The following is a 144,179-nucleotide window of genomic DNA, read 5'->3' on the forward strand; positions in this document are numbered from 1 at the left end:
CAAGTATATGCAAGAGAAAGGATAATAAAGCATCAAATAGCTTGCATATTTCATCAAATGAATGCACTTTGTGAATAACAAAAGGAAAACCTCATTTAACAACTAAGTGCACAAATAGACCAAAACCATATGCTCAACTCTTGTGATCATCTCCACAAACCAAGTTTTGCTCATTTTAAGAATCATTAGGATCATTAGATAAGGGTGAATGTTTAGGCTTAGCTAAAGGCATGGAATATCAAGGAATCACAAAGGTAATCCTACAGACTTAGCAGAATAATCACCATCCTTATAACACCACACACCATCAAGGGCCAAATATAACAAGTTGTGCCCAATCATCATTTCTACCACAAAGTGAACATGGACAAAGGTCAAATACACATTTTTAGACATTCAATTACAACTCAACTCCAAATCACAAATGGAAGACAACATCTTTTCTTTCCTTTTTCTTGTATTGCCGAATTTATCTTTTTTCTTTCTTTTTTTTCATCTTTTTTTTTTCGGCATGCTTAAAAGATGTTCATATTTTTTCTCATGTCTTCCACCTCACACTTATTTCATACATCATCTCAACAAAAGTTCTGCCAAGTCTATAGGACAAGGTAGAGGTAACTATACTAAGCATGGAGATAACATAGGTAATGACGAAAGGCTCAATGTAGGCTCAAGTGGGGTTCAACTAAGGGGTTCCAAACAGGACACATATAGGGATACATGGATGTTTGGCTAAAGTGATGGTAATCCTAGAAATGATCCATAAATCCCTTTCAAAATCAGAGCATTTTATGACTTAAAAGTTTCAACAATCACAAAAGATGAGTTCTAGTAAATTCTAAAGTCCAGTAAAAGCTATGGCACATAGTCATTGAATATGCAAAGAATGATGAGATTCACAAAACAACTACGAAATTTCATATTATCACTCAAGAAAGCATATATAGGCTCAAAAACTCACAGGTTGTTATGGACTTAAACTAACCAAACATGTATGTCAAATTACATTCATTCAAAATCTCACATGTTCATACCAAATCCACATTATCAATGAAACTTACAATTCCATTCTTATGAAATGCAAAACCATCATCTATGCATTTAGAGACATAATCATCCTAGACTTTAGGGGCATCCTAAGACTCAAAACAACACATTTTTTTCGATTTTTTAAACATTTTTTCGAATTTTTTCTTTCTTTTTCGTTTTTATCATGTAGTCAAAGCAAAAATCAGCAAACAATGATCATGCAACCCTACCCCACACTTAGAAAATTATATTGTCCTCAATGTAAGCTCAATAATCAGAATGTAATTCATAAGTATAGAATAAGATCACACATCAACACATATACAATTCAACCATAAGAGTGAAGGGATAAGAAAATACAAACTCCCGTAGACGACTCCTCCACAGGTACGGTTGAAATGAGTTGCCTCCCATGCATCGCTTAACTTGTATAGTCCTTTAGCCTAGACTCTTCACTTCTTTTCAAGTTACAGGCGACGCCACTTGGAGTTGTACACCTCCAAATTTGTGCCTCTTTGACTATCAAAACTCAATGCATGTTCATCCACTCTTAAACTACATCGCATCAAGAGAAAGATAATTAGACAAGTGAAGATGAGATCTCAAAGAATAAGTTAGTAAAGTGTTAATGATTAAGCTAAAGTTAGTATGAGTTAAATTAATTGCAAACATGAATCAAAAGTTAAGAGTGTGGTAGAACTCCGCTTCTTGTAACACTTGTCGTCCTTCCCAAGTCATTGAGAGCTTCAATCAACTGTTAACAATAGAATTCTTCAACTCTTTATTAAAATCCCTAATTGGCAACTAAGCTATACAAAGACACACACAAACTGTTAGTGATTAAGTATAAAATGAAATAAAAGAAATGTTAGCAATTGAATAGAAATATAGTTAAACTTAAAGACAATTTTTTTTCTTTTTGTTCGAAATCTACAAGTGTAAGAGTATCACTAAGTCTAATTGATTTTATTCACACACAATCCTAAAATTTAAGGTACGTGGAGCAGAGGAGCTAACTGTGCAATGGACTGAAACAGCCCCCGGTAAGGGTCTTGCTTTATCCGATATACCTTAAAAATTAGAATATCATTTTCTTTTGCTATATACATCTATTTATACAAAGTTATTTTCTAAGTTATAAAATGAGGTGGACGTGCGGCATACGTACGTCGTCTAGACACAAACTCATTCCTTTGTTTCAGAAGGCTGGATAGCTAGAATCAGAGATAGTCACAAGGCAAGACTCATTTGTTGGACACCACGGGGGCCACAACCTCGAAAGGATACTTTCCCAATCGACTCCATCACCGAGATGTATGTCAGTCTATGGGCCTCTGAGATCCAATTTTGTAAACCTTGAACCAGGGTAATGAAAATAGCAAGCCCCTTACTCAGCTTGGAATAACTTTGTGTGTTAGACTGCTCGCAAAGTGTTAATAAAAGCCGCCCTCAATCCCAAGTGACATTTGCAAGGTACAAATGGAGGGTTAAAGCTAATATTAACAAAATGGACTTTACCTATTCCGTTCACCTTATAACTTACAATAAACTAAGCATAAATAAACATTTAGCTTCCTTAAAAATAAAAATAAAAAAATAAAAAAATTTAACTATGTGTAACAAGTTTCCTATAGACATACTACTACAACAATATAACAAATAACAACTTAATATACACAATAAAAATTTTCGTTCTATCTAAGTTTTTTTTTTCTTTCGGAGTTACTGTTCACAAAAGCACTATTTACGATTACTATTCACAGAAATAAAATACAATTATACAATTCACAATATAACACAATAGTAACACTTCAAAGCATTGAGAATTAATCAATTCCCCGACAACGGTGCCAAAATGATAGATCATTGGTTAAAACGTCTATAAAATACCCTGAAAAACATCATCATTAGTATAGAATAAGCAGGGATCGTTCAGTCCGGGGAATCAAAATGGCCTCAACACTTATCATGTTATTGGGCGATTTGATTTGGATTCTAAAACTACAACTTAAAATAAATCCTAAATTACTTATATACAATTGATCAACCACTCATCACATAACCAAAACACGAATTCTACTCAAGAAACATGTATGACACGCATAGAACAACATATAGGCAGCGAATTATTTCGATTCTTTCTAAGTCCATTTCAATTCCAATTCTAATTAGAGTCCGAAGCGGTTCATCTAATCGTTAAGACTTCTTAGTTATTTAGAATCAACGAAGCGTTCAATCCTAAATATCTATGCTAACAAAAGTTCAACATAACGAAGCGTTCTAGTTAAACAACAAAGTAGCACATAAGCACAATAAGTCGAATTGGAAACATGTAAGCAAGCATGGCGTCACTCATCTTGATTAAACATGCAAATTCCTAGAACTATCAAAACCCTAAACAAATATCAATAATTGAAACACGAAGCGCATATTCAATCAATGAATACTTTGGTGAATGAAATCGCAACCTTAGGAGAACCATGGCCTTGGCTTTCTCAAGCATTGATTTAGATGCACAAATTAAAGTAATAAATTGAAATAAAACCTAAATTATTTCGAAAATCCTACTGCCCTAAGCTATTACACACGGATTCATACATCTTTCATGAGTTTATACAATCAAAACATAAAACCAAATAAGTCTAAAATTATGCTCTTCATATATAAAACCGAAAATAACATCCAATGATTCATACAATAAATTCGAAATTTGCAGAAAACCAAAAGAAAATTTACAAGCCATGGATGAATCACACATTAGAAACCTTGAAGGATGGAGGAAGATGAATTCGGTGGTGGAAGAGGCAAGAGGATGGCACGGCAAAGTGGAGAATGGATGAAGTTTTTGGCTCGAATTTTCTGGGTATTTTTGGGCAGCAATTCGGCTGTGTTTATGAGAGAATGGTGATGGTATTTGTGACAGGAGGCCGTGCCTTTTATAGAGGAAGGAGAATAGGAGGGGCTGCTAGGGTTTTGATGGGTTGATTCTCTATTTCTTTTTTTTTCTTTTTTTTCCTTCTTTTCTTCTTCTTTCCTTTTAATTGCTGGATGAACCTTCCCTCCTTTGAGGCTGCATACTTCTTCCTTTTCATCCCATTCAGAAACTAAATTACTTATTTCCTTTTTCTCCTTTTGTTTCCTTTTTCTCCTCTTTTTTTCCATAATTTCCAAGTCATTATCTCACATTTAATTCTGAAAATAAGGAAAGGAAATAATAAATATAAATCACATATGTTACAGAAATATCGAATAATAAAAAATCCTAACCAAACTAAGTTTCCTAGTTCGACAAGGAATACTACTCTATAGTACTCTCGACAATTTCTGCATTTTACACCCGTTTTAGCACCAAAAGGGAACGAACGTCACTAAAGACTCCTAACTCGACTCAATGACTCTATACTACAATAATAAGGGCTAAGTAAAGTACGAATGGAGGTAAAAACATGTTAAGAACGTCGCACAAAGTGCTCAGATCAACTAATCAGGAGACTTCCAATTAAGTTTGGGTGTTGTTTGTATACTACAACTTGTAATAAGTTATTAGTGCTCTAGATCCTTCATAGTACTGCAAAGGGTTTTATATAAAAGCCATGTTTGTACTTTCAGCTGTTACATGGAGTTCTGCATAATATAACAAGATTGCTCCAGTTTACTGTTTCAGTATCTTCTTGTGTGTGACGGTGTGTGAGAGATTGATTCTATAGTGTAGATGTTGTTGTGATTGTTGTTTGATGATTCCATTGCAGGTTTTCAGATTCTACATCTGGTATCAGAGCTGGTGCAGCAAAGCCAGACTCAAGGTGCATGAGGTTATCGATGGTGAATCGCGGGAATAATTTCCCTCAATGTCCAATCGGAAAATTTGATGGGAAAGACAATTTTCAGCATTGAAGATCACAAATGTAGCTCTTCTTCAAAGTCATTGAGTACACTGAGGTGGTGATCAATGGATTTATAGATCCAGGAGACCAAGCAACTCTCGCACATGATCAGAGAGAAGAATTGATCTGAAACAGGAAGAAAGATTGTAGAGCCTAGATGTATATCTTTGGAGCAATTGAATCAGAGGTCTGTGAGAAGATTGCTTGTGCTACCACATCAAAGGAGGCATGGGATTGTCTGATTAAAACTTATGTTAGGCGAGATAAAGTGAAGAAGGTGAGATTGCAGACTCCACGGCGGCAGTTTGAGCTTCTTCAGATGGAGAAGAAATAAAGCATCTCTGAGTACTTTGTGATATTGGCTATTTTCAATCAAATGAAAGCCAATGGGGATGACATCAAAGAGTTTCAGATTGTGGAGAAGATTCTTCGAACCTTGACAAATCGGTTTGAGGGAAATGTCACAACCATTGAGGAGTCACAAGACCTCAATACTATGACGGTGGATGATTTGATGAGTTCCTTGAAAGCCTATGAACAGAGGCTAAACATTAGAAGTTGGAGATGGTGGTTGAAAAGCATTACAGACTCAATTAAGCTCTAAAAAGGAGAAGAATTGGTCGCCCCAAGGTGAGTCAAGCTCAACTCAGAGAAATCAGAATTTTAATTAAAGGAGAAGTTCACAGGGCAAATTTGGAGCAAGAAGAGAAAGAGGAAGAGGCTTTCATTGGAGTCAAGGACAAGATAAATTGAATGTCCAGTGCTACAATAGTAAGGATGAATGCAACCTGGGAAGGTCGGAGAACAAGCGATTTCATGCCAAACTTGTAGAGGACAACAATTACGGTGAGGAGACTATATTGATGGCTTTCAGTGCTTTCAGTAATGGTGAGGAAATTACATGGTATTTGGATATAGGTTGCAGTAATCATATGTGACACGACCTCGAAATTTCGAGTATGAAACTCGAATTCGAAGCGATGAAAAACTCTAAAACAATCTCAATAAATCGAAATCATTTTAACATCACAGTGGATCATTACTGAGTTCATGGTACAACTCAGTTAAATTGATTATTACAAACCAAATTATAATTCAAGCATTATATCAAATGAAAATGTAAAGATCCTCTCAATCCTCACCACAAGATAAAATAAAACAACTTCAAAGTCTTCAGAGTTGTCCGTCGATTCCGCTAATCCACACATGCGGAACTATCCCCTACACCATCGAATAGGTGCACCGGGATTGTAAACACAAACCCGGTAAGCTTTGCAGCTCATATGAGTTAAACAACAATATAACTCGTATATAAATACATAAGAAAATACATAAAGCATTAATCATACATGCACTCATGAGTCATTAGACGGCCCATCTGGTTGTCCAATAATATCTGAAAATATATGTGCTCATGAGAGATCGGGCAACCCCTCTGTTTACCAAAATACAATTATAATACGGGTACTCATGAGCGCTGGTACACCTCTGTTACCCCTCATGTTAGTACACCGCCCGACATTGGGCAACCACTTGCTACCCAATATCCAAACGATGGGTACTCATAAGTCGGTAACTCATATGTTATCTCTCATGCCAATACACCGGCAGACAGACTAGAGCTCTAAGTGTATCTTAACTGTCGCCCGGCCAAGGCTTGGTTCCGACATGCCAACACGTCCGAAGACAACAAAACGTTTTAACATAACTCAAGTTAAAACCACGTACAAAACAATCATCACATGATATTGTACAAATCAAAGTGACATGCTCAAATAAATAAATATCAACACTATAATGAACTTATTCGCAAATGGAAATTATGATAGTATATAATATAGCAAACCATATATATGTACCTATTTTACCAATTATACACATACACAATCCACTATATCATATACATATCATAGTTCATTCTTGTTAATTAAATGTAATTATGAATCTCCGCCAGGGTAGATTCGTCGCTGTGAGATTTTACTCACCTTATAATCCTAAGCTTAATTTCCACAATTCTGCAAGTAAATCCTTTATTTGTTGTGTCGATCACCTAAAATAGATAAGAAGTGAATTTAGAAGCGTTACGTAAAACCTTAAATGCCGAAACAGTAATAATGTTTTATTGTTAAGCAATTTCAGGTTTTTACGAAATTACTGTTCACGTAATTAATATTCACGTGTTACTGTACAAATACATATTAATTAAGTATTTCTGTACGAGTACATACTATTTACGTAATTATGTATGAGTACATACTATTTACGTATTCATGTACAGCTATGTACTATTTCATCATAAATACTGTTTAAGTAAATATTAATTACTGATTTACCCTTCAGAAAATGTTTTTACAATTACTGTACGTAAAATAATTTTACATTCACCGTACGTAAAATAATTTTACATTTACTGTACGTAAATTACTTTTTACATTCACCGTACAGAAAATCATTTTTTTATACAAAATTACTGTTTAAAATCATTTGCTCATATTCCGGAATAGATAAGGAAGAAGCTTGATGGTAAAGCTGAAAAGTGCATCTTTATCAGCTATAGCATGGTGACAAAGGGGTACAAGTTTTACAATCCAGTGACAAAAAAGGTGATTATTAGCTGAGACGTCACTTTTGTTGAGCAAAATGCGTGGAGTTGGAGTTTTAAGGATGGATCAGCCACATCTACTCATTGGAGGGCAAACTAGCCGCATCAGTTCTCTTGGAGGATGAGTTAGTTGAAGATGATGAGTTAGTTGATGATTCGGAAGCTCAGTTGGAAGATTAGTCTCCAGCACAAGAAGGTCTGAAAGCTGATCCTCCAGTTGAAGATGCACTAGCAAGGCCTTAATGTGATCGTCGTTTGCCACCATACTTGAAGGATTATGAGTTGAACACTAGAAGGAGACACATATCAGATGGAGATACCACATCAGATGAAGATATTGTCAACTTTGCATTGTATGTTGATTGTGACCCTCTTAATTATGATGAAGCTTGTCGACAATAACATTGGCTCAAGGCAATAGATGAGGAAATTCAAGCAATTGAAAAGAATGATACATGAAAGCTCACTTCACTTCCGGAAGGAAAAATAGCAATTGGAGTCAAATGGGTGTACAAGACCAAGTACAAGCCAAATGGAGATGTGGATTGCTTCAAGGCGAGATTTGTAGCCAAAGGCTACAAGCAAAAACCAAGTTTTGATTATTTTGAAGTTTTTACTCCTGTTGCTAGGCTTGATACTGTTAGAATTATTATTTCTCTTGCGGCTCATTATTATTGGAAAATATATCAAATGGATGTTAAGTCGGCTTTCTTAAATGGAACTCTTGAGGAGGAGGTCTATATTGAGCAGTTTCTTGGTAATGTGAAAGAAGGCCATACGGAGAAGGTTTATAAGCTGAAAAAGACTTTATATGGCCTTAAACGCTTTCCTAGAGCTTGGTACACCCGAATTGATTCTTATTTTGTGGTAATGAGTTTCAAAGGTGTCCATATAAGCATACTTATATGTTAAATCTGATATGCAGGGAGATGTTGGTATTGTGTGTTTGTATGTGGACGATCTTATTATTACAAGTAGCAATCCAAAGCTAGTTGCATAAATCAGGGAGGCTTTGACATCTCACTTTGAAATGACTGATATAGGGTTGATGTCTTATTTTCTTGGTATTGAACCAGCAAACTTAGAAGATAAATTTTATTTCACAAAGGAAGTATGATAGAGACATTCTTAATAAGTTTAAGATGGAGTCTTGCAATCCAATCTTGACTTCGCTGGAACAAGGATTGAAGAAGAAAGAGGTGGCCAAGGGCGGATCCTCTATGTAAGGAGGGGATGCTTGAGCATCCCCAACCCAATCAGAAAACAAAAAAAAAGCTAGTATTAATTTTAGTATTTTTTAATTGGAGCATCCCTTATTCTTTCCCTGCTCTCTCCCACACTCAATCCTATCACTCACACCTACACCTACACCCACCCACACCCAATTCTCTCTCACACCAACATCTCAAATTTCACACACAGACCGACCTTTTTTCTTCTTTTCTCCGTGTTCTTCCTCTTCTCTCTGTCTTCTTTCCCTTCTTTGTTTCTCATAATCTTAAAAAACTCATAATTTCTAAATTAAAGTGATTGATCACACTTAAGAGTTGGGACCTTGGGATTGAATTCACTCCACCAACCACTTATGCACAGCATCCACCCCTCTATGATTAAATTGGGGATTTTGTGATTTGAGGTTTCTGCATTTGGAGGTAATCATTCCTGAATTCATTATGTTTTCTTCATCTAATGAACTTGATATATGAATTGCTTATTGTTGAATAAAATTTTAGATTTTTGAATTGTTACGTGACTTGTGTTGAACCGTATTGTTTGGTTATGTATGTCAGTATGTTGGTTGTTGTTTAATTTAGGTTTGTTGTTCACTGATTATAGGTTATTAGATTAAGTGAAGATAATGTCAGAAAGCTCAGAACCAAAACGGAAGCGTCAAAATAAGGCAAATGATGAGGCTAGAAAAATTACTTCATTGTTTTCAGGAACTGAGTCTGGAGGTTCGAATCTGAATTCTAATCCATCCATAACTTTTCTAATTTCTGATGATGAACCAGAACCTCTAAGAGAACCTTCATTGCCCAACTCTCAATCTTTAGAGCCACTAAATAGGACCAATGTTCTTCAACGTGATCCGGAATTACATTGTCCAATATGGGAATGACCAGTAGATGAGCATGATAGAGTTCGAAAAGCCTATATTGCGTTGGGGCCTTTTCAACCTAATGTAGCATTTCTAATGACTAAATTTGGGAGTCAACAATGTAGGTTTCAGTATTCTTGGTTCAAGACCTACACATGGCTTGAGTACTCGGTTGTTGTTGATAGAGCATACTGCTTTCTTTGCTTTCTTTTTGACACTAAAGATTCTGGCAATCATGCATTTACTGTTGAAGGAGCTCAAAGTTGGAACAAGGTTTATGCTGGTAATAATATGTTGTTGAAGCATGTCGGAAGCATTACATCTTCACATATGGTTGCAATGCAAAAATGAGATATGTTGAGGAACTCGGATGGTCATATTGAAAGAGTTCTTGAGACAATGACAATGAAGAATGTTGAAGACAATCGGTTGAGGCTTACGGCTTCCATAGAGAGTGTTAGATTGCTTGATAATCAAGGAACTCTTTTTAGAGGTCATGATGAATCTAAAAACTCTTTGAATCATGGATAGTTTCAAGAAGTAATAAAATCATTTTCAAGGATGAGTGTAGATGTTAAAAGAGTTGTCTTAGAAAATGCCCCTGCAACTGCCAAGTACACTAGTCACTCAATTCAAAAGCAAATCCTCAATATTCTTGGTGATAAAGTAAGGGGCAAGATCCGTGATAAAGTTCGGAGTTCCAAGTATTGTATTCTTGTTGATGAAGCTATAGACACATCCCATAAAGAACAAATGGCAATCATTTTGAGATTTGTTCATTCTCAAGGCTTGATTCGAGAACGATTTTTTAAGATTGTGAGTGTTCCGAGTACTACCTTACAAACCCTTAAAAATGAGATCTCGAAAGTACTTACTATGTACAATCTTCAAGTGAGAGACATGAGAGGCCAAGGATATGATGGTGTTAGTAATATGAGAAGGATTTATAATGGGTTGCAAGCATTATTTCTTGAAAAGTGTCCTTATGCATATTTTGTGCATTGTTTTGCTCACCGTTTGCAGTTGGTTTTGAATGCTACAACTCAATGTGTTAAAGAAATTTGGCAATTCTTTCAAACTTTAAGCTTAATTGTGAATTTTGTTTATTCTTCTGCTAAGAGGCATTCATCATTAAAAGAGGTGAGAATAGAGGAAATTGCTAATTTGGTAGCTTGTGGGGAACTTCAAACAAGCAGTGGTGGTAACCAACTTTGCACTTTGCAACGAGCATGTCCTACTCGATGGAGCTCACATTTTCGTTCTATTATGAGTTTAATTGAACTATTTAGTTCAACAGTAAAAACTCTTAACGATATGATTGATCAAGGAAATAGAGGACAAGCTAAAGCTATTCTTGGAGCTTTGAGGTCTTTTGAGTTTGTGTTATGATTGATTCTAATGAACAAAGTAATGAATGTCACTGATTTTCTTTGTCAGACATTGCAGCAGAAATCTCTAGACTTTGTGCAGGCTATGAACTTTGTTGGACTTACCAAGTCACTTCTTCAAGAAATGAGAGAAGATGGTTGGGAGGGGTTGGTAAGAGAAGTGGAATCTTTCTGTGAAAAACATGATCTTGAAATGCCTGATTTGAGTGCTCGTTACAAATCTGGCACAGGTCGTGATTGTCAACAACAGAATTTCATTTCAATTGAACAACATTACCATATAGATGTGTTCAATATTTGGATTGACTTTTCAGTTGAGTGAGTTGAATAGAAGATTCTCAGAGCAAGCATCAGAACTCCTTACTCTTGGTTCAACCTTGGATCCTCGTGATAGCTTCAAGAGTTTTAAAACTGAAGATGTTTGAAAACTTGCCAAGAAGTTCTATCCTGAAGATTTTAATGATGGTGAAATGTGTACTCTTCAATTATAATGCGCATATTATGAGAAGGATATGCCACATGATCCAAAATTTTAGAAATTGGAATCCATTGCTGATTTGTGCCACACTTTGATTCAAACAAGGAAGAGTGATTTGTATCCTATTCTTCATAGATTGATTTATTTAGTTTTGGTTATTCTTGTTTCTACATCAACAACTGAAAGAGCATTTTCAGTTATGAACATCATCAAAACTAAACTTAGAAATAAGATAGGAGATAAGTTTCTTGGCGATTGTATGGTTCTTCATATTGAGAAAGAGTATGCTGAATCTATAGGGAATGAAGAGGTTATAAAAGAGTTTGAAGAGCTATCCACTCGTAGAGTTAAATTTAGTTAGTTTAAGCTTTTCTATTGTATGCATTTGAGGGATTAGACTCATTACGCTCTCTCTAAAAAGCTGTATCCATTTTGACTTCGATTAATAAAAAAATTCGCACTGTTGAGATTATCAATATTTTCTTCTTTTTTGGTTTAAAACTCCAAGCATCCCCTAAACAAGCATCCAGGATCCGCCACTGGAGATGGCCATTCACTATTGTCCAACTGGAGAACAAGCAGCTAATATTTTCACAAAACATGTCAAAACAGATGATTTCTTAAAGTTGAAAGAGTGATGAAGTTTGAAGACATTTGCTGGTTTAAGGGAGGTTGTTGGAAGGTAATCGAAGCCTTCAATAAATTAATCTTCTCTGAATTTTAGTTTATCTAGTGTGTTTGAGACTAATCAGGAGACTTCTAGTTAATTTTGGGTGTTGTTTGTATATTACAACTTGTAATAAGTTATTAGTGCTCTAGATCCTTCATAGTACTGTAGAGGCGCTTTTATATAAACACTATGTTTGTACTTTCAACTGTTACAGAGAGTTCTGCATAATATAACAAAATTGCTCCAGTTTACTGTTTCAGTATCTTCTTGTGTGTGAGGGTGTGTGAGAGCTTGATTCTAGAGTGTAGATTTTTGCTGTGATTGTTGTTGGGTAATTCCATTGCAGGTTTTCAGATTCTACATCCATGCCTCAGTTTTCTCTGATTATGCCAATCACTACAAGGGCAACTAACTCTTCTGTTCTGTAGGGATTCCTTAGAATCACCTAAATGTTTGTTTTTGAGGAAATTCATTTCCGGAACTAGAATGTTAAAGTCAAACATTCGGATTTTTGTTGCCCTTCACTAGAGTTCCAACTAAGTAAACCATGCAAATTTCTATCTATAGACCTATGGCATAAAAAGGACTTCAGTCATAATGCCGAATATGTCCTCATGATTTGAACAATACTAGAATTTCAAGTAACCAAATCTTAGGAGCACATTGGTTCGGGCATGTAGAGTAGACAGCATACGGGTTACCTATTACTAGTTTTCTGCCGACAGCATATAAGAAAAAGTTTTCCTTTTATCAAACTGAAGAACCCTTCAATATCATCCAATGTTTTCAAAGGCAAAAACGAAGGCGAAGGTGATCAGGTCGAGTCTCGCGAGGCGAGAGCATCGGCACGCTAAGGCGACCGCGTTTCAAACAATAATTATTTTAATTATATATATAAATTATTCTAAAACTAAATTAGATGTGTATAAATCTAATATTTCTTTAGTTGCAAATTTATGGGTTCACATAAAAATGAAGTAAGGACCAGCCCAACCAAAAGCCAACAAGAAATGCTCACAAATTCAAGCCCAATTGTAGAAAGTAACAGAGTACATGATTGAATATAAAGGCTCCCGTAGAATTAAACCAAACGGCGTGGTTTGGATGAAAGCTTTTTGACATTGTCTTCGTCTATGATCTATTACTTGATCGATCCCTCAATTTCTCAACTTTGAATGGTTCTTAGTTTTTCTTTGCTCGTGGATCTTATTAAGGTTCTCTTAATTTTCTTCCTCACATTATAACGTACATCTTCATCCTTTTAGACCTACGTATGACAAATCTTATTCTTTCACACTCATCAATAATATAATTACCAACAAATCACACACAAACAACAAAAACCTAGCAATGAGCAAATTAACATAACCATTTACACAAAAATAAGAGAAACTAAAAGAGAGTAGCAGTCTAGCAGACATAACTAACCTCATAGAGTCCAGATTGGGTAGATAGCTTGTCCTCATATAGGGATTATTGAACCAGGGAGGTGTACTAGTTGCAAGGGTTTCTGGACTACACGACGCAGAGAGGAAACAAGGGAGGCTCGCACCAAAACGACACCGCTTTGTTCCACGATCAGATCAAGTCGAAGCTCCAGCTGGAATTCAACAAGAACCAGCTCGTGGAGAAGCTACGGTGCCTGAATAAGAAGTACCAGAATGTCCTCAACAAAATCGCCGCCGGAAAAGATGTCAGCTTCAAGAGCCCCCATGATCAGGCCATGTTTGAGATCTCGAGGAAGATATGGCGCAACAACGGCTGTATCGCCGCCAACGACAACCCGCTGGACGACGAAGACCCCAACCCTGATCAAGACCGAAGACGCTGGATTCCAGAAATCCATGTCGAGATCACGCCGGATCCCTCAAGGACGTCAACAAAACAAAAAGTCTTCGCCTTCTTTCTCGCATCAAGCCCCGCTTTCATTTTTCCATTGCCTCACACTCCCGGAGCGTCGCCTTTCCAGCGGCTCGTCTAAGTTTGAGCACGCAAGGCGTTTACCCTTCGCCCTGCACCAAGGCGTGCCTCCACACATTATTTGTAATGCAAGAACACTGAGTTGCACGTCCACACATTATTTGTAATGCAAATGCACATGCACATGCAATCATAAAACCTAACAAAAGCATTAAAGGCATACGACGCTGATTCTAAATTACTCTACGAAATATTCACCAATTTCAGGAGTAAATAATCAGATTAGACAGTTTATTGAAAAGCTGGAATTCAGTAATCATATTCAGTTCTTACTACTCCAATTTATATACCACATAGAGGAATATAGTAACAGTTGCATTCTGTTTCCAGGAAGTTACACCAATATAGCTATTTTGTGTAAAATACACTAAACAAAACCATAGGCACTATTCTGAAAACAAGAGGTTTGTATGATTAAATCAGCTAAGTACCAGAAATATTCTAGTGGAAGAGTAAGAGCATACCAACTATGACTAAGTCCCAGAACAAGTGACCGTACCATTGATCTTGATCAGACAATTGATCCACTTCTACAGTAAGAGTTCAAGTAGGCGCGCAGTGGTCCATGAAAAGTTCTTCCAGATCCAGAGCTGAACATAAACAAAACAGCTATTGCAAGGATCCATAGCAAAAGGCACACAACCCGAATTTTGGCTTTCATTGATATAAGTTCAGCTATCCGGTCCCTCTCTTCAGGCACAGTGTGTAAATCCTCTATAACAATCTCAACCAGTGCGTCCAGAAGCTTCTTGGATTTAGCATCCACACCAGCAGAGTTCAAGACCTCAGTCCGACCTTGCTTCAGAAAGCTTGCTACTACCTCAGCCCCCATAGAACCAAACTTAGAGGCATCATTTCCACATGTAGCAACAATCCAAGAGGAATGGCTTGACATTGTGGACTCTGAAGATGGAGAGAGATCAGAGGTAAACAAGCTCTCTGTTGAAGGTGAGAGTGCTGGATCTGGCAGGGTCATCAGAGTCTGAAAGCCAAAAACACACAATTAAACTCCCCAACGATTCAGCCAGAAAAATCAAAGTCTCATAAACAAAACAGCAGTATCAGAGATAATTACATCTTTCTTCCAAAAATTTCTCAGTGACAAAAGTGCAGACATTACAAATGCGTAAAATGCTTTACATAAGCAAGATTTGCAACCTCAAGTATCCACAAACTCTTGCAATCATACTGAATCAAAGTCTATTTATACCAAAAAAGCACATTCAGATATCTTTTGCAATTTTTTCATGCATTTTTTCAGTAACAAGAAAGTGTACACTACGTATGAATCAAAATCTTCACAACAGCAAAACTAAAGCAAATACATGTAACCGAAAATGATCTGAAATCTCCGCAGACTTGCATTTGCATGACTCATAAGTATGTTTACGCCAAAGAACAGTACTAAATATCTTATATCCTTCTCTTTGAGGCATTTTCTGAGTAACTAAATGTGCCTCAAAGAACTGTCATGAATGCCTCAAAATTTTTACAACAGCAACACTTATTGAAATGTGATCGAAGCAAAAAATCATACATAGATGTAGTTTTAACCAATCGTAATATGAAATCCAAACACACCGAGGATCAATATCCAAAATCGGATTGAAGTTGAAGCTAACCTGAGTGATGTCAGCATCGCGATTGGCGTCATCGATCTGAGAAATCACAGAGACCGGAGAGGACTCCACCGTTCGAGTGCTTGACTTGCAGATCTTCGGAGATTGAAGAATTCAAGCTCTTCTTCAGAACCTGTAAGAGTAAGAAAACGAGTGATGAAATTAGGGAGTTGAGATTGAAAAAGTGAAGCTAGTGATTGGAAGGCTTACGGTCTTCTTGGAGGAGAAGACGCGATTGGGGAGCTTAGGAGGAAGACGAGTAAGGTCCTTGAGAGGGGTTTGGTAATCCTTCATCATTTCTGTCTGCGTCTTCCTTGTCTTCTTTTTTTTGGCAAGGTCTTCCTTATCTTTTTGGCGGGAGATGATGATGAAGACGAATGCTTTTGATTTTTTTGTTACTGTGAAAAGTTAGAAATTGACCAGACTGAAAATGGGATATCAATAGCCGTACTAGGTTTTCCACTTCCCTTTTTCATTCGGGCCACACCAAAAAATATATATAATTCTCTAAATTTTGATTTTTGATGCATGATGAAATAACGGTATCTTTATTGAATGATATAAGAGCCTATATATAAGTATTACAAAACCACAATCTCGTAGTATTCGGAGTCCTAATTTATTACAGAGACGTTAATCTATCTCTAACATAAAACCTATTAAGGTTAAGACACACACAATGGTAGAATAGTAATTCTCCCGGAACACTCCCCTTGTGTCGCATGCCTAGGTTGTATGACGCACAATGTTGCCTCGGTAAAAACCTTGTTAAGCAAAATAAAAACCTCTTGGGTAAAACAAAAGCTTGATCGAAGGGAAAAAGAGCACAACGCACCAACTACTTAAAGATATTAACATGTGATGTAGACTCCCTCTGAAGTATATCAAACTCTAAAGTTCCGATAAACGACGCATGTCAATGCTCTTCACATGTTTCACAAAAGTAGATTTAGGCAAAGACTTAGTGAACAAATCCGCAACATTGGATTATGAACTCACTTGATTGATCTGAACATTCAAGAACTTCTGTTGTTCAATATTGTAGAAGAACTTGGGCGAAATATGATTGGTGTTGTCTCCCTTGATGAAACCTAACTTAGTCTGCTCTATGCAAGCAGCATTATCTTCATAAATGCACGTAGGTTGATCAGTTGTAGAGACTAATCAACAACAATCACGAATATGACGAACGAGTGACCGTAGCCAAATACATTCTTTAACTGCTTCATGCAGAGCAATGGTCTCTGCGTGATTCGAAGAAGTAGTAACAAGAGATTGCTTCGTGGATCTCCAAGATATCGCCGTATTCCCAATGGTAAACACATAACCGGTTTGAGAACGAGCCTTGTGAGGGTCAGAGAGGTACCATGCGTCGGCATAACCAACTAACAAGTTGTTTGGAGTCTTTACATCGGGGGGAAGGAGCAAGTCAAGACCGAACCCTGCTCTCGGTACCATGGTTTGCTGCCACGCCGTGGCTGCCTGCGGCGGCTCTGTCGCATATGGTGGTGCTGCCAGAGCTGCCTGCGGCACCAGTGTGAGGTGGCACGGCCATAGTGTTTTTTCTGTTGTAAGGATAAAACAATCTCATGTCAAGGGAACCTTTCAAGTACCGAAACAAATGCTTGATACCATTTCAATGACGTAGCGTAGGCGCGGAGCTAAATCTAGGTAATAAGTTTATTGCGAAAGATATGTCCGGTCTAGTGCATTGAGCAAGATACAATAGTGCCCCAATTGCACTACGGTATGGAACTTCAGGACCAAGAACTTCTTCATCATCCTCTTTAGGACGGAATGGATCCTTCTTAATATCTAGACTTCGAACGACCATGAGAGTAGACAATAGACTGCATAGATCCATATTGAAACGTCGAAGCATCTTATACGTGTAGTTCAACTGGTGTAGTAAGATACCGTCGACCCTATGCACAAGCTCAAGGCCGAGACAAAATTTCGTCCTCCCTAGGTCCTTCATCTCAAATTCCGACTTTAAATAAGACACGGTCTCTTCAATCTCATTAAGGGTACCAATTATGTTCATGTCATCAACGTAAACCGCAACGATGACGAATCTGGTATTTGTCTTTCGTATGAACACGCATGGGCATAGTTCATCATTCTTATAACCTCTCTCTTTCAAGTACTTGTGCAACTGATTGTACCACATTCTTCCGGATTACTTCAACCCGTACAACGAATGACGTAATCTGACTGCATGAGCACTCCATGGTCTGGAGCCACTTGATGGAGGTAAAGGTAGTCCCTCAGGAGCTTTCTTGTATATCTCTGCGTCAAGATCCCCATAGAGATAAGTTGTGACCACATCCATAAGCTGCATCTTTAGTCTTTTGGACACTACCAGACTAATGAGGTAGCGGAAGGTAATGATGTTCATAACAGGAGAATAAGTCTCTTCATAGTCAATGCCAAGTCATTGTGAGAATCCGTGCGCCACGAATCTTGCCTTATAATGCACGATCTCATTCATCTCATTACGCTTACGAACGAAGACTCATTTATGTCCAACTAGTTTGACAACTCTTAGAGTCAATTTAACCTTTCCGAAGACTTCTCTCTTCACTAATGAGTCAAGTTCTGCCTGGATTGCTTCCTTCCACTTCGGCCAATCTGCTATGTGTTCGCATTTAGCTATAGAGCGAGGTTCAATGTCGTCTTCAGATATGATCTCATGTGCGACAGAATAAGCAAAAACATCATCAATGCATGTAGTGGCTCGGTTTCGGATCGATTTCTCACTTGTGTAGTTCACTGAGATTTCGTTGTTCTCTGGCATCAAACAAGGTTCCATAGTGTCCCAAAGTAACACTTGAGTTGATTCATGGACATAGTTGTAATCAAAGACAACTTCATGCGATAGATATTCATCGTTGATGACGTGTTGTACCTTGTTCATTCGCTTCTTTCTAGGCTTTGAATCCTTAGTGTTTATCGGTCTTCCCCTTTTCCTTTGAGGAGCCGAGGCCGAAGCTGCTCTATGCCGGTCCATCTCGGCATTGTCGCCACAAGGGGCGTCGGCAGCGCCGCCGCATACGGCTGCACTGCCGCCGGCTGCTGTCCCACTGTCAAGGACGGTGTCAACGTTACTAGGTCCAGGAGCTTATCTTCCATGCCCGTATTTCGAGACATCCAACTGTGCCGATACATTTGCAGCGGGTATGTTTGATCTCATTACTTTAGCAATATCTACAAAGCCATCGGGCATTGAATCCGCAACTTTATGGAGGTCGATATGCGTTGCACTTCTAACTCACTTTGAGCAGTGCGGGGATCATAATGAGACATAGTGAGGACACACCACGTCAATTCCTGACGTTCATTTGGAATGATAACATTCATATCTCCCCCTAACGATGGGAAGCATGTCTCATCAAAGTAATAATCTGCAAATTTTACAGTAAAGAGATCTCTAGTGGTTGGTTTTAAGTAGCGGACAATCGTTGGGGAATTATAGCCAACATAGATACCTAATCATCTCTAAGCACCTATTTTAGTACGCAGTGGATGCATAATAGGCACATAGACAACGCAACCAAAGATGCGTAAGTGTGAAATATTAGGTTCGTAACCAGTTACCATCTGGTACAACTAAATGCTTCGTTAGCCGCGGGTCTGAAACGAATAAGTGCTGCTGCATGCAACACTGCATATCCCCACGCAGAGACCAGAAGGTTAGTACCCATAACCATTTCCTGAGCAACAAGCTAAATACACTTGATGGCAGTCTCTGCCAAACCGTTTTGTGAATCAACATGAGGAACGAGATGTTCAACTTCGATCCCAATAGACATGCAGTATTCATCAAAAGTTTTGGAGGTGAATTCTTCAGCATTATCCAAACGAATGGATTTGATAGGATAGTCATGGTGGTGAGTCCTAAGTTTGATGATCTCGGCTAATAACTTAGCAAATGCAGCATTCCTTGTGGATAGCAAAGTGACGTGTGACCAACGCGTCAATGCATCAACTAATACCATAAAATATTGAAAAAGTCTGCATTATGGTTGAATAGGTCCACAAATATCACCTTGTAGGGTCTGCAGGGGTCGGTAGGGGCGGCGGGCAGGTACTGCGAGGAGTGGCAGAGGCTGTCACCGACGAGGAGTGCCGACAGGAAAGGTGCCGGAGGCCAGAGACAAGGGCGGCCAGCGGGGGGAAAAAAAAGGATTTCTAGGACTCCAAAAGTTCAGAATTTTAGGAAAAGTGCGTGATAACGTGATGCATAATGAAATAACTGTATCTTTATTGAATGATATATGCATATATATAGGCATTACAAAACCACAATCCCGTAGAATTCGAAGTCCTAATCTATTACAAATATACTAATCTATCTCTAACAGAAAACCTAGTAAGACTAAGACACATACAAGGGTACAATAGTAATTCTTCCGGAATAATTTTTGAAACTTTTTTATTGTTATGTAGCAGAGACTACCTCCATATATATAGAACAAGTGATGGGGTGGGAGATTTACTTGTTGCTCTCAAAATGGTTACTGATGTTACTAATGGAGTTTAATTAGAGGAGTGCGATTCGGAAGTCTATTTGTTGCAAGTTTAACTAATAGATTTGCAGATTTGAGTTCGGACTCTGATATGATGCTCGATCTCTATCGAAATATTGTTGCGAGTCTAGACTTGAGATCATGGAGCAGCAACCCCCTCTGCAAGTTACCTCATATTTGTTCGATTACTTGTGTGACCTTCCGTCAATGTGTGGAAGTTGTGGGAGGTGAATCAACCCTTTGACATCTGCATTAAACCTCCGAGGGTCTGATTGAAGAGAAGATGCACAAAGATCGTAATAACTTGGTGTCTCCTTACATGTTACGTACCTCAATGAGATTGGAATGCATTGGCAAAAACACCATGCATGCAATGGCTTGTAGAAAGAAAAACAACTAGAATGACAACTAGAAAGAGAAAGACAACTTGAAAGAGAAAGAGTACGACTAGAAATCATGAGTTCTTCATCTTTGTATAGAAAGGGTACGACGTTTGAGAACTTCGTTAATGATATTGCTTCTGTTAGAGATCATGATATAGAGAAACTGAACACTCCATTCTGCTAATTAGTTGTGAAGCCAAGCGTTTGTATGTGCCATATGTTTTATGAGTTAACTGACACAAAGGAGAAAAATAACGAAACAAAGGTACTCAACCGGCGACCCTAATTATACAGTAATTAAACCACTCTTAAAGCAACGTAAGTTAATTACCCTAGCCTAGCTAATTAGTCCGTATTAACTATTAGAAGAGTCAAACCACAGAAACTGGAAAGAAATTAAAATCGTAATTTTAAGTTTCAACCCCATTAAATATGGTAACCCAGAATGCAAAAGTTTATCTATAGTTATGGAAATGACCGTGGTTAATAGTGGTAACCTATTGACCAAGATCTAAATAGGACAAAAGAATAACCAATTAATTACCCAATTTAGTTTTGCACACTAGTCAATCGTATCCCTATATAAAGTATCAGCTTAGGGAGACATACATATCCCCATCCCACAACTTCATAACATCAATTAAACGATGAAGAAATCAACATCTCTGGTAGCGGTACTCATATTTTTGATACAAAATACCTTCGTTCAAACTAGTCATTGCGATCTTGTAAGTGACACATGCAAAAAGACACCACACCCTGTCCTATGCGTCTCCATTCTCAGAGCAGACTCCCGGACTGAAGGGTCCGATGTGGATGGCTTTGCCTTCATCATGGTCGGTGAAGTTGAGGTCAAGGCATCTGACGTCTTGCAAAAAATCGGTCACCTACGCAAGAACAAACCTTTAAGCGATTGTCAAGGATATTATGTTGCAGTTGTCCAAAATAATGTACCGCAAGCCGAGAATGCGATTGACGGAGGTGATGGTGGCAAGGGGGAGCAACTTATGAACGACGTTATTGGAAAAGCCGATTCATGCGAGCGTGGTTTTCAGGGTAGCTCTCCTCTGACTAGCTTGAACATTGCCGTGAAAGATGTCTCGTCTGTGGCTGCAGCATTAGCGAGATTAATGTAATCCGCTGCTAACGTACTATTTTACTAGCTCATTGTCGGTGAGCCGTAGTTCGATTAACTAGATTCATTGATGTTATTGAGATCACGAGAATAAATAAAATAAATACATATCATATTTTCTTTAAAAAACATATTTTACTAGACCACACGTGCGTCAAATAATATTTTGTCTGTTTTAATTTTCTTTTTCAATTTTTCATCAAGATTGTTCTAGTTTTTCTTCTTATATAAAAAAAATTATGATTGACTGAGAATCTAAGATCAATTATACACTATAAAAAAGTTTTTTCACATTGCATTTATGACCTTTAGTGGTGTGGCCATTGTAAAAGAATTCACATATTTGTTGAGCCGTTGAGGTTATGTGAATTCTTTTGCAATTGGCTCACCAATAAAGGCCACAAATATGCAATGTGTGATAGTGAAAATCAAATGATTGTTCCGGAAGAATTATTATTTTACCATTGTGTGTGTCTCAGTCTATTTAGGTTTCCTTATTTGAGTAAATTATGTTTTATGTAATAGATATGAATCTCTGATTCTTCGAGATACTCTGTATGTAATGTTTATATATAGGTCTCATTATCAATCAATAAAGATCAACTTATGTTATGTTCTATTACGTTGTTATTATTCTCGTATTCATCATACTCGATCACGTTATCATGCACTTTGTTCTAAAATGTTTAAGCGACGAGATCACCACCAGAACAATTAACCCTAGCCCTGAAATCCTTTTTCTGGCAACCTCCTATTCTTGGCATCGTCGGAATAATAGATTAGAAATCCAACAAATTATTGTCAGCAAAGAAAAAAACAGACAATGGATCTGCCATGGGCACCCCTCCTCTTCTCCGATCGCAGAGGTCGACCCCCTGCGTTGCCCCACCGTCGTCTAAAAGACCCCCGGTCAAGATCGACCAGCGCCATTGCTCCGCATGCCTCAGCATTCCGACGTTGTTCTAACCTCGGTCTTCTTCTCCAACGTGCGTCTTGCGAGCTCCGCCATAGATGTGACCCAGTGCCCATGACAGATCCGCTTCCCAGATCGACGCTCACACGCTCATCGACCTCCTCCGGCGCCCTTGAATTCAACGCACCGCCTCAAAGTCCTCGACCCTCGTCGAATCTCCCCGACGCCTTGCACTTTCGACGTCAAACACGCGCATCCTGACGATGTCCAGGCGTGCCCCGGTTTTGCAAATCCAGACCCTAACCCAGTTCTCTCGAGCCCGACTCGGCCTACATATAGCAGCCCGACCACAGATTTGTTTTTTGGCCTACAATCCTCTGAACCCAATGGCCCTAAACTTTATTTCTTTTTCCTTTTCTTTTCATATTCCTTTATTTAATCGTTTATTTACACTTTTTAGTTTCCCTAACTATGTTTTACGTGCTTGCATGAGAAAAGTGATTACTCGTCGTACTATGGTGATGACATTCTTGCCGAGATGTATGATACTTTTGTCATCTACATTCGATTTCGATCATATCCTCAACAGATTTTTATGTCATCGGACGAAGATCGAAAATGAATTCATCAAGCAGTTTTTCTACATGAAGATATTTGAAGATTATCTCATTTTAATGCGGTCTATTTGGCAGACCAACCAGTATGTTTTTCTTAAAGTTGCTGCTTTTGAACATATATATATATATATATATAAATTATCAGGCGCTATTAGCATTTTTCATGTCTCTCTTTTCCGGCCTTTCTTATAACGCCGTTGAGACCAAAGAGGGATATGATACTCCTCGTGGTCGGTTTTTCGTGTGACAATCATGATGGAGTCATGTTATTATTTAAAGGGAATAAAACGATTTCGTGTGGTCACTTGAGTGCACCACTGATTTGGGTGCGATCATGAAAATCATCGTTATGCATCGATTATTTTGTGACCATATACATCATAACTCTTCTAATTCTGGTTACATACTTGACTAGTTTCGATCATTCGAAACCTATACATCCCTCGTTTCTTATGGGTGCTTCGTCATCGCGACTGTTACTTGAATTTTTTGAGTTTCTCAAACTCATGTCTATAGATGATAATCTCAATGTCTTTTTACATACTCATTTATTTCATTTGAAATTCATACTACTCTGAAGCAACAATATTTACTGATAAAAGATCCTAAAATTCTATGGGACACACTTAACAATGATTTAATAAACGTCTTTGACGTTGTTTTACCACAGTCGACCTTGATGCATGCTTTACATCCAAGAAACACATGTCATTTTTGGCACCTCTATCTATATCTATTGAGGGAACATTTGATGGAAACGTAACATTCTTCAATTCTCAAGTTCACAGATTTTGAACCTCAGGCTAAGGCTCCGCCCCATTTCATATGCAAGTTTTGTTTGCTATGAATATTTGATTAGTCAATCTGTTTTGACTATGTTTTCTGATTAATATTTTTCAAGTATGACGTTGGTATTGTCATGTTTCTTACTCGATTTTAACTTAAGTCGTCTATTGGAATTAGAAGTTTATTTGTGTTGTAATAAAAATTGGTATATTCAATAAAATTTATCGTATTCATTAATACAAGATGGTCTCGTGAGAATTTTATTTGCCTTAAACCTAGCATGAATGGTCAACGTTCGCAACTCACATGGTTTTTAAATTGGCTGCTTTTGGGTTCTATGGGACCTCAATAGCATTACATTGTGAATTTGGCACTTAATATTTCGAAAACGAACCTCAGAACGTTAAAATTGACGTCATTTTGCTCTCTTTGACCGTTTCCGGCCACTACCGGCGTTTTCAGAACGTTTTTTAGATGTTTTTAGCCGTTTTGGCCGTCTTCCGGTCCATTTCTTACGTTTCCGGCACCATTACCCAGTTCTTGCCGACGCTCCCTGTCGGATATGAAGTCCGGCATCCTAACCGACCAAATTCCAGCCACTGGCGGCCGATTTTTCGGTCACCGGCGCCACCAGTTTTCCATCGAGTTTTCCAGCAATTCTTTGCCATTTTCTCGTTGTTTTCCAGTACATTTCCAACATTATTTGTTGAAGCGTTTTCCCGCCAAAGTTTCATTCGGTTTTAAGCATATTTTGACATTGTTTTCCGATTATCTTTCTAGTTTTCTCAAAGTCGTTTTCATAGCTCAACCAGTTTTACTATTGGCGACCACCCGCACCATTTGGATGGTTTCTTCTAACATTCGTTTCCAACATGTACGTTGAAGAATGTAGTACTATTGTCATGTGATACACTCGATGAGATTGCATTTTGTTTTAATCCCCCCTCTTACAATATTCTATGGTGTATTGTCTAGAGAAGTTCATCGTGTTGTTGACTCTCTTAATTTATTTGATAATGTTCTGCTGCGAAATCAAGTGTCTTGCTGATTGCACAACCACCCACACTGTTCTACAGTGCATATAGTTGTTTTACGAATCTCGTGCGGAGATTGTATTTTATATCTTCGTGCCTTGCTAAGTTTTAAAGGTCATACATGCCAATAATTTTTATCTGAATACTTATGTTGAGAATCAAGAGGAATATATTTATCAGAAATTCAAAAATTGGTTGTACGCAACCCTGCTACATGCCCCGCAGCTGCCCCGCAGCTGCCTTGCTCGGCTCTGCAGCCCTGCAGCCCCGCATCATACTCGATCAATGGCTAAGTTTTTAAAGTCATTTTCGGTGCCGCGCTAAATCAAGACAAACGCTCACTAGACACCACACTACTCATCACAATTCTTTTCATAATATGATTGCTGATTTATTTCTGTCACATATCAAACAAGCTAGCCAGCTAGCTAGGTTACATATCATAGCAATAGTCTCACAATTGCCGCAGCCACAGCTGCAAATTTCTGAGAAGCGTTGTTTAAATCTGTCATAGGAGAACGCCCTTTAAAGCCATCCTCACATGACTTGGCCTCAATGGCGGTGTCGTCCATGCTTTGTTCTGCAAACTTAGGGTCACCTTTGGTTAAAGCTTCAACTGCAACTGGGACATCAGCAATTAAAACTGCATTGTAGTCGCTCTTGCAAGAACTCAAGGCTTGATCTCCAGGCTTCTGCTTGAGCAAGTCATTGATTCTGTTCGCACATAGGGTTGCTTTGTTCTTGACAACATCTACCATTATGAGAGCCAAGCCTGTGACATCTGCGGTGGCGCTGCGAGGGTCGGCTTTCAGGGAAGAGACACAGAGATTCCTATCTGGTGTTTGTCTGCATGTTTGTTCAATGAGATTGGCATCACCATGGCCTATTGGAAGAAACACAGATTGGATGAGAAAGAAGAGAGCGGCTACGTATATTGATTTGTTCTTCATCTTTGCAGGATCAAAGGGTTTCAGATATGTGAAACTGAAGGCGTCAGTCATCCCTATATACAGGATTAGCTTAGGATGTTGTTATAAGTGCCTTGATACGTTTTGATTTTTTTCCTTTTCTTCTGACCATATCAGATATCATTGAACATGGTCAAAGAGCTGAGATTTGACCATACGTTTAACCAAAAGGGAAATATGTTTGATTACCTAATACAATCACATCTGAACGGATTTTCTTACAATTAAGATACGTCATCTGAACGGATTTACTTTAGAGAATGTTCATATATCATTAGACCCTCCACCATTACCAAATTGATAATTAAGCACGAACCAATAGGGAGTCTAATTTATAAATTCAACTAAAACTGATCAGAACTTCAATTAACACAACCAACTTGAAAAACTATTACTTCATCATAGGTAATTGTAATGAATTAGCAGAACAAGTCTAGATGGCAAATTAATTGTAATCTATGAAAAGCTTCAAATTTGAAAGCTGCCAAAGTGATGGCCGGAAAATGTTGAATTTCATCTCTCCAAATTACAAAGTCCATGCAGTAAGTAAGATCATGTCCACAATTAACTCAACTCATAATCATATGCCTATTTCTCTCTGTTACCTAATTTCACCAACGCCAAAAACCAAAATTATATATACAAAGACATGTACAATCTATGTCTATGCATCTTAGAAGTTAGAACCTGAGACAAAAACAAAAACGGATCAAAGAATCAGAGAGTACAACCACAGAAGAGAAAGAAGAAGCAGAGCATGGCAGCCAAAGCCAAGGACTCCACCACAGTCACCAAGGTCCACAGCACATCATCAACTATCGAAAAATCGAACCAAAACCTGAAGCTCGACAAGTTCAAGTTCCAGCCCGAAGTAAAGTAGGAGAAATCAAACACTCCCCGCCACCTGAAACTTCCAGCTGACGGCAACGAGAAATCCAACTCCTCCAGCCACCGGAAAGAATACCACGCCGCCATGATCGACGATCTTCACCTTCAATTTCCTAAGCAACGCTGCTTAATATCTCCCCTAGCTTCCAACAAAGGTGGATATGTGGAATCAAAGACAGTGGGATATGCCTTCTGGTGAGGTTTTGTAGTTAGAATTTAGAAATGTGCTGAGATATAGATTTAGGGCATATATATATCTCTGCAAGGACACGTGTTCCGGCTAAGTATGATTGACCGAGTTGCCGATCGGGTGCTAAAATAATCTACCTTCATACAGTGACACAGATTCTACACCATGATATATAGAGTCGTAAGCACATTTTTGGGGATAGGGTAAGCATCTAGTTCTTTCTCTCTTATCTTTTTTTTTCCATTTTATATCCGACCAAAATGACTAAACTCCAATGCTGGAAGTTGGTCAGAGCTGGCCAGCTGGAAGAAAGTGATGGTAAACATTTGGAGGTATATATGTAGCTAGCTAAAACAATCGAACTTGTTAGAGATTACTTGGATTGTGGTAGAAGTAAAATTTGTTGGAAAAATGGTTAAATAAACCATTTAAAATTAAATTTTAATTAATTAATTAAATTAAGTTAAACTTATAATTAATTAAAACTGAACATAGATTTGAGTTCTTCATAATGAGGGCTACAAGATCATATGTTTATTTGTGTAATTTGGTTAGTTGGTGAATAATAAATTGTCACTCAAAGATGACACTTAAAATGAGGGAAAATGTTTGTCTCACATTAGAAAAGAGAAGTGTCGGAAAAACTTTATATGAAATCCATTGTTTATGGACTGTAAACTGTGTAAGCCCCTTTATACTCTCTCGCGCACGTGCAGGGGGGTGCAAATTGTAGGTCACAAGGAAAACCCGACCTGCAGACACGAATGCAACACTGAATTAAGGGTCGGAACGTAGATTCTTTTTGAATTTTGTTTTTCCGAAAATACTTTTTAGACGTTTCAAATTTTATTGACTGTTCAAATTCTTCTTTTTGTAACAACTATAACTGAAAACGTTATTGTGTGTTATGGAGAAGTTTGTAACATATTGAAATCATTGTTTGTAACATATGTAACTCATGTATGTTATGATCTTTTGATTTCCTATAACAACCATTTTATTCATTGCAGATTGCAAATTCTCACTGTATAAATAGCCACAATCCTTTCATTCTAAAATCATTCCAAACACAATCAGCTTTTCCCTCTCTCAAAGTGTTCTTAGTTTTTCAATGGTGATAGAAAGAAGTACTTTTCGAGTTCGTTGAGAGTTCTAGTTAGTAGTGCAACTTCCTATAATTGTTTAGTTGTTTTATCCTGGGAGACAAGCGCCAAACATCCTTGCACTGGTAGATGAGGCGTAAACGTCTTAAGGATAGTGTGGTATCACACACGTTCCGACTAGTTCTTCAATCATCAATCGTTCGGTATTTTGGTTGAATTCATATTGAATTTCTTTCGTGTTATTCGTCATTAGATTTTAATGTTGTGTTATAATTATTTATAATTCAATTTATTAAATTATATATGCAATATATCATTATTTTTCTAACAAAATTAACTACATAGGTTAAGAAAGGATGCGGTGGAACAGTTGAATGAGTTGATGATCATTGTTTGAACTTTGAAGGGAAGGTCGATTTTGATGGCCATCATATATGGTAGCTGAGCTGACTTTTAGGTCAGCAATTTGATAATTGATCTCCATTTTTATTTGATTATAGTTGTATGTATACTTTTCTTGCATATATAGAACATAAAATATGGTATTTGTAATGAGTTTTTACCGTGTTGGGATCTCTATTGGTTTATCTTAGGCTGGTTAGTGTCCTTTGATGATGTAGTTTGACAATGAAGTTTCACAATAATTCTTTTGAATGGACATTTGCATCTTTCTTCACCTCAAAGGAATCAGATATTTCTATATTTAGAAGTTTTTGTTTGAATTGACAACAAATCTTACATGCTTGACATGCCTAAATAAGATGAAAGCTTAATTTACATTCATGCATGTATAATGAGGGATGCATTTTCATTATTCAAATTGATCAAATAAAAGACATTGAGAAATGAATGCCACAGTCTTTATAAATGCCAAATTTTGGTCAGCTAATACAGCATATAATATGTGTACGTAGATGTCAATTATGATTATTTATTTTGTGAGTTAGCTATACCTAATTAGACATATATATGCCTCACAGGGACTCAAACTCACAAAGTATGTCGATGATATATTACAGAACCCACAACTTTGCTAAAATGAAATAAATTACTGTATTCTCAACAAGTGAATAAATTTTCGATCGTAGTAGCTATTCAGATATTGACTCAACGAGTGAATGATCATTTAATAATATTCCGGGTCAACTTTCGGGTCTCAACTCGGAGCTATCAGACCCGACCCAGCCCAAACTAAAACGTAGACCCGCCACCGAGATAAAAGAAAACCCTAGGGTTAGGAACGAGAATCTCGCACGCGTCTCCCGCACGTGAGAAGCTCAAACGAATATCAAGCGCCGCAGGAGTCCTATAAGCACAAAGATACAAACAGGAAAACAAAGACCGTCCGATCTCTCGCCACGTCACTGATCCGCGTGAACCCAGGTTTGAGCGGCTGAGATCACTAGCTTGCAGAGCTCTACTGGTAGAGCGAAACCAAGAAGCTCTCCTCTCTCTCTATCTCACTCTCTCTATAATCCAACTCCCCAATTCAGTTGGTTTTTTTCCAGAAAACAAACACCAAAATTCTCTGCAAAATTTGCGTTGAATTTGTGAGCGATGAAGGTCATGGAGGAAGTTGTGGAGGAAAACGAAGTGAAGCCTTTGACTGCCGAGGAATTGCTGCAGTACGAGTTCGTCTCCGAGTCCTCCGACTCTGACTCCGACGCCGGCCTCGAAGACGAGGAAGAGGGCGGCGACGAAGATGAGGACGACGGCGACGACGACGATGATGACGCTGAAGACGACGACGACGAGGATGAGGATGAGGATGAAGAGGACGACGACGACGTTCAGGAAGTCGTTCAGTCCTCCGGTGGCCCTCCAGTTCAGTTAATTGACGACGACGAGGATGAGGAGGACGAAGAAGACGAGGAAGACGCTGAAGGAGGCGACGACGACGACGACGACGATGGCGAGGGAGATGATGATGACGACGGCGAAGGCGAGGATGAGGTAATTAGCCGTATCTTTATCTTATTGGTTAAAGTAGCTTTCAGTACTTTTCTTGTTCAAAACTTTCAGATCTGGTACTATTTTTTTGTTCTATGGAACGTTTGATCTTATGTCACTGCTACTTGATCTGAAAATTCAATAGAGAAAAAAATTAACTGTTTCTGCATAAAGGTGAATTTGTTTCTGCTTCTGTAATCATGGATTGCAGCTTGTCAAAATTTTCCAGATCTGTTTTGTAGGGATTGGCTATTAGTTTTACAAAGATCTTCATATAGTTGTTATGAATAATCTATGATTGAGATACTGTTTATAGCTAGGATTATTTGTAGAGGTGGTTGTACTGAGCAGATCTGAATATAATTGGAGCTTTAGGGTACTTATATTACTGTTTTTTTACTGTGGCTTCAGATCTAATATATGACAAATAGTTTTTGCTTTTCAATTTCCACTTCTGGATTTTTCTCATGTCTCTGGCTCAACTTCAAAACCCAACTCTGTTGAGATTGTTCTTGTTATATTTCCTGCTTTATTTTAAAGTGACTAAAGCTGGTTACTACTTTTCTGTAAAATTTTGTCAGTTAGTTCACTGGTGCTTCTTTTGGTTCATTTGAAAAATTGGGGAAGATGTTCAAATTTCTTCAATTTGCAGCTTTTTAAATTTCTTCAATATTCTTTTCGAAAAACAAACAATTGCCCCTTTATGTCTTGGTGTTTTTATTTGAATTGATTGAATGGTAGTTTCTCCTCATACCGCATTTGAAGGCCCTTGTTCGATTGTTGTTTTGTTATGTATGATTATATGTTATTGAATCGGTGACTGACATCCTGAAATCTACAGGATGACGTTGGGACTGAATACCTTGTTAGGCCAGTAGCCCGCGCCGAGGAGGAGGAAGATGCAAGTGATTTTGAGCCTGAGGAGAATGGAGAAGATGAAGATGTGGAGGAAGAAGAGGATGACGACGAAGATGATACTGGTGGGAAGGTTGAGGCTCCGCCAAAGAGAAAGAGATCAGACAAGGACGATTCAGATGACGACGACGATGATGATGATGGTGGAGAGGATGATGTGAGACCCTCCAAGCGATAGGGCTGGGTCCCTATATCTTGTTCTTTGGTTTGAGAACTGACTGACCATTAACAACTAGGTCAATCTCTCTCTCTCTCTCTCTCTCTCTCTCTCTCTCTCTCTTTCTCTATCTATCATCTCTACTCTCTTGAAAAAAAACTCATGATCTGATCGTCTTGTTTGTAGAAAGAAGGATTAGGATGTGTTTCCTATATTCTGTGCTGGTTCTTTTTTGCTGTATCATCCAAGTCATGGCGCAGTGTAGTTTTAGGTTTATAAGAAGTTTCCGCATCTGTTAATGCTTTAGTGTTATGTTAATGTGGAGGATTCGAAAGAGTCTGGTGACATAGGATTTATGTAAGGGTTTAAAGAACTTGGACGAACTTCTTAGCTTTTAATACTCTGCTCATCATCTATTAGGTTGATTACAGCTTTCTGTGGTATGTCCTTTTTTGCTCCCTTCATCTTTGGTTGGCAGTTCAATGAATCCTTCAATGGAGGGGGATCATCAATACCCTGCTGCCCATCAACTCATTTTTTTTCCTTTTCCATTAAATTTTTTGTGTTGGATGCATTGATGCATTATGGATTTATGGGTGTTTAAAACTCGAATACAAAAGTTAATTTGCCAGGTTTATTTTTACCTGTTTGGTAATATACCACTTGGGATCTATTTGGTATTTTACCACTAATGAAAATGTTGTGTGGAATGCAAGCTCCCATCACTGTGGTCCATCAAGGGGCCAGCATATATGACTAGAATAAAATAGAAAACAAAATGAAAATAAACAAATGACTGGCCCTAAATGGTGAGGCAAGACTAGCGAGGTGAATAAACAATTGTGTAGATAAAAGATGGTGGATCGGTTCGATTACGACTTATTTGTTCTCCATTTTTCAGTGTCGGTCGCTTTATTTTGTTAAAGACGGCTAATTTTGATTTTTAAGAAATAACTCATGGTTTACGCAAATATGATGTATCAGATGACGATCTAGCGGGAAAGGGTCGCTTGGTGACGGCGTCGTTTCCTTCTCCCGCCCCCAGGTGAGTGATAAAATTGAATTTACTGTTACTTGTTACTTTTTACTTTACTGATCTTTACTGTGGTTGCTCTGAGCAGATAGATGCGTGAGCAGTCTGAGCACCGACTGGGAGTTCTAGATTACCATTATACCCTTTCGTCCAAGTGCAAGCGATTTGGGTCATTTGGCGGAAGCTATGAGAATAGTGCATCTGCCGGCGTTGCTCATTCGAAACCAAAATAATAAGATAGTTTCTGTGCGCCAGTATGCACGTGGCTTCTCCACACAAGCACTATGAATTTCGATACCATTCTTCCTTAGAAAACAAGGAAAACTAATTAAGGAAGAAAGTTGTGCAACAATACATCCTTGGTAATTGACTTTAGGTCAAGGGATGAAAGAGTGGTTTAAAATGGTTAAACTTGTGACTGTATTGTTTTGGTTTAAAACCATTTTAGCTGCAATGTTAGTTTTGGACTTTTCATTGAGCTTACCTTCAATTGTTTTTGGCAAAAAGTGGAAAAATGAAAACTTAAACTATGACAACAACGTATGTATAAGGAATAACTAAGATCTATCTAATTAAATCCATAAAACATTTTGTCGTTTCACACATATAAGATGGTTATAAAAAAGTAGAAAAAACTAACGAAGGTTAGTGATATAATTTTATAAATTACTTGCCGGTGGGTGATTTAATCTAGCAAATTACACGTACTTAAGGAAAGAGAAGTTACACATTTACAATTATTTGCATATTTTCATGATCATATAGTTGTCACTCATTAACTCACCGTCTCCCTCTCTCTCTCTCTCTCTCTCAATCCCTCACTCTGCAAAACGCGCTCACATCTTCTTCACCAATCAAAATCCCCTACGCTCTACTTTCCCACACATTCCCTAATAATCTCGATTTAGATTCTCAGCCGAATCCGAGATCTGTGAAATGCTCGCCCTTTGATCTCCGCCACTGATATTCTCTACTTCGCCAACAAAAATGGTGATCTTCAGCCCCGTAACCGTCGGCCAGGTACTCTTCCACTTCTTCGCTTCCGGATCCTTCTTCTGTTTTCCAATCGATGCAAACCTGCCGCTGATTTTGCTCACGAATTGTAACAATTCAGTTCTGTGTGATTACAGGTCTCGTTTTTACTTGGAATCTTACCTATTCTTGGAGCTTGGATTTACTCCGAGTTCTTGGAGTACAAGAAGAATTCACTCTCCACCAAATTGTGAGCTCCAAATCTTGTTTTTTTTTTTTTAAATATTTTTTGCTGTTTAGTATATATATATATATGTGTGTGCTTGTGCTTAGTTTAAGAAATTGATTAGTTGAAGTTAGTGTTTGTGACTGAATGAGAATCTGTTTTCGATACTAGTAGGTATTCTGAAGTGAATTTGGTTGAAGTTGAGAAAGATGCGGTTAAAGAGGATGACAGAGCTGTGCTTTTGGAGGGAGGAGGTCTCCAATCCGCGTCTCCTAAAGCTCGAACTGCATCTACCACCTCGCCTATTTTCAGGTTGATGCACTGTCGATGATGTTCGAATTGTTTAAGTTTTTGTAGATTTGTTGTATTGTGAGCTTACTGTTGTTTTGTGTGCGGTTAGGTTCATGTTGATGGATGCGGCGTTCTTGATGGAAAATCGGCTGACGCTGAGAGCAATGTAAGTGGAGCGTGGTGCGATTGATGAGGTAGAGATTTTGTACATTGGCTGATTGTTAGAATGTCGTTTGACCTATGCGTTTTGTTTTTTTTTGATGCAGATCTGAATTTAGTGTTATCTTAGCGTACTTCTACTTGTGTGATCGTACGGATTTCTTTAACTCATCAACAAAGGTGGCATTGATAACTTATTTCTGTTATGTTAGGTGTTTCATTCTTTGTCGTTGATTGAATGGCATTCAACTAAGCAATCTCTAATCAGTTATGAAGGCTAAATTATGTTGTAAATGAAGTAACAAACAATATCAAAACCAATGAAATATTGATATGAATTATTATTATTGTTATTAATTTTAATAGTCAGTCTTTATGTGCAGAGTTACAATCGGGATCTTTTTATATTTCTGTACTTCCTTCTCATCATAGTTTCAGCCATTACTTCTTTCACGATACATAATGAGAAGTCTCCTCTCACTGGGAAGTCCATACTATATCTGAATAGGCATCAAACCGAGGAGTGGAAGGGATGGATGCAGGTAATTTACGTGTACTCAATTATAATATATCTTTTGTTTATTAGGAATCAGATCATATGGTTGCAGCTTCCTCCGTTTGTATTATTATATGATGTTGAGCTTTTTTATGATGAACAGGATCTTTAGTTTTTAAATATGTTTGTAAGTTTTACTTGTAAATATGAAAAATCTCTGTCAGCAATAAGAACCTCCAGTGAAGGCGTATTTTGTCATTTACAAAGCATTTTTTCAATTTGTAGTCCTGTTATTTTCAGCATAAAAACTATGGGACTGTCAAAGTGCGTGTACGTACTATAAACAGATGCCCTGTAGGCCTCCTATAATTATCTTCTTTTCATCAGTATGGTCTTACTCTGTTCTTCTATGTCACAGGTATTATTTTTGCTGTACCACTATTTTGCTGCAGCAGAATTTTATAATGCAATCCGTGTATTCATTGCTGGATATGTCTGGATGACTGGATTTGGAAACTTTTCTTATTACTATGTTCGCAAGGATTTCAGCTTAGCAAGGTTTGCACAGGTATGCAATCCCCTAGGTCTCAAAGATGTTGATGAGTTGTCAAATTAAGTATGTATCTAACACATCCTGTTCCTACTTAATGCGCAGATGATGTGGCGGCTTAATTTCTTGGTATTGTTTTGCTGTGTGGTCCTTAACAACAGTTATGTGCTGTACTACATCTGTCCTATGCACACTCTATTCACTCTTATGGTTTATGGGGCGCTTGGTATTCTGAACAAGTATAATGAAATTGGGTCAGTGATAGCTTTGAAAATCATTGCTTGCTTCTTGGTTGTTATCTTGGTATGGGAAATACCGGGAGTGTTTGAAGTGCTTTGGAGGCCATTTACATTCCTCCTTGGTAATTAACTTCTAATTATTTTTATTTACTATTCATCATTTCAACAAATTTATGGTCACTAACCCAAATCATATAAAAAAACAAAACAAAATTTGCAGCCTACACAGATCCTGCAAAACCAAATCTTCCTGTCTTGCATGAGTGGCATTTCCGCTCTGGCCTTGATCGTTACATATGGATTATTGGAATGATATATGCTTACTATCATCCAACGGTAAGATTTGAGAAAACAAAACTGTCTTGCCCTCCTATCGAATTGTAGTTTTAGTGCAAAATATATTATACTTCACTGTTGGGTTTGGTACACATGCATTTTGTTTCCTTCCTTCATTGTTTTGAGTCTAGTAGCTTAACAATTAGCACAATTCTAATAGGTGGAGCGGTGGATGGAGAAATTGGAGGAAGCAGAAAGGAAGCGTAAAATGTCAATCAAAACAGCTGTTTCTGTAGTATCACTGACGGTATGATAGTTCCCGTTCTCAGAACAGCCTTGCTTCAAAGTTTCTATCTTTATGTGGTTTGATTGTTGTTTGAATGCCTAGGTGGGGTATCTGTGGTTTGAGTATATATACAAGATGGACAAGCTCACATACAATAAATATCATCCGTATACCTCATGGATCCCTATAACGTATGATATCTTTACCTGAATATGTTAATAATATAGGCTGTTTGAGAACCTTTTATATTTACTAATGTAGAGTCTTCTGGTTGATCAGGGTCTACATATCCTTACGAAATGTCACCCAACAATTCCGGAGCTACTCATTGACCCTTTTTGCGTGAGTCACTCACATGATCTGTCTGTGTTAATTTGTTTACTAGTGTATTTAAGGCATATCAATTGCCAGACACTATAGGTGTACTCTCACAGATTCTAGAAGCTTTAATTCTTTGGTTTCTGGTTATAAATACATTTTGTGTATTTGATCTCATGTGTTTTTTTCCCTTACAACTAGATGGCTTGGAAAGATAACGCTGGAAACCTACATCTTGCAATTCCACGTTTGGTTAAGGTATGCTAAAACTCATAACTGATCTGCCAGCATCTAAAGATGGTTTACAGTAGTTTGACAATATGTGTAAAGTTCCCATGTAATTTCAAAGTTGTTATTACTTCACACATATGTAGATAGCATGTTTAATTACAGAGCCTGCTGCTCACTCAAACGGGTTTTGCTTGTGCTTTTCGTATATGTTTCGTAATGTTAGCAGAAGTGGAAAATGCCATCAATTTCCCTGTAATTTGGAAGTCACTTTCTAATCTGATCAATGCTCCCCTCAACAATGTGAATGTTCATAAAGCTCTTTCTGTCGGTCAATGCTAAGAAGGGGTTTATTATCATATTCAGAATGAGAGTTTTATATTTGAGCCACTAAGAAGTGCTCAAGCCAATGACTCTTACTTGTTAAACCATTTAAGGGAATATGAAATGACATAATTTTAAAGAATCTTGAAGGAAGACATGTTACTTAATGATTTTATTGAACCTTGCAGATCAGCAGTTCCTGATGGTCAGCCTAAGTTGTTGCTTTCGATGATTCCAGACTACCCAATGTTGAACTTCATGCTCACTTCTACCATCTATGTTGCAGTAAGTAAAAACGATTCTTACATAATGAAATCATGAATCTTGTATTTTGTAAGATAAAAGAAAAGAACACTCTGATTTATTAATTGTTCAAACTTTGTTGCTTGCAGATCTCTTACAGACTTTTTGACCTGACAAACACATTGAAAATAGCATTTGTACCCAGCAAAGATAACAAGCGCCTTGTGAACAACATAGTTACAGCCACAGCTGTTTCATGTGCATTATACTTCATCTCTTTTGTCTTCCTAAAAGTCCCCCAAATGCTGGTAAGGGTATTCTCTTAAATGACTTGAGCTAAACTTTTGATTTCTATTATAAGTTGCGTTATGATTTGTCATCTCATTCTGCAATTTATTGGCACTGCAAACTTTTGTAGGTTTGAGAATTCAAATATGTGAAGATATAGCATAGGAATGCCACTCTTATGGATAGTGCGAGAGAGAATACACTTCCACTGCTTGAACTTTGTCTCAAATCAGAGGTTATGCATCTGCTTCTATGATAGGTCATTAATGGAAAAGCAGGCCCCTCCTTGTATTTGTATTCTTTTGTCTGAGAAATCCTTGAATTAGTATTAGATTTTGGGACGATTTGTATAGGAAAGGTGGGTAATCAAGTCGACCTCAAAAATTGAGGGGGATTACCTATGCCGTACTCCCACTACACTTTTTTACTAGTAAAATCATCCAAGCGGAACATGTGCAAGATATACTTTTCTCATACCTTAACGAAATTGTTAAATGAATGGAAAAACAAAATCATTACTTTGACGGAATATGTGAGTTTAAAGAAGCCATTAACAATAGTGATTTCATTAGTTTTTCCATACCAATACAATAAAATCTCTACAAGCAAAGAAATAGAACAAAACAAAAGGACAATAGCTTGTTTACATTCTCGCAACTAAATCACTTCCCCTATCTTGAGATCTTTTCAACACCCAAATAAGTGACTGGTGAAAGGCGTGGGTAAGTTTATTACAGCCGCCCCCGATGAGACTAAGTTCATTAACTATGCCGACGAAGAGGGTAAGTTTACTAACATAACTAGCCAGCTCGCCAAGAACAAAGGAAACCAAGAAATACTCGAAGCCTAGAAGCCATATAAGCCAACTTGAAGAAGACCACCACAGATAAGTATGCATAAGGTTAAGACGAGGCCTGGAAGAAAGGCAAGGCGAGTCATGAGTCTACTACGGCAAAACCACGAGAACAGGGGGATATGTTATGAGAACATGGAAAAGCGAGTGAGTGAGAGAGCCATAGAAATAGGACTCGAGGAACATTATAATGCTGAATATCGTAAGATCAAATAGCTTCTCTAGCTATAGCTATGCAACGTAGAAATACTTTAGTCTGAGGGGTTCTTTATATAGGACTCCCGACCGTCGTCACTTCCTTTTCCTAATAGCAACTGGTTCTTTAAAGAAAGCTTTACTGGGTCGACAAGGAAAACAAAAGGCTATTTTCATAAGAATAATGGTAGTCATGGCAGCTACACAATGTCATTATTCATTAATTGACACTTTGTTATACATGCACAATATTGCACATATAGAACCCGCAGAAAACTTGGTGTTGATGGAACTACAATCTTCAGAGACGCTTGAAGGCAATTTTGTTGGTGGTGACACAAGACTAAGTTAATAATGCAAACAATTATGGAATTACCTTAAATATGGATTACACCATATAAAATCTAAAACGCTAACACACAATTATGACTACATCAAATCAATGTCCGAACAATAGCTGCAGCCACAACCACAGCTTCACAAGTAGCTTTGTTTTCCTCTGCGAATGGAAATCGGCTGCCTCGACCAAAACCACTCTCACAGTGATCAACGCGTCGAATAACATCATCCTGCAAGCGTCGCTCCGCTTGTTCAGGGTTGGGCCGGGCGGGTCGAGACTGAGCCTGGCAGATCGGATTGAAATCCGGAGTTTGGCAACGACGACTTCGAACGGCGAAAGCAACGGCGCTGTTTGGAGAGCTTGACGCGGCGGAGGAGGGGACGTGAAGCTTGACGCGGCGGTGCTAGTGAAGGATAGCTTGATAGTTGATAGACGTCGCCGGTGGAATCGCTGGCAACGGCGGAGGAACGAAGGGAGACCGGCGCGAGATTTGCAGCGGTGGAGCGAGATTGCGCCGGCGTGAGAGCGAGGTGGCGACGAGATCGGAGAGCGGCGCCCCTTGAGGTGATACCGACTGGGCTTGCAGTGAGGATGCGGGACGAGCTGGGCCGGGACGAGCTAGGCGGAGGGACGTGCGGGAACGAGCGGGTAGAGGGACTGGCTTGTTGGTGACGTCGCCGAACCGCAAGGATTGCCTCGCCAACGAGCTCCAGAGAGGGTGGCAGCAAGCTTGGCTGAAGTCGCCGACGAGCTTGTACCACAAATCCGCAAAAACAGAAACCCAGGAAAAACAGAACAAAGGCTCTGATACCAAATGAACTTGTATATTACACTATCTTACTTAATATCATACAACAATCATCTCTATATATACACCTATAAAGATTTCTCTACTACTCATGGTGCTCCACTACCCGTGATTCATGCCACTACCCGTGATTTATGCTCATATACATGACCGTGATGATACTTTAGTTTGAGTCCGGCACCTGTACCTTGGGATTTGTTTCCAAGTTCAAATTATTTTTTGGGGTAAAATCTGATCATAGAGGAGAGATTGTGCTGATGCAGCATATGGCCGGTCCTGAGGTTTTCAATGCCCCGGGCGAGAATTATGGGGCCTAAAATTTTTTCTAGACCTGGGATAAGTTTCCATAAAAAGTTCCAGATTTTTCAAAGTTGCAACAAAGTTGCATGTAAATCCTTTTGCTAAATGGATTAAGACTTGACAACGCTCTAATTAATTAAAATGAAGAAACAACATGTGTTTCTATGGATATGTTTGATTTTATTGTGAGTTCCTTTAACAAATAAACTTTATACACTACATTTAGCAACTATACACAAAAACATGTGTCATGTGCATTAACTGTTGACAAAATTCATAACAAAACAAGAAGGAAAAAACACATCATATTTCATTAGCTCTACCAAGGTTCTAAAAAGCGCTAGGTGGTATGTAGGCGGACAGTTACCTCCTAGCGCCTAGATGGTTAGGCGGCGCCTAGGCGGTTTCGAATTATTAAATATTTATTTATTTTTATACATATATTTAAACTATTTTAATGATTAAAAATATATAATGATGTTTAATATTATTTTAAAAATACTTAAAATAGTCTAAATTCACATAACTTAAGTAGAAAGTCTATAAAAAAATATTTGAAGAAAAGATAAATAATGAAACAAATGCAATAATACTAAATCTCAATTTTTTTTCTCTAAATTATTTCCTAACTCATTCAGTATCAAACTCAAACTTAATATTCATATTTATTTTCTCTTCTTCTGTTGATGAGATTCAGTTTTCAGAAAATAGACAAAAGTGAGAGCTGAGGCATCTTTTAGGTTTTTTTTAATATCAAAATGATGGTTGACCGCCTAGGATTGAATATGGCCGCCTAGGACCGATAGGACTGAATAAGGCCGCCTAAGACCGCCTAGAACCGCCTAGGACCGCATAGGCGGCCGCCTAATTCACAAAACGCCACAGATGGCCGCCGAGGCAAAAAGCGTGGCGGTGAGTGACCTCCTTGCGCCGCCTAGACCGCTTTTTAGAACACTGAGCTCTACTATGTTCTATATAAATAGAGGACATAAACTTGAACCCGTCAAAATTTGTTAATGACAAAACAAACAAAGTTGAAAGAAAAATAGAAGATGTGGATGAAAAAGTCAAGAGAAGTCACGGACGGAAATAAAGAGAAAATGGGGGAAGAGAGATATTAGTTTTAGTTATTATTAAAGGGAGCTGAAAATTGCACTCCATTTTTTACAAACCACACTCCAATTTTTTGTGATTTGAAAAATGCCCTTGACCTTTTTAGTTTTGGTTCTTTCTCAGTTCCCAGTTTTCCGCCTGCGAGACCTCCCTTAAGTTCTTCACAAATGAATGAGATCGGCAGTGCATAGTTCATTCCCTTTCCAACTCGAAAAAGTAGGGTTCACCTTTATAGGGCATTTTCAACGTCTGAATTATGGCCTCACTTCATAATAACCAAATCCAAGTGGAATTTTAACTTGTTAATTTCCTGACAATCGAAGTTATTATCGAAGGGATGTTTTTAAAGGTCGGTTTCTTTTGTCAGAGTCACTCAGAGAGAGTGAAAACTTCAATTTGATTATACATGCCACGATTAGTGAGCTTGACATAACAGAACAAGTAAATTGGATTTATAAGGATTACATTGGAGATGCTCATTTTGAGCAAAGGCACACAACTCATCGGATCCTTCACTCCGGTATACAATTTTAAATCAATCGCAACATATCGTCTGCCATTACAATTCCAGATAGATTTGAACGATGAAAATCTAAACAAAATAATGGGAACTTATAAAAGAGAGAAGTGGTGTTGGAGCTGCAAAAGATGAGGGGCTAATATAAAGTTGCAAGAGAAAGGGAGATGAAGAGAATATAGAAAATCTTGGAGTTTGATCTTTTGTAATAGCCCATAAAGTTTTCAAACTCCATCAGAATCGTTTATAAAGAAAAAAGAATGAGACCATCTTGATCAAATTTCTCCAGAACTAACGGGAGTAAAAGAAAGATGAGAGAGATGGTGATGAGAAGAGTGTACAAGTAGAAAAGAATTGAAGAAATCAAGTTGGCGTTTAGTTGATTGCTTTGCTTCATATGTTTATTGTAATCTCTTGTGAGAACAGAAAAGATGATGGAGAATTAAGGAGGAGCCCCAGTTCTTCGTTAAATGGTTCAATGGATGGAAAGGAAAATACAAGTAGAAAGTAAGAGCACTTCAGGAACTTCAATGAATAAAGCATATAATTGGAGTGTAGTTTGTAAAAAGTGGAGTGCAATTTTTAGCTCTTTTATTAAACTCCTCAACTTTGTAACTTCACATTATCAGTTCAGCATCTATAGAACACATACATATGCATGATACTGTAATTAATAATTATACATAGTGATGTACAATTGGTGCCCTGGGCTGTCGTCAAGCTCTCCCAGTACTTGGTACGGGCCTGATGAAGCATTGCAGCTTCATCTTATAATTCCTATCTCGATTTTCATAGGAATCATACCTCCAAATTGGTAATTAGATATCTTTTTTTAATATCAGGATTGAATTCATCAATGTATATGAAATTATCAAAAACATATATATGAAAGTATAAATATTTAAAAATAAATATAAAATGAAATCAATTCTCCCCCATATTATTAGTATGGTGAAGATTAATATTGATGGTGCGTGGAAAAAGCCGGCTATGATGATATGTTTAGGGACCATCAATCATGGCTCTTTTATGGGTTCTTTTGCTTCAAATCTTGACATTCCTAGTTCCGTCGAAGCAAAGATCATGGAGCTTATTTAGGTAATTGATCATGTCTGAAGTGGAAACACATGTGTCTTGAAGTGGATTCAACTATGATTAATTTCCTACATGCACCACATCTTGTTCCTTGGAGACCTTGATCGAGTTGTTTGGGAAAATTGTTTGCATCGTATCTCGCAAATGCATTTTAAATTTTCTCATTTTTTTAGAGAAGATAATTAGATAGGCAAGTGCATCGGTTTGTTGGTATTTCATCGTCAGACTTGGTTGGTGGAATGAGACTCATGTTTTCCTTCTGATTTTTGTGGACGTGATAGAAGTACAAATTGCAATGTTCTTAGTGTAATTTATACCCTATTTTGCTACGTACTTCCTTTAACTTTATTATTTTTAGCTTATTTTGTAGTTTTAGGCGTTTAGAGAGAAAATGACACAAAATGGTTTTCCTGATGAAATTAGGAGAATCTTGGAGTGTGGATCACATTTCAACAATTCCAAGCTTCCTTAAATTCCTAAAGGTGTAATCCATGTCTCTAGAATTTGATCTATTGTATTTTGTAGTTGGTTTCCAAATTCTTTATTTGAATTTATTATTGGAAATTTTAAGAACATCTTTGTTATAATTCATGATTTGTTTACATGATCTCGAGTTGTTGATGATATAAATAATAAAATTGTGTGCTTGGTTGTTATCTTAAGAATTTTATGAGTAGCATATTCGCATATAAGCAACTTTTTGTAGTATGCTTGCATGTTTGAGAATCTATTAAAATTAATGGTTAATGTTGAACATTATATGAGTGCTCTGCTGTCCAAGTATGATGTTTGCACAGAATAACCTAAGTATAGACTTTTCTAAATCTTAGACGATTAAGCATCAATTTATAAGTGCAAAAGCAACTTCTTGTAATGTGCGTAATGTGTTTGGGAATGATCACTTTTGATAACATATTTGCATTGAAATGATATTACTAATTGACATATCTCAGCTAGAGGGAACTCTAGGATATTGAGCTCCAGAGAGTTTTTGGGGAATGTAAGTGAGGAAGCTGATGTTTATGGCTTTGAGGTTATACTCATGAAGTTACTCGTATGGAAAAGAGCAGCTAGTAAGCATTGGAGTAGTGGATGTGAATTTTGTGGAGTGGTAACAAAAGGTGATAATCAACAAGATGGGTGAACCCATACATGCTAATACGGTGGATTTTCATAACATCTTTATTATAAATTTAAAGACATTTTTCTACATGATCTTGAGTTATTGATGATATTGATAATAAAAATTTCTTGCTTGCTTGTATCTTAAGACGTGTACCCTATAATCCCCGGATAGAATACTTGCTTTCTTATACTTATTACAAATATTGTAATCGTATCAGCATGACTTACTTGGTTTGGCAAAGGCAATGGTTACTGTTTATCCCTTGTTCCACTTGTACGTATTATCTAACTTTTTAATAAATCGGGTGTGAGATTTGTTCTCTTTACTCATATTTCAAAAAAAAATAATGTGGATGACAATTTGAGATTGATTTTGAGTCGAACTCCACACCAGCTCTCTCCGTCTCATTCTCCGATTAGTGATTCGCACTTGTCGACATTGACCATTATTGGCATCAGGATGGCAAATATTGTTGCCGTTATGATCATATTCACATTAGCCTTCTTTTTTGACAGGATAATTCATAAAAAGATGGCTGACATGGGACTTGTTGGCGGAACCGTAAAATACTCGTTGGAAGCGTTGAGGAATGCTATTGACGATTTTAGTGTTGCTAATAAAATAGGGGAAGGGGGGATAGTTAAAGTATATAAAGGTGTGATGGAGGATGGAAGTGTAGTGGCGGTGAAGAAAATGGATAAGAAGAAGTATGGAATGTTGTATACTTCAGCTATCAAAGCTTTCAAGGTAGATTGATATCCTCAACAAAGTGAGACATGCAAACATGGTTGCCTTGTTGGGTTACTATGAAGATGAAGAAAACTTGTTGCTGGTTTATGAATATATACCTAAAAGTACCCTGGCAATGCATTTGTTGGAATGGACAAAAAAAAAGGGCTCCAACCTCTTGGAGTACCTCTTGGAGTAGAAGGCTGTAGACAAAAGAAATTTATTGAAGTAAATCATTTTCATTAAATGATTAAATCGACCAAGAACCCGAAAAAATTGCACACGTGGCCTAAAAGTCAACAAAGTGAGTACGGACCCGAATAAAATTCGCATCAGCACAGAAACGGATGATCGTAATCAAAGCTACGTGGTTCCGGGTTTAATTGGAAATTAAAGTCATTGACGATCGAAATGGTAATCGGGCATTTAATTAAATCAATTACTTGAATCTTGATTATTTAAATTAATCAGAAAATACATATTGATTTAATTATACAACTAAAGAAATATTATTATTTTAGTGTCACTAAAATATTCTATAAAATAGAATATTCTTGACACTATAAATACCCATTTCAACATAAAGAGAGGGGGATTTTTTTTACATTGGGGAAGAAGAGAGCAATATCACTCTCAAGAAATCCCGAAGTCTCCTAAATCCACGAAGAATCATCAAGCTACCAAATAGCTCGTTCTTCATCAAATCCAAATCCAAACTCAAGTCCACGAAGAATCATCAAGCGGCCAAATCGCTCGTTATTCGTCAAATCCAAATTCAAATCAAACTCAAATTCTCAAGATCAAGTGCACGTCACCCTTGAGCCAAGTCATATACGGAGATAGAATCAGAGGAGTTCACAAATATTGTAACCCCGCGCTTGATATTCAATAAATTACATTTTATTTGTACACGTGTCTGCATTCTTATTTGTTTTCAGATTCGCGTTCTACAAAGGCTTAGCATTGTCTTGAACATCGCAAGAGGTGTGGAGGTATATAGAGGTGTGATGGAAGTATCTTGACAGTGAAGAATATAAATAAGAAGAAGTATTAAAAGTTAGACACTTCAGTACTAAAGACTTTCACAGATGAGATTGATATTATTAACAAGTGAAACATGCAAACATGGTTCTTTTGTTAGGAGATTATGAAGATGAAGAAAACTTATTGATTGTCTATGAGTATGTGTCTCAGGGTACCCTTGTAAGCCAATTGTTGGATTGGAAAAAAGAATGGATGCATCCTCAGATGATTTTACCGCTAGAGTTGTTGACTTCGATTTGGTTCCTTTTAGTTCTTCGATCTAGTGCTCTTATTTAGCCAGCTGCACACTGTTCCCAAGAGGTCGTAAGTTGAATGCTATAATAATTATGTTATAGTTTATTTACATTAGCAATCGGCATGGTTTTGGATTTGTGTCGTCACAGTGGGTTTGAACAGTTATTCTTCTTCTGCTATTATTTTCTTATTAATTTACAGTGTTAACCCTTGTTGATAGTATTTATTGATGTAAATTTTAAACATGATATGGGTGATATAGGAACTTCAAAAAATTGGTGAAGCTATTGTAATGACCTGATTTTTCGGGATCAAATTTTATGAATTCTTAGAAATTAATAAACTTTGCAAAATTAATAAACCACATATGTTTCACTTCGCAACGTATCGAAATGGAAAACGGAACCGTATTCGGAAAACTAATTTGGAAAAACGTTACGTTTTTGTGACGCGGGAGTCGACTTTTACTCCGTCACTCGTTTCCAAAAACTTCCTTCATGAAAGTTGTAGAGCTCGTCGATATGAGTTCGTGGACACGTCACGTGTCCTAATTGGACGTCGTGCGTGAAAGTTATTAACGACGGAAGTTAGTTTCTAATTTTGGAAGTGGGTATAAAAAGGGAATTTTAGAAATAAGGGTTTCCATTTTTGGAAACCCTTCACCCCACATCCTCCTTTCTCTCTCTCTTCTCTCTCTCGCTGACCCTCTCGCCCCTCGCCGGCGATCTCCCTCCACCGGCCTCCGTGCTTGACATCGCCAGTGTCATTGGGATCGCACGACCTCAACACGTCGACTGGTGGTGACGGCGACGCACCCCAAGCAGAGATTCAGCGGCGCCGACGAAGCATCGTCTCTGCTCCGTCGATCTCGACGTCACCGGTGTCGCAGGAGCTCGGAGCCACGATGACGAGCTCTCCCTCCTCCTCCTCGACGCGATTCGACCTACGGTGAGGCTCGAATCGAGCAGCGACGCCATCGACCTCCTTCCCTCGAACCCGAGACTTCGCGGCGGCGATTGTGGCGGTCTCCGGCCGGTTTTGGGCAAGTTGAAGGTAAGGTCGTGACGCCTCCTTCCATTCTTCAATTTTCATGTTGGTTGTATATTGTTTTGGTTGGGTTTGGTCGGAGGTGGTGATGCGGCGCGTGTCGCCGTCTGTGGCGGCGCGTGAGTGCAAATGGAGTAGTGCAGGGGCGGCAGGAGGCTATGGAGGGGATGAGGAGAGAAAATGGATGAGTTTTGGGCGGCGGTGGCGAGTTACGCACCGGTAAAAGTAATTTCTGAAAGGTAAATCAGTGATTTGTATTTAGTGACAGTATTTACTATGAATAGTGCATTAGTGTACTCATACGTAAACAATACGTATATGAAAAGTAATACGTAAATAGTACATATATGAAAAGTAATACATAGACAATACATATTTGAACAGTAATACGTGAATAATAATTACGTGGACAATAATTTCGTAAAAACCGGAAATTGCTGAACAGTAAAATATTATTACTGTTTCGACATTTGAGGTTTTACGTAACATTTCTAATCACTTCTTCTTCAATCTAGGTGATCGATTAATCGAGTGAAGGAATTGCTTTCAGTATTGTGGGAAATACGCTCAGGAAACTAAGGTGAGTAAAATCTCACAATGACGAATCTACTCTTAGCAGAGATTCATAATTACACTATTTTAAAAGATTGAACTATGATATCTATATGATATAGTGGGTTGTGTATGTGTATGATTGGTAAAATCGATACATATATATGGGTTGCTATATTATATACTGTCATATTCCTGTTTTCAAATAAGTTCATTTATGGCATTAATATTTAATTATTTGAGCATGTCACTTGGTTTGTACAATAACATGTGAGGATTGTTTTGTACGTGGTTTTAACTTGAGTTATGTTAAAACATTTTTGTTGTCTTCAGACGTGTTGGCATGTTGGAACCTAGCCTTGGCCGGGCGACAGTTACGATACAATTAGAGCTCTAGTTTGTCTGCCGGTGTACTGGCATGAGAGAGGTAACAGATGAGTTATCGGCTTATGAGTACCCATATTTTTGGGATTATTGGGTGACAGATGGGTTGCCCAATGCCCGGCGGTGTACTGCATGAGGGGTAACGGATGAGTACCTGGGTCTCATGAGTACCCGTATTATAAATGTAATTGGGTAAACAGATGGGTTGCCTGATTTCTCATGAGCACTTACATATTTAGATATTATTGGACGACCAGATGGGCCGTCCTTTGACTCATGAGTACATTTATAATTGGATGTTTCAATATTTACTCTTGTATTACTATTCATGTTATTTTGTTGTTTACTCATATGAGCTGCAAAACTTACCGGGTCTGTGTTTTGCAATTCCGGTGCACCTATTCGATGGTGTAGGAGATAGTTCCGCAGGTGTGATTAGCAGAATCGACGGACAACTCTAAAGACTTCGAAGTTGCCTTATTTTATTTTGTGGTGAGAATTGAGAGGATTTTATATTTCCATTTGATATAATGCTTGAATTATAAATTTGGTTTGTAATAATCAATTCGACTGAGTTGTACTATGAACTCAGTAATGATCCGCTGTGACGATAAGATGATTTCAATTTTATTGAGATTGTTTTAGAGTTTTTCATGGCTTCGAATTCGAATTGTTATCATTCGAATTTCGGGGTCGTGACAGTTGTTGACACTAAAAAAAAGCTTACCGTTATAGTAGTGGAGATTTGAAGTCTTAACATTTTATGAAATTCTTGACAAAAAAAAATATTTTATGGAATTGGTTTGATCTGCCATCCCTGAAAGCTTGTTGATTTCCTACAGATATCTGGCAGAGAACAAGAAACATGTTGAGATACAAACTCGATGGACAGTGCTAGCAGCAATAAGAGCAACTGCTTCCACTATAATAACAGCACCCCAACCAGTCTTTATGCCACTAGTGTCCTGATAATAGCCAATCAAAGTGAGCAACACAAGGAACAAGAGAGAACTAAAGTCAATCGTAAACAACTCAGTTGATGCCAACTTCCCTATATACATCGATCTCTCAAAGTGATAAAATCACGGTGAAGACACTTCAAGGCACATTAATTGATGGGAAGAACTGAATTAGCACATGCTGCATTATTTATGATCATTCCATCAGTTATTTTGTATCATTTAAGACTCATGGAGAACTTATCTTTTGAGATGAAACGAGTTGTACTCATTCTACTGCTTAAATGAACTTCCCTTGTTTTGAGTCCTTAGTTTCTTGGCATAGTGAATATGCACACACCTTAGTTCAGTTTACATACATATGTGCTTTCGGCTGGATTACCCGGTGAGTTGGCTTGTTTATTTGATCAGATCGGCCTAACATCCCTTGAACTAGATTGATATGGCAACTCATTGGTCGTAGGATTTCAGTGATGAGACCATTTTAAGGTGTTCACCAAAGAACCATCATATGCTTGAGAAATGAAATTATTGTTGTAAAAATCAGTGATATATTGCATATATAATTTAATAAGCTGAATTATAAATACTCAGAAATGAAGAACACGAAAAGAAATTCAACAAAAATACCAAACGATTTGTGATGGAAGAAATAGTCGAGACGTGTGTGATACCACACTGTCCTTAAGACGTTTACGCCTCCTGTACCGGTGTAAGGATGTTTGGCGCTTGTCTCCCAGGATATAACGACTAAACAATTCTAGAAAGTTGCACTACTAACTAGAACCCTCAACGAACTCGAAAGGTACCTCTATCTATCACCAGAGAAGAACTAAGAACTTTGAGAGTGGGAGAGAAATGTGTTTCGAATGGGATTATTTTACAATGAAAGGATGGTGGCTATTTATACTGTGAGGATTTGCAATCAGCAATAAATAAGATGGCGGTTATAGAAATCAAAAGATCATAACATATATGAGTTACATATGTTACAAACATTGATTTCAATTCTGTTATAATTCTCCATAACACACAATAACTCAGTTGTTACAAGAAGAATTTGAACAGTTAAGAGAATTTGAAAAGTCAAAACCGAATTTTCGGAAATGCAAAAAGAATCTGCGTTCCGACCCTCAATTCGGTGTTGCATTCGTGTCCGCAGGTCGCACGGGCATACACGAGTTTCCCTTGCGACCTAGGATTTGCACCCCCCCTGCGCGTGCGCGAGAGGGTATAAGGGGGCTTACACACTTTACAATCCATACACAATGGATTCTATATAAAGGCTTTTCAACACTTATCTTTTCCAATGTGGGACAATTACATTTCCCTCATTCTAAGTAGCCATCTTTGAGTGACAATTTCTTATTCACCCACAAACCAAATTACACAAACAAACATATGATCTTGTAGCCCTCATTATGGAGAACTCAAATCTATGTTCATCTTTGATTAATTATAAGTTTAACTTAATTTAATTAATCAATTAAAATTTGGTTTTAAATGGTTTTTTCCAACCATTTTCCAACAATTCCCCACATGAATGAAATTGGCCACCAAAGACTCGATAGAATTTGGTGATAGATTTCTACGGTTGAAACCTGCATAGGATAGGTAGGTTTGACCCTTTGAACCTTCCCTTATAAAAGTATGCTTACTTTACTAACTAAATAGTAGACGCGATGTCTTTGAACTATTCGTCATTTGTGTAAATGATAACATACTTTACACAGGAGTCTCCCTGGTACACTTCGGTTCTCATTTTTGTGCCCATTTTGGCCATGGAACACACGCCTGGTAATGCAAGTAGTTTGATAAGAGTTATGCCCTCATTAACTCCCCTAGAAGCGGCCACACTTCTCTCTTGCATAGGTGATCTCTTAATTAAGAGTAACCCGCATTACTCTGCTCGATTTCTCGACGCATAAGAATCATTAAAAGTTTTAACTTAACCTCATCCTTTACGGGTATCACTGGTTTTTATCATAGGAATGGACTTGGGAAACTCCCCACAGTGATCCGAACTAATCTCTACAGTTTGGTTTTCCCTTTTGAACCTAGATCTTGGGATCTCCAGTCAGCTAGGTTGGGTATCCACTGTAGTGATTTTTAATTTCCAATGGGCTTTAGTCCCATTCCATTCGATGATTTTTCAACTAACTCTCTGTTTAACCCTTTAGTTAAAGGATCAGCAATATTATCCTTAGACTTTACATAGTCTATAGAGATAACTCCAGTTGAGAGTAGTTGTCTAATGGTATTATGTCTTCGACGAATGTGTCTAGACTTACCATTATACATCTTACTCTGTGCCCTGCTAATTGCAGATTGACTATCACAATGTATACCGATCGCAGGCACAGGTTTTGTCCATCTAGGAATGTCCTCTATGAACTGGCGTAACCATTCTGCTTCCTCCCCACATTTTTCTAGTGCTACAAACTCAGACTCCATTGTGGATCTAGTTATAACTGTTTGTTTTGAGGACTTCCAGGACACGGCTCCACCCCCTAGCGTAAATACATATCCGCTAGTAGACTTTGAGTCTTTCATGTCAGATATCCAGTTCGCATCAGTGAACCCTTCTATAACAGCTGTGTATGATGTGTAGTGCAACCCGTAGGTACGAGTATACCTTAGGTATTTGAGTACTCTTCCAATCGCTTGCCAATGCATAGCTCCAGGATTACTCGTGTACCTACTTAGCTTATGAACCGCATAAGCTAGATCTTGTACAACTTGTTAAGTACATTAGACTCCCAATTATTCTTGAATACTCTAATTGAGAAACACTTTCACCTTTATTCTTGGACAAGTGTAGATTCAAATCTACAGGAGTTCTGACAATTCCAGAACCTTCATTGTCAAATTTCCCAAGAATATTGTCCACATAGTGTGTTTGACTCAACATTAGCCCTTCTGATGTGCTCGTAATTTTAATTCCTAAAATGACATCAGCAAGTCCCAAGTCTTTTATGTCAAACTTAGAATTCAACATGTCTTTAGTAGACTTGATCATCTTATCGTTGCTCCCAACGATAAGCATATCATCCACATACAGACATAAAATGATATATCCATTTTCAGTGTCTTTGATATATACACACTTATCACCTTCATTTATTCTAAATCCACTGGTGATCATGGCATTATCAAATTTCTCATGCCATTGTTTTGGTGCTTGTTTTAAGCCATATAATGACTTAACCAATCTGCACACCTTCTTACTCTGAGAAGGAGCAGAAAAACCTTCTGGCTGTTCCATGTAGATTTCTTCTTCTACAGCTCCATTTAGGAAAGCCGTCTTTACATCCATTTGGTGTACTTCAAGTTTGCGCAACGCTGCAATTGCAAGTACCATCCGTATGGAGGTTATTCTCGTCACAGGAGAATAAGTATCAAAATAATCCAAACCCTCCTTTTGCCTATAGCCTTTAATAACAAGTCGGGCCTTGTACTTGTCTATTGACCCATCAGCTTTTAGTTTCTTTTTGAAAATCCACTTGGAAGTCAAAGGCTTATACCCAGGTGGCAAATCCACTAATTCCCAAGTGTGATTTTGCATGATGGAGTCAACCTCACTTTTGATTGCTTCTTTCCATAGAGGACCATCAATAGAGCTAACTGTCTCTTTGAAGGTACGGGGATCACCTTCAACCATATATGACAAGAAGTCAGGTCCATAGGACTTTGCGGTCCTTGCCCTTTTACTTCGTCTAGGTTCAACCTCAGGCTCAGATTCGGACTTCGACTCAGATTCTTGATCCTGAGCATCATCAGTTTCGGCTCGGTTGTCTTCACGTGCCCGTTTAGAAGAATTAAATTCCTCTCTAGACTTCCGTGGAAATACATTTTCAAAGAAAGATGCATTTCTCGATTCCATTATCGTATCCTTATGAATTTCAGGAATATTCGAATCGTGGGCTAGGAATCGATAAGCCGAACTGTTATGTGCATATCCAATAAAGATGCAATCACTGTTTTAGGCCAATTCTTCACCTTTTTAGGTTTAGGAATTTTCACTTTTGCCAAACATCCCCATACTTTTAAGTATTTGTAGGATGGTTTTCTCCCTTTCCATAACTCATATGGAGTTTTCATAACTCATATGGAGTTTTCTCTTCTTTCCTTTTGGGCACCTTATTTAAAAGGTAATTTGCCGTGAGAATCGCGTCTCCCCACATGTTGGGTGGCATCCGAAAACTGAGTAGCATAACATTCATCATATCCTTTAGAGTATGATTTTTGTGTTTTGCTACACCATTTGATTGTGGTGAGTGTGGAGCAGTCCTTTGATGTATAATCTCATTCTGAGCACAAGTCTCAGCAAATGGCGATTTATACTCACCCCCTCGGTCACTTCTTAGTGCCTTAATTTTCTTGTTGAGTTGGTTCTCAACCTTATTTTTATAGAGAATGAACTTCTCTATGGCCTCACTTTTGCATTTTAGCAAATACACATAGCAATATTTCGTGCTATCATCTATGAAGGTAATAAATTATTTATTATTCCCTCTAGATACCGTAGATTTTAAATCACACACATATGTATGAATCAGATCAAGGGGTTTATTGTTTCTTTCAACACTTTGGAAGATGATCTAATCAGTTTTGTCTCTACACAAGTTCACACTTGTGCATGTTAATTGACATATATTATATTCTTCACTACCATAAATTAGGAAGACTCATATAGGTGTAATAACTAGTTTTTGACAATAAACAATCCACCACCCATGGCTCTATGTCAATTTCAGACAAAACACATTTGTCAACACGGAGTTTTATACTCATAAAACCCTTAAGAACATACATCAATTTATTCGATAATTTCAGTTCTGTTCTACAGATCAATCCAAAAACTTGGCTTGGTCATACCATAGCTCTAAGTCATTTAGTCCCCAGTCATAATCACTGACTTTTTCCATGCTATCATCTGATATCATACAACAGAGGTTCATGTCTGCAACCTCCTGAGTGACGGCTTCAATCAGGTTTGCCTCTCTCTTTTTGTTCCTCTTTGGTTTGTTGCAGTCCACAGACTTGTGACCAGTCTTGTCACAGTTGTAGCACTTGCCTTCAAACCTTGGCTTCTTGGAGATGCCTCCTTTCGGCCCCAGTTTGGACCCATGATACTTGCCTTTCTTGTTTTTGGAACCTTGACCATGTTCCATCATGTTTGCCTTCGCATAGACATCATTGATCCATGCTTTCTTTTCGGATCCTCGGTTGTCTTCCTCAATGCGAAGTCTAACCTCTAGATCCTCCATGGTCATTTCCTTTCGCTTGTGCTTCAAATAATTCTTGAAGTCCTTCCAAGCAGGTGGTAACTTTTCAATAGCACATGCCACTTGAAAACTTTCACCTAGTTGCATTCCTTCAGCGTGAATCTCATGCAGGATTAGCTGAATCTCAGAGAATTGACTCATCACAGTTTTGGAATCCACCATTTTATAATCGAGGAAACGGCCCACGATAAACTTCTTGGCGCCGGCATCCTCGGTTTTATATTTTTTCTCCAAGGATTCCCATAGCTTTTTTGCCGTTCCCATGCTAATGTACACATTGTACAATGAGTCGGCTAGACCATTCATGATATAATTCATACATAAGTAGTCAGAATTATTCCATGCATTTACAGCAGCAATCTTTGCTTGATCGCCATGGTCATCTTCCTTTAACTCAGGAGCATTCTCCGTCAAAAATCTTGCAAGATTCAGAGTGATCAGATAAAACATCATCTTTTGTTGCCACCTCTTGAAATGCAAACCGTTGAACTTCTCAGGTTTTTCCCCATAGGATACTGAGACAGGTACAATGGGAGCAGTAGGCACAGTTGGCACCAAAGGTCCCTTGCCATTTCCAGAATTTTCTCCGTTAGTCATTTTTAGAAACGAAACACACACACAAGGTGTAAGTTTACTTGAAAAAATTCAGATAAATATCGAATACAAATTATATAAGCAATATCAAATTAAACGTCTTAAGATTGTTGTGAAAATGAATGATATATTGCATATATAATTTAATAAGCTGAATTATAAATACTCAGAAATGAAGAACACGAAAAGAAATTCAACAAAAATACCGAACGATTTGTGATTGAAGAAATAGTCGAGACGTGTGTGATACCACACTGTCCTTAAGACGTTTACGCCTCCTGTACCGGTGTAAGGATGTTTGGCGCTTGTCTCCCAGGATATAACGACTAAACAATTCTAGAAAGTTGCACTACTAACTAGAACCCTCAACGAATTCGAAAGGTACCTCTATCTATCACCAGAGAAGAACTAAGAACTTTGAGAGTGGGAGAGAAATGTGTTTCGAATGGGATTATTTTACAATGAAAGGATGGTGGCTATTTATACTGTGAGGATTTGCAATCAGCAATAAATAAGATGGCGGTTATAGAAATCAAAAGATCATAACATATATGAGTTACATATGTTACAAACATTGATTTCAATTCTGTTATAATTCTCCATAACACACAATAACTCAGTTGTTACAAGAAGAATTTGAACAGTTAAGAGAATTTGAAAAGTCAAAACCGAATTTTCGGAAATGCAAAAAAAATCTGCGTTCCGACCCTCAATTCGGTGTTGCATTGGTGTCCGCAGGTCGCACGGGCATACATGAGTTTCCCTTGCGACCTAGGATTTGCACCCCCTGCGCGTGCGCGAGAGGGTATAAGGGGGCTTACACACTTTACAATCCATACACAATGGATTCTATATAAAGGCTTTTCAACACTTCTCTTTTCCAATGTGGGACAATTACATTTCCCTCATTCTAAGTAGTCATCTTTGAGTGACAATTTCTTATTCACCCACAAACCAAATTACACAAACAAACATATGATCTTGTAGCCCTCATTATGGAGAACTCAAATCTATGTTCATCTTTGATTAATTATAAATTTAACTTAATTTAATTAATCAATTAAAATTTGGTTTTAAATGGTTTTTTCCAACCATTTTCCAACAATTATAAGCAACTCTGAGGCACTGATGTAACTATCTTTGTTTTATATTAGAGACTTGCTGATCTTATAAGCTGTTGTTCTTCTAGTCTAGATTATATTCTGTGGTATTGCAGTTGAATGTGAAAGCAGCCAAGATTGCCATTTTTGAAGGTAAATGCAGTTTGCAATGTCCAAATGTCCATTAGCCATCTAGTTATTTCATCTGTCTTTGAATTGCTTCCTCGTAAGTGATGATATATATTTTAATTTCCATTATTTATATTTTTGGGAAAACAGATGAGGCTCTTTTTTAAGAAATTTCTGCAGGAGTACAGATTAAATCTTTGATCCTCTACTCTTAAACGATCTCACTTTTGTCTTGATTATTGAAACAGTTATCTCTGTAAAATGACTACAGAGAACGAAATAATGGGCTAATCTTTCACATTATCCATGACGATTCACTTTTATAGTTCATATGCATACATTTCTTGCAGTTCATATCATAACTTTTATACATTTATGAAAGAGATGCCTACTCTACCTTAGTATAAACAATTCTTCTGATCGTTGATGAGCAAGAAACCTAGCTACTAGGTCAATGTCTCTTCTAACACATTTGATGAAACAATTGCACATTGAATCCTAGATTCAAGACAAACACTTTAATTACTAGCTATTAAACTACAATACTTTAGAAAATCCATAGGCAAAGACCTCTGCCTCCAGAATACAAGTATACTTTATCAGAAATCCTTTGATCACCTCCAATCTGCTTAGACTAATGAATTCAGGTTTTTACTCCACGATGACAGCTTGGTTGTGAAACAGACAAATTAACAGTGTTCACCTGGAACCATGAAAGACTATAATGACTTACTGCACAGTTTTATTGGGATATTAAGTAGAGTTGTATAGAAATAAAATAGGCATATTGAATTTTACCTGTCCAAGACTTGTGTTTCCCATGCCCTTGATATATGATGCGTAGCTTACACGTTGCAAATATTTTGGACATACGAGGAATTGGTTTCAAATCAGACAATTAGACAGTAATGTAGTGTTTAAATTTGTTAGATGTTGTTTCACTTTGATACATGATGATTGAATACATTAGAAGATCTCAGCTCTTTCAGCTCCTAGAAATTTCTCTAGTTATAAGGTTGAAAAGCCTGTTAGGGTGCTCAATTCAGTTTGTTATGCACGAGTCTCTTATTTTTAGATTGATTAGCTGTGCTGGTCTTAATCTGAGTTAAATGTATGCGAATTTAGATGTATCTTGTCTACTTAACAAGATAGTAGCAGTTTTAAGAAGTTGAATTATTTTATTCTACTCTTTGAATATATTTCACTTGCAAAGAATTACTATCAGTTGTGAAACACTTTGAAGCTACAAGAACCGTATGATATGAACTGCACTAAAATTAAGGTGCATAGTCCAGTGTGTCCTTTCAAAATGAACAAATTTCCCAAAAGCCGGTGAAGTTTTTACCACTGGTAAGCTCGCAAAGGTAAGAATCGTTTTGGTCATGATCCCTGAAACAGGTTCATGTGTTTGTTGAAAGTGGCTTTGGAAACCAAAATCTAGCTGAGGTCATTGTTCAAGTTTGAGACTAATTTACAAGTACTTGATTACTTGTCAATGGAACAAGCAGATCAGTCGATGAAAATTACACATTGCAAACAGTCAATACTAGAGACTAAGATTTAATTTCGAATTTTTTTTAATAATATGAATTTCTTGTCTCCAATGCCCCATTAATGATAAGGTCACATGATACAAAGTTTGTTGCATAATGCTCCAATCTCAGTAACACAATCACTTGTTGCTCTTAAGCGCCTTTGATCAAAATGGCCATAGCACAGGTTCTCCTAGTTTCCAACTTGATTGCTATAATAACAGACAATATGAGTGCCTACAAATTAACCCGCTCTGCAAGGTTCTTCAGCATTATCCGGCAGTCCTCTTTAGTTGCCCTTTCGTCTGTTAACTGGACCCTCAGATCAGCCAGAAGTATCTGCAGCAGCAGACCTTTCACCAGGTATATGCAGGCATAAAAGTAGGATTACATTACCCGTAAGGTAGTATTTGGATATGAGATTTGGAGATTCTAAGGGATTTCAAGGTGAATGTATTATAAACTGATTGGGACTTCGCATATTTGGGTAATGTTTTTGAAGAAATGGAGTTAATCATGATTTTGTAAACACTAAGTACTAGTCCGCATTGCAGCGGGACCATTACCAAAGTACGGGGGAATATCACTTATCAATACTTGCCGGCATACTTTGAAGTTTCTATACCAAAATGGCCTCAATATTTGAAGTTTCATTTCTTTACCTCTGTTCAACATTCATATTGGCTAAAAGAATTGTGATTGTACTCGAATAACAGATTTTCATAAACATGTACCTAAACAAGAAAGTTCACTAGTTATTGTCAAGGTTACACTTTTAGGCTTTCAGCCAATTAATATTCATGGGCAACAGCATGAACGGACAACATCTAAACAATGACAGCTTAACACAAAAAAAGAAAGAAAAAAGACTTGCAGGAACCAGTAGCAGATTTACTCCACTAACCGTACAGAAAATAATCACCTACAAAATAGGAGTTCTTCAGTTTGAGAAGCCACAGATACTCCTCAGAATATATGCACAATGTCATAAGAAAACGTCCAGAACAGCACAAATGACAGAAGCCCACCCAGGAAGCCATCGAGTATAATCTGGTTCCAACTTTCAAAATACGAATGAACTTGAAACCCTGCCTTGGCAATGAGTCCAACCGAAGTGATGGCCATAATAAGAAAATACAGAATAAATCCAGAAAGGCCGGTGAACCCCAAAATTCCGGCAATGACCCCGCCAATGATAGACATAAATGTTCGGCTGCACAAGGAAAAATACCAATACTTATATTAAAACAGAGTTTCTTAATAAGTTACAATCATGTAATTCTAACTAAACTTATTAAACAATCTGTGACATCTTCTCAATGTTTAATCTATGATTATACTAGCCCGATATCATTTGGTACCCAACCTGGAGTAAGACATGGAATCACAATCCACTTAAACATTTACAAGACCAACAAATTGTACCATCAACCGGTGGGTGACCTTGATTTAACTTTAAGAGTTAAACAACAAGAGATTCTGCACCTTCTACCCTTCCCCCTCTACCCTTTCTCTTCCTCATACAAAAGATTCCCTACCTATTCAATAACATCTTTGTAGACATCAAGCTCTGAGGCTTAACCCACAAAGTAGACATGGTAATGTAAAATAAAAACAAGGCCTAAAAGGTTCCAAAACAAACCTGTAGTAGATAATTTTCACGTTACTCTGCAAACTTTCAGCATTATGGGTCGGCACATCATTTGAGGCCTCGCTAGATTTCTTCCCAGATGCACTTGAGTCATTATTTCCAGCCATGACTTCTGCTTCTTAACCCCGTGAACAATATCTGAAGAAAATAAGACTAATTAAAACTAACACCACCACATCTGGAACTCCGACCATTCTAAACCTCAAAAGAATGTTACATCTACAAGTTCCAACAGAGGGGGAAAAACTAGAGAGAACGTGGTCAAATGGGTTGTCTCGAAAGTTTACGATCCCCTAGAACAACACTTGGTTTGAGAAGAATTGATGAATCGATGCATCAAAAGTTTTTACCTATAAACAGCACACACCGAGCTTACGAATACTTATTACCCATCTTCATCATACAACAACTTTGGATTCCATCATATATTAGAAGCTGAATTGGGTTTTCTCTCCTTCTCAATAATGAGCTCAGTAGAGTAACATTGACTATATAACAACACTAAACAGCAGTATAACCACATAATCCCCTCAACGAATTCTTAATAAACTAAAAACCACACCCCAAATCAAAGCCCTAATACAAAAAACCTAGCTCCGCTAGTCTCAGATTCAGTGTCATATACACAAATCATGGTCCAAGATCTATACTTTCTGAACTAATCAAAGCTTTAAACACATAATACAGCCAAAACAAGAACAACATATACTCAATCAAAATTGGGTAGATCAAAATTTCAGAGATTACGCACCTATACTTTCAGAACCGATCAAAGTCCAGCTCTGGTTAAAACGACGGGAGAACTTTGTTTCTGGGTCTCACGCTCCAGCTAAATAGCTCCTTTTTTTACTTTCAAATTAGCCCCAAAACTTTCAATATTTATATTATCACCCCAGAGGTTTTTAAATTTCAAGTAAATGACCCCACCTTCTTCAGTTTTAAACTAAAACTCTTCTCTGCAAAACCCTAAAGTCTTCACCTTTGAGTCATCAGCCACTTTCCCACTACCCAATTTCTCATCTTTCAGATGGTTCTCTCGTCACCATGATCGAATTCATCAACTATGATTCAATTGGGTCTGGAATTTTGGTGATTTCAAAACCTTATTTCAGCTCAGATAGTTATAATGTATCTGAAACAAGGATGCTCCTTACTGCTGAAAGCTCACAAACCCACAAGGCCCTTAGTTCTCAGCACAAACCCAGTTCCCACCTTAAACCCTAAACCCCAAACTGAACCCACACAACCCATTTTGGAAGAGTCTCAAGTCTTGCAGAGGCTGAAGCATGAGCACCAATTGGGTTTGGCTTTGGACTATTTCAGGTCCATTGCCAACTCCAGAGCTTTCAAACACACCCAGTTGACATATAAGGCCATGATTGAGAAGCTTGGGAGCCAATGTGAGATGGATGGTGTGCAGTACTTGATGCACCAGATGAAACTGGAAGGGGTGAGTTGCTCTGAGGACTTGTTTATATGCGTGGTCAAGTGTCATAGGAGAGCTGGGTTGGCTGAGCAGGCATTGAAGTTGTTTTATAGGATCAGAGAATTTGGGTGTAAACCGAGTGTGAGGATTTATAATCACTTGTTGGATGCATTGCTGTGTGAAGATAGGTTTAGGATGATTAGTCCAGTGTATGGTAATATGAAGAAGGATGGGATGGAGCCGAATGTGTATACTTATAATATTTTGTTGAAGGCATTGTGTAAGAATGATAGGGTGGATGGCGCACGCAAGTTGCTTGTTGAAATGTCTAGGAAGGGGTGTTGTCCCGACGCGGTGAGCTATACGACTGTAGTGTCTGCATTGTGTAGGATTGGGAAGGTGGACGAAGCAAGGGAGGTTGCTTGTAGATTTGAGCCTGATGTGGCTGTTTATAATGCTTTGGTAAATGGGTTGTGCAAAGAGTTCAGATTTGGGGAGGCGTTGGTGTTGTTGGGGGAAATGGTGGATAAGGGATTGGACCCGAATGTGATTACATACTCTGCAATTATTAGCTCGCTTTCTGATGTGAGGAATGTTGAGTCTGCTCTTGCAGTTTTGGCTAAAATGTTTGTGAGGGGATGCAGGCCTAACATTCACACCTTTACTTCCTTGTTAAAGGGTTATTTTATGGAAGGTAGAGTTAGTGAAGCTCTGGACTTGTGGAAACGCATGGTTCGTGAGGGATTTGAGCCGACTGTTGTTGCATATAGTACTGTTACACATGGTCTCTGCTCTATTGGAAATATGCGGAAAGCTGTATCTGTGTTACATGAGATGGAGAGAAAGGGTTGTTCTCCAAATGTGACCACATATAGCACTCTTATCGATGGGTTTGCAAAAGCTGGCAACCTTATTGGTGCATCTGAGACGTGGAACAATATGATGGCCCGTGGTTGCCGTCCTAATGTCATAGCATATACATGTATGGTTGATGTTCTGTGCAGGAAATTTATGTTTAATCGAGCTCAATGTCTTGTAGAAAATATGACAACAGAAGGCTGTCCTCCAAATACAGTTACATTCAACACACTTATCAAAGGGTTGTGTGAAGGTGAAGAAGTAGATTGGGCTGTCATGATGCTCAACAAGATGAGGGAAATTGGGTGTTTGCCTAATATTACAACATATAATGAGTTATTGCATGGTCTCTTCAAGGTGAACAGATTCGAAGAAGCATTTAGACTTATCAGTGAGATGCACGATAAGGGGCTGAAACTGAATTTGGTAACATACAACACCATTTTGAATGGTTTTTGTAGCACCGGGATGACCAAAAAGGCTATGCAGGTTTTTGGCAATATGTTAAGGCATGGAACAAAGCCTGACGCCATTACATATAACATATTAATATATTTCTACTGCAAGCAAGGCAAGATAGATGCTGCTATTCAGATTTTCAACAGTACTGATAGAGCAAAGGAGTGGTGCCCAGATGTAATAGCTTATAGTTGTCTTCTATGGGGGATCTGTAACTCTGTAGGCTTAGACGAGGCCATGGTTTATCTTCATAAGATGATAAATGAAGGAATCTGCCCCAACAGTGGCACATGGAATGTGTTGGTGCAGTGCTTATTTAGCAGCTTAGGTCATTTGGGGCCAATCTACATCCTTAGTGAAATTATTCGTGATGGATAATAGTGAGCTCCAGTGTTCTTATGAAGGACCATCTGTGAAGACTACCATTGTTGAAATGACAGATGCTAATCTTGACCTAATCATATGCGGCCACAACTCTGTTGCTTTCCTATTGTATGACAAAGCACAAGGACCAACAGCTCAGTGTAACACTGAACACCATAGTGGTGCAAAGGCCTGTGCACGGGGCTAGCATAGAAGGGGATCATACATTGGAGTCCTGTTAACTGTGAATATCTGGAGCACGTAGCAGCTCATATGCTGAATGGCGGCTTGTGCAAGCCTCACATGTTGGGACTGTTGGCCTTATGGTGGCAGATGCGCTCTATAGAGACTATGGTGATGCAAATAACCATAAGGCAGCAAAAGTACTGGTTTAGGGCAAAAGTTAAGGAAATCATGTTGTTGCACTAATTTCTACAGGTCAGTAGAACTGTTCAATGCACCTTTTCTTGCGGTCCACATGTTCTCTCTCCTTTGGGATCCGAAAAATTTGCACATTGTGTATGTAATATCATGTTTGTAACAGAAAACTTGGGTGCTCAGTTCAGTTTGTTATGCACAAGTCTCTTATTTTTAGATTGATTAGCTGTGCTGGTCTTAATCTGAGTTTAATGTATGCCAATTCAGACTTAACATAATACAGTTTTAAGAAGTTGAGTTCTTATTTTGGATCATTTATTTCTTTTGAGAAGGACCAGATAGAACTGTGTAAACAAGGCAAAATAAGATGAACTAGTACTATTTCTTCTAGTTCTATTCACTTTGTAGATGAGATTTGGCTATATGACCATCAGCTCCTTTCGGATAGAAACCCCCCGGTACATGTTCATCACCTGATCCATACACAATCCTTAGTATCTCCTCTGGCGTCCTGTCATATGAAATTGAATAGGAGTCTCCGGCAAGAACATTGCCGCTGATTCTTCCCTCTGCTCCTATGTATCTTGGAATCAGAAGGCCTTCATCTTTCAAACCCTTTTGTCCTAGCTTGTTCCTCAGATCAGAAAGCCGGTTTGTGAACTCGGCCACTGTTATACCATATGGGTGCACTTTTACCAGAGCCTGCTGATACAGCAATGCTCTAATCACTGCATCTTGCCCTGATTCCACACCCAAAAGACCTGCAACAAGCTGAAAGCAAGTACAAACAATTAGAGCTTACAATAAATAGAATCAAATCATCAAGATTAATAATCCTGATCTATTGTACATCTAACAACATACATGAGATGTGACATGTTAAACTGATCGTTAAGAGAACGTTTGGAGCATGTGGTTATTCTTGGGTTTGAAGATTACCCTTTTGGAAGTAGCACCTTGGAGTTTGGGGTTTGCTCCAACATAACCAGTAAGACCAACATAAGGGATCAAATACGATGCAAGGAGGTAGTTCAAGCTATTGGCATAAGGATCAAATGGTGGCTTTAAAACACGCCCAAATGCAAGATTAAACACCTTTGCAAATGATTTGGCACTTAAATCCAACTGTGGCCTTGGGAACCCTCTCACTGTCCTTTTGATAGCTCTGCAAACAAAAACAAGGTTTTGAGTTCAAATCTCCTTTCCGAATACCATTAACTAACAAAAGTAAGGAATATATGTTTGAAACCTCAAGTGTCCAACTTCTTGCCATGCAAACTGTTCGATCACATCCCTAGTGAAAGGGTCTAACTTGGCTTTCTTAACACCAATGGGTTTTGGACCTCCCATTGTCAAATTTGGAGCAACTGTGTCCAAACCAAAACCCAAAGAGCCATACAGGAAGAACTCAGCTTCCAAGTACTCAAGGTTCAGAGGAAACTCCAAGAGATCAACATCTGAAAGTGGAACAGGTGAGGATTCAAAGTCATTATCATCGAAATCGGCCTCATCAGAAGAGTTAGAATGTGGAAGAAGGAGGAGGAGGAGGAGGAGGAGGGAAGCAAGAAGAGAGGTGGTATGAGCAAAATGTGCCATGTTTTGCTTGGACTGATTATGCTAGTGAGATGTGTGTGATCTGATTCAAAGGGTTTTGCTTCTTATTTATAGCCTTTGGCTTAGGAAATGTGGCAAAAGAAGAGCAAGTCAAAACTTGGGGTTTTGCCACCAGCTCAGGTTTCAGTTAAGTCTCTTTCTTTCTAAACTTTAATTCTGTTCTCTTTTTTTTTTTTTACGAAGATTTAGAACAGTTTGATCAGTATTAGGATGGAAATGTGAAATGTGTGTATAGTATCTAAAGAATGTTTATCTTTGCATGCAAGTTCGGAAAAATCGAGCAGAGTATCCAGGTATAAAGGTTGCTAGGATTGGATTTTCTGGGATATATCATAATTAGTTGAATTACTTTTTGGATTTTTATGAAGGAGAAATCTCCAGTACTTAAATCGTTAAGAAGTTAAGAGCTGACAGTTGCAGATATTCTTGAAGAAAGAAGCTTCCCCAAAGGCAACGCTGGTGTTGTTTTGGTAGTGACAGCTACCAAACCATCATTTTCCAAAAAAAAGAAAACAAGAAGAAAAGAATCAAGATTGATGGCTTCATGAAGCTGTTACCAGAATCTTATTTATTACTAATTTACTATAGCGATAATCTTATGACGTCAATTTTATTATTTTCGGAAAAGATAATGCATTAAAAAGGTTACAAAAATCATATATCCCCTGAGAAGAAAGGAAAATGGTGTCTTCTTCGTGTCGGTGGTATTAACAAAATGCAATGACAGGCCCGTGTGGGGAAGTGCCTCCAAAAGTCAATTTTTTTATTTGGCGCCTTTTGAGGAGTTTTCTGCCTACAAGCGTCATAGGCATGCGATGGTAGAAGAGATGAGTACGTTGCTTATTTTGTGGAGGTGATGTTGAAACCAATACCCATGAGGTGTCCTTCTCTTGTTGGGCTCTGGTCGTTGTCTCCTAATAAGCACCAGGCTTTTGATGCGGTAGACCGGTTGCTTTGTTTGATTGATACTTTGGATGCAGATCGCGTAAACAAACTGCAGTATTAAAATAGAATAATATAGAAAAGAAACATATAAGGTTTACAGTGGTTAATTCAATTAATGTGATTTATTCTCGGAACCGGCAAATATCTCAATATGATCAAACATGAGAAACAAACAACTAGAGTTATAACTCTCCACCAAAACCCAACACACACAGCCCCTCTCATTGATGCAATTTAGAGAAGAAATAATTATTTACTTCTCCGTACAATACCTGACAACATCACCCACTAAGCTTATAAGATTTAATTATTGAGCACCAAGTCAACCACTCAAGGAAGAATTACAGCTTTCAACTTTTCTGTTACACTCTCTCCCTCTCTCTCTCTCATATAGGTTGCCCCATCTTCACACACATGTATATATATATATATATATATATATATATATATATATATATATTTTCAATTATGCTAGAAACCCTAGCATGTGTAGCTCACATGATATCTTAAGGAATACCAATTTGGGCTAAAGCCCATGATGTTGAAGCCAACATCAATAAATCTTCACTTTGGCTTCACGTCATATATAATCTCAACAATGAACTTGTATCATAAGGAACAAATAATAATATCATAGGCCAATTTGCCGCTCTGACTTCCCTTTAGGGACTCAAATGCTATGAACACCAATTAAGTCCAAGCAATGCTTGAACTTGCTCAATGAAACTGACTTTGTCAACATATCAGCAGGGTTGTCTTCAGTTCCAACTTTCTGGAATTTTATGTCATCATTCTCCACCAATTTACGAATCTTGTGAAATCTGATATGAATATGTTTTAGTACGATTATGAGTAACATGGTTCTCTACTAAATGAATAGCACTCTAACTATCACAATAAGCATCCACAAAGTCTTCAACTACACGTAAGTCCTTAAGCAAACCACGAAGCCAAAGAGCTTCTTTTGAACCATATGTTACTTCCATATACTCAGCTTCTGTAGTCGACAAAGTAATATTATGTTGCAAATTCGACTTCAAACTCAATGCTCCACTAGCAAGAGTAAATACATAAGCTGTAGTTGATCTACACTTGTCCAAATCACATGCGTAATCAGAGTCTACATATCTAATAACACATTGATTCATCATATTTAGCTAAAACACTATTCCAACATCTACAGTACTAAGAATATACCGTAGAATCCATTTTACTGCTTTCCAATGGCCTTTACTTGGATTATGCATATATCTACACACCACACTTAAGGCTTGTGAAATATCTGGTCTAGTACACATCATAGAATACATCAAGCTACCAACAATATTAGCATACGGAACTTTAGCCATATATTTTTTTATCATCATCAGTGCTAGGAGAAATAGAAGAATTAAGCTTGAAATGAGAAGCAAGAGGTGTACTTACATATTTAGTTTTATCAATCATGCTAAACCGATGTAGTACCTTCTTCAAATACTGTTTATGTGACAAACATACCTTGTCTTTAGATCTGTCTCTTTCAATTTCCATGCCCAAAATCTTCTTTACTTCTCCTAAATTTTTCATATCAAATTCACTACTCAACTATGACTTTAATTTATCTATCTTTACTTTACTCTTAGATGCAATCAACATATCATCGACATATAAGAGTAATAAATGAATGATCCATCCTGTAGCTTGTGAAAATAAACACATGGATCATAAAGACTCCTCGTGTACTTCTGACCAAACATAAACTTATCAATCACTTGTACCATTGCCTAGGAGACTGCTTTAGGCCGTACAATGATTTCTACAGTTTACAAACCCATTTTTTCTTACCAACAACTTTGAAACCATCTGGCTTATTCATATAGATCTCCTTATTCAATTCACCATATAAAAAATACAGTTTTAACATCAAGTCGTACTAACTCAAGATCAAACTGTGCAACCAAGACTAAAAGAATACGAATAGAAGAATGTTTTACAACAGAAGAAAATACCTCATTGTAGTCTATTCCTTCATTATGTGCATAGCCCTTAGCTGCCAATCTAGCATTGTACCAAGATCCCTCCTTTTTAGCAAATACCCACTTACAACCAACTTCTCTCTTCCATGTGGTAACTGAACCAACTCCCAAGTCTTGTTTTTGTGAAGAGACTTCATCTTCTCACCCATAGCATTTTCCCACTCCACCTTATCTGCATGTATTACATGTAATATCCTGCATCGGCCAACAAAGAGGGGGTGATGTGCTTTATATGTACATGCATACATCCATCTAACATGAGGCCTTTTGGAGGCTCAATGGCTTCGGAGGGGATAGAAACTCTGAAGTTAAGTTTTCTCGGGCTAGAGCAATTCCAGGATGGGTGACCCACTGAGAGGTTGCTCGTGAGCTCCTAGAAACAAAACCGTGAGGACTATATCCAAAGCGGACAATATCGTGTTACGGCGGAGCGGTCCCGAGATGTGACAATTTGGTATCAGAGCCACTCTGTCGTGTGGTGTGAGTGTGCCGACGAGGACGTCGGACTCCCAAGGGGGTGGATTGTAATATCTCACATCGGCCAACGGAGATGAGGCGATGTGTCTTATATGTACATGCATACCTCCATCTAACACGAGGCATTTTTGGGGCTCAATGGCTTCAAAGGGGATATGAACTCCAAAGTTAAGCTTGCTCGTGATAGAGCAATCCCAGGATGGGTGACCCACTGAAAAGTTGCTCGTGAGCTCCCAGAAACAAAGCCGTGAGGACTATGCTCAAAGCGGACAATATCGTGTTACGGCGGAGCGGTCCCGGGATATGACATTACAGCTTCTTCATAAGTAGTAGGAATTTGTTCTTTAGTCATTGGAAATGCATAAGTCACCATATCATTAAGCCAAGCTGGCTTTGGAGCATTTCTCTTTCTTTTTTCTCAATGCAATAGGTTCATCTTGTTGCGTAGGCTCTTGGGTTTGAGCTTCTACTTCAGTACTTGTATCTCTATTAGTTGAATTATCAACTGTATATTTTTTTGGATCACCTGGAGCTTCATTAGCATTTTTCTCAAGCTCTACCTGCTTCGAGCTCTCTATGGTCATCTTCTGATTTTCAGAATTATTCTGCTCAATCTAATTAACCATGGTAGGCTCATCAAATGTAACATCTCTGCTCACAATAATCTTTCTCATATCTGGACACCATAGCCTGAATCTTTTAACACCATCAATAAAGCCCAAGAAAATGATTTGTTTTTGCGCTAGGATCAAGCTTGCTTTCCCTAACATGATAATAAGCAGGACATCCAAAAATATGTAAGTAATGATAATCAGTAGCAGGTTTTCCAAACCATACCTCCATAGGAGTTTTGCCATCCTTTGCAGCTGTAGGGAACCTCTTGATAAGATGGTCTGCATATGTAATTGCATCTGCCCAAAACTCTTTTTCTAATCCAGCATTAGACAACATACACCGAACCTTCTCTAACAAAGTATTATTCATGCGTTCTGCTACCATATTTTGCTGCGGTGTTCTTCTAACTGTGAAATGTCTCACAATGCCCTCATTTTGACAAATTTTCAAGAACGGATCAGACTTGTACTCACCACCATTATCTGACCTGAGCCTATATCTTAATAATCCAACCGGTCTGAGTCTCAATCATCTTCATCCACTTCACAAATATATTTAAGACTTCATCTTTATGCTTCATGGTGTACACTCATACTCTTCTAGAGAACTCATCAACAAAAGTAATATAATACCACTTACCTCCCAAAGATGTAGTCTTTGTAGGTCCTCTGTCCTCATACATCTATGTGAACATAATCTAAAGATCCTTCGGTCTGATGAATTGTTATACCAAACTTCACTCTAGTATGATTTCCCAAATACACAATGTTCACAGAATTCCAATTGCAAGTCTTTGCACCTTTCTATAAGTCTTGATTCACCAATCCCTACATAGCTTTCTCAGCAGCATGTCAAGGACGCATATGCTATAATCTGGTAGTGTCTGATCATCTGTAATCTCAGAAACTGTTGTTTCTTTTGTCACTGTACTTCCCTGTAAAAAGTATAAGTTTCTTTCTCAAGTACCCTTCATTATCACAAATGAATCAGAAACAACTTTAATAACATCATTTCTCAATATAATTGTGTGCCCCTTTCACTCCAAAAGTTCCCAAAGAAATCACATTTTTCTTCAAGTTCGCAACATACCGAACGTTTCTCAATTCTCTAACACTCACATCATGTATCTTGAGACGAACTGTACAAAATCATCTAGTTCTGCAAGGACTATCATTACCTATAAGAACCAGTTCACCATCCAATTCCCTCAAAGTAGAGAACCATTCTTGTTAGGACATATGTGGTGGGTGCCAATAAGCTTGCCAAAGCCAAATCAATCTCAATGTCGTCGAAGTAATCTGCACTCAAAGCAAAATCAAGGTCATCATCATTTTCAATTTTTGCCACATTTACTTCTTAGCCTTTCTTGTCTCTAGTCTTCAACTTGGGACAATGTTTCTTCTAATTCCCATTTTGACAACAAAAGGCACACTCATCTTTTGCAGGAAATTTAGTTATTGACTTGGAACGAGATTTACCTCATTTTCCACTAAACTTTCTATCATCTGATCTTCCTCTTGCCACAAGTGCTTCACCCGACACTTTATCTAATTGCTTCTCCTTCTTTCTACACTCTTCATTCTTTCCATGCAACAATATTATAATCAAATGCTCATACTCGTCAGGAAGAAGAATTAAGCAAACACAAAGCTTTATCCTCATCATCAATCTAAACTTCTAAATTAACTAAATCTGCAAGTATCTTATTGAAATCACTGATGTGTTTAGTCATAGAAATACCTTGTTTGTAGTTGAACCTTCATATGAAACCGAGTTTCTGCACTCTGGACCATGTATTGATCTTATAATTTCTTCCAAAGCTCATTTGCCGAAGTTTCCATCATAATAGAGAACTTCTAATCTTTCACAAGACACAATCGAATAGAACCACAAACCCACTTATTAATCTGCTTCCACTCCTAATTAGTCATGTCATCTGGTTTGTCTTCAAGAGCAATATCTAATTCCTGTTGACACATGACATCTATCATCTCACACTGCCGCATGCCAACATTATTTGTTCCATTGAACTTTTCAACTTCAAATTTGGCATTGCCAATTGTTGGTCTAGCCTGCGAAGAACCTGAAGACGACTCAGCCCCTTTTTTTCTTCTTCTCACCGTTAACATTATCGTCAATCATGATTTCCAAACAATATCAATGTCAATTTAGAACCTGCTCTAATGCCAGTTTATTGTGCGGAAGCGTAAACAAACAACAATATTGATATGGAACAATATAGAAAAGAAACACAAGAACACAAGATTTATAGTGGTTCACTCAATCAATGTGATTGAGCTATGTCCACTCTCGGAACCGACAAATATTCCACTATGATCAAATATGAGAAACAAATAACTAGAATTAATAACAACTCTCCACCAAAACCCAATACACCCAGCCCCTCTCTTCGATGCAATTTAGAAAAGAAATAACTATTTACTTCTTTGTACAATACTTGACAACAGCACCCACCAAGCTTATAAGCATTAATTATGGAGCACCAAGTCAACCATTCAAGGAAGAAGATGAACAAGATAATTGCAGCTTTCAACCTTTTTGTTTCTCTCTCTCTCTCTCTCTATATATATATATATATATATATATATATATCTCTCTCAAATACACCATACGACTGCCCCATCTTCACACACACACACACATATATGTCTTCAATTATGCTAGAAACCCTATCATGTGCAGCTCACATGATAACTTACGAATACCGATTTGGGCTAAAGCCCATGACGTTGAAGCCAACATCAATAGGAACTACTTTTTTATGAGTCTGTGAGCTATATGGCTTGAACGTAATAATATTGTTTGGGAGGGAAGGAGTCTGAATTTCATGAATATGATTCAATGGGTTGGCCGTCAGTTACATGATTTCCACCCGAAGTTAGAAAATAAGAGACATTGGTTGTTGGTGAAGTGGGAGTGTTCTTGGAGAGGAAGACTGAAAATGAACATTGACAGAGCATTTGCTACTGATTGTGGACGTGGTAGTGTGGGGGTAGTGGTGCGGGTTAATGGTGTGGTATTATTGCACTTGTGAAGCCTTTCGTACATGCACACTCAGTTTTTAGTATGGAAGCGGAGGCGTGTAGAGCTGGCTTACTTCTTAGTATTCCACCAAGGTTGGTCTAAAATTGACGTTGAAAGCAATTCAGTCATCCTGATTGCTACACTTGCTAGTTCAAAGGAGAACCTTTTAGAGGTGAGTCGTATTTTAGATGATTGTAAGCATTACTTTACTGTTTTTCAGTCGGTCAGAATTCGATGTATCTTCGGTGAAACAAATTGTGTGGCGGATAAATTAGCTCACTTTGCTTATAAGTCTTATCTTGATGATGTTTGGTTAGAGGAGACTCCTCCTATCATTCAGGATGTTCTCTATGCGAATATGTGTAGTGGGGCTTCTGTAGCTCGGGGTTTAGGCTCTACGTCTCCCGTCACGAGATTTTATCATTATTAAATAATTTGGTCCTTGAGAGGCTTAATCAATTAAAAAAAAGAGTTATCAAATATATACTAATGAATGGAAAGGAATTATAAAGAATGTTTTACCAAAATCAGCCAACAAGTATCTCAACAAGTCAACATTAAAAAAAAAAAGTATTATTCAAGGTTTGGAAGTTAAGGCAAGAGCAAACATAGAGCTTGGTTTACAGAAACAATGCTACCTTTTGCAATGATGCAAAGTAATTATACATCACAAACTACACTAGTCCATACAGACGGTCACACTTCAACTAGTGTGCAAGTATAATTTATACAAGCTGGGTCTTATGCAATGCTTTTACTATTGATAGTCGTTAGGATCATCTACCTAAACTTGAACAGTTTTATACAAGGTCTACACTTGGGAGATATTATTTAAAAAAAAAAGGTGGCACAAATAGTGGTAAAAATATAATGCAGCATCATTTCTACTGGCGTGACTATTTCAGTCTCGTTCTGGCATATTCACTTATTCAAGAGTTCAGCAACTAGTAGTCATTGCAAACTACATACACATAAGTTAACCAAAAGAAATGCACATAAAATAAACCCAAACAAGGTACAGGGAATTGCATATATTACTGGAAAAATATTTATGGGATTTAACATACTTATACAAGAACGGATACTCAAAATTCTCTAATTCTCACTTTGATGTCATTAGTTTTCTCGTCTCAAAAATATTCCTACACAAGTTGTTTTACTAGTTTACTATCTTCTACATCATCATTATCAGCATCAACAATGATAATTCCATCTTCGTCATCGTAATCTTCATCATCATATTCCATACCATCCTCATCCCCATCCCCGTCTTCCACTTCAGAATCTGTACCTGCATTCATGGCTGAAACTCAGGAGGAGGAGGGCAATCCTCTGCAATAGCCTCATCCCTCTTCATCACGAGATGCCGAATGACTCTTTCATCCTTGTCCAACAGACTCTTGAAATCATTTATCCATTTGGCATCCATCTCAAAGTTCATCAGAACGTAGTAGGCATTCTTGGCCTTTTGTATTGTGTATGCTAGTCTTCGCATTCCCCAATCACTCAGTCTCCATATCCTGGCTCTCTTCTCCCCTAGAAAAGCTGTAAGAGAATCCATAGATAAGTACGAATGAGAAGTTGCAGTACATTGTCAACTGAAACTCAAAAGAAAAATTCATTTTGCTACAATTGCAACTGGCATATACATGTACCAACAGGATGTTAGCAAGTCCCTATAAGGATTCTCATCTAAGAAATGTCACATAATGATGTAGCCAATAGTCACATCGCTCTGTCAGTAAAAAAGCAAAGCTAACCTTCAATTTTCTCCTTTACACTCCCAACCTCTTCCACATGCTTCTCATGAATAAGATAAACCACCTCATAGTGGCGCACTATAAATCCCGAAACAGAAAGTTGTAAGTCATTTCTGGCCCTGTTGACAACTAAACATGTATGTAGGAATAACACTTTCGTTTATCATCTTTAATGTAACAGACCATTGTTTTTTTATCATCTAAATCAAATATATCTATATTGCATCTCAAATACCACACAAGGGTAAACAAAAGTGTTTTGAAGTTCATGTCAGTAATTTAACAGATATAGCGTTGCCCTGTAATAATCCTACTAGCAAAAAGAATGAGTATGAATCACACTTACATCGTTCCTCATCCAAATCGTCTTGCAGCTGAAGCTTCAGAAATTCATAGACCTTTTCTGCAAAAGATCAAAACAAAAAAAATAATTTATTACTGCAAAGTCCTTATAGCCAAAGTATTTTTTTTTCCAAAGAAATTAACTCCTATCGCTTCCTCTATAGCAAGAACTACAAAAAAAAATTGAATCAGAATCACTCACCTTCATCTTCGTCCGCAAACTCAGGGAGAACCAAACCATCTTCCTGAACTTCGTCTGCAATTCATAACACAACTGTATTAGTCACTCAAAAAATGCATGCAACTTAACTGAGGCAACCCAAAACATAATCTCACCCATCTTCATTCAGTTTTGAATAAAAAAAAAATCTTTCTAGTCTCAACTCCAAGTTTCATACTTGAATGGTGAAGCAATATTGTCCAAAACAAAAATAACTAAAATGAAACGAAACACCTATACCCACAATTCAAACATAACTGAAACCACGTTCGCTTGGTCTTCACTCTCAAACAACCCAACATGTCATAATATCAGACAATAAAAACAGAACCAACAAAATTCAGAGTTCAAAATCGAAAGCCAACCTGTCTAAGAAGCACAGCTTCAGGAAAAGGCCCAGTAGCCTCATCAGGTTTAGACACAAAGCTGTGCTTATCTTCCTTCTTCCTCTCCTTGCTATTCTTCTTCTTAGCCCCAACAATCACTGACCTTCTGGACCCAACATAGAGCTTCAGAGCTCTAAATGGTCTGCAAGAACAAGATATAGACGAGTACCCAGTTGAGAATTCCAAGCAAGAACTCTGATTCCGAGAAGACCCATTTCCCGTGACCAGGTTCAGAGACGGTGGAGTGAAAAATGTTACAGAGGAGTGCAACAGAGCCCCCATTGAACCCAGCTGCGAGAAGCTCACTCCGTCCAGGATATGTTATGACTTGTGAGAGATTAATGGGGTAGGTTCGTAATTTCAGACATCTTTTGAGGTTTATTTAGGTCAATGTGACTGCAAAAGTAAATAAATTGGCTCTCTCTCTCTCTCTGTAACATTGTTGCCTCTTGATTTTCAGGTAAATTTCTTGACCTCATCTTCTCTCTTTTTACTTTCCCGGCAAATTCTACATGAACAGAAACCTTAATTTTTATATATTTTCTATTTTTTGGATGTGAATTATGATCGGTACAGTATTATGTTTTTGATGGGTTGGGAATTCGTAGAGTTTGGTAAATTGTGATTCTCAATTTTACGCTGCAATTGTTGGCTGTTTAACATCTCATATGTTTTACAGTATTAAGTAAATTATACTTTTCATGGGTTCTAGTCTAAGACTTGATTTCTTTTGTTGTTGGACTGTATTGCAAATGTGTGTGTTTTCATGATCACTAGGCTTTTAGGTTAAGCATTACATTACATCGAGTTGGGAGTTGGAATGGGATTTGAAGGGCTGCAGCCGAATGAATCACCCAGAACAGGTGCAGTAACAAGTATTAGTAATGGTGAAGAGAGATTCGGAAGATTGCCACCCGAGTATAAGAAACGGAGTCTCTTGTGTTCGTGATTTTACGCCAGGGTGTGGACCATTTGCTAGCATCAACATTTAGTACCTTCAATTGTTACAAGTTATCCTCGAAAAATAGTAGAAGCTGTTCGGGAGTTTCCTCCTCTTTGTGGTATAAATGCTTTTCTCGAGCCTAAAAATTTCAGTCAAGAGGAGCCAGTTATGGGTGACAAATCATTATCATCAAACATAGCAAAGACTACTGTGAAACAAACACAAGCTGGGGACAATCAACATTCAACTCAGAAGAAACGGCCAAGGGAAGATCCTTTAGATTTGTGTTCAACCAACCAGCTACATGGAAAAGCTTTTGAGAGTTCAGACTTCAGAGTTCAGAACTCATGTGCATACCAGGCTCAAATAATCAACTGCATAAAGAAAGCTCAAGTAGCCAACTGAAGGAAGAAGGGTCAGAGAACCAACTGCATAGAAGAGTTCAAGAGTTGGAAACTTGCATGTTTTCAAGTTTCGAATGGAGTGCCTGCCAGAACTTTCTAACGAACATCATTCTGCATCTAGGTCATTGGTTCTTTGCAATATCAAAGCATCACAACTGATGCATTGTAAAATATGGGATATGATTCAGCTGTTCTAAAAGCTTTGTGCATTACAAGAGGCCTATTCTCGTTGTTTTCCCTTCTCGTCAAGTGCAAGTGGATTTGAGCATATTACTGATTTTCCTCAGAATGCATACAGTAAGTAACATGATTGTGTTACATTGGATTAACCGAGTATAGCACAAGTCACCTAATCCTGGCCTCCTGGCTCCTGCACTAAGTAAGGTTATTCTTTTGGTAACTTATATGACAACGATGTCAAAGTGTGATAACATGACAGCTTTAACTGAAACTAAGAGGATATAACAGTTACCCAATTCCACATTAATTATTTCCACAAACATTTTAATTGGATTCTGATGCCGGCTAACGTGCAAAAGCTAACTAGTAGATTACATCCAACATCAAGTTTCAGTTACACACCCCCTTCACTCCCCATATTTCCATTTAGATCCCTCCATGAAACCAAGTTCAAAACGGAGGGGTGTGCACGGTGCGGGGGTAAAACCATATCCAGTCCACTTTAAATGGTTTGGTGATTTTGCAAATCATATCCAATATCCGGTTTAGTCAAACTGTTTATCCGGGTGAATCACATTTCCGATGCGGTTACGGTGCGGTTTCGGATAAACTACTTGTTTCCACATATCAAATTGAAATAAACAAAGTCATCAAATCTCCGAATAATATTATAAACCAAAATACTAACAAATTTTTGAAAGCACAAATCTTTGAATAATACTACATAATAATGTCTCTTAGGTCTTGAAATATACTAGAATATAAAAAACAAAGAGAAAGAAAAACAAAATGATAGAAAGAGATAGAATTTAATCAATTTAGAATAGATCTTGACAATCTTACGGCTTAAAAACTTAAGAGATAAGATTTTGTTATTATTAGGGTATTAATGTATTACTATATCACCATGTTATTGTTAAAAAAATAATAAAAATAATTATTTATTTTTAATCCGCGGTTTTTATCCAGTTTTAAAAATATCTAATCCTAATCTAGTCCATTTATAAGTGGTTTGACATCTTCATGATCCTAATTCAGTCCGCATAAAACGATGTGGTTCCCTATCCGGTTTAAACCGGTGCGATACGGTGCGGTACCGCATTTTCAGGTAAGAAATGCACACCCCTAGCAAAATGTATGCAGGATGTATAACTTTTGTTCACAACCTAATTCCCATTTGATGTCGTCTGTTTCCATCTGATAGACCTATCTGCATCTAGATTCTAGTTGAAGTAAAAAATAGGAAAGGAACACAGGAAAACAATTGATGAAGATCTGTAGAGTCCAGGCTAAATTGTGATTGATTCTATACTATACGCCATATTAATGGAGTCAAACTTTTCGTCAGGCCTTCTTTTTCTGAAAAACAGACAATAGGCCACCATTGAAATAGATTATGAACCTTTATCACATTCAGTAATGCCTACACCAAGACCGGTAAGATAATAAACAAGGGGGACATATGAACTATACTCACCATTTCTTTCCCTTTTTCTTTCTCTTGTTTGCACTGCCACTAGTCTTGGTACCACTTCCAGATCTGGTAAATGGGCTCTCAGTGGAGGTGCCGGCACTAAAATTCTCATGCATGCCTGTTTGCATTGCATCTTGTAGCCACTCAACAAATTCTTCCTCTGTCATGCACCCTTCCACAGAGGCCGGCATCCGCCCACCTCTTTGTCCTGAACTTGTTCCCTTTCCGGAATGCTTCGTAGACGTTACACTAGTGTTCACATGAAAACTAGGTTTGTGAGTGTTGGCTGGACATCTCATTCCCTGTAACAAAAACTTAGCTTTATATAAATCTACTTCCAATAAATGTAATACCTCTGAGTTGGTGTACAAGCCATCCCCCAGAGAAACTAATCAGGAAAAATGTCAAAACATAGGATTACCTGACAAATATACCACTCGCTAGCATTATATATCTTGCTATCTGCACAAACAAATGCCGATGGAGTATTTACCTGCACATTGAACAGTAGAAAAACAGGCTCTTTGGTTGGGCAATTTTCAAATCTTTTCTTCAAGGAAAACGAAACAATGATTCATCCAATAGCAATTAAAAGGGAAATAAAGATGTAGAACACAGACATGCAACATACAATTCCAATAACATACGTCCAACATAAGAGCATGTACCTTCTGCAATAATCCAAAGATGAAAGGTTGTGAAGATTGTTCAACCCATCCATCACCATCTTTTGCTTGATGAAAATCTTTGCAATCCTTTAAAAACAAAAAACCATAACAAAAACAATTAGCCGATAACAATAATGCCACCTTTTTATGGGAAAGGAGCATCATGGAAAAGACAGAATAGCTTTGATAAATGCAAGCTAATGGAACATCAATATAGCTTTTAGATAAATGAAATACCTGGCACCATCTCGCTCTAGATTTTACTTTTCTGGTTAGTAACCAGGTATGGAAGTTGTTGCACTTATTGCAGGCGATGCACCTTGCCTCTCCTATTGGGTCCTCGCCATCAGCCTCTGGGCTTCCAAATCCAGAGGGGAAGAAACCGTTTCCACCATTCTAAAAAAAAAAAACATTATAAGCCTAGATTAGGTAGATATGTTCAGAAACTTGGAATGCGATATGAGATTAAAGCCCAAAAAGCAATATTAAAATACACAAATATTAACGGGAGAATTTATAACTAGAATGACCAATAGTCAAATTTATATGACAAATCCAAGTTAAGTCTAGGACCCCTTGGATTTAAAACCAAGTGGCAGGTATCACTTCAGGATTTCTTTTTTTTCAGGTCCTCATGGATATTGGAAAAATCGGTCAGACAATTTCACTTTCTCACACCAATTTCAAAACTGAATACATGCATGATATGAGGACAAGATCCCTACCTTTTGCGAAGTGCTTTTAAACCTACGGAAAATGTTCAGCAGTTCCTGGCTCCTTAACTCATCATCGTATGCTTTTCGCTTTAAGGAATCAAGTAAAACCTACAGAATAGTACACGGAATAATGGGACAACAATTCAATCAGACTGGAAAAGTAATCAGCAAAATAATCAAAGGGTATCACAAGAATCACCTCATATGCATTCTGTAGTTTCTTGAAAGCTTCAGCAGCTTTTTCATTTCCCATATTTTTATCAGGATGGACCAACATTGCCTGATAAGCAACATAAAAGGTTCAACTAACAATACATTTTCAGTGACATAAGTATTGATGGGGATGGACCAGAATTGCCTGATCAATCCCGAGAAGGATCAAAATCATCCACTAAATATTACAATTCGATAGTCAGATTTTGAAATTATATAATACACCCATATTTACTAGAACTTAAGAAGAATTTGGAAAAGAAATCCCAATACAAAGGACGGGACATACCTTTTTCTTATACTCTCGCTTCAGTAAAGTAATATCTATTTCTTCATACCGGGCAAATCCCAGCACGGAATAGTGGTCAGTACAGCTTAGCAGCCGAACAATTTCATCTTCAGATGTTAACTCAGAATCAGCCCCACTGGTTGAAGGCACTCCAGGGCTACGATCAGCAGAAAACCATGGGCCATTTTCTGAGGATGAGGCATGCACATGCTCACCATCAAAGAAGCCTTGTTGATTGTGCATTCCTGATGTTTGTTCAGGGGATCCAGTAGGACTTGTATTGTGATTTACATTGTTCTTTAAGAAATATATTAGACAATCACTTGAGATAAAAGATAAATTTAACCCCAAAAGCACACCAAACCATCCAACATACGTCCAAGCACAATACATGGAATACACAGTTGTAATCAACAGTGCAACCCGCTCATGGCTCAGAGTAAATGCCAAACCTGCATGAAGAATGTAAGGAAACTCAGCATCCGACAACCATATATGCATGATTTGAATAAATGATCTAAACAAGACTGTCAAGGAAATCACCTCCAAAGAAGATTACAAGTAATGTTGTCCAAAAGCTTCCATATAGCCACAAGAAAAGAGCTCCAGCAAGAGCAACCAATAAAATTGCAAGCATAAACCCAATGAAGACTCCAATTAAAACTGCTGAGACCTGGTTATATTCAATCAATGAGTATGAATACATGGGAAACTAACACACAAATGAATAAGCTAAGAAATGGTAAGGTGAACTTGATCAGCATGTCCTTATTGGAGCTGATTATTATCCACAGAACTTAATTTAAAAAGACATAATTGATAAGAATCCGACAAAAAGATGGGAACTACACAGGACTTCGAAAGGGGTACATATGTTTGGAAACTAAGGGCAAACATATATCAGTGAAAAGGCACAGTAAATTTCTGATTAGTTAGCTAACACCCGACAGCAAATTAGCAATATTAGAGCTTACCAAGACAATCAGGAATTTAAACATCCCAACCATAGAAACTACTGAGAGAAGGCTGAACCATATCACTGAAAACAAGGATGTTGTCCCCATGCGTACAAAGGAATCTATACCCCTTAAGGTAAAATCCAACCACAGCATTGATATAATAAACAGCACACTCCCAAGCTGAATAAGCCACTTCCTAAGCACAGGATATGCCTGATCAACCTTTGTTTTGACATAATCACGACCAATCTGTACTTTACTTGTTATAGTCAGAAGCATTGGCTTGTGCCTCTGCAGCCATTGATTAGCCACCTTCAAGAAGGACAAAGTTGATGCCCTCAAATTTCTAATCAATACGCTATCTGAAGACTCTATCTTCTCCATCAAATATTTTACACGCCGATTCAATGAGTAACCTGATTTTCTTTTTGCGTGCTTGCGACGTATTTCACTATGAGGTAATGGTCCATTATGCTCTCTTACACTTGGACCTTCACTATTTCCATTGCAATTTCCCATATCACCTCCTGAAGATGCTGACTGCCCCTGACCCGGCATTGGATCCTTCCCTTGCTTCTCTTTTCTCAAAACCTTCCCAGATTTCTGCTTGCTTATATTCTCATCTCCGGCATTACTCACACCTGCTGCAAGAGGACTGCTTGGCTGCTCACCATTTGAGATTTCATCTCCAGGGAAAACTTTCACTTCACTTGCTTTCCCATTAGCTTTTGTTTCTGCAGGTGCACCCCCTGATTCCGAACCCTTCTTTTTCTGCTTTGATGTCTGGCGTTGTTCAACCCCATTCTTCGGTTGATTAGCCTTCCGGGCCATTACCTACCTCTTAATGTACACTTAATGACAAGTCCAATTATGTGAGATTCAATTCAAAGCAGCCAGACCATGCATGTTAGATTCCAGCATCACATGTGAGAACCACACTCTGCAAATAATGAAAACAAACTGTAGTCACGACGAAGCTTACCCACAAAAGCATTAACAGGACTGGAAAACGGTAACAACATTCATACATCAAGGCTCAAGCTTACTTATATTAACAACTTTACCCGGACTACTATTGAACACTGTGATCACTAAACACAGAATGCAACACTGGCACAAATCCCACGAAATTAACGAATATCAACATTTCATAAGCTACATAACTGGTGGGGTCATAACCAAAACCCAAGAATCACAAAACAAGAGCATGCAAAGTAAGCACACACAGATAGTTTCAGACTTGCATTTCCACCTACCTCAAGAAACAAGAACCTCACTAACAAAACCACCAATAACTCTGTATTACAAACACCATGAATTATCACTCATAAATTAGAAAAAAAATCCATTTTGAAAAGCAAAAACCCCCATTTTAGATATCATGCCTTAATGAGAATCAAAAACCCAATTGGGGCAGCTCCAACATAAATTGCACACCAATCAAAATTCGATGAAATCAAGCAAGACCCATATAACAGAATCAGCACTAGAATACTATTCAAGATTAAAACAAGGGTAACAGACAAACCTGTAGCTCTGATAGCACAGAGGGTTTAAAGACAGAGAAAATTAAAGTGAAGCAAGAGAGAATCAGAGTTGGGGTATATGAGGAATGGGTATTGTTTCTGGGAATGAAAAGCATGTAAAATTATAAGAACGATGAGATTTTGGGTATCAAAGACTGATTGAACCTCTCTCTTCCTCTTTCTCTAATGTTCTGTATTCTCTAAAATCTAATGGTGTTTCTCTCTCTCTCTCTCTCTTGTCTCATCCGAGCCAAGACGACTGGATTCGATTGGGCCTGGATGTTACGGTCTTGGGCCTCACCCTTCCATTTCATATCGAGATGGTAACATTTGGCTATATATGGTCAAAGATAGACGAGTATGAAATATTAAATCGTAGGTTACACTTTGGTTGTATGGGAATGGGAGACAGATTCAAACTGAATTGTGAGTGCAAATGGTGTCTGTCATGATTTGAGTACTAAGCCTGATTTTTTCAAAGAACATATGACATCATCCCATAATTATTACAAGTTTTCTAAGTTATGTTTTGCTTAGTGGTGGTAGCTAGCTTCAGATCTGGTTATTAACTGCTTGGCCGAGAGGTATCAGCTATACATGGCTTTCAACTTAATAAAACAGCTCTAATATCGAATATCGATCAATATGGAACTGAGTGATACTTGAGTGGTTGAGGCGGTACTATTGACCGCACGAACCTTGAGGTGGAAGTTATGCATGAACATATGAACTCAATGGCGAGCAACCTAGTGTTCAACGATGATCCCTCATGATAAGTTGACAAAGCTCATTGTGATCTCTCGTCAAACGACAATTCGAAACGGAAATTATGCATGTTTTCGGCCGGTAGATTTTCCAGCCAAGTTGTAACCACTTATTGTAGATTTGATTTCACTTGATGTTGATCTTCATAGTTTGCTCTATTTGGCTCAGTGGCGGACTTACATAGAAGCTAGCCCAGCTCCAGCCGGTAGATTTCAAAAGCTCACATTGGAAAAAAAAAATAGCCCGGCTGAAGATGGCTTTTGCTCTGCTGCTCCTTCCATCATCCACTCGGGTTGGGAGACCAATCAGCTTTATTGGAAGGCCACAAATCCTACACTTGGAGCTTCTCATCTTCAAGGTCAGTGTGTATACAAATCTGTATTTTGTAATTATATGTTCTGGGATTTTTGGATGGTTGTGAAAGTGGGTTGTATATATATCTGTATAAAAAATCTTTGCAAAAGGAATTGGGTCTCTGATTTTTCAACTATTGTCTCTAGTGTTGTGGTTTGGGATCGAGATTACGAGATGTACAGAGAACTCGCTTTCTGGACTTCCCCCATATGATGCAGAATGGTAAGAAAGCTTTATCAAAATTTAGAGTGATTGCTGGTGTTTTATAGCTAATTAAGATTCGACATGTGTATTAAATCTTCAATACTTTTATGTTAGAACTTTCTATGTTACTAGCTTTTATACACAGCTGATCTCAGTGATCTGAGATAGTTGGCCAGAATACAACTCCCTAATACATCATGTTTGGGTTTAGCCATCACTAGTTGCAATCCTCTCTCTTGTTTTTTTCTTTCTCTGCTTATGTACTGTCCTTAGATGAGTTAGATCTTGTGTGCTGTGTCTGCGCTTGCTGAGTGATTCTGTGTATGCGTATGTTGAGAGTGATTTTATGTAGGTGTGTTATTATGAACCCACCAAATTTTCTTGGCCCTTTTTTCTCCTCAAATTATAAATTACTGGATACATCTTTTTCTATCATAGTTCACCCTCATAATTAGTCTAGCCTAGAAGAGTAGAAGGCGGTGATGATTACCCTAATTCGAGCACCCTGATCATCGATCATCAAGACTGATATTATGCTGGGAAAGTAACATGAGTAAGTATGCATTTCTTAATTTGAGTGATGAGTCACGTCTGATGATACCCCAAATCCGCTGCAGCTTCGCTTGGATTAAATCTCAATTGCTGAGTTCTACTGTAATGTAAGCCTCCACTGATAAATCAATTTTTATTTTCTTTTCTCTCTTGGCAGTTTAGATTGGCTTATGTGGCTCCCGAGTCTAGAGTGGTTGGTGCTGGAGAACTAGTTGACCATCCAAAGAAAATTGCTCTCAATTACCTTAAAGGATATTTTCTGATAGACTTTTTTGTTGTACTACCACTTCCTCAGGTAAACCTCTGTCTCTCTTAATCTTTTAATATTATTCTCTTTATTGGTAATCTTGTTTTGCATGTATTATAACGTAAACTTACTTTTAGGAACTTCCTAAATTTACGTTTGTGTCATAGTATTAACTTATATAGTAGGTTGAATATCAGTTGGTAAAATACAAATGATATAAGGCATGTGCCTGATAAGTTATTGATTTTTCCAAATAACACTGTTCAGTGGCTAGTCACATGATTTTATCTAGTTAGAAGTAAATTGGAAATCTTAGCCCGGGTGTTGATGATATTAACCTTATTAAAGTTTTGGCATTGAAACTCTCATGTTTCAATCTAAGCACATCTTTTAAAACCTTGAGGTAAACTTTGATGTACTTGTTTGTAGATCATACTGTTGGTAGAGCTTTAATGTTACAATTAGAGCATTATAAGTATCAAGTAGTTTCTGATAAAGATTTTCAGAAACTGTCTTCTCTTGCACAATTATGTAGACGATTAGTTGAAACAGACTTAGCGAAGCTTTTTCCCTTGATTGATAGATTGATTCGTTTGGTCTTGACACTTCTGGTTTCCACTGTAACTACTGAACGTGCATTTTCGGCTATGAAAATTATAAAAACTAGGCTTAGAAACAAGATGAAAGATGGATACCTTTCAGGTTGTATGATGCTTCACATTGAAAACGAATATGTAGATGATATTGATTCAAAAGTAGTGATTGATCATTTCGAGTCTATTTGAGATCGTAAAGCACAGTTCAGATAGAGCATCATACACTTGTAATGCTTCTTATGGTATTTGATTTACAATTCTTGTATCTTTTTTGATCGAATCTTGATGAATACTATGTAAGAATTGTGTTTTGACTTATCAAGAATTCTTACCGGTTATTGATAAATTTTTTCCGCTCACCTAAGTTTTAAACTTTGGATCCGCCACTGATTTGGCTTGTCGTGTTTATATTAACTTAGATAAATAAAAGTACAAAACTTTGTGTGTCTAAGTGTCTTAATCTGGTCTTTAAATGAATGGGAACAATAGGATTTATGTAGTAATGAGTTTGATGGAATAGTTAGAGATATAAGTCTCGTTGTACCTATAACTCTATAAGCATGCAATCCTCTATATAAACGATGCGAAAAGTATATGGATATAAACAGTCGTCATATCAAAGAATAATATTATGATATCTCTTCTAATCCATGTTTTTGTTTGTCTTTATAAAAAGAAAATTTTCAAGTGATAAGGTAAAACAATTGTTAGGTTCTATTCGTATAAACAATTTTTCAAGTGATGAGGTAAAAACAATTGTTTTTGTTTGCACTATTTAATCTCATCAACTTATCTCTCCATGTTCATATTGGATTTGTCTTTCCTACAAAAAAAATAAAAAAGTTAAACTTGCGTTTCTACACCTTATTTTGCTTATTTGAGTTAAGACTCTCTCTTAACACATAAATTGACTCAATGACTCACAAACATAAAAATAAAGGATAAACAAGAGTTAGAATGTGGTAAATAAGAATTATAAACATATCACTTTGTGCTCATATCAGGAGACTAGTTTGTGAATGACTAGTTTGTTGATCATTTTTTTGTAGGTTTTTTAATTATGAGATATATTATTGGGGTATTTCATTGTGCACCCAATTTTCTAACCCCATTCTAATCTAAACCCACTCCCACAATTTTGACAATTAGTCCAAACTATTAGGTTTTATTTTAAGAAAAATTACATAAATGGTCACAATTTAAATCTGTTAACTATAAGCCAATTACTAAAAATAACGTGATAATTAAATACATTAATTGTAGATCTTTCCCATTTTTCAATTGGTCCCTTTTTATTTGCAATTTTTATTAAATTTATCATGATGGTCATATTGATGTAGTTTTCCTAATTGAAATATTTTAATAAATTTTATTTTTAAGATAATCTAAACTTTCTATTTTAGAGGTAATGTTTAATCTTATTTGCCCAAGTAAAAGTTGATTTGATTTTTACTTTTTCTTTACCTATATATTAGGATTATTTTTCTCATCAACCTATTTCTTAGGTATATATATATATATGATGCGAGTTAACTATGTACATTAGCTTGAAAGTCTTTATACAATGACTATTCATTAAGGTACCTAATTATCAGACTTTTTTTTTGTAAGATACCTGAATAATAGATTTTTTGCTCTCTTTGTTCGGTTACTTACTATGTTATACCTATAATTGAAGAAGATAACACCTTACATTTAGGTTAAACTCGAACCTCAATTACATATATATTAGCTATATTTGTAGGTAAAACTACGAATGTGGTAGAAGAAAGAAATCAAAGAACAAAAGACATACCTTATAAGTAGACATTTTTAGTGTAAGTAGACAAACACCAAATGTGAATCTAGAAGTGAAAACAAAATCACTAAAAATAATTTGCGAATTTCTTGATCTAATCACATACCCTATTATTTTCTTTTAAAACTCAAATGTTCTTCATAAGCACAAGTAAGAAGTATGGTATGCATTCTTGCCTAGACATACATCTTCTCTCCAGATTTTGAAGCCATAATTGGATTTTATAAAAAAAAATGGATACTATTGAAATGACTCAATGAGAATATTTTTGACATATATAGAGTAATCACTTGAATTTAATAGAGTAATCAATTATGGGAAGGAATATGAATTTGAATTACAATCAGCAACTATAATTAAGAAAGATTTGTGTACTCATGTTAAAAGGGCAACATAATCAATCTATGGTTCACATTGAGTGTAAATTAAAAAAGATTATATGTGTGAATCTAATTTTAAATAATGTCTCCATTATTGGGCTTATCTCTAATTTACTCTATATTATTTGAAAAAAACTTCTCCTATAAATGAAGTTGCTTGATCACCTACATTGAGTTTATTAATATTAGGAAGAAATTCTAGTTTGAGGCATATTTAATTAATTTGTCTAAGAGGTGTTGATCGAAGCTCAACTTAGCTACTATTTTAGGAGTGCTTTTTAAATCTCCAGTGATAGACGTCAATCGTTCACAAGCAGAACTCATCTATCAGCTCAAATTTCCATCAGCTATTTTTGAGTCTGAAGGACGGGGTGTCGGCTATGAGCTGGGAAGCAAGGGTTTCAGTATTTCAGATTCTATCAATATTCGTGCTTGATTTTCTGATTTAACTCTCATGCAAAGTAATAATTGCTGAAAGAGCATCATCTTCGATTTCAATGTTAATATAGACACTACAAAAAATTATAACATGCCACATTTAGGGGATTTTGTGAGATTTAAGGAGGTTGGTTACATGGGTAACACCCACATTCAAACCATATTTAAATGTGCATGATGCCAAATTTTTTTGTAGTGAGAAACCCCCACGGCTGTTGGAGGCAAATCCTGTGAGCATAAATTACGGGTAGTGGCATGAATCACGGGTAGTGGAGCAATAACGGGTAGTGGAGCACAATGGGTAGTGAAGAACACTTTATAAGTGTATATATATAGATGATTGTTGTATGATATTAAGCAAGTAAGTGTAATATACAAATTCAATTAATCCGCCACCTGTGAGAATGCTGTGTCTCCTAGTGCACCTCTGATGGTCTCTGAATTAATTCCCAGCCCACAGACACTATTTTTCATGTAAGCTAGCTTCATCAAAATTCACTTTCAGCTTACACCCATGCCACATTTGACATTTGTAGTACGGTGATCAATATTGAATCTACGTTCCCGTTCAGATTTGGACTTTTTGAATTCCGATATTGTTGCTGCCGATCTCCAACTGAACATTTAAACTCAGTAATTAAGGTCTAATTAGTTCTTCTCGCCATGATATGATGCACAAGATCAAAATTAAAACGATGGTTCCGGCCTACCAAACTTTGCCGACACCACTCGGATAAGATTTCTTCTAGACTTGCTGTGCATCACCGACTCCTTGGATCACATGTGGTCATGCATGTCGCGATTGCCAACAACTCGGAATCGTCAAGGATAGTGAATGCGGATGTTGTGTTTTTTTTTTTATCAAATACAAGAATTAATATATTATGACGTATCTGTTGTGAGTATAACTCACGAGTTCTCATTTACAAAAAAAAAACTAATACCGCTAGACTAAATAGTATTGAGCGCGGGTGTTTTATATTTAAGTTAGAAATAGAATTAATTAAAGGCTTCAACCCTAGAGCCTATATAATTTTGGGGGATTCTAGTTGCAACTCTAAATTTGCTATTTAAACCTCTCATAACTTTTTTTTTTAAATTTAATCTCATTCTTGCCCTTTTGATATAAAAACAGAAAAAAAAAAACAGTAGACTACAAACCAAACCAATTGGGATTAATCAACTATATTGACAAACCAAATTCACAAGGTCAAAATGAGGGATTTCAATTGGGTGCCAGATAGTTTAAGAAACTGGTTGAATTGAACTAGTTGGTAGTGTTTGTGGCTTTGTCTCAGAGTAAGGTGCTAGTGGCTATTTGATTGTGTTGCCTAGCCCTTGTGCTTGTGGTGGAGATTTTAATAAAGATGAGTTCAAATAGCACCGATGGTTTGGTACTTTGGTTCATCAGGAAAAGCTTTTGGTTCATATTGAGAATGGGCACTCATTTGAGCTTGATTTTGAAGAAACCACACATGTAGTCAGTAGATCCTACTTTGAAAGTATTGCCTTCTTATGATTGGGAAATATGGAATTTAAGTATTATTACCACAAGGATCATGCAATTGTTAGGGACTTAGCCCTAACTTTGGGACAGAGAGATTGAGATGAGGGAAAGTTGCACAAAATTGGAAACTAAAATATATTGATAATTCGTTGCGGCGAAAAGCCTAACAAACGATATAAATAGCAAGGCACTCCAGTTGTCCCACTACTGCTTACAAGATTAGATAACCCTAAGTACAATGATTAACTCAAGATTAACTAAACAGCTGAATAAAGAAGCTAACAGCTGTCCCAATAGACATCTGGCAAAAGCATGAGCCCAATCAGAGAAGATGGCTAAGTCCAACATGTGGATCCACAACATCCCTGCCCTCTCCAAAGACAACTTGACCTTAAGTTGTAAAAGGGTGGAGCTTGTAGTTGAAGTTGGGATAACGCTCGATGATGTCATCAGCAGATTCCCAGGTAGCATCCTCAACGTTAGTACCCTCCCATTGGATCAACCACTCAGTTGCAGCCCTCTGACCCTTTTTTATCATTCGAGCCTTAAGTACTTGGGCAGGGAACCACTTCTTAGCAATGGTATCAACTACATCCGGCAAGTATGTTTCCACCACAGCATTATCCCCAATCTTCTTCTTGAGTAGAGAAACGTGGAACACATTGTGAATACGAGCAGTGGAAGGGAGTTGCAGCTTGTAAGCTACCTCACCAATGCGTGCAAGTACAGGGAAGGGACCATAGTACCTTGCAGCAAGCTTATGAAAAGCAGTGGAAGAGAGTGATTGCTGCTTGTAAGGTTGAAGTCGAAGAAAGACCATATCTCCAACCTCAAAGCTTCTCTCAGTATGCTTGGAGTCATAGTACTTTTTCATTCTTGCCTGGGCTCTGATTAAGTTAATTCGAACTAAAGCCAAAGTCTCATCCCTATCCCTGAGTTGTTCATCAACATCAGCTACTGCAGTGGACCCTGGCACATATGGCTTAACAGTAGGGGGATCATAACCATATAAGGCCTTAAAAGGAGTCATATCAATGGCTGAGTGATGAGCAGTGTTGTACCACCATTCCGCCCATGGCAGAGCTTGAGTCCACTGATGAGGTTTGCTACCAGCGACACAACGCATATATTGCTCAAGTGTTCTGTTTAAGTTCTCAGTCTGCCCATCAATTTGTGGGTGATATGCTGAAGATCTATTCAACTTAGTCCCCTGGAGTTTAAAGGACTCCCAAAAGAGACTCATGAAGATTGTGTCACGATCAGAGATGATTGCCTCCGGCAGGCCATGAAGTTTGAACACTTTCTTAACAAAAACTCTTGCTAAAGTTGCCGCCGTGTAGGGATGAGCTAGAGGGATGAAGTGAGCAAATTTTGTAAACTTGTCAATAACCACCCAAATCACGGTGTGACCATGGGAATTGGGAAGTGCTTCAATAAAATCCATGCTTATAACAGTCCAAGCTTGTGAAGGAATGGCAATGGGTTGAAGTAGCCCTGGCGGCTTCAGAGCTTCATAGTGATGTTGTTGGCAAGTGACACAGTTGGCTACAAAACATTTCACATCATTTAACATCCCAAGCCAAACAAAATTCTTCTTCAATCTCAAATAAGTGTGAGTTCGACCGGCATGTCCCCCCAACAAGCCGCTATAAAATTCCTCAATCACTTTTGTCCTCCAATTGTCACTCTTGGGAACAAACAACTTTTCCTTGTACAACAACTGAGAATTTACCCACTGATAGTGTTTATGACTAGTAGGATCTTGTTGTAAATCACTTATAATCTTTCCAGCTTCCTCATCTTGATTACAACTAACTTGAATGTCACTAACAAATTGATGTAAAGGCTGAGAAGTACCTGTGAGGACTTGAAGAGTAGGGTAACGAGATAAAGCATCAGAAGCTTGATTAGACTGCCCTGACTTGTAACATATAGAGTAATCATATCCTAATAGCTTCAAAAGCCATTTCTGTTGTGTTGGTGTGGTGATTCTTTGTTCCAAGAAGTACTCCAATGTCTTGTGATAAGTGAATATGGTGAAATGATGTCCCAATAGGTAGTGTCTCCAGTGATTAACCGCGGTTACCACTGCAAGCATTTCCTTGTCATAAACGGACATGGCAAGGTGCCGCTGAGACAAGGCCTTACTCATGAATGCAATGGGATGACCCTCCTGCATTAGAACTGCCCCTATACCCTGATCCGAGGCGTCACACTCTAGGGAAAAGTCCTTGGTAAAATCCGGAATAGCTAGCACTGGAGTGGATGTCAAAGCATCCTTGAGCTTGTTGAAAGCCACAACTGCCTTGTCATTCCAATCAAAATTGTTCTTCTTCAACAGATTGGTGACAAGCTTAGCAATGATGCCAAAACCTTGCACATACTTGCGGTAGTACCTTGCCAACCCTAAGAACCCACACAATTCTTTCACTGTCTTTGGCTCGGGCCACTTAGAGATGCACGCATTCTTTGATGGGTCAACAGCCACTCCCTCCTTGCTAATGACATGGCCAAGATACTCCACCTGTGAAGTGCCAAATTTGCACTTGCTCTCCTTAACAAACAAAGAGTGTTGCAACAATTTCTTGAAAACCAACTCCAAATGCAACAAATGAGTGGTGAGGTCAGGACTATAAATGAGGATATCGTCAAAGAACACAATGACTCACTTCCTCAACATATCTCGAAGAACATCATTTAACACACACTGAAATGTAGAAGGGGTGTTTGATAAACCAAATGGCATCACTAAGAATTCGTAATGTCCCGTGGCAGTTCGGAAAGCAGTTTTTGGGATATCAGCTTCAGCCATTCGGATTTGATGATACCTTGCTCGAAGATCAAGCTTCGTGAAAATAGTTGCTCCATGTACCTCATCTAGAAGTTCATCCACGATTGGAATTGGATACTTGTCTTTCACTGTAACCTTATTAAGAGCCATGTAGTCAACACATAAGCGCCATGTACCATCTTTTTTCTTCACCAAGAGGACTGGAGAAGAATATGGACTAGTACTTGGTCGAACAACACCATTATCTAACAGCTCTTGCACAATATGCTCTATCTCAGCCTTTTGGAATTGAGGGTACCTATATGGCCTAACATTAACTGGTGGCGTGTTTGGGAGAAGTTCGATGTGGTGGTCATTTGGTCTAATTGGTGGGAGTTGCGTTGGTGTGGCAAAATGGAGCTATACTTGTGTTTCAATTGTTGGATGGCTGGGTGAGTTGTAGGACATGGAGAAATTGTGGTGGTGTTCATTGGTTTAGGGGCAGGAGTGATTTGCAAAAAAATAGCCTCACTTTCTTTCTTCAAAAGCTTGGTCATCACTTTACAACTCACCACTGTGGAAAGGGTCTCAATTTGACCTTGCAAGCTGTGTAAAACCCCTTGTTGTATGAAGCACATTCGCATGGTATCAAAGTTCCAAAGGATATCTCCCAAAGTTTTAAGCCACACAGCTCCTAGGACCACCTCACAGCCAGAAAGATGAAGCACATAGTAATTAGCATAAAAGGTATATTGTTGTAATTGCAATTCAACTCTTACCATCGCCTTAGTGTACAACACTTTTCCCCCAGCTAAACGCACACGCAAGGGCTTGATTGGAGTGAGAGTGAGCTTTGAAGCTTGTAACACCGCAGGGTGTATAAAATTGTGTGATGCTCCCGAGTCGATAAGGACATGAACTTGTCTTCCCCCCCCCCCCCCCAGGGTGCCCTTGAGCTGCATAGTGGAACTAGAATCATCCCCCATTGCCTGTAACTCAATCTCAAACTCTCTTGCCTCCTCCTCCTGATGTTCATTCTCTACCCCTTCCTGTGGTTGCAAATCCAAGAATGGTGGTTGTACCATCTCATATGGAACCACTTCCATGGTCATCAAACCACGCCCACGGCGACAATTATGACCTGACATATACTGCTCATCACAAAACAGGCATTGTCCCCTTGCCATTCGTTCATCGTACTCAGTTTGAGTGAGACGCCTATGTCCACCCCCGTTGGCAACACCGTGTTGCGCCTAAGCTTGTGGGGCAGGAGGCTCGGTGGCTCGAACTGGAGCAACCACTGGTTGTTGTGCCAGCACTCGAACTTGGTGAAATGGTTGTTGACGAGGTTGGTAAGCTGTGCGAGCTGCAGCTCGGGTTTGCACCTCCATTGCCTCATAAATCTTGGCCAACTCACAAGAATCATAAAGTGATGTTGGTCTCTGAGCTCTTACATATGCTCGGAGAGTATCCTTCAACCCCCCAATGAAGAACGACAACAAAGCTTGGGGTGTAAAGCCAGGTGCTCGACGAGCTAAACGTGTGAATCGGTTCATAAAATCCTCAACTGTTCCTGTCTGCGACAAACGAGCCAAAGTAGCCTGATAATCCACCAGTGAGTGAGCATTGAACTCACGCATTAAGAGATCAGCCAAGCCTTGCATGGTTGCAGGAAACTCATGCCTGAACAAAAACCACCTATCAGCTGCCTTGTCCACCAGATGTAGAGATGCAATAGATAGCTTTTGATCTTCGGGTATGCGGTAGAAATCGAAGTATTGGTCAACTCGATTCAACCACTCCACAGGGTCACCACCACCAAATTGGTTCAACTCCAACTTAATCTACCGCATAGAAGGAAGAAAAGGGTCATGGATTTGAAGGTGAGGTTGGTGATATAAGTTGTAAGGCATAGATTGAGATTGAAGTGTTTGCTGGGCATTGGGATAGGTCGAGGTTGTGGTGGAATATAGAGGAGGGGTGGGGTAGGTAGGTTGTTGTTGCACTGTATTCATTGTGTGGTATGGGTTTAGAATAGGGAACTGTTGTTGATGCTGAGAGTTCATGGGTGTGGGGTTATAAGCACCAGTGTAGTGCATGGAATAAGGGTCAGATGGTGGGTAAGAAGGCAACATGGGAACTGGACCCATGTTAAGGTTTAAAAGGTTGTGGTCCGAAATTTGAGTGTTGGAAAAACTGGGTAGATGGTTGAGTCACATCCAGTGAGACCTGCTGGGTCATGGCAGGAGCCATGTTCTTCCCTGAGCTCAAGTCACCTTTCTCCATCACCTGCTTACCTAGATCCACACGAGCACATGGTGTAGAAGCCGTGAGGCCAAATGGTGTTGTAGTCACGCTCGTGGGTACGTCAGAGACAAACCTTAACAACACCTCACTGTCGGTAAGGCTCCGTTGAGGTAGTGATGGTCGCTGCGAGACCCCAGAGGTGGTACCCCCCAAGGCCAAAGCTGTAGACATACCATTTGTAGAACATGACGCCTCTAGGCGTGCTGCTAGGGCAAGGGTATGCAACGGAGAAGGCAAATTGCCAAAGTGCAGAGCAGAATTTTCCGTTGTAGCCACTGGCCCCTCGCGCTCCATGAGGCGACGAAAACCTTCCGCCATCTCAGCTCTCATCAACACCATCTCTTCTTGGTGTTGAACCAGAGAAGTACTTAAAGCAGTAATATGAGCAACACTCTCGGCCAGTTTCGCCTCCATATTATCCCTGTGTACTTGAAGCTCAAACTCCAGGTCCGTGAGCTCATGAACTTGAGCTCTCTTGTTTCTAGCCATGGCGGCCCGCCGTTCGAAAAGGCTCTGATAACCACTTGTTAGGGACTTAGCCCTAACTTTGGGACAGAGAGATTGAGATGAGGGAAAGTTGCACAAAATTGGAAACTAAAATATATTGATAATTCGTTGCGGCGAAAAGCCTAGCAAATGATATAAATAGCAAGGCACTCCAGTTGTCCCACTACTGCTTACAAGATTAGATAACCCTAAGTACAATGATTAACTCAAGATTAACTAAATAAAGAAACTAACATTTGTCCCAATAGACATCTGGCAAAAGCATGAGCCCAATCAGAGAAGATGGCTAAGTCCAACATGTGAATCCACAATATCAATTTACAGTCGAACCCAAGTGAAACATACGTACTGTGAAAGGCTCTTGAGGGAGCAAAAGGTTCAACAGAGGGCGATGGAGGTTGCTATGAGTAATTTGGATCAAAAAGCCAGAAAATGGGAGATCGGAGAAGTAACTGCAAAAATGGTAGAGGACAATATATGAAGTTTGATGTAGAAAAATAAGAGTGGAGGTACATATAATAAACTTGGAGGTGGAAATAGAATCTCCTTATCCTTTGTGAAGAAAAAAAAAATCCTAGAGCCTATATAAATACGGCGATACCTGAACCCTAGAGAGAGAGAGAGAGAGAGAGAGAGAGAGAGAGAGAGAGAGGCTGCGAGGGCACACAAATTTTCATAATGTCGAATTCATGGTCTCTTGTTCCAGGCGATATACTCTCTCTAATTGTCGAACACCTTTCGTTGAAGGACCTTGTTCGCCTTAGTGTGATATGGAAGACTTGGAGACCGATTGTTCTTGAAGCTATTCGACACCATCCCATTATGAATATGCCATGGCTAACATGGCATGATCCTTGCACAAGTACTATTCGTATTGGACCGATCTGCAACCATATGTATGAACCTCAGTCGACCAATCAAGCTTGCAACTCTCTTACAAAGATTATTGCAAGTAACGAGGTAAATCAATTATTAGGTTCTACTCGCGTTTGTGCTTCGAGATATGGTTGGTTGCTCTTGTTAGAAACGAAGTTTCGTAGTGCTGTAATGTACTTTTACAATCCTTATCTTAATTCGATTATTGACGTACCTTCATTACCATTAGAAATCTGTTTAGAGATGCATGGAGTTGAAGCTGAATGTGTCGCTAGAGTGACGTTCACAGCTCCACCTACGTCTCCTGATTGTGTTATCTTCGCTGTGTCCGAAAGACGTACAGTTGGACATTTTTGTGTTTGGGGAGATATTTTAAACGTAAAAACTTGTATCCTCAAAGATGGAAGATGGAGCACAATTTATACAACTGATCGTCGTATTCCTGCTCATGTTGGTGACGTGGTCTATATTGATGGAGTTTTACATTGTCTTTATTATACTGATACGTTCTTGAAAATAGTCACCTGCAATGTCGAACTTCAGGATCGGACTGAGATGAACTATAGATACTTTGAGAGTTCACCGAAGTTAGCTACATTTGGACCATATTGGCCCGCGCAATATGTCTCCAATGACTCTAGTCCTCGGTACTGCTTGGTTGAGTCCACTGATGGGGACCTGTTCTTAGCAATCAGGTCTACAAGTGACGAGGAAGAACAGAAAAACAAAAGTTATTGGCAAGTTTATCGATTTGATCTGTCCAAATATGAGTGGAATCCGAGTACACAGCTTGGGAAATCAAGTATTGTTGATGACTGAGCAATTGACAGCAATGGCAGTTGGAACAGTAGGAGAGGCTAGAAGATTTGCAAACATGATAATTACTCTTGAAGGAAGTCAGTGCCGGAGTTTTACCTGCAACACTGAAGGCCATTGGGGGGCATCATGCAACTTTCCCTCTGGACAAGGAGAAAGGATATTACAGTTGGATTGAACGCCAAATGTGAGGACTGATGGAGGAGACCGCGTTGCATTCTAGATGTAGACATATTTTAAGTGTCTTCTGATACACTTCAGTTAAAGAAAGTTTGCACGAGTCTGGAAAACCCGTATGATTTCTTCTTCTTCTTTTTTTTTTAAATTCAGTTGACACTATTACCAGCAAGGATCAAGATTGCAAAGAAGTTATACAGCTTTCTCTTTTGAAGGGGTACTCTTGAAAAAGTTCAAATTTCAGAGTTATTCCAGATTACAGTCTCATTCATTTGATTCACATGTTAGAGTTTACTTATCATCTTTGTCTAGGTGCTTCTGTTATGAGATCATTGAAGACCTGTTTTGCCTGATGTAATTAGAATTTAGAAGTGGATCCAGAACTTTGCTGAGGCTCAAATGGCTCAATCTATAAAACCATTGCCGCTTACTGCTATACATTATAATTATAGTGATTTCCACATAAACAAAGTGACGAAATAATTTAACGTTCGTAAAATTTAGTGCCGGAAATGTGTAAGCAAAGGTGTACTGTTTTGTAGGAGGTTTTTCCAGTAACTTGTCATGGAATGTACAACTTTTTATAAGCAAAATAATTCTTTAACATCAATCTAGATGCAAAAATTATCCTACAACCAGATCCAAGGTAGGATAACGAAAATGGATAGCAGTACAGTAACTAGGAGAAACAAAGTCTCCCAAATGATGAAGAAAGAGTGCAATGAAATAACGTTTATTTCTAATATACCATATTCCTCTACATTACATAAACAAAGAATCCTAAAGAATCACCGTTGTTGTATATATAAATAGGAAACAATTCCAGAATGTATAGAATAACTACAGACAGGAAAACAGTGCATTTCTTACAGTTTTCCAAAAAAAAAAACACACATTATGGTATTCCAACACTAACATACAAGATGGATAATCCAAACATCATATTCAAAAAACCAAATTGAAGTAACAGATCCATGCCAAACGTACTGTAAACGGCATAGGTCTTGAAACTCTTGATAGACGAACCAGGATTTACATAGGACATTTATGTACAAAAGTTTATTAGATGAAATCCAAATACTAATGGCAAGAATAAATAGTGCTCCGAAATGCATGAGCTGAGTACCACAATGGCAGTGTAGAGCTGTTCTTCACCGAGTACATCTCTTTCCACACACGACTTTTGCGATGAAAAACTAATATCTGCTTATGGGTTGCTAAGAGAACATATTCACCAGTCTGACAGATGGGGAAAATCCCTGGAACAAGCCCCTTAATACATCTCAAACTCACAGTATCAACCAAACGCCACTCTTCTCTCAAGTAATCTTTCAACACCCAAATCTTCATCCAAGTATCCGAAATCTGAATCACAGACAAGCAGCCATCCGACTCCAACAAGTAAAAACGATTCCCCATTCCACAGTTCAATTCATCAGGCAATGACATCTTCCTCCACATATCATACTCCAAATCAAGCACAAGTATACAAGAACAACCACCACCTGTCAACCAATGAAGCGCACCATTCACAAACACAACCTGATTCTTATGCATATGGCTAAACTGATCATCTTGAAAAGTGATAAACTTCCTCCATTTGTTAGTCTCAGAATCATATATCATACACTTAAAAGTCCCATCCGGCCTATGACCAAACGTGCGGTGATAGCCAGCTAAAACCACATTAAACTTCTGCGACGCCAAATTGCAAGCCAATCCGACTAAAGTGGCCTCACCATCAGGGTAAAACCGAGTCACATTCCTCTCCCTACTCTTCGGAAGCAGCCTAAACTCACGAGTCATAGGATTACAGACATAATAAACACCCTTATCAGGTATACTAGAGCAACACAACAAACCATTACACGATGCTCTGACCTTAACCCTGTCCTTCAAGAAATTCAAGTCAAATTCACAAACACCCTTCTGATCATCAACACAAATCAAACTGGATTTCAATCCAGACGACTCAGAGACCTCAACCAATAACATAGAGTTCTTGACAGCCGATTCATTGTACAACTGAATGAAATACTTATCAGAAACCAATCTATACCAAAGTTTGCACACAGTTTTACTCCTGAAAAGTGACTTAATCGGAAGCCTTGAGAGAATTTGGAGGACGACTTCGTCCGGGAAAAAGCCATGTCTTTGTGAATTCATGATCAGATTTCAACGAATATGTACAATAATCTAAAGTAGTACCCAGTTTCATTAATTGGGAAAAAGATGATGAATTTGCTTACCCAGATGAGAATTCCGAGGTGGGTAACTGATCAAACTGCGTTTGATGCATTGGGATCAAGTGGGTATTCACTTTCTTCCGTTTCGTAATGACTTTTGACCCAGGAAGGTATGAGAGAAAAGGAGCATCTTTGATTCTATTCGGGAATATGATGATATCGTATAGAAGATAGGGATCGTTGTTTGGGTTTAGGATCGGAAAACAGAGAAAACTGGAAGCAAAGTTTTTAAGGATCTGTGGATGAAGCGTTAATATAACTTATGACGGTGACCAATCGGAACACACCAAAACAATTGTTTTTTATAAATTTAAATGAAAAAAAAAACTATTAATGATTACGATAAACTTGTTTCGGAAAAATTACTATTCTACTCTTATGTGTGTCTTATTTTTATTATATATTCTGTTAAAGATAGATTCACATCACTGTAATAGATTAGAACTCCGAATCCTACGGAATTGTGGTTATGTAATGCCCATATATATGTCATATTATCAATCAATAAAGAGTTATATTTTATTCTATTACATTGTTATTATTCTCGTTTTGTTTATTCTCCAACAAAACTTATAAACTCTCACTCAAATAGGCAAATGCAACAAAAAAAAATAAGGAAGCAACAACAAATCAAATATTGTATGACTTTCACTCAAATGCTATGCATAATTCGTGAGTCGTGACTATGTGAGCTACTGATTATTAGCTTAGCTTCACGGTATATATGAACTACTCTAAAACTCGGCAATAAATGCCCATCGAAAACGCCTGATCGGCCTGAAGCAAATTCAAGTAATCAAGTTCATTCATGAGGGATGAAGCAGTCATTTGTGAAGTGAAAGTAAATCGTTTTTACTATTACATATTACAGTATATGAGGATATAGGTGCTTAATCTGCATTACTCGTTATGTTGAAAAACACTAACGATTGCAGATTACAGAATAATTTGCTCAGATAGAAATTGACACCAAATCATCCTGCATTTGATTATTCAAGACATGCAATGAAAATATTAGAATTTGATAAAGAAGCTATGCCGTTAATCACAAGGCAAACCTCCATAATAACATTTAGAGCAGTTGTTAATTGTTCTTAGCCATTTCTCTAAGTTAAACATTAGCCTACCAATTACAGCTACATAGGTACATAATAGCCTACAAGTCTCCTCAGATTGTTTTGCCCTCTTCTTTTCCCCAGCAGAAATTCTTGGCAGAACTTAGATATCAGGAAACCTGATTTGATCAGAAAAGCCCGTATATAAGTGATATTATCTCACAATCTCATACTAGACACATGCAATGTATTCTTAACGGGCAAACACAAGAATGTCAATAATCAGAAGCATTGTTTAGTGGTTTTGAAACGTACCATCAACATCCATAGAAGTCCTGGCATGGATCCATTACCCAATGCCCATTAAACCAGTCCTGATGAAGCCTCAAATTGGAATGTTTGAACTCTATTTCCTCAAATGTGGAGCTGAAATACACAATATACTTTGAGCCGGTCAGAACTTTGGAAATGGATCCTTCCCACCATCCATCATTGTACCAAGCATCAACTTTCTGAAAACGTTTGAACTGGATAACTGGTGGAAGTGGAGGAGGACAAGGCCTAATGTAACTTGCTAATGCTTCTTCTCTCAAGAGCTGGGTTCCATCTTCAGTTACCAGGGACACATATTCCACCAGAAACTTGTCTTTTCCAATATAGCCAACTATTCGAGCAGTGTACCAAGCATCCTTGTAACCCTCCTCATCACTGCTGACCTCCACCAGAGTCCCGTTTGCATAAAGCTTCCGTGCTGTTTTCTTATTGGCCTTTAATTTGAATCTTATCTTTCTGCATTTCACCACCCCAGATGACTTTTGCTGCAATGAAATTTCTTGTAAAGTAAGCATACACAAATTTCCCGGATATGTATCACAAGAACATACATAAACTATCACCAAGCCCTGAATTGCCACAAGTCCACAACATCAGTATTAGAAAGACCATAAAGCGAAACTAATATCAATCTGTGTGCAACTTAAAATTGACTTCTGATTCATAAAGCAGATTTGTTTTAGACAGATGGTCAATTGCTTGGAAAACATTATTCTAAGGTGGTCAAGATGGCTCTCAAACTTAAAGTCCATCTGAGAGAGCCATCTTCTATTTTCAAACATGACGGAACAGTCTAACTCTCACAAATGGTGCTTAGTGTATCTGCATGAACATGTCAGCTACCAGAATAACAGATAACACCACAACTATAGATAAAATGAACTTCAACGAACACTTGTTGCAGTTGCTGGCATTGCCCTGAAACACAAGCTAGACCGACACACAACTTCAAATCAAACTTCAATAGTTTCACATGGGAATTAAATATCCAGAACAAGAATCACAACCACACATAAAGTACCAAAGGCTTTATTGAGAGAAAATATCCATTCAGCAAAACATTTAAAAAAAAAAAGCTAGAAAAGAATGTACCTCTTCTGGATTAAACTGCTTAGACTCAAATTTCTGATCATCTTGATCATCCTCCATAGTCCCGCTTTCAAAACTTGCTCCCATACCTTCCTTCTTATCCCTTATTTTAATCTTTATCTTTCTGCATTTCACCACCCCGGGTGATTTTATCTGCAGTTCAAGCTTTCATGATTTTAACCCACATATTGCACACAACAACATTACTCAAATCCATACATATCAAGCATTTCGAAGCTCTGAATCACCAAAACATCAATATCAAGAAGCAAAACACCATAAACCACACCAATATATAATAACCATTTTCCTCGTAGCACATGGTCAATTACCTGAAAAGATATATATATATATATATATATATATATATATATATAAACAACCCTATCCTAATTGGATTTTCCCCACTTGCAGCAAGAGTCTAACATATCTAGAAAGCACATTACCTTATGCAATATATTCATCAAGTCCAAACCCGAATCCTTTCCTACTTCCTAAAATGAAGCACTACCACACATTAACCCAAAAAATGAACTTTTAACAAACACCAACTAGCATCAACCCTAGATCAATTCCAAACCAAACATTACAAATTCCACAAGCAAATCCAAAACCCAGAACCAAAACAACAAAAAAGCACAAAACTTTCAACACAAAACAGAAACCCACAAACATTATATACCTCATCTTCCACAGGAGGAGGCACCCAAGACCCATCATCCCACTCCCTATGAACCCTCAAATCAAAACTCTCACACTCAAACTCCTTCACAGCTTGACCATCCAACACCACCAAGTACTTTGAACTCTCCAAAATCTCCCTCACCGTCCCACGGTACCACCTTCCTGCCCTCAACGCGTCCACGTCGTCGCCGGCCTTGAACGGCCGGTGGAGCTCCCTGGGCGGCGTGGGGCGGACATTGGCGGCGGCGACAATCTCCTTCAAGGGCTTGGGGGCTCCTCCGTCGTGGGGGGCTATGGTTTGGTACTGGATGAAGATGTGGGCCTTGTCTTTGATGACGGGGCGGAGGACGGTGGCGGGGTAGTAGGGGCCGGTGGAGAAGTTGTGGGGGGAGGTTGTGACCTCGACTTGGTCACCCTTGTTGAACTGGGTTTGTGACATTGGTGGTGATCACAGGTTGTGGGCTAGAGTGAGGAGTGAGCTCTCATCCAAAGTAGTGCAGCTTTTATATTCAAGGTGAGAGAGAGGTTCCTTTTTATTATTATTATTTTTTCTTTTTCAGTTTCTGGGAAATGAGAAATGTTGGGGTTTTGGAGACTGGCAGCTTTTATTGTGTGGATGAAGAAATATATGATCTATCTTATTTTATTTTAAGTAAATTTTAAAGATGGTACGTAAGATTGGAATGACCGAGAATTTATTTCTAAACAATCAGAACAGTGTCTGACTTATGAAACCCGATCTAATATTAATGCATACCATCGACTTCATGCAACTTTTATTAAGTGTGTGAGGGTAATTCTTTTTTTTCTTCTTTTTAATTCTTAGGAAGGTAACAAAATCAATCTCAATATATGTCAGATTAGGGGTGTTAATTGAAAACCGAAAACCGGAAAAAAACCGAACCATAACCGAAAAAAACCGAAGAAAAAAAAAACCGCACCAAACCGCAAAAAAACCGCACCAAACCGAAAGATTTGGTGTGGTTTTGGTTTAGGACGTTTGAAAACCGAAACCGAACCGAAAAACCGAATATATATATATTATAAAGAAATTATATTATTTATAGATATTTTTAATATACATAATTAAATATGTTATCGATCGAGACCCAAACTTTATCAAAATTCGGTGAATTTTTTACCATATCTGTATTTATATATGCTGATCACATCCAACGGTCCAAATTTCATAATTTGAATTTTAGATATTGGAACCACAACATGTCTACTAATGTGGTATAACTTGTTTAGTGGTCTTTTTGCAAATGTATGCAGTTGTGAAGCAACTATATCTTATAAATAGAATTTTTCAAATTTGTCCGCATGATGTGTTACGTATAGTGAAATATGGTTATAGTAAAAAAATCACATATTTTCGATAACGTTTGTGTCCCGATCGAGGCGGTCAACCCTTTTTACGCTTATTATCCCCTATGGGTAGCCTTATCCCTGGAACGTAAAATTTTTGAAAATTTTACACGAGCTGCTACATCACATATATGTGAGAGTGTGTGCATGAAAAAATCCACCAAAACTAGTCAAGAATGAGGGGGTAAGAACAAATTCACTTAATTAGATGAAATTAAGTTAATGTTGACCACATCGATCGAGACCCAAACTTTATCAAAATTCGGTGAATTTTTTACCATATATGTATTTATATATGCTGATCACATCCGACGGTCGAAATTTCATAATTTGAATTTTAGATATTTGAACCACAACATGTCTACTAATGTGGTATAACTTGTTTAGTGGTCTTATTGCAAATATATGCAGTTGTGAAGCAACTATATCTTATAAATAGAATTTTGCAAATTTGTCCGCATGATGCGTTACGTATAGTGAAATATGGTTATGGTAAAAAAATCACATATTTTCGATAACGTTTGTGTCCCGATCGAGGCGGTCAACCTTTTTTACGCTTATTATCACCTATGGGTAGCCTTATCCATGGAACGTAAAATTTTTGAAAATTTTACACGAGCTGCTACATCACATATATGCGAGAGTGTGTGCTTGAAAAAATCCACCAAAACTAGTCAAGAAGGAGGGGGTAAGAACAAATTCACTTAATTAGATGAAATTAAGTTAATGTTGACCACATCGATCGAGACCCAAACTTTATCAAAATTCGGTGAATTTTTTACCATATATGTATTTATATATGCTGATCACATCCGACGGTCGAAATTTCATAATTTGAATTTTAGATATTGGAACCACAACATGTCTACTAATGTGGTATAACTTGTTTAAGGGTCTTATTGCAAATGTATGCAGTTGTGAAGCAACTATATCTTATAAATAGAATTTTGCAAATTTGTCCGCATGATGCGTTACGTATAGTGAAATATGGTTATGGTAAAAAAATCACATATTTTCGATAACGTTTGTGTCCCGATCGAGGCGGTCAACCCTTTTTACGCTTATTATCACCTATGGGTAGCCTTATCCCTGGAACGTAAAATTTTTGAAAATTTTACACGAGCTGCTACATCACATATATGTGAGAGTGTGTGCATGAAAAAATCAACCAAAACTAGTTAAGAAGGAGGGGGTAAGAACAAATTCACTTAATTAGATGAAATTAAGTTAATCTTGACCACATCGATCGAGACCCAAATATTATCAACATTAGATGATTTTTTTACCATATCCTTATTTAAATATGCTGATCACATCTGACGGTCAAAATTTAATATTTTGAATTTTAGATATTGGAACGACAACATGCCTACTAATGTGGTATAACTTGTTTAGTGGCTTTTTGCAATTGTATGCATTTGTGAAGCAACTATATCTTGTAAATAGAATTTTGCAAATCTGTCCGCATGTTCTTTTTATTTCGTTAAGAATCAAGTAGATAGACAAGTAAAGAAACTCCGATTTTCTTTACAAAATAACCGAAAGAAAAACCGATATAAACCAGAGAAAAACCAAACCGAACCAAACCGAACACGATTGGTTTTTGAAAAAAAAAGTGAAAAACCAAACCGAACCAAACCGAATAAATAGAACGGTTTGGTGTTCGGTATCACCTATAAACCGAACCATTCAAACCGATTAACACCCCTATGTCAGATGCTCGATTAGTATACAAACCACAGTGCACGAGAGTATCGCAAGTTAAATCAGGCATACTTCACTGCAAGCATGCATGCTTTCAAACTACTCGAATTTGTTGTCACATGGAACTATAGAGTTGGTTTAGAATTTGTTTTTTTTTTCTTTTTTAAATGTGGTTTCAATGTAAATTAGATTGATAGAACGAGTGTGAATGAATAAAAATTAATTGTGAAATTACATAAAGTAGAGTATAATGGAAGATTGAGAAATTTCAAATTTTGTTTGTTTCGTGATGAGCAAGACTCATCTGGGGATTTGGCTGGGGTTTAGTTGTTGGTACAAAAACCTAGCTCTGGCACACGTGGCAGTAGGAAGTTGCTTATTATCAAGATACGCGCCAAAAAAAAATTCTGAAATTTGAATTCTTAGTCAAGCAATTACAAATTAACCGGCAATTATGCCGTTTGCAGTTTACAGGTTAAATGATACAACAGTAAATTTGTGTTGAAGGATGTCATTTTGTGTCTCGGTCATCATCTTTAATTTCTCATCCTTTCCGTTCTCGTTCATATATTCTTGTATATCAGCTTCTCAATTTGGACTTCCAAATTCACACAATCCCACATCATAGTTAGACAATGAGAATTCACTTGATCGTGTTTGAATTAGTGTTATCTCGTCATTTCACAAATCATCACCCAAAATGCTAACACCCAAAAATATGTCGTCTTTGTTCTTTACTGCTGATCCGACGACAGTCCCCAAACGTGAAAATAGTTAACCATTTAGTTCATTCTTTCCAAGGCCTACGATGAAATTAAGTTATATGGTTTTTACCACATCTTAATATTTGCAATAGTCATGCATTACAATTTGCATCAATGTTCCTTGTCATTGATATCTAATTAATCAGGATCCTTCTACCTTTAAGCCAATCTTACACGTTAACCAAAAAAAAGGGCTAATCTTGCACGCGGAGGCCTAGTGTATGGAAGGCTTGTGAGATAAACAATACGGAACAACCACGACTATGCACAATCACAGAAGATGCTCGTACTTGAGTTTGGAGTTCAAGTTTTACTGGATAGCCAATATAGCTTCATCCTCCTCATCCATCTGGGGTTTCCTTTTCCTAAATGGTAGGGTGGCAGGTCGGGTCATGAACCTCCATAAGCGACATAAAGGATCCTGAAGACCTTCCATCTCATAGTGTCCGAATCGCCAATCTCTTTCAACATACGGCCTCTGTATAGGTTCATCAAGGCCTCCTGTTAAGGAAAGAAGTACGTTATGCATTCATTAAGAGATATGAACACTCAGGATACAGAACAATAAGAATAAACTAATTCACAATAAGAACTAAGAAGGGACTTCTGCATGCATCACAGATTCATGCATCACAGATTCATAGTAAATTGCAAGATTCTTGCAGTATCAAAAGCTGCAAGGACTAGAGACCCTAACTTAGGACCACAGCATCATTTCTAGGCAGCCACCACAAAGTTCTGTTAGAACTTATGGTAGCTTCACACATCAGTGATAGACTGATGAGTGATAACCCTACCTGAGTAGAGCTTTAAACATCAGCATCACCATACCCACATTGCATGGGCAAACCAGGGGTAGAACTTTGAGGAACCAACTTGCAAGGTGTCGTGGTTCACATATACATAAGGATACGAAAGAGGTGTCTACTCACAAAAAGTAATTCATTTCAATATGGATATTTAGTTTGCCACAGGTATATTGATGGATTGTATGTTCAAAATAAATACTTAATGCATCATCATTGATTTAAGGTGGCTAAAAGATCAGCATGGTAACTTGAAACTAAAAGAACTTTAAGCTGCATGATTTACCTGCATACATCAAACCATTTTTGTTAACAGCTCGATAAAAACATCGAGTTTTCTTTGCCCTGGCAGCTATTTGGAGTTGGTGCCATGCACGTGCCCGGTCATAAAAAGTAATTTTACCTGTTGTTACCACCTGAGATGGAAATAGATGAACCAACTTTTAGTGGGGCACAATTAAGGCTCTATTTTGGGGGTGGGTAGCTGAGCAGAAAGAAAACATCTGAGTAGTGAAGAATCTTTGACCTTAGTAAATAGATTGTAAGAAGGACGTAAAATCCGGGCAAGATTATTGGCACGATCAACTGCTACCAGTCCAAACTTGGGACCATACCCATCTGCCCACTCCCAGTTATCAGAAATAGTCCAAAATAGGTAACCAAGAACACGAACTCCCTACAAACCAACCATCATCACCAAATAAAGGAAAATTTAAAAAAAAAAAAAACTAAGAAATATGATGGGGATTACCATGATCTTGGCTGCATGAATAGCGAGCAAATGCTCAATCAGGTAAGGCCGACGGATTAAATCTGTCTCATCAGATACCCCATTTTCAGTGATTATGAAGGGTACATTTAGATGTTTATATCTTTCATTGAACTGAAGCAGCATGCGGTACAAGCCATCTGGGTATATCCCACGTCCTGATTCACTATATTCATCAGTCTCTACTAGCTTCAGTCCAGCACCACACACAACTTCCTATTGAGCAGAATTATAAGGTCACAGTTGAGTCATAGTGATCTTTATATAATACTTGAAACATGAAACATCAGTTTACCAAGATAGAGAGAAAACCTGTCCATAGTAGTTTATGCCAATAAAATCCAGCTTGTCAGATATACTATCCACGTATGGGAAGACAGTCATGGAGTTAGCCAGTAAAACAGAAGGAACATCAAAGAGACCATATGGCCGCATAAATGAGACATGGTGTGCCACTCCAACTAATGGCTTTGATGATGTACTGATGAAAATAAGAAGGAACAAAGAATTTAGAGAAACAAAAATAAAATAAATTTAACATAATATAGATATTTGTAACATCAAGCGATGAATACCACTCACCCACCCTCCCAGACCAACAAAACTAAAGGTGATAATGGATTTCAGACAGAAATTAATAAAGATATAAAAAGTCACCTACATCCACTAAGAAAGGATTAGAGCATTATTGGCATGAAATTGCAGACCAGTAGGTAATGCATGCAATAGATAAATACATGTTAGATCATTCAAGTATTTCCTCTTTTAGATCAAGTATATGAGGCATAGACCTTTTCTCATGGATATAGTCATAGGCCTTTATGTGAGCAATGGCCATCCAATGCATGGCCTGTTTAAAAACACCCATTGGTAGAGCAGAAGTTGCAGCCTCCAGCATGTCAGGATGGCCACCAGGCCATGCACCCGCACAATAGGTAAGCATAGCGAAGACATGAGGCTCATTAAATGGTACCCAATAGTCTATCATATCTGATACACTGTCAACAACAAGCCTGCATAAAACAGAAAGTTAACAAGATTAATCAAAAGGTGAAATGAAAGAAAGGAGACTCAATATGCACGATTACCACCAAACGAAATAGTTACTACTGAACAAATACGGCATTGGCAAGTAACGCAAAGGCATCAGAATGGTAGAAACTTTCTGGTAAGTCTGTTTTCAAAACAAAGATTCACCTCGTGAAATCCAAGAAATAATCAACTGTTTTTTCTGATTTCCACCCTCCATACTCTCCGGCCCATGGTGGCAATGAGTGATGGAAGAGAGTCAACATCACCTTCATTCCATATGAGCGTACCCTGCTGATGATCCACTTGTATCGCTCCAATGCAGCATAGTTAACCTATAGAAGAATATCAACCATCCAAATTCAGTCCAAACTCATGGTGTCCACTTAGGATTCATCAATGTAGTAGTGCTCTAACGTGAAGAGCAAATTAATGCAATTGTATTCAGCTATGAGACATCACACACTAATTATGAATCCAAGAACCTTAAAAGATTAAGTTAAAGCCTGTATGAATCCAAATATCTGTCTATCTAGATTTGATTAAATTGTATTCTAATACACCTATTGCATGGGAAGCACACACAGTCAGAACCAGACTTACAGTTTCGCTGAGTCCATCGAGCGGCTCCTTTGGCATGACTCGTGACCAATCTATCCCCATTCGAAATACACTGACTCCAGTATCTTTAGCCAGTTTTAGCTCTGTATCAGGATCAGACCAAAACTTTATCCTCTCCTCTCTGATCAATTCAAGAACAATCCAAATGAGAAATGACTTTTTCCAATATTCTTAAATTTCAAGTCATGGAGATAAAAAAACCAGGCTTACGGGTGCTCAACATTGTGCCAGGCAGCTACATTATGATGGCATTCTTCAACTAAGACAGGTTTTTCATCATCATCATCATCATCATCATCTGTATCTCCTTCAATATACTTTGCATAACCTCTAAACATGGCTTCCATAGCTACCTTAAGAGGCTTCTTTTTCTTATTTTTTAACAACGGATGAGCTGGCTGAGACCCACCATCGCCAGTGGCAGAGCCCATTACAGCATCAGCTGTTTTAAGATCACCCTGTGGCTCTGATTTGTCGCTAGGACTTTCTTGCGCAAATTGAAGCCAAGCATCATCTAGCTTGTCTTCAACATGCGCTGGAGCAGTCGCTAACCCAAAGAAAAACCCATCCTCTCCTTCTGCACATAATCACACAACACAACAATTCTACCGTCAATTCATCCACAAACACCAAGTGCTTCTGAGTTCGAACAAATGTGGACCAATACAAATCACCAGCATGAAAATAATTCAAAAAATATAATTAATTTTTTATCTCACAATCAGATTCGAATGTTCTGGAGCAAATTTTCCAAGCTTCTAATTGACCAAAACCTGGCCTCTAATCCCCATTCACCAATTGAAAAGCGATCAAACTCATCAAACTGATACTTATATAGTTCATTTCCATATTTATTGATAACCAAAACACAACATTATATAATCGAATATCTAACAGTGATACATCATTAAAGCTTATCCACACACAAAAAGTAAAATTTAACAAAAAGAGGACTGTTAATCCTAATTCACTATATACTTATCTAAATCATTCCGAGCATGTTAAACATTATCATATGAATAAATTAAGCTCTAATAAGGTACCGATTTGAAGTGAGTAGTGAGAAATTAGAGAGTGAAATAGGAGTGTACCGTTGAGATTGAAGTCGGCGAGAGTGTCGTCGGACTCGTTGATCGGGGAGCGGAACGGGCGGAGGTTCTGCTTCCGGTAACGAGAGAAAGAGAAGACATTGGCGGCGACGGTGACGGTGGCCAGTAATCCGGCGAGCTTCGTCGCCGTGACGAAGAGAGCAACTACCGCCATTTTTTCTCGTTGAAAAAAAAGAGTGCTAAAAACGAGTGGGCGGTAGGAAAGGGGAAGCGTCTTTGGTTAAGCCATAGGAATTGTCCACGTGGCGGATACAGACGTTAGCTGTGGCGTTAACAGAGGTGAAGTCTGCCCGTTATTTTCTGAACAGGTGTCGCCATCAGAGCGGGCAATAAAGGCAAATAAACAGCTAGTTCGTGACGGCGTCAAATTCCTCGTTCTGTTTTGACAGATAATATAAATGTAGATATAAATGACTAAAATGAGACGTTCGATTTTGAATTGGATGTTGGTAAATGTATCAGTAAAGTTCTCGGTGTACCCAGTAATTAATACTTTGTCTTTAATTTTCTAATTTTATCCTTATTTGAAGAACAAGAAAAAAAACTGCAGCACATCGTTCATTGCTTCATCTTCTGACTTCTTTCGCTGTTGAATATTGCTGGGTGTCGCCACTCATTGGATCGTTCCCCTTCTCAATCTCCATGTAATCAATCATATGGTTTTCATAAGAATTGTTGCTTGAAATTGATGGGCTCAATTATTAATCAAGTAACTAAATACTTACTGGAAATAAATTTTTCTAATCGCATTTTTTATTTGACTGATCTTTTAATTGATACTACAATTATCATTTTACATAGATATCATGATCCTTGGACTTAAGAACCTCACTCCCCAATTTGAATTGATGGAAAAAAGCCGAGGAAAACAGTGAGAATCAAAGACGTATTTGTTGAATTTTTCTTCATCTCTCTTATTTTATTGTTCAATCCACATAGTTAGTACATATCTAAAAATGGGACTAATTCTCTTGAGATGTAGTTTGAATTCTAATCGCTCTATAAATTTCAGAACTTTGAACTAGGGGTGGGCATGAGACGGGATGGGACGGGACGAGACTCATCCCACGCCTCGTCCCACTCTTTTGAATCGGGACGGGACGAGGGTTTTTAAGAATGCATCTCACTCGGGATTAATCCCGGTTGGAACGGGACGGGACGGGATCGGGACGGGACAAATCCCACCTTCCTATGAAGTTAAATAAAAACCTATATTTTTACTTTTTCATAACAAAGTAACATTCAATAATGAAATTTTAACAAAAAAAAATGCATATTATGTTCAAAATATTATAATTTACCATTATTATTTGAGTTGATATAATTTTGGAGTTATTAAGAACATAAATTAGTTTTATTTTGATACAAATATATAAGAATTTTTAAGTTTTCATTAAAGGTGGGACGGGACGGGACGAAGCGGGATATAAATTATTCGTCTCACGTCTCATCCCACCATTATGAAATGGGACGGGATCGGGACGGGACGAACGTTTTTAGACCTCCGTCCCGTACCGTCCCTATGAATTTCGGGACGGGATTAGGATTTCCGTTTTTTATGTCCATCCCTATTTTGAACCAATAAAGTAACTGTTGAATATCTAGAACTAAAAAATGGGAGCGGCTCTACGTTTTGCGGATCAACATGGTGAGACGAAACCGTGGTTTCTTGATAGTGGCAGTAAGCTTTGTGCTTTTCAGACCAGGCAGTAGTAGGAGGACGGCTGCGTCGGAGCAGAGAGGTTGCGGTCTCTTAGCCAATGGCGTCGGACTCCTAATCGTATTTTTTTCAAGGCTCCGATCGGGTTGCTTCTTGACTCTGGGTGTTTTGAAAGTTGTGGATCAGCAGATCTATGGATTTTCTTCCCGGATTTCTGATTTAAGTCTTGATTGACCTGAAGAGCTGAGATTTCCTCTTAGGTGCGGGTCAGTGTTGGTTGTGCCGACGAACTCTCTGAGGGAATCTTGTTCCTATCTGTTACACCCTCGCTAATGCTATAGGCAAGGGCATGCAGGGCATGGTTTCATCTTGCACCTTGTCCATGCGTGGGAAGCTTAAAACATGGAGTAGGAGCATAACAACAAGACGGAGAATAAGTGCAGACCCGTGCGGAGCTATTAGCCTCGCTAGTAGTGAGGCTAGCCTCAGTGGCAGACAGGCAGATTAGCCTCGCTAGCATGCAGGCATATTAGTCTCGCTAGCATGCAGACATATTAGCCTTACCAGAAACAACGCAGGCAGACTGAGGCCCGAAGGCAACACAGACCCAGGCAAGGATGACCCGAAGGCAACGTAGATTCATGCAGGGATATTAGCCTCGCCAGCAGCAGCAGTGGCAGACGGCAGTGCAGGAAAATTAGCCTCACCAGGTAGTTGCAGACCGTACAGGCAGTTAGCCTTGTCAGCAGGCGGTTGCGGGGATATTGGCCTCGTCAGCGGGGGCAGTTGCAGAGCAGGGATGATGACAGTTACCTAATCAGTTACAAGGGCTTTATGGGAGGTTACTTGGCTGCTTAGTAGACAGTTATCAAGGGCAGTTGGCGCATGATGAGAGGGAGGTTATGCAAGGGCAGTTGGTGCACAATTTCAGGGGCAGTTACTTAGGCAGTTGCATGCCTTGGCAAACCATGCATGCTGTCACCTCGTCTTGACAGTTAATAAACCTAGTAGTGGGGGTTGTCCACTACACCTATAATAATGGCATGCTTGACATGTGTCCTAGGGAAGTTGAGGATGTCAACTTCCATGCTAGTTAGCAGGTTTAAATAGCTTGTAGGTTACTGCATGAGACTTGGGGAGAAAGACTTGTAAAGGTCCATGCTAGAATTGTAGGATTGTACTTTGAATTCCATATATGAAAAATGAGCAATAGTTCCACAAATTGAGTGTGTGTGTTTGCATGATCCTAACCCCCGCACAATTGGAAAACACTTGTGTGTAGAGTGACTTGTGAGTTGGGAGTTAATCGCTCATAAAGGTAAACAAAACGTAGAGATTCCGCTGCGTAGAAGGAAGGCTGGTTGGGACTGATCACCCTAGCGCCATCATAGGTAGAAGACAGGTGAAAAAAATTAGCTTGCGCACGGTTGGCATATATTGCACGTGATACCTGTGACAATTTGGTATCAGATCACCGTTAAGGGGCTGATACTTGTGTACGGAGGCCGGAAAGGACATGCACCCACACGGAACTGATATGGGCATGTGGAGGGGTTGGCTTAGTGGAAACCGAGAAACACTAAGGCCCCAAAAAGGAGTTAGCTTAGTGGAAACCAAGACACACTAAGGCTCCTTAGTTTTGGAGCTAGTGGCAACCAACAACACTAGACTCAGCATAGTAAGGTGAAAACGGCGGCACACCAAGACTATTGCATACCGCTCGGATGCAAAGGAAGCTCGCGGAGGGATTGGCTTAGTGGAAACCGAGACACACTAGGGTCCCATAATTTGGTGCAAGACGACATCAACATTAGTAGCAGCAGTTAGTGGAAACCAAGACACACTAAAGGCAGCGAAGCAGCGCACAAGACCGACAACGGCGTGCGGAAGAGCTTAGTGGAAACCGAGAAACACTAGGACTCAAGAAGACAAGTGGTGGAAACCGAGACATACCACAAATCAGTAAAGAGTTGCAGAATCAGTACCGGATCGCGGTTGTTTGAAATAGGAGCAATGACCGGCGACACTTTGAAGGATCGCATTGCAAGAGTCGAGGACTTTCTCGACGCACCACAAGGAGACGGAATTGTTAGTCTCGTAGTACAAGTTGAATGCTTGAGGACTGAGATGATACAAATGCGGGAAGCTTTTACACAACATGTAGCAGATTCGGAAGAAAAGTCGAAGGATATGTATTTTGATCTCATAGCTTTGTCGGATGCGATAAAGGCTAAATTGGCGGATCTAGAAGAGAACATGTCTTGGTGAAAAGCGCTACAACCAATGGCGGGCTCAACATTGACGGAGGTATCAAGCCAAAGATCAAAGTACCTGAGCCTAAGATGTTCAAGGGAGAAAGAAATGCCAAGGATTTGGAGAATTTCATATGGGACTTGGAGCAATACTTTAGAAGTGCTCGCATTCCGGAAGCGGAGAAGGCTACAATGGCTTCAATGTATCTAGAAGGAGACACAAAGCTTTGGTGGCGTACAAGGATGCAAGATGCGGAGCAAAGTGAGGAAGTGCAAACCATTGAGACATGGGATGCAGTGAAGAAGGAACTACGAAGTCAATTCCTGCCATGCAACTCGGCACGGATAGCTCGTGAATCTTTAAGGAACTTGAAGATGGGTTCTTCAATTTGGGCATATGTGAAGGAGTTTTGCTCAATAATGCTTGATATTAACAACATGGGAGAAGAGGATAAGTTGTTTAGCTTCATGGCCGGATTACAACGTTGGGCAAAGAATGAATTGCGGAGGAAAAATGTGGCAGATCTACAGTCAGCGTTGGTCGCAGCTGAACGCTTGCTTGACTTTCAGACAAGCGGCATGTTTGCAGACAAAAGGACTGAGAAGAAAAAGAAGAAAGAGGGAAGTTACAAACCCCACACTCAGTTCACTCAACAAGGAGGCAGTTCGAAGGCAACTTCCACCGAAGTAGGGAGAATTTCGATTGTTTCCTATGTCAAGGGCCACATAAAGCCAGGGATTGCCCAAAGAAAGAAAACTTATCAGCTTTGCTTGCATTGGGAAAGGGTTCCAATGAATCTGGAATTGTTGGAGAACAAGAAGCAAACATAAGTTCCATGTTTTTGTTAAATGCATTGTGCATAGAAGAAGGAGCAGTTGATCTCATGGAAGACCCCAAGATCAGCGAGTACACCTTTATCAAGCATGTAGGAGCAAAGAATGACAAGAATGCACATGAAGTTGATGCAATGGTTGCGAAGGACCAGATTGCACAACAAGAGACTGATGCAATGGCTATAAAGGAATAGGTTGCATAAGGAAATGAAGCAATGGCTGCAAAGGTACAAGTTGCTCATGTAGAAGAGACAATGGCTGCAAAGGACCAGGTTGTTCTCGAAGAAGGCTTGGAGATGGATGATGCACCCAAGCACATTGAAGAAAAGAAAAAGGAGTCGCAGAATGAGATCCTTGAAGAAGAAATTCAGAACTCATCGGAGAGGCTAACCGAGGAGAAACAAGAGACTTGTGCGGACTTCACCAACACTTTAGCAGGATGGGACAACAAGGAAGCTACAACAAAGGAGTTCAAGGGTGAAGCCAAGTCAGTGCCTATGGAGATTGACAACCCCTTGGCAACGAGGGCGTTGCCAAACTCTAGTGGGGGTGGTTTGTTACACCCTCGCTAATGCTATAGGCAGGGGCACACATGGCATGGTTTCACCTTGCACCTTATCCATGCGTGGGAAGCTTAAAATAGGGAGTATGAGCATAAGAACAAGACGGAGAACAAGTGCAGACCCGTGCGGAGCTATTAGCCTCGCTAGCAGTGAGGCTAGCCTCGATGGCAGACATGTAGATTAGCCTTGCTAGCATGCAGGCATATGCCTCACCAGAAACAGCGCAGGCAGACTGAGGCCCGAAGGCAACACAGACCCAGGCAAGGATGACCCGAAGGCAACGCAGATCCATACATGGATATTAGCCTCGCCAGCAGCAGCAATGGCGGAGGGCAGTGCATGCAGATTAGCCTCACCAGGCAGTTGCAGACCGTGCAAGCAGTTAGCCTTGTTAGCAGACGGTTGTGGGGATATTGGCCTCGTCAGCAGGGGCAGTTGCAGAGCAGGGATGATGACAGTTACCTAATCAGTTACAAGGGCTTTATGGGAGGTTACTTGGCTGTTTAGTGGGCAATTATCAAGGGCAGTTGGTGCATGATGAGAGGGAGGTTATGCAAGGGCAGTTGGTGCACAATTTCAGGGGCAGTTGCTTGGGCAGTTGCATGCCTTGGCAAAGCATGCATGCTGCCACCTCGTCTTGACAGTTAATAAACCTAGTAGTGGGGGCTGTCCACTATACCTAGAATAATGGCATGCTTGACATGTGTCATAGGGAAGTTGGGGATGTCAACTTCCATGCTAGTTAGTAGGTTTAAATAGCTTGTAGGTTACTGCATGAGACTTGGGGAGAAAGACTTGTAAAAGTCCATGCTATAATTGTAGGATTGTACTTTGAATTCCATACATGAAAAAGGAGCAATAGTTCCACAAATCGAGTGTGTGTGTTTGCATGATCCTAACCCCCGCACAATTGGGAAACACTTGTGTGTAGAGTGACTTGTGAGTTGGGAGTTAATCGCTCATAAGGGTAAACAAAACGTAGAGATTCCGCTACATAGAAGGAAGGTTGGCTGGGACTGATCACCCTAACGCCATCATAGGTAGAAGGGAGGCGAAAATATTAGCTTGCACACGGTTGGCATATATTGCACGTGATACCTGTGACACTATCTATGGTGGCTCGACCTCGATCGGTAGAGGTGCAGGTTGGAGGAGGTTTTCGGGCTTGGCTGAAGTAGACACCTGGATTGCGCAAGCTGCTGATGGTTGCGTATTGTGGGCCGAGGGCGACAGTGGTGGTGATGTCGGCGTCGGGGAGTGGCCGCCGGATGGGGTGTTTTTGGTGTTCAAGGCGCAACATGATTGGGTTTGGGCCTGGGCCTTTAGGTCTGGGACTAGTCTTAGTCTTGGACAAGCTGACTTTGGGCTGGGCCTGGAGAGCTGGACCTGGTCTGCTTCTTAGGGGTTCTTCATGTTTTTTAGTTTTAATGTCGTACAATTATGTTCAATGGTAGTTGTATGATGAATGAGTGATGCGTAATTTAAAATTAGTAGTCATATGCTATGTATCATTGTGAGTATGCTCACAAACTTATTACCTATCTAGAAGTAGTAGCAGAGGGATATGTAATGGCTATTCTGACATTTGGTCATCTTTTTTGTAAATCAAGCGGTTTCCTTTAAACAAAGATGAAGTAACTGTTGTTGCTGAGTTTCTTGTCTTCCTCAATTCCTCTCTGTCCATTTTGGTTGAAGGGTAAAATTAGAAAAAGATATTTACATTTCTAGGGCTCGGTATACTTGGAAAAATGCTAGGTACATTTAGCAGCACCACCCTTTTGAATTTCAAGTTTTGGATTCTTCTCTCTCTTTCAAATTTGGATTTCAAATTTAGGGTTCCCTTTGCAACTAGAAAGAGATGGATTCAGCTTTGCATTGCTTCCCACCGCAAGGTTAGTTGTGCTTTCTATGTCTCTATTCTTCAATTACTTTTAATTCGATTTTAGTTGTCTTTACAATTTCAATTCAATCGGTTCATTTCGATCTAGGGTTTAATTTTGTTTTTGTTTCTAATTCAATTTCAGATGTATTTTTCGTGTGGGGTTTCAAATTTGCCCTTTCATTATCAATCTGTGGGAATTAGACCCTTCGAATTTTGCCTCTCATAAATTCACTGGGTATGATTAAAGATCCAATTTTTATGCATAAAATTCACAATTCAAGTCCTGGTGCTCCCTCTTTTATAGGGGTTGAGGAACCATTTTTGATTTTGTGAATTTCACAATGTCCCGGCCGGAATTTGAGGGGTTTCATCTGTAATCATTCCCACAATTTGTTGAGAGAGTTTGTTGCCCCAAAGTTGTGTTCTTTGAAAAGGATAGTCCCATTTGGTCCCTCAAAACGATTGCCCCTGAGATTTACCTGTTGGTTTCAAGTGATTGTTACCCAACTTGAGATTTCAACAAAGCAAGTCATTATTTGCTTATATTGTTGCCTTGACGGTTTCTAAAGAAAGATTGTTGCCTTGTCCGATTATGTTAACTAAGATTGTTGCCTATAATTACATGTTGGTCTCAAGTGATTGTTGCCTAACTTGAGAACCAACGAAGCAAGTCATTGACTGCTTATATTGTTGCCTTGTTGGTTTATAAACTAAGATATTGTTGCCTTGACGGTTATATTGTTGCCTTATCGATGTTTAATTAAGACTGTTTCCTTGTCCGATTATATTAGTAAGTTTGTTGCCTTGACAAAATTGTATTAACAAAATTGTTGCGAGTTAAGTGATTGGCTGGAGGTGGCAACAAAGAGTTTATTGAGCTGATATTGAAATAGGTAATGTGGGAACATATAAAGATGTCAGTGACATATTCATTGAATTGGTGCAAGAAAGTGTATATGCTGGAGAGTATATCTTTGTGCATAATTATAAGAAAGGCAGCATATACACTTTCTTGGTCAATGGCATTTCACTAAATTTGGTGCAGGGAAGTTAATATGCTGGAGAACATATATGTTAATTAACTTGCCTACATAACAAAAAGAAAGGCAGAAATGTCTATGTAGGAGATTGAATATATCTTCTAGTTAAGGTGGATGTTCTACCTATACACGATGTTGTCCGGGTTGCTTGTCAAAGGGAAGAGGGGTATTAAGAGATCTTACACTGTACTTGCAAGAATAGGAAAGCCAACTGGTTTTTTTTTATGGTAGATTGACTTTGATACAGTCAACCACATTACTATTATCGTGGTTTCAATCATCTACCAACCACATGGTAGCTTGAATTTGATACAGTCACTCACATTACTACTACTGTGGTTTCAATCATCTGCCAACCACTTTGTGAGTTTATTTGCTCCTATGACTTCACAAAAGACTAGAAATGTGGTACTAGCTTTTACTCTAGAATGCAGCAGAATGTCAAATTGACCTCTTTCGCTAAAGAAGATTGATGTATTGCATATGTTGGTCCATGGCTTATTTTATTGAAGGATCAGTTTACACCAAAATGTAGCAACTACATTTCCGTAATACTGTCGAGGGAAATATATCTGAATAGTATCCATTATGTTGTCCACCATCCCTAAGGAAATCATATTAGAATAAGTGAAATTGAGTGCCTTTTGACGCTTGGTGCTGAAATGTATATCCTCCATTGCTTGATCCTCTCTTTTCGGCTCTCCTTAATCTTTGCATTTTTGAATAATCTAACTAAAAGGAAGAATTGCATCTGATCGAGCATACGTTGCTTTGTGAAATTGAGATCATATCTCCTCTATGTATGCTGAAAATACATCTAGAAATACCATATTCAGCAGTGACCATTGATCCTCTCTTTTCAGCTCTCCTTACTCTTTGCATTTTTGAATAATCTAACTAAAAAGAAGAATTGCATCTGAGTATACGTTGCTTTGTGCAATTGAGATCATATCTCTTCTATGTATGCTGAAAATACATCTAGAAATACCAATTCAGCAGTGACCTCAATGAAAGACATTGCAAGGATATCTCCATTTTAAACTGATAACCAGTCTCAATTGGTCATTTGAAAGGTTTCTCTGAGACTGATGTTGATCTCAAGTGATTTTGCCCAACTTGAGGTTCCAACAATTGACCGCTCAGATTGTTGCCACTCAACTGTTTTTGCGCAGCTTGAGGGTGTTCATAAAGAAATCATTGAGCCAGAATTTTGATCCTTTGACACCAAAATTATATCAATCTCGCCCAGGTGACCAAATTGAGGTTAGTATTTCATTTTTAATTCCTCTCATTCTGAGCAATGTGATGGATAACCTGTATTGTTCCCGGTTAGCAATCCTGAAGTGTTCCTTGATTGGCTAACATAGCTCGGAAATTTATTTAGGTACTCCCTAAACGAGTAAACAATCTTGTTTTTTTCAGAAGATATATTAAAATGACAACTAGAGTTGTGTGAGAGAAGTACCAACAACATCATTTCTCTGTCACCAGAACATTTGGAACAGACAGAGATTTCAACATGTGACTTTTACCAAAGGATTAAATGAGTTTGCTCCCATTTCATTGAATTGGTGCAAGGAAGTCTATCTGCTGGGGAATATTTCAGTCAAATGATTTAGGAACAGGCAACGCATGACTTTTATCTGCAAATTAATTTTGGTATTCTTTGATTTCAGCAGAAAATTTGATTTTTTTATACTACAAATGGGAAAGTAAATAAAACTCAGCCCGTGAAAAAAAACAAACAAAAAGGAACTCTTTTTTAGAAGAGAACTTGAGATAAGGTTTACGTAGCCATATGTACGGTCAAATTTAGGCAGAATCAAAGGAGATTACGGAATGCAGCCAATTTCTCAATGCTCTGGCCTGATGGAGGAGGTCAACACAATTAAGGCCCTGCAAGCAACTCAATGGTATTGTTTTTCTTTCTCTGAAAATCTTTGTATATTGGTTTGCAGTTCTCTAGTTGTAGAGTTTCAGTTAATGGAACTAATTATTGGTAGGTGTGAGTATTTTCAGGACCTTTTATTGTGAATATGTTATCAGATTGAGACTTGTAATTGATGGGGGCAAAGTAATATTGCAACTTGCAGAATAGAATTTTAGGGACAGGGAAGAAGGGATATGTAACACTAACCTGATCGAGATTACTATGCCTTTATTTTTGTTTTTTCATTTTATTTATAATATATAGCTAGTTGTGATTGCAAATGCCTGTCGATCTAATTGAATTTCTGTTCATTATAGTCAGACTTGGATAGTATGAGGTGATGATTATCAGATATTATTAAGTTAATGTCGTTAAAAAAGACGAGTTTTCTTAAGTTTTCTTTTTTTAATAAATCACACATAAACACTCGTATCTGGTGTACGTTATAGAACTATTGATATAAACAATATCCATATTGACTGACATTGCCCTATGGTGTTGTTTAACTCAGCTTTCTGATGTGTGTCAAACAGTAATCTTATATGAGCACAACACATTAACTTTAATAACTTGAATGAAATGTTCTCAGATTCTTTCTTATATATCTTTCCTGGTTGCTTTCTTTTGGTGATGGTGTTGATATCTTTGCAAATGATACCAAATAAACTGTCCTAGTTCATACTGCTGAATAGGTACTTGTTGAAGAGTGGGTTCATTCTGGATTGTAGTTATATCTGAGAGTGGTCCTTTTTTTAAAGTCTTGTAACAGGTTAATATCCTCCTTATCTAGTGCTCTCTCTCTCTCTCTCTCTCTCTCTGTTTATATTTATACATATATATATATACTGTATATTGGTATAAATAATATTGATACTGAAAATTGGGTGTATCATGATTTGACCTGCCTGTACTGGGCAGGGATTGAGGAATCCATTTTGCCTATCTGGTTCTCTGTAATTTATTTGTGGAGCGAGGTTGTTTGTAGTTGACTTGTCATTTCAAATGGCTTTAATCATGTTCTTTGACATCTTTTAGCAGAAAATTATGCAAAAAGAAAAAAAAATGAAAAGGCTGAAATGATCTAGAAATTATGCACATATATGTTATGTATTCTGATAGGATTATCTCGGTTGTGAAAACTTGGGTGTATCTTTGTTTTGAACATCCTGTATTGGATGAAGGAATCCCTTTTGCCTATCTGGTTTTGTAATTTATCTGTGGAATGAGTGTGTTTATAGTTGACCTGTCATTGAATGCAAATGGCTTTAATTCATGCTTTTTGGCATCTCAGAGCAGAAAATTGTGCAAAAAAATAAAAAATTGAAGAGGCTGAGATGACCTCGAAAAAAAAAGGAGCTCATCAAATCAGTTGCAGATCCGATTTTTCCTATAATATTACAGGTGCTATCACTGCTATGTATGTGGCAATTGTTTTAAAAATTTCTGATACTCTGCAAGCACACTGATGGAGTGCTTACTGAGCTTAGCCAGCTTGATACATTGATTAGAGATATGCTTAGCTACCTTGACATATATATTTTTACTCTTCATTAAGGAAATTGCTGGTCTTAGAGTATTTTTTTATTCCCAAGTACTTGCCTACACACATACACACACACACACACACACACACACACACACACACACATATATATATATATATATATATATCTACTTTCTGGGTTTTTATTGTCTTATTTTTTAAGTGCTTTATCATGCAGGTCGCTTAGGACTGTTGATAGTAAATCAAATGATCGTGAAAAGGCAATTGATAACTGAATATGACAGTGAAAGGGCAATTTATAATGGAAATTATGGAATACACACGTACAAGGTAACTTATCTGTGGATCATATGGAAATTTATAAGTTCTCGAGCTGGTTTACTTTTACCTCTATATTTTTCTTAGAACAAGGTGTCAATAAGCATTGGGACTAGTATTTCATATTCAAAGCTTTTCACTGTCAGGCATTATTTTGAAGGGTTAACTCATATTGTCCTTGGAGCTGCAGCTACTGAAATTGAATTAGCTAGAAAGGTGAAGGAATCCTTCTTTAAGAAAATATGGTAATATGTCTCTTGCTGAAATTTATTTGCCTTGTCGAATTAGGGGTAATTGATTATAGACCCAAAAATCAACACATTTTTTAATCTAAACCCACCCTTAAAATTCTTTCATTTAGGTTGAACAAGAAATAAAAAAAGAATTATTTGCTACAAGAAATCTAACTTGTTCTTGATGAAAATTACTTTATTTGCCACTAGTACAAATACATTTGGTATGTTTCTGAATTGCTTAATTGTAGCTTCAATTTAATATCTCATCACTTTATATTAATCAATTCACATTGAAATCCCTTCATTTTTGAAATTCCTAGTCACCTCCAAATCTCTTACCCTAAGTACTACCTTAGAGTATGTATTTTTGTTATTCTATGTTCTCAGTGTGTATGTATGTTTCCTAAATCTGAACCTATGTAACCGGTAAAAAGTATAATTCTTATTGATCAGTGGAGCACGTGATTATACGAAATATGTATATTTTTTCTTAAGTCTGCTAAATATGTGAGAGCATTCATATGGTTATTTGTGTATTAGTTGTGATTTGTAGGTTTATAATTATGTTGAGTATGTGGGTTTCACAATTTGGTTTGGATTTGTATCTGTAGAGTAAATGTGGTTTTGGTGTGCATCTAAGGTTGAGGTAAGAAGTTCTATTCTATAGAACATTAAAATCTACTTAGTAGGTAACATAATTTGCATCTGTTTAACAGGTATACGTAAAATAGATAATTGTTTAGTATGTAGTGAGATCTGCATCCATAGTGTTGGAATTGAGCAATTATGGGGATTTCATTATGTTCTTTAAATTATAATGTGTGAGTTGTTTTGGTTTATGATAGGTGTTTTCAATCTGCTGAATAACTGGGAGAAAAAAAATTCCAAGTATATGAAAGAAATCTTTGATAACATAAAGTGATAGGAGGCTAAATAGACGTCAAGAGATTGAGAAATAAAAACTAAGACAAAATTTAAGGCTCATTATGATAAATTCAAATAATTAATCGTCTTAAATAAGAAAAAAAATCCAAAATTCATTTAATCATACCTTTGTTTCACTTTTGTATATTATATAATTTTTCTAAATTAATGTTGATACCTAATTCTCTCAAATTTCTCCAAAATGAAATTGCAATTTTTATTTATGATAGATACAATTAAATGTTAACTAAATTAGAAAGTTGGTCAAAACTAAGTTTAAGGAGAAGTTTCAATTTCTCAACCTAGAGGGTAAAAAAGTGAAACCATTCTAAATGAAAAATATTTGTTATAAATATATTAGGTTAAAATAATTAATTTGAGTTTAGATTGAAAAAACTTTTGAGTGTGGGTTTAGATTTAAATGAGGACTTTAAAATTGGATTTATGTCTAATTATCTCATCGAATTATGATAACATGGTTGTTGCCTTATTAGATTGTGTTAACAAGATTGTTGCCACCCAAGTGAATTTCCCAACTTGAGGTGTCAACAAAGAACTTGTTGAGCCGGTATCTCGATCATTTTGGAATAGATAAAAATGTCAAATTGTCAATGACACGTGAGTTTTATCAAAATCACTTGTATGAGTTTGCTTGCATTTCATTGATTTAGTGCAAGGAAATCTATCTGGAGAATATATTCAGTTGGTTAATTAGATTGGCTAGAAAATTGAATTTTTGCAGAAGAAATTAATCTCGTTGAATGGACTCTACCTTTGAGCTGTTGTCCAAATTTATTACTATTTGGAGCGGTATTAAAGAGATCTTCTATCGTACTTGGAAGAAAAGGCAACTCAATTGGTTAGTCTTACGACGGCTGGCGCGTGGGCGAGGTTTTGGTTTCTTTTGATTTTTCGGTTTTGGTCCTTAAGGGAATGGCTAATTACTTGAAGAGACCGCTAACTATTTTAATTTTGGATAAATTCGTTCTATGGTACATGAGTTATGGTCAATCGGATACTTTGATACCTAATGTTTCAAATAGAACGGTATGATACCTAAAGTTAGGTTTTATAAAACACTTTGGTACTTATGTTGATTAATAGAAGAGTAAAATAGACATTTAAATATATTATTTATAAAAATACAATTAAAACATGAGTTTTATGTGTTCATATCCTCAAATCTTAATTGTTTTATGCGTTTAAGTTAATATTTTTAGATCATGTTGATAACATAAGTCAATTTTATGTTTAATTTAATCGTCTCACAAAACTATTCCATGAGGTTATATTTAATTAGTTAAAAGCAGTCTTGTGAGTATTTAAAGGGGGTGTATTGTATATGAATATCTAGTGGGAGTTTTAAGGAAATATATGGAATTTAATGTCTAGGTGTATTCAATATATATTTTTAATTATTAATACAAGTCTAGGTGTATTCAATTAGAATTTTTTAAGTCATTATGGAATTCATGAAAGTCTGGTGGTATTCAATCCGGATTTTTAAAAATGAATAGAATTCTGTAGGTATTCAAAATATCATTCATACTTATGGAATTATAAACTTATGGAATCTCATGGGCTTTGTAGTTTAAATTATACACACCACAATCCAAAAACTAGACCAAAGATTTTCATGGACTTTATCATTGTATTTAAAGACGTTCATTCTCCACCATTTTTTTTCTTTTCTTTATGTCTTTTCTTTACCAATTTTTTTTCCTACATCCTAACATTTTATGCCCATGTTTATTCCTATTATCCCATGATTGTTTTGCTTATTTATGTTATGTTCTTACCTTGTATCGTTACACTTATTAAAACCTCATTCTCATATGTGACCACATGTGCAATGTTAACAATAAAAATAATGACGATAAAAGTACATAAGAAGAAAAAAGAATAATAATCATATCAATGTGTCATGAACACCGACTTCTTTAGCTTGAAACTTTCTGAACAATTTATTTACTTCCATTTCTTTAATACCTATTTGTCGATAGATTAATTTTAAAGGATTTTTTTTAAAATTTTCTTAAATAATTGAGATTCTCTAATGACTTTGTGTTTTTGTAATAGACACAACTAATAAATTTTCTTAGAAAAGAAAATTATTCCATATAAAATTTTCTAGGATGTATTAATCTTAGTCCAATAGCATCCACGAAACGTCAGAGAACCCATAGGGCCAACCTAGATACTTAGGACGCACTCGGGCACCTGAGAATTAAGCAAATTATCACGGAACCGTGGACTTGTAGTTTAGAGACATTGTATGCATATTATTCAGTTACCATGTGTTATTTTCATAACTAACAAAAAAAGTAGTTTCAATTTTTTTATGAGTACTGAGAAATTTATGAGAGTCGATCAATATCAATTATATGGATTTCACGAATTAATAAAAGTCTATAGATATCAGCCTAAAGTATGTGGTTGAAATAAGTGATTTTGATAATTCTATGAAAGTCTATGTACTTTTTAAAGAGTCAGTGAAGTTTCTAAAAATTCTGTCAATTAAAATAAGTCAACACAAATCTATATACAATACAACCCCCTAAACCACAAATTCTCAATTTCCTAAACAAAAATTCAATTTTCACCTTCAATTAAAAGATTAAAATTAATTTGTGTTTATTTTCTCGCAAACGATACAAAAATGATAAATACACAACATGATATAAATTATTCTTGAACCTATATAATTCTATTTGTATTTTTTATAAATAATATATAAATGTCAATTTTATCCTCTATATTTAATAAAAAAAATCATCATAAGTATCAAAATGTCACATAAAATCTAACTTCAGGTACCAAACTATCCTCTTTGAAATATTGAGTATCAAAGTGTCTTATCGGTCATACCTCAAATACCATAAAAGGAATTTATCCTTTAATTTTTAAATGATCGGACAATTTGGAACTTCATGTCAGAGTGTATATATGATTGTACGTACTCGAAGATGATTCGCTAGTTATATGAATAGATTGTTGAGATAGAATTTGATGATATGTTAAGTGATACTAACTTCAACTACATCAATCAGAGCAGTGATCGAACTCTAAGCATTATGGTGGGAAATAGATATGCGCGCTCCTTGTTAAGAGCCTATGCTATTTCAACGATATCAATTTTCGGTGAAAAATTAGCATTAAGTAATGTTAGTCATATTTTAATTAAATTTCAACTAAAATAATTTAAAAATTATTTTAGCTAATTAATTTAAATTTACGTCAACGTATATAAGTTATTTCTATTTTAATTTTATTTAAATTCAAAATAATCATTACATGTCTCAAAAGTATTTTAAATTTATTTATAAATTATATATAATTCCCTATAATAAAAATTTTAAATTCAAGTGTTTTAAGTTTGACATATCTCGCTAGACAAATTTATCGAACGAAATAGCTCAAAGTCATAATAGAGAATCTGGTGCAACTATTAATTTTTGTAAAAATATAAACATGCTCTCTAAAATAATTATAAGCCACTTATTACACACGATATACATTGATTTCACACAATTCATATCCACCAATCCAGTAACCAATATCGATCGGAAACACCTAATCTACTCAAACCATCATATTTTAGTTTTTCTTTTTGTTGAAGAATTATAAGCCTCCATTCAACGGACACGCGGACACGCACCAACTCATAATAAAAGTGAAAATGCTTATGGTGAGATTCGAACCTTAGTCATTCAAGACACTCAACAATTCCTCAACCATTCCAACAGATTCAGTTTTTGTTATATTGATGCACACTTTAATATATATAAGGAGAGAAACTCGTGATAAAAATAAGAATGCTTGTAGTGGGATTCGAACCTTGATTATCCAAGGTACTTATCAAGTCCTTAGTCATTCTAACAAGTTATGTTTTCATCATTTTTATGCACACTTTGACATATATATACATCTAAAATTCTAAATACTTTCAAATTTATAAATTATTTTTTAAATAAATATATATATTAAAAATAATATTTAATTAACGTGTCCATCACGTGTCCGTGTCTAAAAATATTTTTATATGCCGTGTCTACGTATCGAATCGTGTCCAATATGGAAACTCGTGTCCAATATGGAAACTCGTGTCCGTATCCGTGCTACTTAGATGGACGCATATGTAAATATTGTTTTCTTTCCTAGCTTGGTACTCCTACAACTTGTTACTTGTATTATTATTTGATTAACTATACTCTACAGACTACAGGTATCTAAAGTAGAGAGCGCTCTTCTGCACAATGAAATTGAAACGAAATGGGTGTCATCCATTTACCTGGAAATTTCTAGGTGGACCTGCATGCCATGGAGATGAACCCAAATTCAAATAATTCACTCTCTTTCAAAATCTGCAGAATCTTTGCAGGGTCTCTTTTGTTCGTATCTTTCCTCACCATAGTTAACCAAAACTAATAGTACTATACCAAAACAGCTCCACACCTTGGTCATGCATATGGAACAGTACAATCTCCTTTACCCCAAAAATTCTACATGATTAGTTTCCTCAAATGGTTATACATTTGTCGAGTCACCTCACAGGCGCAAAAGCCTCATCTGCTTCACACTATTTCAACCCTTTCATATAACATCAGCTACATTATTGTCCGATCAAGGCAAAACAACTGTTTGACAAATAAATTCCGCAACTAGTGTATGTCTCCTAGTATTCCTGTGATTCCTTGTCTCTACATAAAATAATCAATCATGCTGATCATACGACTCAAGGGTCATATCAGCTTCCTCTTCAGCGCAAGGCAACTGTTCGTGGCCCTTTTCTGAGGTCTACTGTTTGCGCAGCCTCAGCCCTCTCCACTCATTCAGTTTCACGTACTTAACCGATTGGATGTGAAAGTGTTGTTGTGGGAAAAATGAAGGTAACCAGTTAGCAGAAAGAGGATATTCGAGTTCGATTTAAAGAGTCTAGGTAGCTGGCATGTCTGGACGTCTGGTGTAAATTTTCACAGTTAAACATCCCCTCGTGCATGTATTTGTTGAAGGGCTTCGAAGAACATGGTCATATCGTCCCAGGTTTACAGGGTTTGCAAATGAGGTGTAGCTAGGGCTGTAAACGGTTACAAAATGACAAAAAATAAAAAACTAGAACCGTGAATCGAACCATGTCACTTAAACGGTTCAGTTTTTACATTTCTGAGAATAGGAACCGTTAGGAACCGAACCGTTATAAACCGTTCTGGTTCCGGTTCCGGTTTCTAAACGGTTCTCTCAATTCCTTACTTCCTTTAGCTAAAACTTTGTATAAACAGCAATAGTTCTTCATGATTATGGCAATGTGTAAATTACAAACAAGTAAATTACAACTTACAAACCAAAGCAAATAGCAAAATTAACAAACTGTCCAAAGCAACAAATAACATAAAAATAAACTTGTAATCAAGTGCTCCAATCCACTCTCCAACTTCCATGAATGCAGCCGCCAAGTCACTCATTCACTGCATAACAAATTACTGAAATTTGGAGCATAATGTTTACATACATAATGCAATGAAACCAAAAGATGAGGCTGAAGCTTAAGACTTGATTATAGTACTAGCATGATCAGCAACCCATAATTCTCTACTCTATACCAATGATCAGCTCCTCTCTGATAAAAAAAATGCAATATATGGAGGACAAATGAGTTTATAAAAACACATACCTATCGTTGAGTAAAAATGGTTTCAAATGCAGAAGATTCAAGAGAGTACTAGCAACGATTATAGTGCTATATATACTGGCATACTGCTGCTATACAAAAACATTTATATATATTGGCATACTGCCACTCAATAACTCAAGTATCATGCCTCTCTTTCATTGCATTAAAAATTCTCTGATGACAGACAGTACATCAATACATGCATGCCAAGTTCATATCTAATCTATTGTTCTTCGACACCTAAACTGATTATTGAAATAAGAATCAATGACTTTCAAATTTATCACATTTAGCAGCATGAACATCCCTCAACTTGTGGATTATGACTAAATCATTTTCCTAATTTCAGAGACCAACTATTTATGGCATAATTGTTACAGAATACAGATTATATCTGAAATACCTGAGATCTAAATAACCCAAAAGCATTTTTCAATCGAAATTAAAAGAAAAAACGAAGGAGCGAAGAGCAAAAGTTGATAAACAGAGGAATAGTAAATTCAGTAAAACATGGATTGAAAAGGAGAACAAACTTGTGGGAGAAACCCTCAGAATAAACTTTAGTTCCAAAATTTAGTTCAAAATTTCGCCAATCTCCAGGCTTTAGTTCTAATCTAACCAACCAACCAACGTATTTCAGTTCCGATCTGTATTCAAATTGATATATTAGGAATCGATCGAATTAGTAACAAAGATGATTAAAAAAAAACAAAACGAAGACTGAATTGAATTCAATTGGCTTCAGTTCCAATCCATCTAAGATGATAAAAAACCAACGTACCTCAATCTAATGAATCAAATGATGTTGAAACCGTAGAATGATTCGGAAAAATGGTGTGGAAAGTTGAAACTGCACAGTCAGAGAGAACTCAAAAAGAAGAGGTTTGTGCGGTTGTGTTGTAGTGTAGATCGATTTCATTAGTTATTTACCCTAAAACATGGAAATCTAACGGCCATATACTAGTAAAGATCCAACGGTTTTTGAAGAATTTCATTAAATAGAACTGAACTAAACTGTTTATTCTTCAAACAGTTCGTTCTACTGATCTGAGCATTTTTTTTTCTCATAGGAACCGAACTGAATCGGGTTTAAATAGTTGGGAAGGAACCGGGACCGATTAACAACCCTAGGTGTAGCTAAAAGAGTACAAGTGGTGTCTGGTGTTGGTGCCATTACTCATAAAATAAGCATTACCAATTAAGTTTTTGAGTGTAACTAATTAAGGCCCAATTTGGCACAGCTCTGCTATGAGCAAAAAAATTTAAATAATCAACAACAGCCAATTAGGGGTAGGTCTGTTATAAACATTAGTAGTTGGGGTTGAAGCCAAGACCTAAACGTCAAATAGAGATAGCAAGAAAGAATATGATGGAAGAGGCCGGTTAACCGCATTTTCCTGCTGCCGTCTCAGAGGCCAACTTATAAATAAGGGTTTATATCTTTTTTTCTTTTTTGCAATTTATGTTTTTGTGCTTGATCTGTTGCTGTGTAAATACACTGATCATGGCTGTAAAGCAACTGCGAGCAGAGATTTGAGCTCTGAATTTCATGGTGTATACTTAATTTCTGAACTCAATATTCAAAAAACAGTTTTTACAATAAATAATGGAGGCATTTCTATCTTCTACAGGGAAGAACCAAAATAGTGCAGTTTATGCCTGCAGCTTTTTACAATGGGAACAATCCTGAATGATGTGGCTCAAATTTGCCGCCAGGTCCAGAAAGAACAAGCCAGTAAGCGACTGAGAGGAGTCAAACTTTGTGAAACATTAGAAGAGTAATATAATGAAGAAAACGCAGGCCAAGAAACTAGGGAAGGAAGCTGTGATTATTTCTTCTTCACCAGTTCCCTTACTTTGACCACATCTTGGAAGACTGCGATTTTGTAGTGTTATATTGCTTTCTTCTTCCCCGCACGCCCTTGCAGGTTCCATTTCCCACAAACCCTAATAAAAATGAGCTCTTTCTCCTTCTCTATAAGCATTTGATTAATTTAAGATAGAGGAGTGAAAGGAAATTACATAGTTTTTCAAGTCCAATATGCATAGTACGTGCTCAATTTAAGGTGTTCTTGTCGTTACCAAGATTCCATGTTCCGTCTCCTTTTCCCAACTAACTTCTACACAGGCCACAATGCTAACTGTATATATTTGTTCAATAATGGTGAATACTGCATAGTATATACACGCTTACCGTACTCCTACAGCAATAGGCAAGTTTATTATAAACAGCAACATAATTCGAACTTGAGATATAAACTTCACAACTATAGCTAGTGCGTAGTTCAATGTTCAATAATTCTTCTATTAATCTATATCACAATATAGTTTTACTTCTACGTTACGATGCCATGTCTTCATTTTAGCAAAAGACTGCTAAATATAAACTGAATAAAGATATTGAGCTCATTTTGGTAAAACAGTAGAAACCCTCCTGAGGGGGGGGGGGACGGGCCTTATCGAATCTTACCCTATCTGTTAAAACTTAAGAACCACATGAGTGAATCTCACCCGCACTTTCACTACACGGTCCAAGAAAACGCCACGTGTCGAACGCAGAGCTCAAAATCAATATAGCACAGTTAATGCTGTACGGACACGACTGCACGCACTTTCCCGATGAGGAAAATATTCACTGACACTTAAATTTACTCCCCTTCTGTACCATTTTACAGTTTTCACCCGCCCATAAAGGTCAGTCGGCCGGGCAGAAGCAGGTCAACCCGCTCTCTAGCTGACGTCACAGGTTCCCCAGAGTCCCCTCTTCCTCTTTTTTATTTCTTTACACATTCTTTCTAGGCCTTCCGACCTTTCACTGTCAGCCCAGTGCCAGTCCCAAACCTCCTCCTCCTCCTCATCCCTATATAAAACCTCGCCGCTCCATCCCTACTTTTTCAACACCATTCACTTTTCCCTTTTCCTTCTTCATCTCTCATCTCGTTTTCGATGTGGGAAGCTCAGGAGCTTTCACTTAACATGAAGAAAGCTCTCAAACCCCGGCATAGAATTCTACCAGGTACATACATAAACCCTATCTCGTTTCACTTTCTATTTATCTGATTCTGCTCTAAACCCTAACTGTCATTCATATAAGCAGGTAGTTACTCATCTGCCTCATCATATTGTAGCCAAACTGAAAGCTTGAAGCATCAAGGCTTTGAAGTTGGGGGTGGTGATGATGATGATGATGATGATGATGATGGGGAGAAATCGTCTGTGATGCAGAGTTCGACTTGATGTGAATTAGGTGCTATCCTACCTGAGCTCTTATTCTTCGCTTTCTTTTCTTTCATCATTATTCCTTCATCCAACCATTACCTTCTTCTTGACCTTGTAAGACCTTTTCTTGACCTTGTAAGATCTCACGCCGGGTCTGTTGTCTTTCTCCCCCAAATTCTAACACACTCTGCACCGGAATTCCCCGATGTAGAGTTTGGCCTCCGCTTCTCCCTGTTCCCGCCATACCCTTCTTCTCCTTCCTTGTCTATCCCTCCTGAGCTGTTCGAAACTATATGTACGTATACAATTCTGTCACACCCTGAAACCAAGACGAGTATGAACTAATCAGATTAAGGTGTGATATAGCTAGGCACCAATGCTAACTAGTCTGTAATTCTGGGAAGGACTGAGATGATGAAGATGTTAATTGTAAATGTGGTCCTCCCATAGTAGCTAAGAGAGGTGTGAAGAAAGGTGTAGTACTAGCAGAATATTAATGACATATATATGATTCTATCTTGTTGTTATTATCAGAATATCAGAATAAGAAAATATGTGGGTGGCTTCATTTCTTTCTTCACTATGTTCTGTGAAGGCCATCATGAACTTCGAATTGTATTGTTGTTATTATTACTGGGTGCAGTGCAGAAATATGCTGCTGCAGAAAAATATCACAGGGCTGGTTGTTTTATATGTTGTTGGGGTGAGAAAGTAAGAGGGAATATATATTCTCTCAGATCTGCGTGTAGAAGTCGACCCTCCCCACTCGTGACTGCTCCAATTTTGTACGAAGATAAAATAAACTATCCACTGTATTATTGTTGTTGCTGGCAAGATTTATAATTGGAGGGGGACTTAATTCAATTTCAGCCTCAAGAAGATCGATCGTGATCTTACAAAAGCTGATCACCCTTTAGGGTTCAATATATAGTTTTTTTTCTCAGAGAAAGATTATATATACCTCGATCATATTCTGAGGTCTGTTATGCGAGTCTAATGAGCCCAAAACCAGAGTTTTACAGGATTTTCAGCGAGCGAGAGAGAGAGAGAGAGAGAGAGAGAGAGAGAGAGAGAGATAGGGGGAGGTAGGGGGGATATATTTATGTCGACTTGTTTTCTTCGTATCATACAAGAAAACATGCAAAGTTAGGTGAAAAATTGAGTGAAGAGCACAGTGAATTTGGTAGTTTCACATGTTCTTTAACCCTCTGAAAACTCCCACACTGGAATTCTGTCATTCAGCTAAAATCTTAAGAGTCTCGGTCAACATTCATGGAATTTCAAATTTAGGGGTTAGGGCTCGCGTGCTAATTGATAGGTATACATGAAGTTCATAGTACGTTAATATAATTCATTTATGAAAAATGTATGGTTCAAACTTCAAACTGAAAGATTTCACCTAACTGATGCTGTGGTCAAAATGATGATCACTCATCAATAATTAAAACGATATTTCTTTCACTGGCTGCATGTGTTAATTTCTTGGTCTTGAATCAAACTTCGGAAATAATTGATCTAGATTCCCATATACTACATTGGGAACATGTCAGCATCATATGCAAACATTTTGTAGGCCTTGTAGACCGCATTATAATAACTAAGTTAGCCATTTCTATCATTCCTATTGATCAAATGATTCAAATCATTCTTTGGCAACTGCATACTGCTAGCCCCTCTATGTGTGTGTACAATTTATTCCTATGTATGTGTCAAGAAATTTATATTTCTCTAATGTCATTATTGAGCACAGTATGCTATCTACATCTCAAGAAATTAGGCTGAATTTCCTCACCAAGAGCACCAAACTGTACTGCAAACTCGATTGCTGTGTAGCGGAGATACACATAATAAACCACCCTTATGGGTAAAGCTTTTATCGATGATCACAACGGATTGATGTACTATGAGTATGAAAATGTATGAAAAATAATTGAGGTGAATCAAATGAGCATGAAAACATACATAAATGAGTGCGTTGGAAATTTAATTTGGCTAAGGCATTCATGCATTTCGAATTGAACAGTCAAAAGAAATTCTAAGATCCACGCAAATTTGGTACTAATTGTTGCCACAAGTTTGTGGGCGGATTTGTTTGAGGACTAACAGGGAGGTCAGAGGCTGTGGTGGTGACTTTCTAGCACAAAATGATGGTGTCCAACAAGTGGGCATTGAAAAGCTAAAATCCTTTTTAAACTTCTCCAAAACACTCTTTCGCCTTTTTGGAGAGGGAGAGAATGTGAATGTGACTAGACAAATGTTGAAATTGAATAGAGGCAAAAACTCATGATTTCCCTCATATCCCACTTGAGCTTTCTTTGTATTTGGTATGACCAACACTGGGTCCATTTGCTTCAAGCTTTTTTCCAACTTTGGGTGACATGCTAACATGGCTCTCTCTCTCGATCTTACCTTAGGTATATGCTTCACTTTCTCTCAAAATCATTCATTTGAAGACTAGTGAAAGGTAGAGGGGAATGGCCTCTCAATAAGGACTGAAATTTCGAAGATATTAGAAATTTCGATAGTTTAAAAAATGAAAAATTTCAAAATAATTGATTTACAATGAAATTTCCATGAAAATAATTGGAAATATTTAAAATTATATAGACCTTTATATATTAATATGTGCATTAGTTAACAAGTATCTCACTCAGCTTAAGTGGTTGAGGCGTTGATGTTCCACCTGGGCCAGGGATCAATTCCCCTCATATGCAAATTGATTTTGTCTCAATTTTCAATATTAGGGGCGAGATTATAGGCGATATATTGCTAATATCTCAAGAAATTTGAGATTATATTGTGATATTTTGATATTTTCAGCGAAATATCGTTGAAAATATCGATATTTCAGACATTGCCTCTCAGTAATGCCTTGAATTGAGGCTAGTCTTCAAGCAAATTTGAGCTATATATTGATCTTATTACAATTTCATAAAAAGTGAGTGGACAAAGTAATGCGATGAGCTTCAAATAAATATAGCTTTTTATTGATACCTCTTTGCCTTGCTCTTTGACCAATCGATAAAAGAAAAAAAATTCAACATCAGTACCTAAATTCTACTGACAAAGTCAATGTGGCACCCAGATTTATAAAACTACCACAGTGGTACCCAAACTCATTATTCACTGTCAACGAGGGACATGAGACCATTGTCCGGCAGAAAGCCGTCAGTTTGATCATGTGCGAGGCATGTGCCCATTTACAAAAGGGCATATTTAACTTTGCACTCAAAATCGAGTCAAAACTAAGATTCTTCCCACTCGATTCCCAAATCCCTCAAAATTTTACGAAAACCTAATTCCTAATTCTCTCATTTCGAAAAAAAAAAATTATCGCGATTAGAAATGGGGAAATATGAGATCGTGAGACCATATCAGATTACCACATTCAATTTCACTGAATCTTCTACTGTAAAGATCATGGAGACGAGAAAGATGTTTGAGATTTTTCGCGAATCTGGACCACCTCAGGAAAACAATAAGTTTTTGAATCTTTGTGTTGTATTGTTCTGATTTGTAGTCCAAATAGGTGTTTCATATTGTTTGTTTCAACATTCTCTAGAGTTTTGTCGATACTAGGTCTGTAATAACCCGAATTTTTATTATCCATTTTTGTAAATTCATGTAATTTATTAAAATGGTGTTTTGAGTAAATTCATATTCTACGCCTTCTCGATAGTTGACTTTGCGAAACGGAAGTGTTTTTGAATTTCCAAAGTCAAAAAACGTTAAGTCCCTTTGACTTAAGAGTTGACTTTTAATGCATCATTCATCTCTGAAAACTTCAATCATGAAAGTTGTAGAGCTCGTCGATACGAGTTCATAGATACGCGACACACTTAAATCAGACATTATATTTGAAAGTTGTTAGCAACAAAAGTTTGGTTTCCGATTTTAGAAGAGTATAAAATGACTTTTTTGGAAACCCTAAATTAGAAAACTCAGAAATTGGAATCAGAGGCCGTGCGACCTCGACCCCCATCTTTGTCCCGATTTACCTTCTCCTTTGATCTCACCCGTCCGACCGTCAATCAAGCCGTCGCCGGTCTCGTTGGAACCGCTCGGTCGGCTGCTTCAGTTCTATAGAGGTGGCATACTACCCATCGTCTCCTAGACGCCACGTCGATGCCCTGAAGTTTCTGTAGATTCCATCACCGTTCCAAACTCTGTCACCAGTGAGTTTGGGGCTCGAGGCCACCTGCAATCGACCGCCTTGACCCTTTAAGTCACGTCTGCATAAGCCTTAGAGGTTGTTTGGGGTAGCAAACCAAACTTGCAGCTGCTGCATCGGGGGAGAATTCCAGCTGCGTCTCCGACTGTTCATGAGCTTGGTGGCAATGGAATTGCATCGTGAAGAAGCTGTATGTCGACCCAAAGAGGTGGTTCAATCCGTTTGAAGTAAGAGGGGAGTTTTCGGCAGAAATTTCAAGCTGGGGCTAAGTGAATCAGAAACTACAATTTCTTGGTAAATTTCGAATCTCTCAGTTGAATTCGATAGTTGTCACATCCCAGATTGGAACATGAACAATATATCTGGATTTAAAATGAGATAAGCAAGCGAACAGAGCGATTAGGTTTCGCTCAGACACTCACTAACGTGAACATGTAAGTAAAAGGTTTTCGACAAGACAAACACGTTCACGAAAATAAATGATAATACTTTACATTTCTGCGAAAATAAATAAATTTATACAACAAGAAACACAGGCGGTAGCGTTAGTGCCACCGGCCCAATTGCTAAACAAATAGACAACTTTAATACAAAATGAAGGTGGCTACAAAATAAGGAATCAACCTCGGGAAACTTTACTCAAAAACATGGTTAATAAACATAAGAATGAAATGCATGAAAGAGAATACGCTTGTTAACTCTCAAATGAGGCTCATAGCTCCGGAAATAACAATTGGACCTGCAAGACAACTATCATAGGGGTGAGCGTCGTCCTCGCTTGCCCAGTAGGGGCCAACCCGCCCATGAGGTTTGAAAACGAAAATCAGGTAAGGATAATTTTATAAAACGTTGAGGGTAGTTTAGTGCAGAGAAAACTATTTAATTAAAAACAAATTCATGTTTAGGAAATAATTATGCTAAAATAGTTTGTGGAGCTCCAAAGGTAGGGTAAGGCAAATTCAACTTCAAGCAATGCTCGACCGATTCTAGCGACTAAATAGTCGAGGCCAACTACACGTCTGTTATAATAACAGAGTAACGAGAGTGTCCATTTAAACGTAATGCTCTCAATAGTAAATTATAAAATGTGGATCTAATAATAAACAGGGCATTGCCCCTCCAGAGGTTTAGGGTCATCGACACCGAATATCGAAGATAAGTTGACTCGATCATTTTCCCTAGTTTGACCAGGAAAGTCAAAGGTTGACTTTCTATTGACCAAGTCTTTCCTGGTTTGACCAAGCATTAACCATGTTAATCATTTCTTGGAAAATCCGAAAATAATCCAACTTCAATAGTCGATCGATACTAAACATACTTTATGGATATAAAAGTTACTCAGAATTATATCGACAACTTATTTATTATACCGACACATTTCTAAGTTAAATAGTCCTCGATTCTCAGAACTAACACTAGTCGTAACTAACACATCTAAGAACTAACACTAGTCGTAACTAAAAGTTATGTTCATTCGTCACCTTTTTAGTTAAAATTGTGTTTTCACTAAGTTACCGTAGATAAAAGTAAAACCGTTAAAATCATTTAGTAAAAAATAAAATGGTAACTTAGGTTAAACTGTAAAACAGTAAAGTTAAATAGTAAATAATAACTTTTCTGCCAAGGGCAGTTTAGTAATTTCACATGGGCAGTAAAATGGTAAAAAGATAAAATGTAAATAGTAAAACATGGGAATTTCACCCAATCCATTTCGACCGAGAATTTCTTCATGAATCCTAATTCTGATTCAACCAAATCAACATGTGATATCACCCAAACCTCCATAGCAATACAATCTAGCATCCAGTACTATCACATAAGCCAATAGAGATGATTTGCTACCTCAATGGACTTCCATAAAAGGAGGACTGTAGGATCGCACTCCTTGACCTTCAACCGAGCTGCTGCATCCCCTAGGTCGGCTGCTGCCATTCCAAAGTTGCTTCGAACCCATCAAGTCATCTTAAATCGAAGAGAAACACGTCGGAAAAGTTGAGGACAATGGTGGACAGTCATGTCAGTGAAGAACACAGAAAAAAGGTAAATAGATTAGTTCTCCAATTTGAGAATTTGGAAAAGAAATTGGATAGGCAGGAGAAAAGGTACTTGGGCTTACCTAAAAATGGAAAATGGAAGACAAGCCAAAGGTCGGCGGCAGTGATGCTCTTCTGATTGCTCTTCACTGTCTCTAGTTCGATTTTAAAGAAAACGTTATTGGTAGGATGATTGAGAGACATGGTTAAGAACCGGAGGATAAGATAAAGATGGTGGTGGGATTACATGTTAGGTTCTGGCCTGGATGGCGGGAGGAGGCGGCGATGGAGCTGGTGTGGTGTCATCGGTGGAGGGTCTATGTCTCTGCCGAGGATTCGAGCAGACAGAAATGAGGGAGTGAGAATGACATGGAAGGTAAAAAGAAAATAGATTTGGGCTCGGGTCTTGGGCTTCTCCCAGGCCCAAAGTCTGAAACCCAAACTGAAAAATCCAATTTCAGAAAAACATTTAATTACAAAGTACAACTTTAGAAATTCATTAAAAAAAAACCGAGTGTCGAAAAAATATTCCGAAGACATTTCCGAGGTTGTGGCGACGTGTAGTTTAATAACGACGTATTAAACCACATACTTGATATTTACACTAAATGTCGATTAATTATTCCTAATGTGTCAGTAATTGAGATTAGAAATCTCGAGTATTACAATGGTATTAATGATTAGGAATGTGGTAGTGATAGTTAGAGTTAAAGTTTGAGGTGAAAGAGTTGGTTTGTGGTGTGACTGGCCGGCAGAAAAAGTCATTGTTTGAATGTTTTATCAGTTGAGTTTTGAGGTTTTGTGCATGCTAGGTTCAGTATTTTGTTGGGTAGGTAGAACTACTACAACCTTCTCGGTAAACCAAGTGACATTATTAGTGATAAGTTGAGTACTTTGGGTTGTGATTGTCGGAATACTTGTAAGTGAGATTGGCATGTTGGGACATTAGGATGATGAGAGTTCCGGTGAAGTTAGGAATTCGGCATTTTTCATGGAGAGTGTAGTGTGAGAACTCTTTTTGGTCGAATTTTCTTTGGTTTATTTCTTACTAAGTGAAACTTATGTCACTTAGGTGCTTGACGGAACAAGTGAGGGAGCCTCACTTGGCGTTGTAATTGCAAGCGGTAGTTAAAAGTGAGTAAATTTCACTATGTCAAGTTTTCCTTTAGCGGTGACTTGTATTTATGTTTTTGCGTTGTCTTAAGTTTATTAAAATGATTCTTTAAAAAAAATAAGTGAACTGTGACGTTGCTATGATATAGTGGGTTGTGTATGTGTATTAAAATTGTAAATATAGTATATATATATATATAGTTTGTTATATTATATAATGTTACGGTTTCATTTAAATTATGCAATTTAAATTATTTTCGATTTATTATGGCGGATGGGACCGAAAATGAAGAAAATATACATTCCGGTAAATTGGAGGGTTATTGTGGTGAATGGGGTCGGAATGGAAGAAAATGTACCTCCGGTATAATGGATTATAGGTGTGACTTGAAATATTTTGTTGTGTAAGAGTCGCTTGGTTTTAGTACATAAACATGAGTGGATTGTTCTATTGTACGTGATTTTAACATTGAGTCTTGTTAAAATGTTTTCTGGTCTTCGGACTTGGTGATGACATTTAAATCGGGAACCAAACCTTTGTCGAGTGTTGGTTACGATTAGTTAGAGCTCTAGTCTGTCTGCCGTTATACGACATGAGGGATAACCAGATGGGCTACCTGGGTCTCATGAGTACACATGATTTAAAAATGTTAATTGTTGCATTTCCTTTGCTTTGTGATATATGTTTAAATGTTGGTTCACTCGTACGAGCTGTAAAACTTACCGAGTTTGTGTTTACGATCCCGGTGCACCAAATCGATGATGTAGGGAATAGTCCTGCAGGTGGAGATTAGCTGGCTTGGGAAGCTTACACGGAGGATTACTGAGAGATCCTCTCTTTCGTTTTTGAATGAGGATTAAGTGAATATTACATTTCCCAATTGTAATGATACTTGTATTTTTATATTTGTAATGTATTATTCAAGTAGACTGAGTCTTATTTTGAACTCAGTCTCGATACACTGTTGTTGTTAGATGATTTCAATCTATTTGAGATTATTTTAGAGTTTTTATGGCTCAGAAATTTAGTTTTATTGCTTGAATTTTGGGGCTGTGACAAGATCGATTTTAGGGTTTTAAATTGGGTTTAGGGTATGAGTTTAATAAAGAAAGAATTTGAGTGCTCTGGGTTTTAAAATTATTTTCTTGTTGGATTGTTGTTGAAGTAGTTAGGGTTGTCATTTGTTTATGTTGAAACCCTAAATCCAATTCAACATATGCTTACAACACTGCATTTTTTTAATTCGGTTTCAATACCACCTCATTTCTATACAATGGAGATTTTCCATGGAGGTTATATCAAGTCTGATGATTATGGGATGAAGAAGTACAAGGTTGCACCATGAAACAAGATGGGAGGGAAAGTGTATTTGGACGGTTTGGATCTGGAGAAATTTTCATGGGTTGAAATGAACAATATAGCATATGAGTTAGGGTTCATAGAGCTGCCAATATCATATCAGTTCAAAATTTCAAGAACTGAAGCTCATGAAGGTTGGATGTTGATTAAAGGTGATTGTGAAACTATGGAGATAATGAAAATGATACCACCAAAGAAAAGGCAGATGAGTGTTTACATCACAGGTGGAGGGAGAATGAAGTATGTTGAAGCTCTTACTGAGATGTGAGAACCAACTGATCCAAATTAGGAGAATCCTTTGAACATGCAGTCGGAAGAGATGAAGAGAGCTCTATTTGAGATTATTTTAGAGTTTTTATGGCTCCAAAATTTAGTTTTGTTGCTTGAATTTTGGGGCTATGACAAGATCGATTTTAGGGTTTTAAATTGGGTTTAGGGTATGAGTTTAATAAAGAAAGAATTTGAGTGCTCTGGGTTTTAAAATTGTTTTCTTGTTGGATTGTTGTTGAAGTAGTTAGGGTTGTCATTTGTTTATGTTGAAACCATAAATCTAGTTCAACAGATGCTTACAACACTGCATTTTTTTAATTCGGTTTCAGTACCACCTCATTTCTATACAATGGAGATTTTCCATGGAGGTTATATCAAGTCTGATGATTATGGGATGAAGAAGTACAAGGTTGCACCATGAAACATGATGGGAGGGAAAGTGTATTTGAATGGTTTAGATCTGGAGAAATATTCATGGGTTGAAATGAACAATATAGCATATGAGTTAGGGTTTATGGAGCTGCCAATATCATATCAGTTCAAAATTTCAAGAACTGAAGCTCATGAAGGCTGGATGTTGATTAAAGGTGATGGTGAAACTATGGAGATAATGAAAATGATACCACCAAAGAAAAGGCAGATCGGTGTTTACATCACAGGTGGAGGGAGAATGAAGTATGTTGAAGCTCTTACTGAGATGGGAGAACCAACTGATCCAAATTAGGAGAATCCTTTGAACATGCAGTCAGAAGAGATGAAGAGAGCTCATTTTGAAGCAAATTACATGACTTCACATTTATATAGTGGTAAATAGGCATGTGAGGGAAGAAATGTGTTTGACGTAGATATTAATATGCCAGAATAGGTAGAGGTACTTAATGTAGATGAAGTTGGTGCGGGAAATGTGGTTAATGAGGATGTAAATGTGGTGGATGTCAATGATGATGGTAGCCAAGTCAAGGGACTTTTGCAGGGTTGTCTGATATAATAGGAGATTTGGACATGGGTGATGACAGAAGTGTAGGTCAGTTTGGGAAAAGAAGAGGAGAAGAAAGGGATGGAAGGAAAGAGGGACATACGAAGGGAAAAAGGGTGAAACATATAGCATATAGAAATAGACCTATGTCTTCTAGTTATAAAGACCAGTTGACAAGAGAAATTGAAGATATTGAGAGGTAGGAGAGGGAAAAAGCACAGCATAAAGTAAGAAAAGAGATTGAGAACTTGATGAATGTTAAAGAAGCACTGAGAGAAAGTCAAGCTTTAGTGGGACTCAATAGGGAAGAAATAGATTATAGAACGAGAGAAGAAGAGGAAAAGAAAGAAAGAGAAACATCAGAGAAAGCTTCAAGGGAAGAACCTGAGAAAAGAGAGAGTGACGTAGCTGAAAAGAGAGATGCAGAGGCTCATAAAGAGAGGACTTAATTGGCTGATGAGTTAGAGGAAAGGATGAAGGAGAAAAACAAAGGGAAGAGGCATGTGGCAAAGGGTAAACAAAAGATGAGTGGGAATGAGCCTAAGGCTGCAAGGTATGACACAAGAAAAGAGTGTAAAAGACCTAGTCCAGTTGTAATTAAAGGTGAAGAAGACTCCACTGATGATAGTGAATATTATGTTGATTCTGATTATGATTTACAACATGATGAGGTAACTGATGATACATAGTTTGAGGAGAATGTCAATGAGCCTAGTCATGTGTAGGAGTTTCAAGATATGAGATATGATGGCCACTATTCAGATGATCATCATGGATCAGATAGTTTTGAGAACTTGAGTAGGAGTGACACTGATGTGGATGAAGAAAGAAATCATATTATGCAGTCAAGTGTAAAGGTTGGGGGGAGGAAAATCATACCTAGATCAGAGCTATAGATATTAGGAATCTTGTTTTCAAACTGTATCTTGCTTTCCCTAATCCTGAGCAGTGTAGGGAAGATGTGAGAGAGTGTGTCATTAAGAACTAGACTGGTTAAACCTTAAACCCTAAATTGAAGTTAAATGTTAATAGGGTGCAAATAGAGAATGTATGCAAGTAGAGAGAAATGATCGGGTGCAACCATGGTAGTAAAGACCTTGCATGAAGAACAAACATGTTCACCTGTGCCAACAAGTCACTTTTTGAATTACAGGGAATAGTTGCAGAAGTGAAGGACCAATTGTTGGCAGATGAACATTGGTCAAGATAAGGCATACACCATCATATATTAGAGAAGTATGGGTTGGATGTGGGGGTACAAGTTATCACAAGAGCAAAGAGGTGTGTAAAAAGGATGAATGAAAGCCATTACATTGATCAATACAACATGTTTGGTGCCTATATGAAGGAATTGTTGAGAAGGAATCCAAGATCCACAGTTGAGCTTAAAACACAGATGGATGGACCAGTGAGAAGATTCCATAGGATGGACATTTGTTTTAAGGCACAAAAAGATAGTTGGAATACTGGATGTGGGCTTCTTATATGCTGTGATGGCTGCCATATTAAAAGGCACCATCCTGGACAACTTTTGACAACAGTTGGCATAAATGCCAATAACGGGATGTATCCTATTGCACATGCTCTAGTTGAAATCGAGGACCATCAAACTTGGATGTGGTTCCTTCAGTATTTGAAGGATAATCTGAATATTGAGAATAACAGGAGCCTTGTGTTTATGTCAGACAAATAGAAAAGATTAGGAAATGCAGTTAAAGGTACATTACTACTTATTTATTTCAGTTTCATTATATTTAACAGCTTGATTGGTTTTCACATGGCTAACACATTTTGATTGGTTTGTAATAGCTTTATTTCCTAATGCTTAGCATATGCATTGTGTCAGACATTTGTACAACAATTTAAGAGTAAATTTTCTGGATAAGGTCTCAAGCAATTAATGTGGAATGCAGCTAGAAGTAGCACACAACCTTGGTACAACAAATACATGGATGAGTTGAAAATGCTAAACAAGGATGATTTTGACTAGTTTCATGACAAATCTCCAAGGCAGTGGAGTAGAGCTTTCTTTGTGGATGAGTCCATGTGTGACATTCTTCTAAACAACTTATGTGAGTCCTTCAACCATGCTATCTTACCTGCTAGGGATAAACCAATTCTCACCATGTTTGAAAAGTTGAGGATGGACATGATGGTTAGGAATGCTAATGAGAAAGTTGCTTGTGAGAAGTGGAAGTATGTTGTTGGTCCTAGGATACATAAGTTCATTGATAAGACTGGACATAGAGTAACATTGTATAAAACACATACAAGTACTGAATACACCTTCCAAGTGACTGGAATTGGGGAAAATAGGAGCAAGCATGCAGTGGATTTGGGTCTCCATACATGTACTTGTAGAAGGTGGCAGGTTAGTGGCATACATTGTGTTCATGCTCTCTATGCCATAAGATTGAAAAAGACAAGAGGCTGCCTTGTATTGTGATCACTACATGATGGCTTCTCTTACTTGCAAACATATGCTCCTGCCATAAATCTCATTGCAGGGGAGGAGGATTGAGAACAAGTTGACTACCTAATTGATCCTCCTCCATTTAAAAAACAGTCTGGGAGGCCAAAATGAAGAGGACTAAGGAACCAGGTGAGAAGAACAAGATCACAGAACCACCAGCTCCCATTGAAGGAAAATTGGGTTTGAAATCTAGGAAAACTGGAATAAAGATGTCATGTGGAATATGTAAGCAGCGGACACAACAAATTGGGATGTCCTATCACTAAGGCTAAAAGATTAGCAGCAGTAAGTAGTTTGCACTTACATGACTTATATCATTACATTATTTGACATTGTTTTCATTTAAATGACTTCATTTGTTTATTGGAACAGGGGGAAGGACCATCTAGTGGAACTAATACTAAGAAGAGAGTTAGAATAAAGATTTGTATATGTTAGTTGCTGCATGTTTGTTTCTTGTTTATAACTAGAAATTTCTTAGAACTAACATTGACACTGAGTTTGTTTAGTTGCTACTTGTTGAAACATTAATTGTGTTATATTTATATGGTATGTTGCATTAATATAGGTTACCAAACAGTGTTAATGTTTAGTTGTCTGCTTGTTGAGAGATTGATTGTGTGATGTTTATATTGTATGCTGCATTAATATAGGTTACCAGACAATGTTAATGTTTAGTTGCTATTTGTTGAGACATTGATTGTGTGATGTTTATATGGTATGTTGCATTAATATAGGTTACTAGAGCACCAGCCCCACCCAAAGCTGC

General features: G+C 37.8%; 12 protein-coding genes and 1 long non-coding RNA gene across 19 annotated transcripts; 5 read left to right on the forward strand and 8 right to left on the reverse strand.

The window, feature by feature from the left end:
- The first annotated feature begins 21,307 nt into the window (after positions 1-21,307).
- Positions 21,308-21,796, forward strand: LOC126792311 (cell wall / vacuolar inhibitor of fructosidase 1-like). The gene has a single exon (XM_050518765.1). It carries the CDS (start codon positions 21,308-21,310, stop codon positions 21,794-21,796), a length of 489 nt encoding a protein of 162 aa, XP_050374722.1.
- Positions 21,797-25,552: 3,756 nt separating this feature from the next.
- Positions 25,553-26,834, reverse strand: LOC126790406 (cell wall / vacuolar inhibitor of fructosidase 1-like). The gene has a single exon (XM_050516622.1). It carries the CDS (start codon positions 26,144-26,146, stop codon positions 25,586-25,588), a length of 561 nt encoding a protein of 186 aa, XP_050372579.1. The 5' UTR covers positions 26,147-26,834; the 3' UTR covers positions 25,553-25,585.
- Positions 26,835-29,612: 2,778 nt separating this feature from the next.
- Positions 29,613-32,767, forward strand: LOC126790400 (acidic leucine-rich nuclear phosphoprotein 32-related protein 1-like). Of its 5 annotated transcripts, XR_007671720.1 has the most exons (4): positions 29,614-30,247; positions 31,086-31,395; positions 32,301-32,361; positions 32,438-32,765. XR_007671720.1 is itself a non-coding variant. In XM_050516616.1 (2 exons), exons 1-2 carry the CDS (start codon positions 29,852-29,854, stop codon positions 31,335-31,337), a joined length of 648 nt encoding a protein of 215 aa, XP_050372573.1. In that variant the 5' UTR covers positions 29,614-29,851; the 3' UTR covers positions 31,338-31,759. The 5 variants fall into 5 exon arrangements, 1 of the variants encoding a protein (XP_050372573.1); XR_007671722.1 differs by lacking the exons at positions 32,301-32,361; positions 32,438-32,765 and adding an exon at positions 31,737-31,775 and having other exon boundaries at positions 29,613-30,247; XR_007671721.1 differs by lacking the exons at positions 32,301-32,361; positions 32,438-32,765 and adding an exon at positions 31,503-31,759 and having other exon boundaries at positions 29,613-30,247.
- Positions 32,768-33,226: 459 nt separating this feature from the next.
- Positions 33,227-37,769, forward strand: LOC126790371 (protein REDUCED WALL ACETYLATION 2). Of its 2 annotated transcripts, none has more exons than XM_050516583.1 (16): positions 33,227-33,369; positions 33,480-33,571; positions 33,719-33,859; positions 33,948-34,004; positions 34,105-34,177; positions 34,381-34,539; positions 34,912-35,061; positions 35,149-35,404; positions 35,503-35,618; positions 35,779-35,865; positions 35,947-36,035; positions 36,124-36,186; positions 36,364-36,420; positions 36,903-36,999; positions 37,107-37,265; positions 37,376-37,769. In XM_050516583.1, exons 1-16 carry the CDS (start codon positions 33,337-33,339, stop codon positions 37,379-37,381), a joined length of 1,635 nt encoding a protein of 544 aa, XP_050372540.1. In that variant the 5' UTR covers positions 33,227-33,336; the 3' UTR covers positions 37,382-37,769. The 2 variants fall into 2 exon arrangements, with proteins under 2 accessions (XP_050372540.1, XP_050372541.1); XM_050516584.1 differs by having other exon boundaries at positions 33,722-33,859.
- Positions 37,770-57,883: 20,114 nt separating this feature from the next.
- LOC126791586 (uncharacterized) lies at positions 57,884-59,663 on the reverse strand. Its single transcript, XM_050518060.1, has 3 exons — positions 59,587-59,663; positions 58,827-58,973; positions 57,884-58,397 (listed from the first exon to the last, which is right to left on the reverse strand). The coding sequence occupies exons 2-3, from the start codon at positions 58,940-58,942 to the stop codon at positions 58,151-58,153; spliced, it is 363 nt and encodes a 120-aa protein (XP_050374017.1). The 5' UTR covers positions 58,943-58,973; positions 59,587-59,663; the 3' UTR covers positions 57,884-58,150.
- A 169-nt stretch (positions 59,664-59,832) lies between these two features.
- LOC126790351 (pentatricopeptide repeat-containing protein At3g48810) lies at positions 59,833-62,605 on the forward strand. Its single transcript, XM_050516554.1, has one exon. The coding sequence runs from the start codon at positions 59,962-59,964 to the stop codon at positions 61,954-61,956; it is 1,995 nt and encodes a 664-aa protein (XP_050372511.1). The 5' UTR covers positions 59,833-59,961; the 3' UTR covers positions 61,957-62,605.
- Positions 62,606-62,617: 12 nt separating this feature from the next.
- Positions 62,618-63,927, reverse strand: LOC126790352 (desiccation-related protein PCC13-62). Its single transcript, XM_050516555.1, has 3 exons — positions 63,569-63,927; positions 63,259-63,484; positions 62,618-63,090 (listed from the first exon to the last, which is right to left on the reverse strand). Exons 1-3 carry the CDS (start codon positions 63,913-63,915, stop codon positions 62,713-62,715), a joined length of 951 nt encoding a protein of 316 aa, XP_050372512.1. The 5' UTR covers positions 63,916-63,927; the 3' UTR covers positions 62,618-62,712.
- An 8,188-nt stretch (positions 63,928-72,115) lies between these two features.
- Positions 72,116-74,020, reverse strand: LOC126792312 (protein REGULATOR OF FATTY ACID COMPOSITION 3, chloroplastic). The gene is given in 7 exon segments (XM_050518766.1): positions 72,116-72,336; positions 72,339-72,575; positions 72,791-72,868; positions 73,137-73,193; positions 73,335-73,388; positions 73,517-73,586; positions 73,718-74,020. Coding segments are annotated over 7 exon segments (963 nt in total). The 3' UTR covers positions 72,116-72,172.
- A 969-nt stretch (positions 74,021-74,989) lies between these two features.
- On the reverse strand, positions 74,990-81,296 carry LOC126790205 (uncharacterized). Of its 2 annotated transcripts, none has more exons than XM_050516362.1 (11): positions 81,113-81,296; positions 79,600-80,524; positions 79,169-79,298; positions 78,626-79,077; positions 78,323-78,403; positions 78,133-78,231; positions 77,645-77,803; positions 77,408-77,494; positions 77,161-77,232; positions 76,743-77,041; positions 74,990-75,455 (listed from the first exon to the last, which is right to left on the reverse strand). In XM_050516362.1, the coding sequence occupies exons 2-11, from the start codon at positions 80,413-80,415 to the stop codon at positions 75,431-75,433; spliced, it is 2,220 nt and encodes a 739-aa protein (XP_050372319.1). In that variant the 5' UTR covers positions 80,416-80,524; positions 81,113-81,296; the 3' UTR covers positions 74,990-75,430. The 2 variants fall into 2 exon arrangements, with proteins under 2 accessions (XP_050372319.1, XP_050372320.1); XM_050516363.1 differs by lacking the exon at positions 74,990-75,455 and adding an exon at positions 76,294-76,624.
- Positions 81,297-96,234: 14,938 nt separating this feature from the next.
- Positions 96,235-97,849, reverse strand: LOC126791146 (F-box protein At5g49610). Its single transcript, XM_050517552.1, has one exon. It carries the CDS (start codon positions 97,568-97,570, stop codon positions 96,485-96,487), a length of 1,086 nt encoding a protein of 361 aa, XP_050373509.1. The 5' UTR covers positions 97,571-97,849; the 3' UTR covers positions 96,235-96,484.
- Positions 97,850-98,630: 781 nt separating this feature from the next.
- On the reverse strand, positions 98,631-101,250 carry LOC126790183 (protein AGENET DOMAIN (AGD)-CONTAINING P1-like). Its single transcript, XM_050516335.1, has 4 exons — positions 100,810-101,250; positions 100,131-100,292; positions 99,021-99,523; positions 98,631-98,884 (listed from the first exon to the last, which is right to left on the reverse strand). The coding sequence occupies exons 1-3, from the start codon at positions 101,248-101,250 to the stop codon at positions 99,023-99,025; spliced, it is 1,104 nt and encodes a 367-aa protein (XP_050372292.1). The 3' UTR covers positions 98,631-98,884; positions 99,021-99,022.
- A 3,394-nt stretch (positions 101,251-104,644) lies between these two features.
- LOC126790184 (galactolipid galactosyltransferase SFR2, chloroplastic) lies at positions 104,645-109,148 on the reverse strand. Its single transcript, XM_050516336.1, has 10 exons — positions 108,964-109,148; positions 108,083-108,449; positions 107,855-107,993; positions 107,420-107,586; positions 107,014-107,235; positions 106,535-106,703; positions 106,205-106,438; positions 105,980-106,129; positions 105,740-105,869; positions 104,645-105,148 (listed from the first exon to the last, which is right to left on the reverse strand). Exons 1-10 carry the CDS (start codon positions 109,133-109,135, stop codon positions 104,958-104,960), a joined length of 1,941 nt encoding a protein of 646 aa, XP_050372293.1. The 5' UTR covers positions 109,136-109,148; the 3' UTR covers positions 104,645-104,957.
- A 21,554-nt stretch (positions 109,149-130,702) lies between these two features.
- On the forward strand, positions 130,703-131,533 carry LOC126791765 (uncharacterized). Its single transcript, XR_007671854.1, has 2 exons — positions 130,703-130,811; positions 130,893-131,533. It is a non-coding gene; the product is annotated as an uncharacterized LOC126791765 (long non-coding RNA).
- The last annotated feature ends 12,646 nt before the right edge of the window (positions 131,534-144,179 follow it).

The sequence above is a fragment of the Argentina anserina genome, chromosome 4 (genome assembly GCF_933775445.1).
Source record: "Argentina anserina chromosome 4, drPotAnse1.1, whole genome shotgun sequence".
NCBI lineage: Eukaryota > Viridiplantae > Streptophyta > Magnoliopsida > Rosales > Rosaceae > Argentina > Argentina anserina.

What these genes read in the sequence shown, in the direction of transcription:
- LOC126792311 (XM_050518765.1), top strand. Translation starts at nt 21,308, where the DNA reads ATGAAGAAATCAACATCTCTGGTAGCGGTACTCATATTTTTGATACAA.
- LOC126790406 (XM_050516622.1), bottom strand. Translation starts at nt 26,146, where the DNA reads ATGACTGACGCCTTCAGTTTCACATATCTGAAACCCTTTGATCCTGCA.
- LOC126790400 (XM_050516616.1), top strand. Translation starts at nt 29,852, where the DNA reads ATGAAGGTCATGGAGGAAGTTGTGGAGGAAAACGAAGTGAAGCCTTTG. An exon ending in ACGGCGAAGGCGAGGATGAG is followed by an intron (nt 30,248 to 31,085) that starts GTAATTAGCCGT and finishes TGAAATCTACAG; the next exon opens with GATGACGTTGGGACTGAATA.
- LOC126790371 (XM_050516583.1), top strand. Translation starts at nt 33,337, where the DNA reads ATGGTGATCTTCAGCCCCGTAACCGTCGGCCAG. An exon ending in GCCATTTACATTCCTCCTTG is followed by an intron (nt 35,405 to 35,502) that starts GTAATTAACTTC and finishes CAAAATTTGCAG; the next exon opens with CCTACACAGATCCTGCAAAA. An exon ending in TACTCATTGACCCTTTTTGC is followed by an intron (nt 36,187 to 36,363) that starts GTGAGTCACTCA and finishes CCTTACAACTAG; the next exon opens with ATGGCTTGGAAAGATAACGC.
- LOC126791586 (XM_050518060.1), bottom strand. Translation starts at nt 58,942, where the DNA reads ATGGCTGGAAATAATGACTCAAGTGCATCTGGGAAGAAATCTAGCGAG. An exon ending in GTGAAAATTATCTACTACAG is followed by an intron (nt 58,398 to 58,826) that starts GTTTGTTTTGGA and finishes TTCCTTGTGCAG; the next exon opens with CCGAACATTTATGTCTATCA.
- LOC126790351 (XM_050516554.1), top strand. Translation starts at nt 59,962, where the DNA reads ATGTATCTGAAACAAGGATGCTCCTTACTGCTGAAAGCTCACAAACCC.
- LOC126790352 (XM_050516555.1), bottom strand. Translation starts at nt 63,915, where the DNA reads ATGGCACATTTTGCTCATACCACCTCTCTTCTTGCTTCCCTCCTCCTC. An exon ending in CAAGAAGTTGGACACTTGAG is followed by an intron (nt 63,485 to 63,568) that starts GTTTCAAACATA and finishes TTTTGTTTGCAG; the next exon opens with AGCTATCAAAAGGACAGTGA. An exon ending in AAGGTGCTACTTCCAAAAGG is followed by an intron (nt 63,091 to 63,258) that starts GTAATCTTCAAA and finishes ACTTGCTTTCAG; the next exon opens with CTTGTTGCAGGTCTTTTGGG.
- LOC126790205 (XM_050516362.1), bottom strand. Translation starts at nt 80,415, where the DNA reads ATGGCCCGGAAGGCTAATCAACCGAAGAATGGGGTTGAACAACGCCAG. An exon ending in TTAAATTCCTGATTGTCTTG is followed by an intron (nt 79,299 to 79,599) that starts GTAAGCTCTAAT and finishes GAATATAACCAG; the next exon opens with GTCTCAGCAGTTTTAATTGG. An exon ending in AACTACAGAATGCATATGAG is followed by an intron (nt 78,232 to 78,322) that starts GTGATTCTTGTG and finishes ACTATTCTGTAG; the next exon opens with GTTTTACTTGATTCCTTAAA.
- LOC126791146 (XM_050517552.1), bottom strand. Translation starts at nt 97,570, where the DNA reads ATGAATTCACAAAGACATGGCTTTTTCCCGGACGAAGTCGTCCTCCAA.
- LOC126790183 (XM_050516335.1), bottom strand. Translation starts at nt 101,250, where the DNA reads ATGTCACAAACCCAGTTCAACAAGGGTGACCAAGTCGAGGTCACAACC. An exon ending in CTCCTCCTGTGGAAGATGAG is followed by an intron (nt 100,293 to 100,809) that starts GTATATAATGTT and finishes AAATCATGAAAG; the next exon opens with CTTGAACTGCAGATAAAATC. An exon ending in AGCAGTTTAATCCAGAAGAG is followed by an intron (nt 99,524 to 100,130) that starts GTACATTCTTTT and finishes ATTTCATTGCAG; the next exon opens with CAAAAGTCATCTGGGGTGGT.
- LOC126790184 (XM_050516336.1), bottom strand. Translation starts at nt 109,135, where the DNA reads ATGGCGGTAGTTGCTCTCTTCGTCACGGCGACGAAGCTCGCCGGATTA. An exon ending in GCATAAACTACTATGGACAG is followed by an intron (nt 106,439 to 106,534) that starts GTTTTCTCTCTA and finishes TCTGCTCAATAG; the next exon opens with GAAGTTGTGTGTGGTGCTGG. An exon ending in AAATGGTTTGATGTATGCAG is followed by an intron (nt 105,149 to 105,739) that starts GTAAATCATGCA and finishes TTTCCTTAACAG; the next exon opens with GAGGCCTTGATGAACCTATA.